This window comes from Sabethes cyaneus, chromosome 3 (genome assembly GCF_943734655.1).
Source record: "Sabethes cyaneus chromosome 3, idSabCyanKW18_F2, whole genome shotgun sequence".
In the NCBI taxonomy this organism is placed as follows: Eukaryota; Metazoa; Arthropoda; class Insecta; order Diptera; family Culicidae; genus Sabethes; species Sabethes cyaneus.
This window is the reverse complement of record NC_071355.1, coordinates 139,532,860-139,654,755: the sequence shown is the minus strand read 5'-3', so window position 1 is coordinate 139,654,755 and position 121,896 is coordinate 139,532,860. Positions and strand designations below refer to the sequence as shown.

The 121,896-nt window shown below is 38.3% G+C and overlaps 10 protein-coding genes and 1 pseudogene across 16 annotated transcripts; 5 read left to right on the top strand and 6 right to left on the bottom strand.

The window, feature by feature from the left end:
* The first annotated feature begins 1,616 nt into the window (after window positions 1-1,616).
* Window positions 1,617-12,161, top strand: LOC128741700 (multiple epidermal growth factor-like domains protein 8). Its single transcript, XM_053837680.1, has 5 exons — window positions 1,617-1,788; window positions 1,911-2,418; window positions 2,481-2,714; window positions 2,772-9,609; window positions 9,669-12,161. The coding sequence occupies exons 2-5, from the start codon at window positions 2,029-2,031 to the stop codon at window positions 10,820-10,822; spliced, it is 8,616 nt and encodes a 2,871-aa protein (XP_053693655.1). The 5' UTR covers window positions 1,617-1,788; window positions 1,911-2,028; the 3' UTR covers window positions 10,823-12,161.
* Window positions 12,162-15,929: 3,768 nt separating this feature from the next.
* On the bottom strand, window positions 15,930-17,293 carry LOC128742135 (caspase-like). Its single transcript, XM_053838370.1, has 3 exons — window positions 17,228-17,293; window positions 16,672-16,967; window positions 15,930-16,614 (listed from the first exon to the last, which is right to left on the bottom strand). Exons 2-3 carry the CDS (start codon window positions 16,964-16,966, stop codon window positions 16,088-16,090), a joined length of 822 nt encoding a protein of 273 aa, XP_053694345.1. The 5' UTR covers window position 16,967; window positions 17,228-17,293; the 3' UTR covers window positions 15,930-16,087.
* Window positions 17,294-30,783: 13,490 nt separating this feature from the next.
* On the top strand, window positions 30,784-43,614 carry LOC128741818 (uncharacterized). Of its 6 annotated transcripts, none has more exons than XM_053837887.1 (7): window positions 30,824-30,914; window positions 30,982-31,314; window positions 33,856-34,165; window positions 34,231-34,346; window positions 34,406-34,924; window positions 35,653-35,812; window positions 43,523-43,614. In XM_053837887.1, the coding sequence occupies exons 2-7, from the start codon at window positions 31,096-31,098 to the stop codon at window positions 43,576-43,578; spliced, it is 1,380 nt and encodes a 459-aa protein (XP_053693862.1). In that variant the 5' UTR covers window positions 30,824-30,914; window positions 30,982-31,095; the 3' UTR covers window positions 43,579-43,614. The 6 variants fall into 6 exon arrangements, with proteins under 6 accessions (XP_053693857.1, XP_053693856.1, XP_053693862.1 ...); XM_053837886.1 differs by lacking the exon at window positions 43,523-43,614 and adding an exon at window positions 42,353-42,509; XM_053837885.1 differs by lacking the exon at window positions 43,523-43,614 and adding an exon at window positions 41,864-42,340.
* A 2,779-nt stretch (window positions 43,615-46,393) lies between these two features.
* Window positions 46,394-47,052, bottom strand: LOC128743587 (uncharacterized). The gene has a single exon (XM_053840189.1). The coding sequence runs from the start codon at window positions 46,890-46,892 to the stop codon at window positions 46,554-46,556; it is 339 nt and encodes a 112-aa protein (XP_053696164.1). The 5' UTR covers window positions 46,893-47,052; the 3' UTR covers window positions 46,394-46,553.
* A 4,421-nt stretch (window positions 47,053-51,473) lies between these two features.
* On the top strand, window positions 51,474-53,582 carry LOC128742185 (PAT complex subunit CCDC47). 2 transcript variants are annotated; one of them, XM_053838452.1, is made up of 4 exons: window positions 51,474-51,743; window positions 51,804-52,682; window positions 52,745-53,089; window positions 53,154-53,582. In XM_053838452.1, the coding sequence occupies exons 2-4, from the start codon at window positions 51,825-51,827 to the stop codon at window positions 53,388-53,390; spliced, it is 1,440 nt and encodes a 479-aa protein (XP_053694427.1). In that variant the 5' UTR covers window positions 51,474-51,743; window positions 51,804-51,824; the 3' UTR covers window positions 53,391-53,582. The 2 variants fall into 2 exon arrangements, with proteins under 2 accessions (XP_053694427.1, XP_053694426.1); XM_053838451.1 differs by having other exon boundaries at window positions 51,474-51,749; window positions 51,806-52,682.
* A 135-nt stretch (window positions 53,583-53,717) lies between these two features.
* Window positions 53,718-57,506, bottom strand: LOC128742489 (PI-PLC X domain-containing protein 2). The gene is made up of 2 exons (XM_053838867.1): window positions 57,226-57,506; window positions 53,718-56,539 (listed from the first exon to the last, which is right to left on the bottom strand). The coding sequence occupies exons 1-2, from the start codon at window positions 57,474-57,476 to the stop codon at window positions 55,807-55,809; spliced, it is 984 nt and encodes a 327-aa protein (XP_053694842.1). The 5' UTR covers window positions 57,477-57,506; the 3' UTR covers window positions 53,718-55,806.
* A 691-nt stretch (window positions 57,507-58,197) lies between these two features.
* Window positions 58,198-60,033, bottom strand: LOC128740200 (uncharacterized). Its single transcript, XM_053835729.1, has one exon. The coding sequence runs from the start codon at window positions 60,031-60,033 to the stop codon at window positions 58,198-58,200; it is 1,836 nt and encodes a 611-aa protein (XP_053691704.1).
* A 4,473-nt stretch (window positions 60,034-64,506) lies between these two features.
* On the top strand, window positions 64,507-70,273 carry LOC128740199 (uncharacterized). Its single transcript, XM_053835728.1, has 2 exons — window positions 64,507-69,757; window positions 70,122-70,273. Exons 1-2 carry the CDS (start codon window positions 64,507-64,509, stop codon window positions 70,271-70,273), a joined length of 5,403 nt encoding a protein of 1,800 aa, XP_053691703.1.
* Window positions 70,274-72,989: 2,716 nt separating this feature from the next.
* LOC128740198 (putative GTP-binding protein 6) lies at window positions 72,990-74,614 on the bottom strand (annotated as a pseudogene).
* Window positions 74,615-75,057: 443 nt separating this feature from the next.
* LOC128741662 (serine/threonine-protein kinase 11-interacting protein) lies at window positions 75,058-86,779 on the top strand. Its single transcript, XM_053837618.1, has 13 exons — window positions 75,058-75,494; window positions 75,558-76,598; window positions 76,666-76,800; window positions 76,945-77,433; window positions 77,495-77,606; window positions 77,671-77,936; window positions 77,992-78,195; window positions 78,362-78,403; window positions 78,812-79,007; window positions 82,958-83,298; window positions 83,360-83,795; window positions 83,853-84,028; window positions 84,926-86,779. The coding sequence occupies exons 1-13, from the start codon at window positions 75,404-75,406 to the stop codon at window positions 85,486-85,488; spliced, it is 4,092 nt and encodes a 1,363-aa protein (XP_053693593.1). The 5' UTR covers window positions 75,058-75,403; the 3' UTR covers window positions 85,489-86,779.
* Window positions 86,780-108,900: 22,121 nt separating this feature from the next.
* LOC128742106 (short neuropeptide F) lies at window positions 108,901-118,194 on the bottom strand. Its single transcript, XM_053838323.1, has 5 exons — window positions 118,107-118,194; window positions 116,062-116,219; window positions 112,260-112,427; window positions 111,999-112,196; window positions 108,901-109,589 (listed from the first exon to the last, which is right to left on the bottom strand). Exons 1-5 carry the CDS (start codon window positions 118,192-118,194, stop codon window positions 109,542-109,544), a joined length of 660 nt encoding a protein of 219 aa, XP_053694298.1. The 3' UTR covers window positions 108,901-109,541.
* Window positions 118,195-121,896: the final 3,702 nt, after the last annotated feature.

Sequence of the window (121,896 nt, the reverse complement as noted above, 5' to 3'; positions counted from 1 at the left end):
TAAGAATTTAAATAGAATTGTGGATGCCAATTTACAACAGTTCTGCAGTCAAAAGGCTGATAAACAGCAACCTGCAGTATAAAACGCCAGGGATGCTAATAAACGATTGATTTACTGCTTATACTAATGCTTATTGGTTACCTGGGTAGGACACTGAATTCATGCAATATATTATTATTTGAAGAAAAGGCAATATTTCTGTCAAATTTTCTTTTGTTGCAGTCCATATTTGTTTTTTATTATGTAGGGTACTTGATCCAATAGTTGTGGTAGTACCAATAGTTGCGCTACTATTCATTATTAATGCATATTTTCGTAACCGTAGCATTTTAGATAAAACAATTACATTCATTATATAAAACAGGGTTTTAGAAGTATTAGTAGTTAGACTACACCATTTAAAATTAAAGCATTATTTGCTAAAATGCTCATTTTCCAAAATCCAACGCGCAGTTGGAGCGCACAACTATAGGCGCTCATCTATAGTTTTGCTACGATGTTTTTTCACTTAGCAACCTAGCAATGTATATAGAATAACACAATTAAAGGAACATCAAACTTAATTAAGGAAACATTAGCGCAACTGTTAGCACAATATAATTGAATAGGAAAATTCATTTTTTCTTTATAACGCTTCTCGTACAACGAAAACAATTGTCTTGCCTTGTGACAAATACCTTGTATTTGATAAATTTATATTCCACAAGCATTAATTGAATCATATACCTCAATAAACAAGCAAAATGAAGTTATATTGTGCTTAGTAGCGCAACTAATGGATCATCTACCCTAATTAAAGACGTTTCAAAAAGTACGCAAATTGAAACGCGAAACTGTAGTAACTAGTCTTTAGTAACGTTTGGTAAAATAAAAAATTTTACCGAACGTTCAGCTGTTTAGATTTCGGTAAAATTTTACCGAATTCGGTGCTTATTTTTAAGTGTGTAGGTCGAACTATAAGGTTTTGCAAGGTGACGTCACGAATGAACCGGAATGAACGCAATTCACCCATTTGACATCCACTCGTGGTTTGTTTACTATTTGTTAGGCGAACGCGATATGCATAAATTGGAGTTAAACGTTTTAAAAGCATATTATCCAGCAGTGTCGCCCTCCAAACTACTCAGAATGGCAGTTTTTGTGCTTTTCTGACTTGCCGTTAAGGCCTTAAGCAATATTCAGTTCCAACTTGTTAACCCATGTTCCAAGTCCATGTAAACAAACCACTGATAGACGTCAAAGAAGTGAGGTTATGCTCGCCCGTGCAAAACCTTATAGTGTCCTTACCTTGTTACCAGTGAATGTCAAAAACACAATAGCATGCGAAATCAGCTGCGTCCCGCCGTCTCATAAATTACCTTATTACTTTCGTGTTTCGTTACCATCCTTATGAGGCATCTTGAGATTAATGTGACAATGACAGAAAAGTTGTATAAGCAAGTAAAGCAAAGAACAAATTTTACTCTTTTGCTGTTCAACAGCACATTCTGAACAATTAACATATCAGATTATTCAATTTGTTGAATATTTTTTCATCGCGAACGTTAATACGGTTAACTGTAGTTGCATCCTGATAAATTTTTAAAGTGAACATAATATGCATTTTAGTTTTGTTAGAGCAATATTTTGTGTCACAGTTATTGTTTAGTTTTTAATTATGTGAATACAACTAAATACTACTAAATTCCAAAAAAGAATGTTCTCCGGTGAGCAGGATGGCTAAATTTGACAGAACAAAATCATTCAGTAGCACATACAACGTTACTGCTGACTAAAAGGTTTCTGCAGGTGAGTAATCATTGATAGGTACGAACAATGTATTCGAACTATTCGTTTGTTATGAGATTGTTTTTAGTCGCAGACAAGTTAATTGAAATTATTCCCTCTTTATATTTTAAATCCAAATACAGGTTACTCCCAAACAGACTTCACGATAGTTTTCCCGATAAAAAAGAAATCTATAATCAGGAGAACTAAATAAGCACTAGCTAAACCTAAATGTTAATCGGAGAATGAGACAATCGTTATATGAACATTACCGACGTTAGCTCCATCGAAAAAACGAGAATGCAGAGCTTGTTGATTTTGTTCTACAGTTTGTTTTTTTCTGTAATCTGCGTGGCTTTTGCAAAAAATCAACAGCAGTCCTGCGATAAAACTAGGAGAGTATTTAAAGAAGCTTACGGTGAAATCAGCGATGGACCCACTGGGTTTAATTACACACAGGATTCACACTGCGAATGGCTGATTCGTGCCCGGAATAGTAGTCAGTTTATTACCCTCACTTTTCGTAGCATGGGAACAGAATGCTCGTATGATTATATTTTCATTTACGACGGTGATTCGTTTCGATCCCCATTGCTTGGCAGCTTCAGTGGAAAAACTGAACCTCAAAAAGTTGTCGCTTCATCTGGGAACGTAAGTAATCAATACGATAACCTATTGATAATGAGGATTAAGATTTTCATTTTTTACTGTAGATGCTGGTACTCCTGTATAGCGACACTAATTACGTATTAGAGGGTTTTAAAGCGGAGTTCTCTGTGACGAATTGTCCAAACAATTGTACCAACCATGGCAAATGTGTTGATCATGTTTGTGTTTGCTATGATAAATGGATAGGCAACGATTGCAGTCAGGATGCCTGCCCAGAAAATTGTGGATCGGATGAAGGTCGAGGAACATGCCAAAATGCGAGATGCATTTGCTCAAATGTGAGTAAATTTATTTTGAAGTGCCATCTAGTCGAGTATTTGCATATCTCTTTTTAGGAATACTCAGGCCAGTCATGCAGTCTTCATAAAATGAACCCTGCTCCAAATGAATGGCACTGGTTGTCTAATTCAAAAAATGGCTTGGCCCCGCGGGCAACCCATACGGCAGTGTATTATGCCCCAAAAGACTCATTGTATGTTTTCGGTGGCTACAATCTGAACAAAGTGCTAGGCAGTTTAAATATCTACCGATTTAATCAGAGCAGATGGGAGAATGAATGGGGTATTATACTAGGAAGTGAAGAGCAACAATCTGTAGAACAAATGCGTGGTAAAGCAAGACGAGGAATGCTTTTATCGGAGGAAGCTAGCGTGATGCTGGGGCTCAAACGGGAACCAAATTTCTTCAATAACTTCATTTACTCTCTAGCAGACAATAGAACCGGCCCCTTTAGAGCAGTATATGGCAACAGTTCGAGGCCTTTGGGAAGATATGGACACGCAGCGTGTGTCGTTGAAGATGGTTTCGTGATTTTTGGTGGTAAACTTTCCAGTGGTCAATTGTCCAATGATTTATGGCTATATAATATTAGCGATAAAGGAGGCACATGGTCTGAAAGAGCAACTAATTCAACATTTAAGCCTCCTCCGCTAACTCGTCATACACTTACTAAAGCTGGTCCCTATCTATATCTATTTGGAGGAGCATTAGAAAATGGAGAGTTTTCCTCTAGGTTATTCAGAATCAAATTATCCAACAAACCGTCCATAGAACAGTGGGAAGAAGTAATTCCCAGAGGAGGAAAAACACTCGATCTACGAATTGTAGCACATACTGTTTCCTTCCATAAATACTCGAACTCTTTGATAGTGTACGGTGGAGTAATTGCGGGATTTGCTCGATTTTCAAAACTATCAGATCGCATGTTCATGTTTCAAATAGACCATTTTCACTGGACAGAGATAATGTATCTTCGCACACCGTTACGAGATGCATACATTCCAAGAGAACGTGCTTTTCACACAACGTCAATTATCGGGAACTATTTATTAGTGTTTGGAGGATACTCGCATAGGCACAATAAAGAGGAGATTTGTTACGATAATCAAATGTATCTGTACCATCTAGGCTGCCACAATTGGGTTAATCCTAACGTCCTAGGAACAAATAGGAAATTTCGATATCCCAAGCAGCAAGGCGTATTTGCTCACGCTGCTGCTATACGGAACGGCAATACTTTGTTTCTTGTTGGAGGATACCATGGAAATGTCAATGGTGATTTGCTTGCCTATACCCTGCCACCAATGCTAATAGTGCAAAACGATGATACTTTCGAACCAGAAGCCGCTTGTCCCAAACATACCTCTCTCAACGAGTGTCTATCAGACCCGGAATGTGGTTGGTGTTCAGCTGATAGTGTTTGCTATGGAAGAACAATTGGAGCAAACTGTACGACAAATTTGCAAACCACGAGATGCCGCGGTATATGTCCATCATTAGGTGATTGTCATTCTTGTTTAATTCATGGGTCCTCATCTCTTGGTAGTTTTAAATCAATTGCAAGCAAATTAGGACTAGATCGATGCACGTGGTGCGTTCAGAATGCTCGCTGTCATCATAAAGATGACAACTACGGAGTTTGTGGCGAGGACACGCCATCACAAAATCCCGGCTGGTGGGGCTCAAAAGGAACAGAGATTTCAAGCCCTGACCAGTGTACTCAAATGGACACACGACCAGGGTTGACATTTCTTAAATATTTGGATCCGGTTAATTGGTCTATGCCGGACATGGTAATGATCGTCAATGCTACAATGGTAGATTTCAACATTCCATCGACAACCACTCATGCAGAACAATCCCTCAACGGACAGGTTGTTGCTAGACTTCTTGGATTTATTCGTCCCCCTGCAATATGGGAGGGAGCCGGCGAGCGGTTGAGGGCATGTGCTAGTTATTCACAGGCTGTATTGCGAATGGCGTTGACAAACAGACCTCATCATGATCCCAAGAAAAAAATGATCCCAGTGGTGACAGTCAACATTACCGCCAGCCAAACCGTATGTGAAATGGCTCAATGGAGAAGTTTGGAACCGTGGTTTCGAGTTATGGTTGATTTCCAAGCGAAACGTAATGTAAACGTTGGAATCCAGAGCCATCATCAGCAGGTTAGCAAAATGGGTTTACAGCATAGTGTGGTTGGTCAGGAAAATGCGAAAACATTTACGTTTGAGTACTTAGAGCCATATTCGAATGGTTCTTGCAGCCTATACACCAATTGTTTGCACTGTTTATCGGATTCATTGTGTGGTTGGTGCGAAATGACAAATTTATGTATCTCACGGCAGGAAAAAGAATCGGTGATGTGTCGGAAAGGAAATCACTGGCGTTATTTGACGGTTCAACCAGCACAATGTTCTAATTGCTCTAATTACATATCATGTGAGCAGTGCATAAATACTGGTCAGTGTGAATGGTGGGCCGAGGATGCACGCTGTTCGCGCAAGGGTCGCTCAGCCACAGCAGTGGTTGACCTCAGTCAGTGTCCGATACCTTGCTATCTACGTACTAATTGCTCTTCTTGTCTAAACGATCGAGGCCGTTGTGTTTGGTGCGAAGCTACAAGCCAGTGTTTTAGCTTCTCCGTGTACACATCGGAGTACCAGTTTGGACTTTGTCGCGAATGGTTGGATCAAACAATGCCAATTGGAATAACAAGTCAAACACAAGAAAGCTCAAGTGGCGTTCAACTGCAGCAACAGTGTAAATCCTGCGCCAGTCACTTGAATTGTTCCCACTGTTTACGGTCTCTCAGTTGTGGCTGGTGCTACGTGACCGATAATCCAATAGAAGGCGTCTGCATGCAAGGCGATTTTAACCAATCGGCATTAGATTGCAATGTGGCGTTGAATGTTACAGCCAATAACGCTCAATGGTCTTACGCACAATGCCCTGATGTGGATGAATGTGAACTAGGTTTACATGACTGTCACGAACAGGCAGAATGCACTAACACTCACGGCTCGTATAGCTGTCGTTGCAGAAAAGGTTTCCTAGGTGATGGAGTGAGAAATTGTGTTCAAACTTGTTACGAGACGTGTATTCATGGTTACTGCTCCGGTGGACCGGAATACAAGTGCCAATGTGATCTTGGTTGGACAGGAGTTGATTGTAGCCAGAATTGTGAATGCAACAATCATTCGACGTGTCTACAAGGTGTGGGAAAATGTGACAAATGTATGAATTGGACTGAAGGGTTGTATTGTGAGCGATGCAGCTCAGGAAGCTACGGAAACGCTACATCTGAAACGGGATGTCAGCCTTGTGATTGCAACGGTCATGGAAACAAAGCGTTGGGGGTTTGTGATTCTTTAACTGGAGAATGTTACTGTCAAGACAACACAGAAGGATTGAAATGTGAAGTGTGCAATCGAAACTTTTACGGCGATCCTAGGGCTGGTGGCCAATGCTACTATCAATGCGAAGCTCGTGGAGTATTGACACAGGTTGGAACGCAAGGAATCGGTTCCTATCAGTCACATCGTTCAGCTTGGGGAGGCACGGAGGTTCGGGAATGTCTCTGGATTGTTAGTCCCTATGTCAAACATGGTGTTGACTTGAAAAATGCCATCATTCAGTTTGAAATTGAACCGCATGAAATGAATGTTACCTGCGGGCAGAATGCTGTATATGTGTACGACGGTTTGCCTGACTTAACCGGAGTTACACAACAGAAGCACTTACTAGCAGTATTTTGTAGTGAAGATCGTAGTCCGTGGCTTGCTGAAGCACGATCTGGGCATCTTACAATACATTACAAACAGGGAGGACACGGACAGGGATTCAATGCCATCTACACTGTAATGAGCTGTACCATAAACACATGTAAGCGACCTTACGTATGCATTGATGATAAATGCATTTGCCCTAAAGGATTTGCAGGTCCACGGTGTGCGTTAAAAATATGCCCTTCCGACTGTAATGTTGAGCAAAAACAAGGTATATGTGACGTTGGTTATGGGCGTTGTATTTGCAGTCAAGGATACGGAGGAACTGACTGTTCACGGCTAACCAAGTTATCGAACATAGTGTTTTCAGAGCTTTTCAATTCTTATCTTATTTCGGAAAGCTACGAACATCTTCGGAAAACATTACCTCGCTTTGGACATTCCTTGGTTGCTGATCGTCGCGGTTCATTGTGGATGTTTGGTGGATATTCACTGTCACATGGTCCCTTGAATGACATTCGTCAGTTTGACACCAAAAATAATACATGGATGCAAGTTACTGTTGATTCTAGTCCGGATGATCGAATGCCGCTTGGGCGTTATTTTCATGCTGCTGAAATTATTATTTCCAAACAGGCTATTTTTATCTATGGAGGTCTTTCCCGAAATAAACAAAATCATCAGATTTTGGACGATTTTTGGCAGTTTGGCCTTCAAACCCAACGCTGGAGCCTGGTTAACCAAAACGGAGTAAAGCCACCACCGTTAGCAGGACATTCTATGACCCTAATTAAAGAAGCAGACCGAGAAATATTATTGGTTATTGGTGGGTTTTCTCTAAATACCGGCATGAGCAACAATGTTTGGATGTTTGATCTCAGTTCTAATAGCTGGTCAAAACTGGCGACATCCGGAGCAAAACCTGATAGCATATTTGGTCACAGCACGGTTTGTCACCCTTCCTCACAGATATTGTATCTTTTCGGAGGAATCGTAGCGTTCGATGGTAAATCGAAAATATCTAATAAACTGTACGCGTTCGATTTTAAGAATCTTAAATGGACCGAACTGCCAGCTTTCATCAACCGGCCATCTGATCATCTTCCACAGGCACGATATTTGCATTCGGCGGTAACCACGGACAGTTACATGCTCATATTTGGTGGTAGAACGAACCCGGATAGTATCAGTGATCCTATGCTAGCGTACGTGTATAAATGTAACCAATGGGTTCGGTTAAATGGTGATATTGAAATAATCGGAAGCGGCTTTGGACAAACTTACGCTCTTGCCATGACCCAGGATCCTGAATCGGAAGAATTCTATGCGGTTGGTGGATGGGACGGTAGTAGTTACATTCGTGTTACGAAAATAAATCTTCCGCAAGACCTATGCGATTTATGGAGCAGCTCAAAGTATATCTGCAGACAGTACATGGGTTGCAGTTTCTGTGCTGTTAAGACGGTGGACCAATATATATCACACTGTTATTCTGTCGGTAGCTCGGAGGTATGTGACGCACAAAATGGTACATTATCGTTTAACAATGGAGCGCCATGTAATGATGAGTGGATTTCGAAAAGAAACTGCTCTTTATTCGATAGCTGCACGGCTTGTTTGGCATCGTATCCTTCACATGCTGAACAACAACCTGTTTGCGGATGGTGTCAAGATTGTGGAGCACGAGGAAAATGCCTTCCCAATAACTCTGATTGCGATTCTAAGGCAAAATGCTCTTCAAATCAAACTATGATCATAAGTTTGGATAGTTGCCCAACTGTCAGCGGTTGTGTGGCTTCAGATTGCGAAAGTTGCCATTCAATACCAAATTGTTCTTGGACGTTCAACGGCAAGTATTCCCAGTGCCAACTAAGAAACGAAACCGATAGCAATAAAAAACCACCCGCATGTCGACCTGACTGTCATACATATACATCCTGCAGCAGCTGTTTGAATCAGTCTTTAAGTGAAAATGATAGGACGGACTGCCGTTGGTCAACTCAACTGAACGAATGTATATCCTCTCGATATCAACCCCTTTATTGTGCCGGAAGTATTTGCGGTTTAGTTTTGGAACCAATGGATGCGGATAAATGCCCAGAACAATGTGGTTCTTTTCTTCAATGTGCCACTTGCTTGCGACATGCACATTGTGGGTGGTGTTCACGAAATGGAACCGAAGGAGATGGTGTCTGCACCGAAGGATCCTTAGATAGCCCAATCGATTATCCAGCTGCATCTACCTGCGATGTGATTTATATGGTAAAAAACAAATTGACACATGTAGAACCAGGTGATCGTTTTACTTGGAACTATGTCAAATGTCCTCCGGAGAATGAATGTGCCAACAGCCATCACAATTGTAATGTCAAATCCGAACGTTGCGTGGATCTTCTGCATGGATATGAATGCCAATGCGCTGAAGGATACCGCCCTGATCCAACAGGAGTCTGTGTTCCGGTTTGCAGACAGGGCTGCGTGCGAGGGTCTTGCGTTGAACCTGATAAATGTGAGTGTGACTTTGGTTATGTTGGAGCAAACTGTAGCATTCAGTGCCAGTGCAATGGTCATTCCAAGTGTGCGGGACCGGACCAGCTCGATAAATGTTTGCATTGTCACAACAACACACTAGGCGATCAATGTGAAAAGTGTATGCCCTTCTATGTTCGTGATCCACGCAACAATGGTGAATGTATTCCTTGTTCCGAGTACTGCTACGGCCATACTGACCTGTGTGTAGCAAAGGACATGGAACCTCTTGTACGCAATATGAGCCGAGCCGAATTAGCAAAGTTCTTAAAGGAAGGACCCCAAACAACGGCTCTGTGTTTGCGCTGTGAAAATAATACGGACGGCGATCGCTGCGACACTTGCATATCAGGTTTCTTCCGCGGTGCCACAATTGCGAGTGATCCGTGCAGGCCTTGTCAATGCCACGGTCACGGAGATGTCTGCGATCCGGTGACGGGCGAAAAATGTAACTGCGGCAATAATACGGAGAGTGACAACACTTGCTCGGCAAAGGGTAAAAATTTAGCGTATAGTTGCTGGTCGATGCAATGCACAAAATGCAAGGATTCATACTCAGGGCATCCGTCCAATGGCCATCAATGTTACAAGCATATCACCGTCGATACGAGAATGTGCTTTGATGCGAAAACTATAGGTAAGTTCATTTATGCTCAAATGCTGGTCAAATTTACAAGCGTTTTTTTTAATTTACAGATGAATGTAAAATTAAACCGCAGCCTTTAAAACCCGGTCAAACAGTTTTCTTTGTTATACAGCCACGTTATATGAATGTCGATATTAGGTTTATGGTGGACGTAACACAAGGGGAACTGGATTTTTACATGAGTCCCAACGATGAATCGTTTGTTGTTCAGGCAAATACCAGTTCCGGACATCACGACATTTTTCTGGATAATCGATATTTCTGGCATCATGACATCATCGATGTGAGTGCGGTTGATAGCTTGAACATATTTCCTCTCAATATAAACGGGAATTACTCAGACATAAACATAGATCAACCAATACAAATGGGATCTACTTCTGCTTCTCAATGTAAAATGGATACGGAGAAGTATTTTTACGTCAAGGATAAATTAGCAAAAGATTTAATCACCTATGTTACGTTACAACAATGCAACACTTTATTGCGAGTGTTTGGATTGAAGAATCGTTTAGTAGTGACATTGCCGCACACGATTCATTCCTTAGGACAGACCAAATTCTACATAGCATTACGGTCTCGTGTCGGAACGACAGCAAGTTATGGTCTAGTGTTTTTCCGTCAGGACCAACTTCACATTCATTTGTTTGTGTTTTTTTCGGTGTTTTTCTCTTGTTTTTTCCTTTTTCTCGCAATATGCGTTCTGGCTTGGAAGGCAAAGCAAGCGGCCGATATGCGACGGGCTCGTAGGCGACACGTAGTCGAAATGTTGCATATGGCTAAACGTCCGTTTGGCCGAATCAATCTTTCATTGGAAAGTCCTAGTGAAACACCGGCCAGCCACCGTAGACGCGGTCGTAGTAAAAACTCACCTCACATCCAGCAAGATATCGCACCCGTTGCGTTGGAACCGACGGTGGATAACGTAGCCGCCGTCGGAACCGTCTTCGTGCGTCTTCCAGGCAAGCACAAATCCCAAGTAACATTAGCGCTAGCATCGTCACTTGTGGTACTCTCGCGAAATCATGTTACTTATAACCGAGCATTTCATCGGCGTAGAGGCTCGTCGCATCATCAAGCTCAAAACCTACTACAGCAGCTACAACCTTTACAAGCACCACAACAGCTGGTACCACCTATGTTTATCGATGTACCCCAGGAACAAGTTCCATTACAACCACTCGCGTTGAATAGGGTGCAATAATTATGTTGTTGACCGAAAAGTGCTTATGTAACAAAGTTAAAACTATGTTCAGACAACTAGGAAATATGGAAATTGACAATTCTGCCACATTTTAAATTAATTAATAATCTAACTAGCATGACTAAAAGTTTATGCTTCACGAAGGAATTGGGGTAAATTAAAATTTAAATTTGGTATAACTCGAACGTAATATAATCACTATTAGCCTGCTCGGTTTAGACTTTCCTCGAGAGCTTAGTTTTGACTTTGTTGACTTGCAATTTGCCAGATATCCAACACTATGCAGTATATTAACGAGCTGTGATTTATTTTGATCAATTTATATTTTTTAACACTTGTGCTAGTCCTGACTACTGTTGCATGTAACATAAAGCACAAGACGATCAAAAGAGGTATACTTAATTTTTACTCGAAAAATGAACACATTTGGGTGTTTGATCGCTGATATGCTCAATTATTCGTTTGTAGAATAAGTGATTGACATCTTGCAATCAAAGACAATTATTTATAGAGAATTTTTTATTATGCAGTTACATTTGAGTGTGTAAGATCAATGATCTCGAAAGATATAAATTATGTAAATAAGACAAGAAGGAAAATAGGTGGAGTGCAATTTGAATTATTAAAAATAACTGTATTCTACACCAGAAAGGTGTACTGTAAAACAAATTTATGGTGAGCATGTTGACGGCTGTTCACACTTATTCTTTTATTATAAAATAATGTGTTTGAAAACTTTTCACAAACATTCACGAACACTTATTTTTGGGTTACCCGGTTTTAGTAGTAAGATGTTGCGAAAGTTTTTGCACTCTGACATTCAAAAATGTACAATCAAATTAATATTTTCCTGTGTTCGGAACCTAAGCGTATAGATTGTGACAAAGTTTGGTGGCATTCCGGAAAGCATTTGGTTCATTTCAACAGCGATAATAGATTACAAAGCCAAGCTTTATTGATTCTATTTTAAGTTTCCGATTAGTGTGATTATTATACGTATATCCATTCTACCTAGAAGTAACATGAAGACTTCTGCTGTAAAGTTATAGAATTGTTATAATGTTTGCATTACACTGATGATTTACATTACTTGGTTTCAATAATTTATTGGTATTTTAATAAATATTCATTCTGATATTATGTAACCAATAACGAATCTCACCAATATAAATCAAACGTATAATACGGTCGAACAATATTTCAATTCGAGCCTCCTGTTTATTTCTAAGTAGAAAGGATTCAGAAACTAAATTAATTCTAAAGAGTTGATGGAATTATAAAAAAAAATCATGTTTGTCACTTTATCAATTATGTATAATTTTATTAAAAACTAGTTTGTATGGAGTACAATAAAAGATAATGTTAAAAATCAACAAAAATTCTTCTTTTTCGAACCGTTGCGATGGCAAAGTATACAAGGTATATTGCTACAACCGACTATTGCCAGAATGTACGAGGACTGCGAACGAGGATCGATGACGTTTGTCTTACCACTCATGAGCACAATTACGATGTCATCATCGTAGAGTGGTGCCTTCGGTGCTTACAGGTAGACCGAATAATTCGCTACTCGCACCGACGCACTGGGCAAAAACGAGCAAAAAAAACGGACGCAATTAAGATACGGCCTGCAGGCTGATAAAATATAGGTGATCTTATGTAAAATTTTCCGGAGAATCGCGAGGTGCCAACCCCTTTCCTGTGCGTCATCGGGATGTGCCCCATTTTGCTAAATTTTCCCTATTTTTAATATTTGTTTGCACTTATTGGACTATACCAAGCAAGGCTTTGAGAAAACAAAGCTTAAAAACCTAATATATTTATGTAAAGAAGTCCACAGAATCGAATTAGGTGTATCCCATTTTGTTTTGAGCACATTAATTTTATAGGTTAACTTCCCGTTTGGTATCGTCGGTTTGATAACAGGAACTCAACCAAAAAAATTAAAATGCTCTAAACTAAATGGGATGAACCCCCTTCGCTAAGCTTTGGTATAGTTCAATAAGTGCAAAAAAATGGTAAAACTAGGGGAAATTGAGTAAAAAGGGACACTTCCCGATGACACACAGGAAAGGGGTTGGCACCACGCGATTCTCCGGAAAATTTTACATAAGATTACCTATATTTCATCAGCCTGCAGGCCGTATCTTAATTGCATCCGTTTTTTGCTCGTTTTTGCCCATAGTGCGACAGTTTAGTCCGTTTAGTCACGAATCCCCCAAGCTTATATGTGAGCACGCATCGCTTTAACTTCACTTGTTCACTAACACAACTATACGGTAATATCGTTATATCGCAGGGTCGTATTCACTGACCTTTCTCCATTTTGTGAATGTAACGGTTCAAAATATTAACAACATAATAATACAACATTGCTATGAGCATTGTACGTTTATGCACATTCCTGCACCTGTTGATCATGGTCTTCCACAAATTCAATGTTTTAAACGCCTATACCACTCTCCGCTATCCGTTTGTACTCTGCCAAAAATCGTCCGCAACACCTTTCTTGCAAATACGGGCTCTGCAGTAGAAGTGGTACTCGCAAGAAGTGCGTGCAATAGGGTCTACTGCACGGAACTCCCTTTCTCCGGAATTTGGTCACGGAACTCTCCGAATAGTAGCGACCTCCATTCCGAGTCGATGTAGCTCTCGATCAAGCAAGCCAGCTCCTGCAGGTTCATAAAGAGTTCGAACATACCAGGTACCAAGTTTTCAATCGTTATTCATTAATCGTTTCCTTGTTCTTTGCCGTGTGCTATACCGATTCATCCGTTCCTTATTTCCATTTTCGTTATCCTTGATAAATGAGAGTTTCGATATGTTATCTTACTGGGGTCATGATACCTACATTTTGCTGGTTGGTCGGCAATCTTAGGTATAGCTTGCGGGATACAGCATTCCATATTCAGCCGCTCGCTCCGAGATAGATACTGTTTGAGCTGCCCCTCGCCTAGGGAACTGGCTCAAGTTCGCACCTCCTTAGGGGCCATCCATATACCACGTGGATAGCTTAGAGGGGGGTGGGGGGTATGAAAAGGTCCACGCTTGTCCACGGAAGGGGGCGAGGGGTATGGAAAAATAGAAATCAGAAACAGCAATATTGAATTAATTCTACATATTAGCATTAACCATTGATTAGTGATTGTTTTGGGTTCAAATAAAGTTTTATCTTCTAAGGCATATGTTGACCTAAACACAAGAAAAGAGCATTACGAGAGCACATATCTGGCATAAATCTTGTTGAAAAGGTTAAGCCTACGCTAACTAGCGCATAGATGTTGATTGCCTAGCCTGACATTTGATGTAATGCAATAATAAAGATATTATTTTTTTACAACCCTTGCCTCCTTTGGGAAATGATAAAGGTAACGGAAGAATCCACGAATTTTCACCATGCACGTGACTCATTTATCATTTAAGTCGCGCTTGTGGATTGCATTTTGCATCCATGGGTAACGTATTTCCAAAAGGATTCGTCTTCAGAAAATTTTACGAATCATATCGCGTCGGAAAGGTTTTGTGTTGTGTTGAAGTAGACGGCCAAGCTGAAATGCTCTGGTTACACAAAGATACTCTGGACAGAGAAGAATCGTTAAGTGAAATTCAAGCTGAAACGGACTTTCTTGCAGTCGATAATAATTTGCAGTAGACAAGATCACAAGAATTAAGGTAAAACGATAGTGAATCCCAACATGGCCGGAAATATAATGGCGTCCATGTAAGGATGTGGGTGCCATCGATGCGGCCATGTTGGGATTCAGAACCGTTTCACCTCAAGGTCCTAACAATTTGCCTACGGAATTTAATACAATTGTGTCGGGGCCTTCAGACTAGAGTTTTCTTTCACGTAAGCTTTTTCAATAAATACTGCATAAATCAAGTTGAAAACTCAATTTAGCACAATGCATTTCTGTTTTGTTAAATTTTGTTTAAGAAAAAAAAAGTCCACCGGGCAAAAAGGGAGAGGGGTGCGGGTTAAGCCAATGTCCACGCTTGTCCACGGAGTGGGGCGGGGGGGTTGAAAATTGGTATTTTTCTGTCCACGTGGTATTTGGATGACCCCTTAGCTGCTCCAGGTATGGCCGCCAATCATCTTCGTTTCATTTCGATATTTTGGAAGACGCTAGGTAAGAGCTAGAGAGAGCCAGAGCTATATTTGACGTTCCTTCGAGGTAACTCTTCCCATTTCGTACCCTCTGCCACCCATTGTCGGTTTGGATATGCATTCTAAAAGTAACAATGTTACTATATTTTTATTTAAAGGTTAAGCTAAATTTTGATAACTTTGTAACATTGCAATGTCACTTCTGTGTTATATTACAGCAGTATAATCAATATATATAGAATGCCAGTGTCGCTGCAGTGCGCGTGGTAAACATCACACATGTTCAGATAATGTATTTAAATTATATATGCAAATGTGTGTGTGCCTGATATTCATCAAAAGAGGAATCTCATTGTCAAACTTTGACAACCAGTTTAAAATTTCAATTGTGGCTGCCAAGTAATGTGATTGGAAACTTCGCTTGCTTCAAATTTCCGAAAAAGTCGGTGCAAAAGGGCGCAGTTGTGGGATTCTATTCATCCGGACGAAAAGAAAAAGAACGTTGAAAACCATTTCACTTACATAAAAACACAGCGGAGAACGCACTGATGACAGCACCAACCAGCGCACAGATAAAGAATAGATATATAACAATGAGCAACTTTGACAATGAAGTTCCCGATTCACAGACTTGATACAGATTGTTAGCATCATGTTTACCACAATGAGTCCTATATAGAAAAACAGCGACACTGGCATTCTATATACATTGATTCTACTATTACAGCAAAAGGGCATTTTGAGTAGTTTCAACCTAGCTTTAACTAAATCCGACCTATTTACAGGTTAAATCAGTTAAGAGTGTATATTGCATTCAGTGTTGCTGGTAAACGTAAAATCATGTTGTACAGATTCACGTACATTATTCTCAGCAACTAAATAAAGTATTGGAACAAACATTTTTATAATTTTTGAGTATGTAATAAAAACAGAACCTAAGAAAATACAAGAAAATTATTTTTGGTTAACATAAACTTTATTAATACTTCTTTCATTCAAACAAAAAGATTTGTTATGTGTAATTTTAGCAAAGGAAGCATAACTTTTCATAAAAATAATATTATATACTAAACAATTTCACTTAAAAGCAATCCAGTTGCGTACTGACTTGCGTATGTGACTGACATATATTTTTAATTCTATATTTATGGTTAGATTTAAACACAATTGAACACCAGAAGCCTCGTTAGCATTGAAACTATGCATGGAGTCTGTTTTTTGAGGTGAAACTCTGGTGTATTTGGTGCAATAGACTCATACCCATAGGCAACTTTTTGCACAACGAAGGTAAGAAGAGTTAAGATGTCGTATTTTTGACCATTTTCATTGAGTTCGTTGCACAACTCGCGTATAAACCAAGAGCCATTTTTGGTGTTGCGGAACGACATAAAACCGGGAATAGTGGCGAATGCGAAAAGGAAATCGGCGTGTGTTGGAATACTATAGCGCGCTACACCATCTTTTTCCACTTTTACACCACAGTCCAACTCATTCCCGCGACAGGCTTGTATAATGAAGATTTTAGGTTTTCCTATTAGCGACGGGCAGTGATCCCCGGTGAATTGCGTCCATACGCTCGAAATTTGATACGGACAATCATACGCGTATATTATTTCACCTTCATCACCATGGGTCAAAACAGCAACTAGGATGCAATCGCTATTCGAATGGTCCATAGAAGAGACTGGATAAGAAACAAATAATAAATTATTTGAATTATATATTGCCAAATAAAACTAACCTTCTTTGGTTATCGTGAGAATTTCTTTCAATCGTTTGTCCTTATAGATATGCACATCAAATCCTAGTCGTTCTAATGTTTCGTTCATAGTAATGTAATCCACTTCACCACCTTCGCGCTTCGGTAGTTTTACATTTTGAACATTGAATTCTGCGTGCGTGAAAATGATGGCCTTCCCACGATTTGTATGATTCATCGGATAATAGGAAGAATATCTATCGATTGTATAAGCTGGAGCCACAGCAGATGGATGCAATGACGAATTGGTTTCTTTCTGTCGAAACATCCTTCTCATTCTAGATAAGACAATTACACCGAAAAAATCATCTTGAACTAATATGCAATCAAACAAAGAACTTTCCACTGTCTACAGTAATGTGGATGCGCGCGACTGCGTATCCTTTTTGCTATATAAATTCTTTCAACAAGAGCAAGTTCATTGACTTCTGTCGCAATCCTGTAGGTTATTGCACGTGCAGGTGCAATAACAGTGGTATAAGTTCATCCTTCGACTTAAACAGTGAACTAACATGACTACAATTCGTAAATATATTACCTGGAGATAATAATGGCGAAGTTTCAATAATGAGGTAGTTTTCGGTTCCAAATTTCTGTTTGTGAATAATGCGAGCTGTATCGGTTAGTGTACTATTCGTGGGTAGGTATGAATGAATGGAACGTTTTTGAATGACTTCATCCAACCAGCAATCCATTCGACGCACACTTGGAACAAAATCATCTGTTTGTTTCCTTTTGCAGTATATTTGTGAACTCGCATCGATAAGTAAATGCCTTCACAGTGGTTGAGAAAGATGAATTTTTTGACCAAACTTTCTAATTGAGACTTCGTTCGATCTATAAAAACTCGTGCCAAAGTTTTCGAATAACGCCGCGGTATTATTAAATTTTCATTTTCCCATATGGGAATGAGGAACAAAAATATAACTAGTTTTCTTTTTCTGTTTTCTGCGTTCTGTTAGTTATGGCAACTAAAGGTAATTAACTAAAATCTGTGTGACTTCAACTTTGACACAGTACACAGTATGAAGCTTTACCTAAAAATGTGTAGCAAGAATTTGTATTAATTTCGTCATGCACTGTTAATTCAAAACTGCTATTTTTTTTAAATCAAATGCAATTCTTTTTAAACCGTATTTTAAGGTTTCTCAACAACTATCAGATGGGTGTTAAATAAAGTTCCAACTTAAGTTCTCGACTTCATTCGCAAATTTTCGTTTTAATTTTTTTGTAAATCACTATAAATAATTTTCAAAGCAGGGTCACGCGCGAATTCATTGCTATTGACGCTTGCCTGACATTTAGCGATATAGTATGGCAGTTAAAGACTGTCAACAACAGTTGGAGAGCTCTCAATACCGAACACTTCTGCCTTTCACAGTTCAAATAATGCACCTTAGTAGCTAATATGATAAAATCAATAAAAGGACAAAAATTTAATCCACCTAGTGGTGAAAGGAACCTTTGTTATACGGTCTTACTTGCTATTTAAGATAGAAATCGACACGTCTTCGGAACATAATTCATCTATTTGTTAATGTGGCGTAGTGCGTTGGTTTGCATAAAATTTTTGGAAATTGAATGTTTACAATGGTTCTTCAATAAACTTGCTATGAGCGAAAAGTTATAATTAGTCAATGTATTACAATATTACAGTCAATACTTTAAATTGTTGGAAAAATAGATCAGCATAAATCGACACACAGAAGCGAAGCAAGCAGCATGTGAGGTGTACCGCAATTGGCCTGGAATTTTTTTCGCTTCTTCATATTGAAAAATGGATTCTGCTTACAGCAAATGTAAGATGTTCAAAATGTATCCGTCTGTTGGTAGTAGAGTAATTCGGGGTCAAAATCAGAGTATTTTTCATAATCAAAGTTCTATAGTTCCTAAACAAGCAAACATAGAGGTATACTATTTTCAGCAAAGTTGTGTATTTTTACTATTTGTACAACTTTGTAATACATTTTTTTTTTTTTCTAAAACTTTGCAGAACACATCAATCTATACCTATAAAAAAAGGATTTCTGTCTGTCTGTCCGTATGTTCCTTATAGAATCGAAAACTACTGAACCGATCGGAGTGAAAATTTGCATGTAACCCCTACAGGTATGGGGCCAGGGAAGGTTTTTATGATGGTTAGAGACCCCTCCCCCCACTAAGAGGGGGGGCTCCCATACAAATGAAACACAAATTTCTGCATAACTCGAGAACTAATCAAGCAAATGGAACAAAATTTTACATGTGGGTGTTTTTGGAGACAAGAATTTTTTCTATGATGAATTGAGACCCTTCCCCACTTTAGGAGGGGGGGGGGCTCCTATACAAATTTCCTCATAACTCGAAAACTAATTAATCAAATGGAACCATATTTGGCATGTGGGTGTTTTTGAAGGCATGAATTTTTTTATGATAAATTGAGACCCCTCTCCCTTTTTAGGAGGGGGGGCTCCCATAGAAATGAAATACAAATTTCCTCATAACTCGAGAAGTAATCAAGCAAATGGAACCAAATTTAGCATGTGGGGGGTTTTGGAGGCAGGAATGTTTTTAATGATGGTTTGAGACCCCTAAACCCTGTGGTAGGGGAATAAGGACTTTCATAGGAGAACTGTGGATAAAATGAACAGGGGGGTAAAATGAACAGGCAGCCAAATTCCCAGTAAACCGATTAAAATCTGTTCAAGTTCAATAGGTATCTTCAGTATAATCAATATATATAGAATGCCAGTGTCGCTGTTTTTCTACAGCTACTGCTCATGGTGGTAAACATGATGCTAACAATCTGTATCTCTGTGAATCGGGAACTTGATTGTCAAAGTTGCTCATTGTTATTTATCTGTTCTTTACCTAGTATTCCAAGCTGTTAGAGACAATATGTGGTGATCATAACCTTGCCAATGTGAAAAAAATTGAAAAAGTAAAAAATATTTGCAGAAATCTGACGCCGATGGTAATTTTTACTATTAGTAAATAAGCTATTTTGGCGAAACAAATTAAATTTCGACTATTGGTATCATTTAGTGTTGTTTGCTTATCACTATCCTACGGATCTGTCGAAAATTCCAAATATTTTTATCAACTGTTTGTTTATAATAAACATTTGAAAACACTTGGTGTTTTGAGGGTAAAATGAACACCTCACTATGGGGGCAAAATGATCAGTGTGTATAATGATATTTTATTTTCCATTTATCAGCAGCCACGAAATAATTACAATTCAAGCAATAAAAATGATCGAGTCTCTCGAAAAATGACGGAAAATGACCGAGTGCTGGAAAATCATGCGAGTTAAAAGTCAAGCATTGTATGAACGTGGCGAAGATAGATTATGTTAACTTTGTGGAGTCCCATTTTAATTTCAACAGCCCTGTTGAATATCTACGGCTTATGTAGAGCAATGATAATGTTAAATAATGTTTAATTTATCCAAACTGCATGTTAACTGTAGTTTTCTATGACATGTTCATTTTACCCACACGAAAAAAATCAGGCTCGAATGTGACGGTTTCGAAAAAAAGCAATTTTTCATGACAAATCGTTCTTTTCCAAACAACTTTATATATTGCTACGTGAAATATGAATCCAGCTTTCAATTCATATAGTGCGTTCAGCATTTGGTTGGTTCCTGGGGAAGAAAATGGCGAAATTGCTAAGGGTGTTTATTTTGCCCCCAGTTCCCCTACAAATAAAACAGAAATTTTTGCTTAACTCAAAAACTAATCGAACTTGAGAAATTTTAGACTCTTTCATAAAACATTAATCAATAACAAGACCACCAAAAACTATCAATAGTAACATTAGATAATTTAGCGCGAGACGGCGACAGGCCGCGAGTGTTGCTGGCGATCTGCTGTCGGAAGCACCGGCCACTGCGGGGGGCAGCCCCCCGTAGAGATCACCTCTACCTAGGTTTATTTGTTTTCCTAGATCTACTAACCTCTATTACTTTCCTTCAGTTGGGTCACCCCTGCAAAATGGTATTTTCTACGAAAAGATTTTCCGTGAAATGGTACATCCCGCGTAAGGTTTTTCGCGAAATGGTATTCTGCGAAATTCTTTATTCCGCGTTTTGGTCATCCGAGAATTGGTGTTCGCAAAATGGTATTCGGCGAAATGGTTTATAATGATGGCAAATATTTAAATGCTATCCGGTTTATTTTATCAGGCTAAGCAATGAGGGGAGTTGTTTTCTACTTTACTGTGAGGAAAATTTGTATATTAAAACACCCATGAACTCTCCAGAAACTTGCAAAACTCAAGATTGTGACAAAGGTCATCCGAGATTCACGATTTATGTACAACATAGTTTAATTTGTGGCATTACGAAGTTTGTCGGGTCAGCTAGTGTGTTATATAGAAACTGAAAAAAAATTTTTTTTATTTCACTTTTAGGGGGATTAATCAAAATTTAAATTCTACCAGACGATAGAGTTTTCAATTTCAAGAAACTCTTCCAAAGATTTGATAAACCATCAAAAACCTAGTTTTCCCAGTCAAAACTCTAGTGTGCACGTTTTCTTTTTGTTTTGGGCTACGCCGCGGGAATAACCGTGTCACAAAAGTAGACGCAAGTGTTCGAGGGTTAATATCTTTTGACCAGCAAAACCAATTCCTCTGAAATTTTGCAGATATATTTGCAGCATTAAAACCTCTAATTTGAAGCCAAAATAATTGCAACCAAATTAAGTATTTTAGATGAAATCGTTATAAATTATTGTAAATTTTAACGTGTTGTATACGATTGCCCATTACTTTCATATTAAACGTCCAATCAAAAACCAAATCAATAGTGATCTGTCCGGTTAAATATATTACCCTTCAAATGAAACTAGTAGTGCATAAATCAGTTTAGCCACAGACAAACAGACATAACACTCGTTTTCCATTCTTCGCATTGTATCGTGTTATTGTATCCGACTTGCTCATAATGCAAGAGACAAAACCCTTTTTCTTCATTTGAATGGCTTTATTCCCCTAGTTAGCTCTCCCTCAGTTGTCCTGCATCCACTTGTAAATCTGTCTTCTTTTCGAAAATCCCTATAAAGAGAGACGAAGCCCCCTTTGCTTAGTTGAACCTTTCACCTTGTCAACGGGCATCCCATCTCCGTTCTGTCTAGATCCCCCTTTTGTGTATCAGCGAATTGTACATCTGTTATCAATCCGGCAATTCACATGATATAAGACCAACAAAGCCCTTTTGCCTTATTTGGACTTCCTTCCCATGATACATACATCTATATATGTATTTAGAGCCCATTTTTGTATTCCAGCCGTTTGCGCATCTGTTTTCGTTTCGGAAATTTTTCCAATACAATAATCAAAGCTCTTCTTCCTTCTTTGAGCCAGGTGTTTTTATATGACAAAGAGATTCAGTGCTTCAAGAAAATGTAATTTTATTTTTGATTATTTATCAAAAATCGAGGGTTGGTTGCTGCAAACCCCTGGATCTAAATCGGCAACGAATATCTCGTGTTGATGAGTGATTCTCATGTAAAAAATATGAAGAAGACGATGGAGTTGGAATTTTTGAAATCAAATTGTACTCATTGAGAGAAAAATGCAAATTTTGGTTTTAAATCAAATTGTCAACTCCTCTGCGTTGATTCTCTCATGTCAAAGAACGTCTATGCCAAGTTTAATGAACCATCATTGACAAAGCCAGCACAATTCCCTGGAAGGGGCCTTGGGGGTGCCTTCCGAAAAAATTTGTTTAACTTTGTATGAAAACTTATAAAAGCGCCATCGTCGGTCGTCAGTAGCATAGATCCTGAGTGGCTCATGCTGTTTCAAGTCGTCGTCTCCATTCAACTCGATCTCGGGCCACTCATCGCCAATTTTACAGTCGTCTCAGAAGTTGTAAATCACTTTCGGTCTGGTCGAGCCATCCTGCACGTGGAACCCCCATGTTTCTCGTGCCGAAGAGGTTGTTGAAGAGGATTAGTTTTGAAGCACTCACTCCTACTCTGTTTTTTCACTCTCTGACCCTAACAAAGCGAAACAAACGTTTGCCACTGAGCGAATCTGATCCGATTTTATTTTGCTTTTCATCTTCTCAATCGTTCATGAACCGAAAATGATTGCAATCATCATTTGAATCAGCTTTAATTTTGCTCCAATAAATTATGTAACCCAAGTAACAATTTCAGACTGATCAAACGCTTTTATAGCTGATTTTATTCAACCTGTGGCTGATCTATGGTTTAGGTTTAGAAATAAAAACCTTTTTCAGCTCTTAAACATCTAAATCTGGTGATTTTATCAAGCTTCAGGCTAATTAATAGCTGCTTTCGAAGCTGCAATGAAGCTTAATAGAAACTTTTTTGCGCTTTTAAATAGCCAATTTGCGCAATGCTGTCAATTCTATTTTTAGAACGAGCAATAGTTTTGCAATCTGCTTTTCCAGTCGCTTAATCAACGCTTCATCAACCTTTATGCAGCCAAAAAAATCTATCTTTAAATGTAAAAAATCAAACGCGGCCTTTTTTTATTTTGCTGTAAACATGTTTCGAACGCGATATTTTTAATTTCGAATAACTTTAATTCGTATAAGTAAGCCAGCTAATTAAAAATGCACGTCTTTTTCCGGGAATTGAACCCGCCATCTTTTGATCCATAAGCACTCACCGTATGATCCGCCCCATTTGCATCTGCAGTATAGGCGGAATAGCAGTGGGATTTGTCGCAGGAACTAAATAAAACCGACGAAATACATTCGAACTTTAAGGTTTATTTGTGACAACATTGTAGTAGATAAGCGAGGTATTAATAAAAGTTGGCATCCGCAAAATATGTATGCCCGCTATATACTTCGAGTCACAGGTCTCAAGCGTACATACGCACACAGGCAGACGGTAGCCTTTCCAGATAGGAAAGAGTGGAAACCGATCAAATATGATATGCGAGAATAAAAAGTCGTAGCTTTTGCGTTGGCGCTATTGAGCGAACTCTTGTCCACTTATAGAGCTGCGCGTGTGTGAGTGTGACTGAGGACTTGCGCAAGTTGGTTTTGCCTCGAGCGCTCTTTGGCGGGAGCCGATGCCGACTTCACACATACTATATCGATGGAAGCCAGTAACGTATTGCCATCAATAAAGATGGCTTGTCCGATTACTGAATATTCTCTAACGATGTTATTGGCGGGAGAGAAATTGTATGAGCGGAAGAGAATCGGTCGGTATCGTTGGTTCTTCGGAGCGTTCGGGGAACGGGTGATTAAGAGAAGCAATTCGGCTTTGAGTTAGAAGAGCAGCTAAAGGTTGCTAACAATTAAATAGGGAGACGATTCTCATTCTGTTGGCTAAGTTTGCATTGAATGCACGTATTTCTCGTGGGTGAAATTATATTTCGAAAATGGCTACGAAACGGGTTGATAAGCACGACATTGGCGCAGGACAAGCTCCCGACCGGTAAGTTGGTCTACGGTCACAGGTGTTTTAATTGAAGTGAATGATAGCGGTTAGTGAATTATTAGTTGCGGGGGGAAATATATAAAATTATGCTTGTAGAAGAAAATGGTGCGGAAAAAAACTGATTGAAAAACCAAAATGGCGAATGATAGCGGATAGTGAATTATTAGTTGCGGGGGGAAAATATGTAAAATTATGCCTGTACGAGAAAATAGTGCGCAAAAAAAAACCGATTGAAAACCCAAAATGGCGAATGATAGCGGATAGTGCATTAGTTGTGGGGGAAAATATGTAAAATTATGCCTGTACGAGAAAATGGTGCGCAAAAAAACCGATTGAAAAACCAAAATGGCGAATGATAGCGGATAGTGAATTATTAGTTATTATTATTATTATTAGCCATCTGGGTCCGCTGGTCTTCTTGCTTTATTTTAATGATGTACATAACTTGCTCGACTGCCCGCGACTGGCGTTTGCAGACGACTTGAAGTTATTCTCGAAAATCAACTGCATCGGCGATGCCCATCTCCTCCAGAAACAACTGGACATTTTCGCGCATTGGTGTGCACTAAACCGCATGCTACTCAACCCATCAAAATGCTCAGTAGTGACGTTTACCAGGAAACTGCAGCCGCTGAACTTTGATTACAGCCTTGATTCAACTCCGATCCCACGAGTCGATCACGTGAAGGACCTAGGCGTAATACTGGACTGCCATCTCACCTATAAACAGCACATGTCATTCATTGTGTCTAGAGCCTCTAGAATGCTCGGTCTAATTATTCGCATGACAAGAGAATTCCGAAACATACAATGCCTTACTGCCTTATACTGCTCATTAGTGCGATCTCCTCTCGAATATTGCTCGTCAGTGTGGAATCCACACTACAACAACGCTGTTTTACGGATCGAAAATATCCAACGTAGATTCGTTCGCTATGCTCTACGCCTTCTACCTTGGAGACAACCTATGCAGGTCACTCCTTATGAGGAACGTTGTCAACTTCTCCGACTCGACACACTCCAGCTTCGCCGCGATACCTCTCGTGCAATGACTGTCGCAGACGTTTTAACAGCCCGTATCGACTGCCCAGACATCCTCCAGTTGATAAACATAAACGCCCCCTCCAGAACTTTAAGGATGGTTCCAACACTACGTCTACCGCACCGACGAACTAACTATGGTGCTAACAGTGCAATTATAGGCTTGCAAAAAGTTTTCAACAGAGTGTCAGCCGTTTTCGACTATCATGTGTCCCGTAACGTGCAACGCACAAAAATTATTTTACTATTAAGACGACTCTTTTATCATTAGGGCAACTGTGTCTGTTGATATATACATGTAAATGAAGTTGTGGGGGAAAATATGTAAAATTATGCCGGTACGAGAAAATGGTGCGCAAAAAAAAAGCCGATTGAACGAGCGAATTGCCTGGATTTATTTGTTACCGAACGAGCGGAATTGTCAAATACAAGCGGGGGGTAGAGTGCAAAACAAAAAAAAAAAGAAAATGGCTACGGAAGCGAAGCGAAGAGCAAGCGATGATTTATAGCGGAACGTATGGTTGAGCGGCCATTAGATGTTTTAAATAAAGTAGTTGATAGTGATGTGTTAGTGTCGGGGAGAGAAATTCATATAAAATTATACTTATAAAAGAAAATGGTGCACAAAAAAAAAAAAAAAACGGATTGAAACACAAAAATGGCGAATGGTAGCGGAAAGTGAATTATTAGTTGCGGGGGAAATTATATATCATTATGCCTGTACAAGAAAATGATGTGCAAAAAAAAACCGATTGAATGAGCGAATCGCTTGAATTTATTTGTTGCCGAATGAGCGGAATCGTCATGTACATGCAGGGGGGTAGAGTGCAAAAAAAAATGGCTTCAGAAGCGAAGAGCAAGCGATGACTTATGGTGGAACGTATGGTTGAGCGGTCATTAGATGTTTTAAATAAAGTGGATGATAGTGATGTGTTAGTATCGGGGGGAAATTTATATAAAATTATGTTTATAGGTGAAAGGCAGTTTCAGATTTAAGCGGTAAACGAAGTCAACGACGATTTAGTGAAACACACGTTTTATTTATGAATGTATTGGTTTGGAACAGGACGTTTGCTTGCAGGTAAAATTGATGCGGTTTATATATTGCGCAAGGAGGAACTATAAAAAAAATGGTTTCGCATATTTCATTGACCCTTTTCGCGTTGATAGAATTTTTATTTCCAAGTAAATTAATAAAGGAAATAAAAGGGATACATTTAATACACTTACAAGTGAGGTGTATTTACCGTTAGCAAAAAAAGTTAAATAAAGCGTAAAGGCTCGAAATAAGGAGCAGTTGGACTCCTAAAACATAATTACGGATAATTGAATTAGGAAGCGGTAATTGAATACTGAAATATTTATATTATTTCATGACTTGTAAATCAGATAAGAGAATCAAAGGCAGTCTGTTCTATGAGTAAGAGATTCACGCATACGGTCCAATATATTTGGTTAAACATCAAAGAGGCGTAATTCTAAAGTAAATAAAGGAGCAATTGGACTCCCACTGGATAAATGAAGCAAAAAAAGTACAAGGGTCCATGCCTAGTGGCACGGGCGCAGGCTTGAAGTAGGACTACGAATGTAGTGCAATTCGTCTCCCAATGCTAAAGCCGGCGATATTTGTATGAATTTCATATTAGATAGTCAATAGATACTCAAGTTGCGCATTAAAGAATTGTGTTCTTACATGTGATACATGTTGGTGCAGATTTGGGGAATTATTTCGAACAGTTTCGGGTAGATGCAGATTATTTTTTGCAAAAATCTGGCATCCCTGGTTCCGCTAGGCAGCTTTATACACATGTGTATGTGATATGATTTGTTTCGACTACATCATGGACACGCTGCTGTTTTGTTAAGGAAGGTTGGGAACACGATTACGATTCTGCCTGGACTGGCACTGGACCGCTGGCATCTGTATTTTGTTTCGTAATGCCGTAATTTACAGCAATTCGCCATTACGCTATGAAGGTCGTCTGTGGTGTGCTGGAAATGGCAAGGTCGCAGAAGTTTTACTATTTTCGCAGCTAAATAATAAACAAGCAAAGTAAAGAATGAAAGTTTCAATTTAATCATTCGTAAGCAAAATACTGCACCAGTCTGGCAGCTTTGTTTTAAATAGATCGATGTGTCGAATCCAACACGGTCGGCGTAATTTCCACTCCGCACCAAACAATAATCGGTTGCTGCCGAGTTTTAACACCTTTGCCGCGTCCGGACAGGGAGATAAAATCGTAGCTCTCATTATTATTTGTAACCCAAACAACGCGAAAACGATGCCGTTCGCAAAATCAATTCATATTCTATAAAATATATTTAATTAATTCATGACTCGATTGCACTAAATAACCAATAACTCACTTTAACTTCTTATAAAATAAAAAAACCAGTAATTTAGACTCCTTACGGTTACGGTAAGGAGTAATTGGACTCTTTATGGTTGAAAGGAGCAATTAGACTCCCTATCGTGAAAAAGAACAATTGGACTCCTTATAGCTGAAGAGAGCGTTATACTCCGTAGAATAATAGCGAGCAAATGGACGCCTTATCGAAAAGGTGCAGTGGGACTCCTTATGAAGGAAGAGAGCAATTGGACTCTATGGTCGAGAGGAGCAATTGGACTCCTTATAGTTAGAAGGAGCAATTGGACTCTTTATGGTTGAAAGGAGTAATTGGACTCATCATGAAGGAAGGGAGCAATTGGATTCCCTATTGCCGAGAGGAGCAATTGGACTCCTTATGGTTGAAGGAGCAATTGGACTCTTATGGTTGAAGGAGCAATTGGACTCTTATGGTTGAAAGGAGCAATTGGACTCTTTATGGATGAAAGGAGCAATTGGACTCTTTATGGTCGAAAGGAGCAATTGGACTCTTTATGGTCGAAAGGAGCAATTGGACTCTTTATAGAAAGGAGCAGTAGGACTCCTTACGATGGAGGGGAGCAATTGGACTCCCTATGAGTGAAAGGAGCAATTGGACTTCTTATGGTGGATTAGGGCAATTGGACTCCTAATGCAAAAAAAAAAAAAAAAAAAAAAAAACAAAGAAAGAACAGAAAAGAACACATAACAAGAACAAGGAATTCTAAAGGTATTTGTTGGACATTTTGGTGAGTATACGGTAATATATTTAAAATATTTCTTAATAAATTTTTTGCTTTTATAATGAATTTAAAAATACCGAACGAATATTTAAAGTTTACAGCGCAGAGTAGAGGTAAAGGGTATTGTAGTAGATAAGCGAGGTATTAATAAAAGTTGGCATCCGCAAAATATGTATGCCCGCTATATACTTCGAGTCACAGGTCTCAAGCGTACATACGCACACAGGCAGACGGTAGCCTTTCCAGATAGGAAAGAGTGGAAACCGATCAAATATGATATGCGAGAATAAAAAGTCGTAGCTTTTGCGTTGGCGCTATTGAGCGAACTCTTGTCCACTTATAGAGCTGCGCGTGTGTGAGTGTGACTGAGGACTTGCGCAAGTTGGTTTTGCCTCGAGCGCTCTTTGGCGGGAGCCGATGCCGACTTCACACATACTATATCGATGGAAGCCAGTAACGTATTGCCATCAATAAAGATGGCTTGTCCGATTACTGAATATTCTCTAACGATGTTATTGGCGGGAGAGAAATTGTATGAGCGGAAGAGAATCGGTCGGTATCGTTGGTTCTTCGGAGCGTTCGGGGAACGGGTGATTAAGAGAAGCAATTCGGCTTTGAGTTAGAAGAGCAGCTAAAGGTTGCTAACAATTAAATAGGGAGACGATTCTCATTCTGTTGGCTAAGTTTGCATTGAATGCACGTATTTCTCGTGGGTGAAATTATATTTCGAAAATGGCTACGAAACGGGTTGATAAGCACGACAAACATGTATTCGCAAAGGGTATAATAAAAGGAATGAAAAATGCTACAACAGTGTTACCAGTTTAGATTGCAATACGTTGCACAACACAAAATAAAGGTATCGTCAACATGTAGAACAGACAGTGAGAATATCTTTACACCTGAAGCCTAGCCCGCCTAGCGTGAAGCAGTCGATAATGTCGATAACAGATAAGCTTTTGCTGTCAGCCGAATTGCGAAATTCTATGATCTGACAGTAAGTGTGCTGTGAGCCGAAAAAAAATTTGGTAGAAGTTTGTAAAGCCACTTTAACACCTTTAAGCAGCCCTAAAGTAGTTTGAAAGCTGTGAGCCTAATGAAAGCTTCCACTCTACATTTTAACACCTTTAAGCAGCCGTAAAACGGTTTGATGTTTATGGCTGTTGAGAAGCAGATTGTTTAGCAGAAAAATCCGCTATTAAGCTTGTTTATCAGCTTTTGGGAGAGAACTGGTTTGAAAAACTTAAAGTAGCTTAAACATCGCTTATTTAAACACCATTTAAGTGTTTACTTTATGCAGCTTTGATCGCCTTAAACCAACCCGTAAACAGCCATTGCTCTTGCAATTCAGCTACCGTTGTTACTTGGGTACCCAACTACTAAAAAAAGTGGAAATAGTTTGAAACACAGCTCAAAATTTCAAGTATACTCCGAGCGTTCAGCATATTGTCTTCGTCATACTCAAAACTGGTAGAAAAACCTTCTATTTTTTTAACAAATAGTGAAAAATAGTAATTTTCTAACATAATAATTTCCTCGATAGCGAAGAGACAATCCATAAATATCAATATCAGGTTAGTTTGAATGTAATTCGCATCAAAATGGGTATAATGCTGGTTTCTTGTCTATATATCTGGAAAACCTGCCGTGGACGAACCCATCCAGCACCCTACGCGGCGACTTAAACATGCGCGGCGACTGGTGCTTTCACGGTACTAGTACAGGCACGGTACAGACATGTTTTTTCGACTTTCAATCAAATTCCTTATTAAAACGAATGTTTTTAATAAAGATCGAAATGTCGAAAGCAGAAGGAAAAGAAGGTTCGTTGTAATACGCAGTTTGACTGCAAAGAAAACTGAAAAACCAATTCTGAAAAGTTACTCTGTTGAAAGCTTTAAAAACAACAGGTACTAGTTAACATGAATTTTGGCAAAGTATGTGGCAGTAAAATTCTTATCGTTGTTTGAGGTTTCTTCCAATTCTATAAACAAGTTGGCGCAAAATCCATCTCTTCTATATCAATAAAAAAGATTTACTGATATATTAAATAAGAATAAATAATAACACCTTTGCAACAGGTTTGCATGGGTAGGTACTCCAGCTTCAATTGCAAGTTATTACACATTGAATATGGAAGAAAGAAGCTACATCAATGACCATTAATGGAGCATCTGTTCTCTAAGTTTCGTGGATAAACTATGTTTGTGATTATAACTGGTTCAATCAATGAATACAAAGTATGCCGCAGACTTGGCGACGGCTCTGACGGGCACATCAATAACTATTTCCGAATTAGATAAACATTCTTTGCATTAACGACCACTTTCTGTACTCGAGCCTATAAATCCGCAGTCATAACATAATCCATACAATAGCATACTTTTGAACGGCTCACCTGTGTGTGCGAGGTAGAAAACATCAACACTAAACCTGTTCGTACCTTGCCCTCTCATTCTCCAGTGCTATTCTCGATGGCGTGTGCATAGCACAGGTATCTTATTGTCCCACTTCTCCAGATCCAAACGATGAGTTATACATGTATAGGTACTTTAATTCATGAAAATGTTCATTCCATTCGCAGTTTAGGTGAGACTCTGCTCTTGACGTGATGAGTCGCTATGCCAGCTTTATTCCGCAAGTAAGTGCCAGATATCAAACAGGTATGCTCCACGTATACAAATTAAATCCAATTAGTATTCAGAAAGAATTTTTCTCTGATCGTTGCAGGTGAACAGATTCCAAGTGCCTGAATACCGAAACACTACACTGGGTTGGGGTGTGTAATCTACATCCGGTCGTTCTGAGGTGTAGTTTGAAAACGAGTGTTTTTATTTCGAAGAGATGAGTTCGGGTAAGGCCAGCGATGAAACTGACCGCAGTGTAGTGACTAATGGTGACGAGCAGCATAACAATGGAGTAGCAATATCTATGGAGTCGCAAAATAAGAGCTCCAATATTCAGGAAACCTCCCTGTCTGTAGATAGCAGCAGGATAACAGATAAGGAGAATAGTGGCACCTCGAATTGGGTAAAATTCGATGATGACGAAGGCGGCAAAAAGGTAAGTACTTTTGCTCATATGGCAGTGCATCGTAAATGTTTTAGCTGGATGGTTGCGTTTATAATTTGGAAGTGTACAGTGAGCATACAGAAACACGATTGTTCTGGTATAATCAAATATTTTGAAATATCGAAATTCAAAGTGAACCTAGTGAAGTGAAGGTTGAGTTATTGTCACGTGCTAATTTTTTCTGCTTCATTGATTGATTCGTTAGTAGAGAAACATTCTTTTAAACTGTAGGCATGTTTGTTATGCAGAAATAATATGCCTGGCAGATTTACTACAATATTTGCGATGGGCATTAGCTAGTCAACGAAGTAGAGGAAAGTGACATTAAAGTGGAAAATATTTCCAGGAAAAAGTACACGAATGAAAAGGAGATAAGGACAGCAAGATTAAATACACATATATATGCAGTTTTTGATGAAAAATGATTGTAAAATGTATAAATATACTTTAGTTTGCAAGCGCTGAAAGTTATGCAATAAACAAACAAACAATTCTAGAAGTTGCAAAGTGCAACCTGCACCGAATAGTGTCTTTTGTACAATCTGTCAGGTATTAGGTATCAGCATCCGTGACTCGAGCAGCACGTTCCTCACAAACGTGTGGAAGATTTGTGCCTGTGCTTGGTGTTAATCCAACTTTTAGATTCAGATTAGCGTCACGAAAGAATGACAGAATTTGAACGTTAATATGTCAACCAATTCTGAACAGATTTTGATGGTTTGCATACCATTCAATTCATAGAAGAAGTAACAATTGTGTGATAATATTAATTAAAACGTTGGTTTTCAGTAAAAATTAATGAAAAGGCTCAAGGTCATATTTCTCCATATATATTCTTTGTTTGCTCCTCAGCCTGGAATGACCTTTTCACATACCTTTTATTTCTTGCAATTTCTATTTTTTCTGTCCAAGATAAAAAGTGACCAAGAAAAAGAAAACCGGTATTTTCGGTATTTTTCTTCTTTCGATATTTTTGAAAACTTTGCTTCAAAAATATATACCAGTTTTCGACCAGCTTGCAATTGATGCTAAAGAGATGCTAAAGCACTGTTAAAGAATTGTGAAAGGTTACGCGAAACACAACTAGTGATAAAGAGTTTGAAACGGTCAATCCAATTAATGAAGCTTTTGAACTTGTTTAAGCCGCTCTGGAACAAACTTCGCTGCAAATTTGGCTCATATTACTATCAAACTATTCAAAGCTTTTAAAGAACGAATCAAAGAAAAACAATCGGAATACGAGGATCTTTTCGCTTTCTTGAACAGTTCTGCCATCGAAAAATTTGTAAACAAAGACTTTGGTAAATTTGGAAATCTTCGAGAGCTATAAATCAGGCAGACGAAATCTTAAAGCGGCTAATTGCAATTGCGACTAGTGGTCTAGTATGTTTGATAAGAAGCAGAGAAGACAAGACTCTTTTGAAGGAAGATCCGGTCCATTTAAATATTATCAATTCACATAAATTTACATATGTGGCTCTGGAGCTCCAAACACCCGTTAGAGTGTTAGATGGTAGTGCGTTTGGATAGAGTATCCGGAATGATGATTCAAGAATATAGAATCAAGTGGGAGCAAAAGTAACTGGTCCAGGAATAGACACAGCCACTGTGTTCCAAGCTGAAATACAAGCAAATCTATAATGTTCTGCACAGAAACTATAGAAATTTAAATTGGTATATGCAACATTTCCGGCAGTAAAAAAACTAAGCTTAAAGTATAAACATCTTTAAGACTTGACCCTTCACTAGCGACAGACTTCGCAGCCGGTTATTAAAGTACAAGACAATTACGGGCTAATGCAACGATCCTACCGATTCTCTATTGTAGCACCGCCCAACCGATATTCGAACATATGACGACTGGCTTGATAGATTAGCATTAGACCTCGAAGTGGAATTGACGGCAACAAGGGGTCTGATGCGCTTGCAAGACTTCGATCGTGGATTCGTATTGCGCCTCTTATTCTGTATTTCGCTACACTTATTGCTAGTGCCCTGCTGAAGTTCAGGCCTCTTTTTGCGACTCCAAGAGCTATTATAGTGCCTTTGGCGGGAACCAGCCTAGCCATTCGCACGTTCAACGCTGTATCAGTGTTGCATTAGCATACTGAAAACCATAAAAAATTATGGTAGCCAGATGTGCGACAGTATCGATTCACCAGTCTTGCCTTGATTTGGAGTGAAAAGAAAATTCTATTCAAGCTCTCTTCTCAATGCTCTAATACCACTGACGAACTGATATGACAATGACATTTTACTTTTGACGCACGAGTCTCGCATGCAAACGATCACTGAGCAAGGGAGAGTATTCCAAAAGCTCTAATAAACATTAGGTTTTTTTTATGGGTCTTTCTTCTGAACAATTCACGTCTAAACAGCCATAAACGTTAATACACTTTGCGGTTGCCTAAAGGTGATAAAACGGCTTTCATTTTATTCCTGGGAGACGTAGCGAATGAATAAAAGTTGGAATATGAAATATAATTAGGTAACTAGAGTAGAACCAAACCTAACACCAATTTACATCCACAGACTGCATCAAACCAGCAGCCCAATGTACCGACCGGCCCTGCAAAAGACGATGTTACGCCGGCAGTTTTGCCCACCGAAACGGTCCACGTCACAGTCGATTCAAGGTTTCCTTCTACGCCAAAACAAACCACCAAAAATCCTACTTCCGGCGGGACACCCGCTCCAGTGGTCACAAGCTCAGCAAGTGGCGTTACAAAAACCTCGCAGCCTGCAGTAATAGACATTCCGAAACAGTCAGTCAATGTCGTTCAACCTATTCAGTCAATGCGCACCATCGAACTGTCCACCGGTCGTGTACGTGAAGGATTTGGTATGCACGGACTTGTTTTACAAAAGCAACGGTGGTTTAAAATTGATATACTTTGATCTTTCCAGCAAATGGGGATGTTATTGTTACGTTGCTTCCGACCAACACCCGTTGGCCATGGATAACTCCTGCGGTCTTTCGACCAGAGCTTGTTCCAGAGGAATTGATGGCTCAAGGCTTGACGGTAAGTTTGTTACAGTTAGCCAAGCGTTGAATTATAAACAATTGCTAGAATTATTTCAGTTAACTGTCGAGGAGTATGTCCACGCTATGGAAACATTAGTTAATGATTACCGTTTCACTATGTACAATATATGCTACAAGCGCGTACTGGTTGTTTGGATACTTTTCGCCTTTATTGTACTACTTGGTCTATTATTTTCCGGTCTATATGGAATCACATTGTTTTCGCTTGGCGTTGGCTGGCTGTTTCTCAATGCAGCCGCCATTTTCTTATGCATGTGGGTTAAACTGCGTTTGGCCCGAGGCCTCGAACGATGCATGGCTAGAGTAAACAAACAGTTGATACGCCACAAAATACTGCTAGTACTGGATGATAGAGGACACATTTCCTGTCACAAGGTGAATCTATGTTTCATGTATTTTGAACCATCGCAGTGCATCAGCTACCTGAACGAATTCATCGAGCGGAGTGAGCAGAACGGAAATACTATTGAACCTGGCTGGGAGAGTCGACTTGATGTTACCACTAACGATATTGTTATCCAAGGAGCCAATACGACCAGATTGTCTAGAAAACAGGTATGTTTTTTTATAAGTTATTTTGCTAGTCATCATTTCATGGGTTCAATAATGGTTAAGTTATCTATAGTTAGGACAAATGATAGATCGTGTATATACCTATATTATATTGATAAACTTTAGGGAAGAGCTGAGGAAATATTTCTACGCTATTTGCAACGCTGGGGTAAGGACTACCTTAGACGACGTTTGGATTGGACCATCGAAGAAAACGGTATCGTGTCTGCTCCAAGACACATTCCGACTGCGTACTGTCCTTGTCAGTATGCTGAAGAAGTTCTGCTACATAAGAAACCGAAAGAAGATCCACGTGTTTGCTGTGCTTCACTTCGACTTCGACTGCAAAGAATAGGGTTCCAGTTCTAATCCGCCATATGCATTACAAAATGCTTTAGAAAAGATAGAACTCAGTCAAAAACGCCAAAACGGAAACAAAATTGTAATATCAAACGTGAAGCATACTGTATAAACGTAACACGAGACTCGACTCACCCATATTCTCACTAACAATTAGTACAAACATGTTAACATACTGTGCCTATAACAAGCTTATTATTAAGCTAACCTAAAATAAATGGGTGATGGATACTATACACGAATAGAAGTAAACTTCTAGATTTTAGCATATCATAAGGAAAGATCTTACAAAAACTGGATAACCGTGCGTCATGTCCAGTGAATCTGTATCGGATAGTTAAGCAGAAAGCTTTTAACACGCTTTGTTACAGGAACGTGGACTACTGCTGTTACTACGCTACGCCTCCCGCTGGGGTAACCAATCGATGCGAGGGTTAATAGATGTTACATCCGTTGAGCCGGCACGACACTGTCACCAATTTCAGTGTCCCTGTCAATATATTGAGTATCATCTGAAATGTAAACCACAAGGCAAGTTTAAACTTTGTTGCTTATTTTACTGGGTGACGGCTTCCGAGTGGTATGGCTAGGCTAAAGATACTGATTCTTAGTATTATTGTCTTTCTCATACACCTATTTGCATGTTTAACTAGTATGGTGATCAGCTACTTAATTATTAACGCAATACTTTTGATTCATCTGCCAAAATTCGACGAAATTAATGTGTAAACAACGGGATCAACTCAAATGCATTTTATATTCGTGCGATAACTAAAGAATCTGTAAAAAAGTATTAGGCACAAATTACTTAATTCAAATAGAAATAAAAACGATTCATCACTTCGTACTTAATTAGTACAGTAAAGCTTATTGGTGCCTCAGTAAAATTGTTAGATGTAGTTTTTATAATCGTGTATTACTTTGAAAATCCACTTATTCAAACAGTACGCTTCACTCAGTTTTGAGTACTTTGTAGTAATGTTAAGACATGTGATACACCTGAAGAATGAAGTAAAATGTTGAAAATAAACTTAGTCTACTGACTCCGTCCATCCGCCTCTAAACATTTGCTCATTTCATTGTTAAGCGGATCAATGAAGACAATTGCAAGGATTTTAGATCTGAAGTTTTGCAATAAAAACTATTAATGTATTGAATACATCATTATATGTAGTGAAATATGCATAATTAGTCGATAAGGCAGTTGATGTCTTTGATTAAATATACTTGTTACAGTAAAAGTTATTTGCCTATTAATTCCGAAACCACACTTTTTTCCTTAATTTGCACAAATCTTTACACATTAACAAAGGGCTACACAATTTATTATTATCTGTGCACAAAGGACGCCGTACAATTGGGTAAATAACCATCTCGTGTTTAAAATTTGATTTAATCGCCACTACAATGGTATTTTACATTGACACTAATCTGTTTTGTTTGTCTGTAACAATAAGGATAAAATTATTTTCGTCCAACTGGTTGCTTATCAATTCAATCAAAGGTTTTACCAACCAAAAGTAAATGGTATAACTACTAAATGTACACTCTTTAGACTTCTGTCTGGTGATAACAAATGAAAACGAACATTTTGACGCGTTGCCTATATTTTTTTCAGTTCATAAGGTACTTACTTACTTTACTTTTCCGATATCAATCCGTTTATCGAATCCATGCCGAATTCAGGAGACGTCTCCACGTTTCTCTGTGTCGGCTTGCCGCTCTCCAGTCTCCCCAAATACCCGCTGGTTTAGTAACCACGTCAACAGCGCTCATCCAACGGGGCCTGACTCGAAGTCGTTGGCCTCTGTCGGGTCTTCTGCAAAATATTGTTTTCGTTGGTCTCGCACCCGGCATCCTTGCTACGTGGGCAGCCCATTGCTTGCCGTGTTTTATTCGCTTTACAATATACGCATCTTTGTATACTTAGTATATTTCATGAGTCATGTGCCTGCGCCACTCTCCTTCGTTTAATATGCCGCCAAGAATTGATCCTACGCGGATCTTACGCTCGAAAACGCAAAGAGGTTGGTCGCTGACTTTCAACGTCCGCGCTTCGTGGCGGTAGAATCATCGAAAGAATTAGCGTCTTATAGAGCGCTAGTTTTGTGAGGAGTTGACCTCAGCTGGCTACGTAATCCGCAGAAGTCCCTGTTGGCAGCCGCTATCCGCCTTTTTACTTTACGACTCACATCGTTGTCACATGTCACTAACGTACCAAGGTAATCAAATTCGTCGACCACTTCCAAAGTATCGCCATCTAACACCACCGCGCAGTTCCAACACCCGAAGGGCTACCACGCACTCTACCAGCCACCATATACTTTGTTTTAATAGAATTGTTCGGATTGTTGTTTTTACAATTTATTATCTTTTAATGACGGCGTTTTCTGTTGTTATAGAATTATAGCCGTAAAGCTCGATTTTTTTGAACAGAACACTTATTAACTCCAAATATTATCCGAGATATTAATCTCGGATCCATGAATGGTAGAGTAAATTTTTTTATAGAAATGTAAGTAAACTTTTTCAACTATCCAATAAAAAGATTTTGTCTAAATTGTCCACAGTGGTGCTATAATTGCACGTCTTTCTGTTCAAAAAAGTTGAAAAACTATTTTCTAATCCTGGAAAAATTTAAAATATTGTTTTCTTATTTGGCTATTCAGTTTGGTCTTTTAGTTTGGTTCAGAAAGCTAACGATACAGCCATAACTCAGGAATAAAATATAACGCTTTCGTGCAATAATTTCGACGAAAATATATTATTGTTTTTCTATTTGGACTCACTACCGGGACTAGTATACTTTTGAGCTATTCTGATATACTTGGGCGTTGCATTTCGCACTATATTCTTTTGCTATAATGGCTATGCAAATACATACTGAAGGCACTTCCTAAAAAGATTATTTGAAATCATCACCACTACTAATGTAACGTATTGCCTGAGAATATAAAGGGCTCTTTGTGTCAAAGCAACGAGTAACAATAACAGACGAAGGAGACATCCAATTGTATCTCAAGCTTAATTAGGCGTAGCGACGACGCAGCGATCTTCCCCGGGGTTAGGGTACTAATGAAGAATTTCGTTAAAATTATTTGAAAACTTAATAATCCTTTTAACTACAAAGATAAAGGGAAAAAATTAACTTCTTGAAAGTCCTTCGATTCAAGTTCAGCGCTGTCAATAGTCATTATCCACGAGGCAAACGTTATTTTCTCTTGAGCCTTATAAGGCGGAGTTGATCAGAGTAAAGAGCCACGGTAATTACAGCAATTGAACCTATACACCTTTTTGCAGATAGGACAAAACAATCCTTCGACCTATTCCTCCGATATTGTTCTCTACCGCCCATTTAGCTCGGGAGTACGACGCTGGCCTAACAAGCCAGTCGTCGTATGTTCGAATCTCGACTGGGCGGTACTGCTATAGAGTTAATAGGATCTTTGCACTAACCTCGTAATTTTCCTGTACTCTAATAACCGGCTGCGAAATCCATCGATCCAAGAAGGGTCAAGTTCTGAAGGACGTTTATACCCATGGCTTTGCTATATGATGTCTCACCGGGTCTCCCCCAGATCGGGGGCTGGAATGCTACTATCAGTTAGAGACATTCACAGTCTTCGCATGTTACTTCCATTTCACTACCTTTTTATATCACTATTGAGGTGCTCATCGAAGAACTGGTTCCACCTGTCGACTACCGACACTCGTTTTTTATCAGATTTCCCTTCTCCTCGTTTCACATGTCAGGTTCCGGTTTTACTTCTTTACGATCTCTCTTCTCCTTTTGCGTTTTTTTTTGCACAGGAGTAATGGTCAACTTGTTCCGCGCTCATCGATCCTTCGTTCAATTCTTCCTTGTTGCAGTACTCAGATAGTTTTTCCAATCTCTTTTTTGTCTTTCGCGCATTTAGTGCTTTTTTCACCTAGCGACATCTCTGACGGAGTAGCGTCCACGCGTTTTCGAGGATCGAAGCAACTAATTCCACAGGGGAAATTAATGGCTTACTTAGCAAATAGCATGTCATCGAGATTATTATGGTCGATTTGACTCATTGTTAAGTAGTTGGTTGATTACCTGAGTAGTAACCACAACAAACAAAATTGCAATACTTTCGTTAATGAACAAAAACAAATCAAAAACAAAGTCTCAATCAACAAACGACACATTCCAGCGTTCAGCGATCATGAAATCTCGCAAAAATCGCTTAAAAACAAGTCAACCAAATCACTGGCATATAGTATAGCTGGGAACTAGGGAAATACTATTCCAAGTATACCTATCTCAAAAAAATGGTAAAACAAAAACGAATTCGCCTAGAAAAAATTGTTGCTCATGGCGACTCCTAACGCAAGAGTGTATTTAAGGTGAAATTAGTGATCATTAAGATATCATCATTTTATATTTGTATTGTTTTGCGAATAGAATAGAAACTGTAAGCGACAAATAACCAAACGCATTGTGTGTATACATGCAGTTTGACGAGAAATGTTATTAAAAAACGGGAGTATTGTATAACATATGATGAACATTTCAGCTAAAGTCACGCGAGAGCTTAACACAAAATTCGCCTGTATTCTTTACCCAACGTAATGTTGCCATATCTTCCGTTAGATTTCTTTACTACATGTCGAAAAAGCCACAATCTTAATATTTTGTATGGCACCACTGTGTTACTACGAGCAAGAGACAAAAGAAAGAATATTGCTGATTGCAAGGAAAATTGTACCATGCAAAGTGCGATATGGCTCATAAAAGTGCTATTTTGCATTAAATCGTTTCGGTATCTTCGGCGCACTTTTTCGTTATATTCCAAGCAATAAGTGCACCGAAGAGACCGAAACGATTTAATGCAAAATAGCACTTTTATGAGCGATATCGCACTTTGGATGGTACAATTTTCCTTGCAATTGACAATACCGGAATGATTTTGGAATCATCTGGTTTGCAGTCGGCATGCATTTCGTCTTATGTTTAAGAATAAAGTAAATAAAACCTGCCAGATTTTTATATGGAATGGCTTATATGAGTAAAAGTCGTTAAAATGCAAATTTTTGGTGAAAAGTTCGGTGGATGAAAACTGCGCAAGTTTTTACGCCAGTTGTACATACATATTTTTCATAGTGCATGCAGAGTGTCTTTTGCATGCGCAAATGTAGATTAGCTGCTCGTGTGCTTTTATATTTTGTAAATTTTTGCCAGCTGCGGAGATATATTGACAGAAAGTGAGCCAGATATTGAAGTGCTACAATTAAATGTTTCCAACTACTGCTTTTCAAGTGAAGTGAAGGCCCGGTTTTGTTTAAAATATGCAAGGAAAATGCGATACGCGATGAGGCTAGTGTTGTGTGTGTGTTTTATGCTTTATGTTTTATGCTGAGATGATGTTGAAGGGCATGTGCTCATAAGCAGTTTTTTCATCAGAAAAGCATTTTTGTCGATGGAACTGAGTTGCATATTAAAGATTATCGATAATGTGAGACAAATAAACATTTATCCTAGCGAATCTACTGTACTACATTTAAAAAATTGCAACTAAAGAGCCATTAAGACCTATTTACTAACACACTCAAAGCAATCAGGGTAGTCATGAATACATGATGAGGGCTAATTTCTCGTTAAAGATTATAGGTAGTAGAATATTGAATTATTTGGCACATTTTGTTTATTATGGAATTAAACGCGGATTGATACGCCATAACTCCGGTGCCAATCGATGTCAATTTCTATCTTCGGAAAGTGTAAAGAAAACAAATAATGATGGTATGATGGACCATCATTGATGGTAGTTAAATATTCCAACGAGATGGAATCTGAAAAAGGATGTTATTGTTTATTTTTTTTATGGGAGCCTGAACCACTGCGACCATTAGTTAGATCTATTGTGGTATACTCCGATTTGCAGTTTGCATAATCAGTTCGTTCCATCACTATGAGTCAGAGTGGTGGCCACCCTATGAATTTGCATTTCCCCCTAAGAAGGTATGACTTCCTTAATAAATTTCAGTACCTCTTTTGTTTCAGCAAATCATATCTCGCTAGGTGTTATTGTTTATAGAAAATATTTCATCAATTGTTATTGTCAATTGCAAGAAAAATTGTCCAAACAATAAGTGCGCAATCGCTCATAAAAGTGCTATTTTAGTTTAAATCGTTTCGGTCTCTTCGGCGCACTGATTGCTTGGAAGATAACGAACAAGTGCGTCGAAGATACCGAAACGATTTAATGCAAAATAGCACTTTTATGAGCGATATCGCACTTTGGATGGTACAATTTTCCTTGCAATTGACAATATTAATATTTACCTCTTTTTGTGGTTAATACTTTTACGAATAAACGACAAAACTATTGTTCAAGGTATAGAATTGTATAGTATGTGATGTTAGAAGTATGGTTGCGGAGTTACGACTGCCTAAGGATTCAACACAGCACATAAGGTTTCGGTTATACTGTATTTTACAGACCTGTCGAATTTCCACAACATAGCCGCAACGGCGCAACATTTCTAATAATAATAATTGCTTTTCACTGTTACACAACAACATAAACACATATTCTTTGTTGCTATATTTTATAGGATATCCATGCAGTTGCTGTGCAACCCTAACAGATCCACATTTCCAATATGCATACTGAATAATCTGATAAAAGTACATCCATGCATCAGTGTGTTGTAAAATGCTATTGATAATTTGAATTTAACGAAAGTATACATTTAGAAAATAAAACAGTTTCTGATGACATAACCTGTGATGTCCTATTGGAGGTAATGCCTTTGTTGCTGCTGGTGTTGAATTATTTGACATAAATATCATTCGTATAATGTTCTAATACACTTGAATAATACTGTATGGTAAAATCATGACCTAGAAAATATCTCGATATGTTTGCGTTGATGATTTGTAACTATCGAATACTAATTCATATGGTGGAAGTGATGAAGAATCCAGTTTGGACATTTTTGGAATTGCGTTTTTGCGTGCACCACTCTCACTCCTCACAAATGCTTTGACGCGTTTAGGCGTAGATCTTTAACTATATTTTATGAATTCTTCAAATTTTACAGGCTACCCATTCAAATGGCTTGCACCAGTTGCTGGTCATGTTTACCCATATAATTGAAAGTAAGATAAAATAAGTATTAAAAAACTCCTACTGTTAAAACACTTGAACGTTACCAAATAAGAATTAGGCATTTTCTCCGTTAAAATAAATGTAAGCCTGAAAAAAAAAAACAATTATCCAACTATAAACTTAAAAAGAACTTTCCAATTTCGCAGTAATTTTTATATTAAATGCATTTTGGTGCAAAAAGCATTGTGATTAAACTTTGAAATCGCTGAATTGTACGAATGAAGGCACCTTGCTTTCAAAGATGTCCAAATTTGTTTTATTTTCTAAATAATATCATCTAAGCGGACTTCAACTGAGGTTAGTAATGCAGCAACAAAAAAACTTTTATAGCAAACTACACTATATATAAAAATGTCGACTTTTCCTGTGGGTTTGACCAAAAACGCTGCCGTTTTTCAATTTATAAAGTATATATATATATATACCTAGTAGCAATTTTTACTCGTAATTTACTTACACAGATACTATAGTGTATCTTTTTTTGTTTGATTATAGTCACTTTAGCAACTTGGGTGTCATTCGTGACCTCTGCGGGGTTGGGATTTGAACCCGAATCCTCGGCGTGAGAGGCGTGAATGCTAACCACTACACCCGAATTGATTGTATCGTTTATTACTTAATAAACGTCACTTTAGCATGTGTAAAATGCACGGTAATTACGGTGTAATAATAATTTACAAAAAAATATTTTTGTAACATTACAAACTAAATGTTTCTGTTAAATCATGCACAGCTAACATCTTAACGTAATAATGTTACTATCTTTCTATGATAACGTTAAATTTTGATTACTTTGTAACTTTATCATGTAACTTCTGTGACTATGTTACATAACAGTAACGTTGTGTTACATTCAGTGGTGACTGGATGTGTCATTGTGGAAGAAGTAGATGTTTTCGTCGTTTTCGTAAACAGACGAAAAATTGAATTGAATAAAAATAGTTGACTGGGCAAGGGGATTTAATTTTTTTACAAATCACTAAAGAACAAATTGCATACATCCCAAAAATTCTATTTTGAGTTTATTTTTACATCACATTTTTACATTTTCAGCTATACAGTGTTTACAGTGTTTAGTAATCCAATTCTTTTTTTATTCCAGGATATCTTTTTGGTCGTTTTCAGTTGTTCAATGATTTTGTTAATTATAATTACTAAAATTTAGCATAAAGAAATCATAATTCTTTAATTTCTGCTTATTAATTGGCAAACAATGATGACCCGACTATTTTAGTAATACTTGGTGCCTTAGTGCACAGTTTCGTTCACAAGCAGTTGAACAACATTTTCCAGAAAATCATTTCCCCGAAGGATATTTACCCCGAGATTTACCCGACACCTATTTTTCAGAATGTATCACTTTCCTGAAAACCGTTTACCCGTATTTACTGCTTATCCAAAGGAATGTTTTGTGTTTTGAAGACACGAATTATAATTATAGACGTTAAACCTATAGGTTATAACCACCTCAGAGATAAAACAATAAGGCGCTAGACCAAATGGACGAGTCATAATAAACGTCATCTGTACATTTGTTGGTAACATTTGAAAAACTTTGATTTTTGGATGTTTATACAACACAGACGGATCATCAAGAACAAAGACCCGCCGGTGCAAGTTCCTGGTCACTGTGGGGGACAGACTCTCATAAGAAATCATCTCTATCTCTATGGGTTTCTTTATTTCCCTATAGGTCTGCCGGCCTGTAGTACTATAGTATCCTTTTCAATTGGGTCTAAAGGTCTAAACGGGCAAGCAAGGAACATAGGGAAAAAAATTTCTGAATCGCAAGGGTGTGCGTTTCGTGAAAACGAAAAGAGGCTCAAACATGGAATGCGTACTCCATAATGATTCGGATTCTCCATAATGCTGCGGATAATCGTGCGACTGGCTTATTAGGCCGACGTCATACCTCGAAGCCATTATCAGCTGTAAAATAATCAAAACCACTTGCAGAGGCTAGAAAATCTTTGTTTGATAATCTCAAAATAAGTTTTCCATTTCCCGTAGATTTTAGAATTTTTAAAATCAATTTCATGGCTAAATTCTTTGGATATATTATTAAAATACTCAAATTAAAAACTTGTAAACTGACTGGGAACATGGGGTGACGTATTTTTTTGTTTCTCTTTTTATCTACAAATCGTTTACCCAGTTTGTCGCCCGGCGTCGGTCCGATATAAGCAAAATGTTCGTTTGTGTTCGGATGGTGTTTGAATCATGTTGAATCATACAATAGCGTGGTTGCTGTTGCCAGTCATTTGACTGTTTTGCAATCGTTCGCTGCTCCAAACGGTAAAGGAAACTTGATCGAAACGAAAATGTAGAAAAAGATCAGAACGCATTCCTTCTGCTGTACAACCGGAGGTATGACTGATCGAATTGCTGGTTGTGTAATCCATAGCGTTCGTATTCTACCTTAAGCCATTAGGCCCCGCACAAAGTGCACACGACAGCGACGCGACGCGACCTCGCTCACATTCATTTAAATACGCAGCTCTTTTCCGCCGGAAGCAGGGCTACCCAATTAAAAAAAAATGTGAGCGAAGTCGCGTCGCGTCGCTGTCACATGCCCTCTGTACGGGGCCTTATTGACTTGTAAGTAGTGTTTGGTTGACAAGAGCATTATGTAGTATGTAGCTTAACCACCAGTGAACCGATATGACGACGACAGCTCATTGTATCCGAAAGTTTGAATAATTAAAATATGTTGAATATAATTGAATTAAAATACACAAGAACTTTTGGAGTATTCATTAAATCTATCCAACAAATGATGAAAATTAGAATGACTTTACTTACTACGGCGGGAATTAGAAATAGACCCTACTAGCATTGTTGCTCCGTAACTACAAAAGATACAGCCAAACTTTATTCAGTAAATTTATAATATAGATAATAACTAAGTTGAGTTTTTTCAAAAAAGTGCTACGAGTTCAAAGTTTTAGTTTTGAAGTGTGTTTGAAAATTATATTGCTAATATGTACATGCGATGATATAGTGACCGTGCAATGATGAACCACTTGACAAAGAAATGGTCCATTCTCGAGCCTTGATAAAGAATACATATTATTCGAAACGTTGGTAGAAGAGAAAAACACCGTTTTTTCTGCTTATTTACTGCGACTGCGAAGCCGAAAAAGTTTCCATTAAGTGAATCACCAGTCGGTATGAAAAAATTGTAGTGATAATAACTAATACTACAAAAGTCCCATACAGGATTTTTACAAATGTTGCTCGGTTGAGAAGACGGTACTGTCGAATAAATCAAAATAGAGTCAAAGTGAGCGGATTTGGTTTTAAGGTAGTAGGTCTGTACGGCGTAGTCGATGTTAAAATAAAATAACTAAGAGAGCTAAAGACAAATTTAACAAAAATTAGTATTTATAAGTTTTATCCTGAGAGTTTACAATTTATATTAGAGCGAATAAAGGCGCTATAACCTAGGTTTTAACCAAGGACAAGTAAGGAAATGTACATGTCCCATCTCCGAAGGTCCGGAGTATTATATAAACTTTACTAGCTAAATACTCCCAACGAAAATAATATTACAAATAATCAGAAGCGGTTGCTACGAGACGTCCCCGTTTCTTCTTCCCCTGTTGATTTGGAAATCTGTCCATCTGTGTATGAATAATTTATTCACACAAGATTCATTTTATATAATCGTCTTTGCGGTAATACTTCACAGTTGGCCTGGCCGATTTAACATTTATAATATATTTCAGATATATTACAAACGTCAATACAGACAAGAAAAGAATTTAAAATATTTCTATGAGTAGAAATAATTAAAATTATTTCCAGGAATCCTTCATTGCGGCTGTGTTGGTATTAATAAGGATAAAAATAGAGTTTACAATTCATATTATAGTTTATAATATTGTTGAAACCTCAACAGAAGTAAGCAATGCTCGCTATGCAAAGTAGTTGCAAATTTCGGATTCATACCAGGACCACTTTATTTGTAATACAGTAGAGATATATTGTGAAAAAAAGCTTTTTTATTTACAAAGATAAGTCCAGCATTACCAATAGAATCATTAACAATCAAGAATTTTAAATAATATAAACGATAATTGTTATTTTCCTGTATATACTATTTTACAATGTGTTCTAAATTAAATGATTCCTCAGCTTTGTATAGTTAGCTTAATTTTTTCGAGATCCTCGTCAATTTGACGCTGAATACTATCTCGTGCTTCTTGTAATTCAGTTTGCGTGGCTAACAATTTCTTCTTTAAATTTTCAATATCAATTTTCATGCTGTGAAATTGCTCATGGTCTTCAAGGTACGTTTGGAACACCTTCCACCAATCCTCAATATCCGGCTCCTCAGTGGCACTGCTATCCAAAGATCGAACTTTTTCTGTTGGTTGACGTTCGACACAAAATGTTTCAAGATCTTCCATTATTTGCTCCACTGACGGTGGTGCGGGTTGTGGTGATAATTTATTTGCCTTTTTGAACATAGTTCTGTCTAATATCGAAAAGCACCAATCAATCAATGCACGTTTATTATTGCTACTTATTAAGTATTAACGTGACAATTCACTATTTTTCTTTTAATGATACTTATAAGTAAATAAAATCCAATCGAGAGATGACTAAACTTTCTTAACTTCTTTGACACTTGAGCACTTGACGTCGGGGTCGAATGTCGATTCGATTGTTTGTAGTAAAGTCCTATAAATGCAAAGTCTGGACTAAAGACCTATAAATGTTCAATTTAAATATTATTTGTCGACCAACATTTGAAAGGGGCGTATGAGCCAACTGTCAAACAGAACGAGTGAGAGTTATTTTTTGCTGGAGCAGCATAGGAAAATGAACTCTCACTCGTTCTGTTTGACAGTTGGCTTATCCGCCCCTTTCAAATGTTAGTCGACATTTTAAACCGGCTGACAGAAAGTCATGACATGCATGTTTTCGTGACTTGAATTACATCATCAGCTCACTTCCCGAACGCTTTACACGAAGGCCCCTTCCCGCTTACGAAAATTTCGGATGCCTGGCAGAAATCGAACAGAACCAGTCTTCATTTTTCGCCCGATTATCTTTATGTCAAATGTAACACTTTGAGGCAGGAGAAAAGCGGTTCATCAGTTTTGCAGTTTCGGGCAAAAGGTAAGAAAATAATATGGAACATGATAAAGCAGGTATAATTTAATTGTTAACCTGTTTATTGCACGCTTCTTGCTGCCACATTCCGCTGCTGCCACCCTCCAAAATAGGAGCAAAAGCTGAATTGGTACAAAACCGGTTTTTATTCGAAACCTCTGGCAGAAATCGAACAGAAATCCAGCAGAAAAACCGAGGCGAAATTTCTGCCCGAGTCGGATGTGTCATTTCTGCTAGTTTTCACGGGTGACTGCGGCCAGAAATCCGGCAGAATCGGCAGAATGTCTGACAGAAAAAGTTTTTCGCTGCCAGATTTTTGTTCGATTTCTGCCGGACGCGCCTAAGCGGGTTAGGGTACTTACTTACTTACTTACTTACTTACTTACTTACTTACTTACTTAATCAGCTCCAGGCCGTGGTTTCCTCTGCTGTACGAAGAAGTCGTCTCCATTCTACTCGGTCCATGGCCGCAATTCGCCAGCCACGTAGTCTACGTAGGGTCCGCAGGTCGCCTTCCACTTGATCGATCCATCTTGCTCGTTGCGCGCCCCGCCGTCTCGTTCCAGTCGGATCGTTATTGAGAACTTTTTTAACCGGGCAGTCGTCCGACATCCTCACGACATGCCCAGCCCATCGCAGGCGACCGATTTTTGCGATGTGAGCGATGGGTGGTTCCCTAAGCAGCTGATGCAATTCATGGTTCATTCGCCTCCTCCACGTTCCGTCTTCCATCTGCACCCCGCCGTAGATGGTGCGCAACACCTTCCGTTCGAAAACACTAAGGGCGCGTTGGTCCTCCAGGAGCATAGTCCATGTCTCATGGCCGTAAAGGACTACCGGTCTAATCAGCGCCTTGTAGATTGTTAACTTCGTGCGGTGGCGAATTTTGTTCGATCGCAGCGTCCTACGGAGTCCAAAGTGGGCACGATTTCCTGCCATAATGCGTCTTTGTATTTCTCTGCTGGTGTCGTTGTCTGCGGTAACCAGTGAGCCCAGATACACGAACTCTTCTACCACCTCGATTTCATCACCGTCTAAATGAATCCGGGGAGGGAGGTCAGCATTCACTTCTTTAGAACCTCTTCCTTTCATGTATTTTGTTTTTGATACATTAATGACAAGTCCTATCCGTTTGGCTTCAGCTTTCAGTCCGATGTACGTTTCCGCCATCTTCTCAAAGGTACGTGTAATGATGTCAACGTCGTCAGCGAAACCAAGAAGCTGGACGGACTTCGTGAATATCGTGCCACTCGTGTCTATACCCGCTCTTCTTATCACACCCTCCAAAGCGATGTTAAACAGCAAACATGAAAGCCCATCACCTTGCCGTAACCCTCTTCGAGATCCAAAGGGACTCGAGACTGCCCCTGATACTCGAACAACACACATTACTCGATCCATCGTCGCCTTGACCAATCGCGTTAGTTTATCCGGAAATCCGCGGGTTAGGGTACCGCCAGAGTAAACACGACAGCGACGCGACGCGACTTCGCTCACATTCATTTAAATACGCAGCCCTGCTTTCGGCGATAAAGGGCTGCCTTTTTAAACGTATATACGAGAGCCACAGAGAACAGACTACCAGGTAATTAACAAAAAGTGTGTAAAAGGTTTTTATGTAATCAACAAGTAATCCTTCAATAGAGCACCCCTCGAGCAGTAAGTGGCAAACTAAATCTTGATGTCGCTGCCATCGCTGCTATGTAACTCCATCACAAAGAAATATTGATAAAGGTACATGCATATTTTTTGATACGTTTGGCAAACTATTTCTGGAGGGCGCTGCCAACAGATTTTACACACAAAAAATCGATTACTTCCTTCGAGCCTGTTAATCTGTTCTCTGTGCGAGAGCGATGTCGCATCGCGTCGCAGTCGCGTTTACTCTGGCGGTACTCAAAGCACAGAGAACAGATTAACAGGCTCGAAGGAAGTAATCGATTTTTTGTGTGTAAAATCTGTTGGTAGCGCCCTCCAGAAATAGTTTGCCAAACGCATCAAAAAATATGCATGTACCTTTATCAATATTTCTTTGTGCTGGAGTTACATAGCAGCGATGGCAGCGACATCAAGATTTATAGAGTGACTATATACAGAGTGGCGCCAAGTCATCCCAAATGTATGCAATGCGGTTTATCCTAGGGTTTTCCTTCTCTTTCCTGCATACGCGTTGGATAGGTTGTCTGCTCGATTGGAATGACACTGACAGATAATTATCATTCCAATTTTGACATTGTCGCCACTCTGTATATATAACGAGCTGCAGTGAACGTCAGCGACAGCATGTCCTGCACGCTTAAAAAATTTGACCCACTTTCACGAAAAGTGGAACAGCTCAAAACATGCGTATATTTTACACACTATTTTGAGTAGCTCTTACTCCTTTTATGAGTTCCACCGTAGAAGCTCATTAATGAGCAATATTTACTCAAAAATGAGTGCCATTTCACCCAAAACTGGGTAGTACTTACACAAATTACGAGTAAATTTAACTCAGTTATGAGGTCGACCTAAACTACTCAGAATTTAGAAATTGCCATTACTCAAATTTTTGGGTTGTTCCACTTTTTGTCATAGTGAGTCGATTTTTACTCATTTTTGAGTTGAAAGTCACTCATTTCTGAGTTAATCTTATTCATTCGCGGGTTAAATTTTTTAAGCGTGTGGGCTCAAAATTTGACAGCGGGCCCAAATCAGACTGCTGGCAGTTGAGTGAAACGCAGTACTGACATGCTATCGCATTTTCGCACACACGAGATGTTGGCAGCGAAAACATGGTTGCCTGCCGATGGGGTGGTTACGATATAAGCTGGAATCACACTGACCGTCAGCGAACATCATCGGCAACGTATCGTAACGGACCGTCAGCAGCGGGGTGCTATCCCTATCTTAACGAACGGTGTTTGACAGTCGACTTAACGAAGGGCGCTATTGCAGGCAGAGATGCCATATTTTCTAAAAAAATGTCTGCAACTGCTCGAAAACCGGAAAAATCGAGCAGTTTTCCGGCTACTCGAATTTTCTGGTTTGAAAATAATCTGCGAAAATCTGCACACTTTTTTAGGAAGTCTGTGAAAGTTTAAAGAGCTTCGAACAAAAATCTGCAACAAAACAATAAAAGTCATAAAAACTGCAAATATCTGCAAATTTATAATGATCTGCAAGACCCAAGGGACTGGCAACCCTATCCCAACTCAATGTGTTTGACCGTAGCCATCATCTACTGCCGGCTTGGGTATTATTTGCAAAAATCTGCCTAGATTTGAAAATACTACCCATCTGCCAGCATCCCGGCTTTGCAGAGTGAAACGAACAGCACGTATAGCGGTGTCATGCTATTTCATTTACGCAAATGGTTAGATGTTGACTGCAAAAACATGGCTGCCTAGCAGGACCGTGGCAAGACCGTTCCAAAAATCTGCAATTTGCAGACAAATCTGCAAATCTGGTATCCCTGATTGCAGGAAAAGCGCCCGTCTGACAGGTAAATTTGCTGCCAACCTTGTCAAGATGTGCTGAGATCTTGGCAACAAAAACATGGCTCCCATCGCAAGCCCCTGACCGTCAGCGATGGTCGCATGTATTTTCAATGAGCGCATTCACACGAGTGCCTTGACGTTCCGTGATGTGACGTTCCGGACGCGTGTGAATGCGCTCATTTAAAAATGCAAGCAACCATCACTGACGTTCTGTTACGATACGTTGCCGTTGATGTTCGCTGATGGTCAGTGTGATTCCAGCTATACCCTATACGCTGCCGAAGATGTTCACTGACGGTCCGTGTGATTCCAGCTTTATAGTCGACCCAGTCGAGCAGACTTTACACCCTTTACTTTACTCTTGACTTTACTTTATACTTTACTTGATGACAGTGATGACATCAGTAGTTGACTTTACATTTATAGGGCTTTAGGTGATGCAGGTGCAGGTTAGATCACAGTGATTAGTGATTACTGATTAACGAGTGGTTATTAAATTTGTAGTACCTACCTATTACGATTTTGCAATATCACCTAGTTTTTATGGTTGAATTAAAAAGATAATTACAAAGCCGAAGTAGTTTTACATTGGAATACATTAATCATTAATGCTCAAATGTGCATTTAACTACAAAAATAAATACTCCAAAAAAGGAAAAATCTGGACTTGTGGTCTGGTCTTAATTTTATTTTACTACAGTGAGGCAGCACAGCTCATGAGAACTGCGGGTGAGGAAATACCAATAAATAATACTTGAAATATCAGACTTCTTTATTTTTTACAGATTTTCTCGGATTTTAATTATGAGGTTAAAATTTATTCTGGCTTTGGCATTTCTATGCCTGATGCCAAGCTTACAAGTTCTCGCTGATAATTTTGAAGATAATGATTTTGCCGAATTTGAAGATTTTGATGATGAAGAATTCATTGTTGGTAATGTAGCCAGTACCCAGCAGCCCGAGATAATTGCTGCTGATACTGCAAAATCTAATGGAAATGTGAAAAAGAGTGATAGTGACTTTGCTGAAATTGACAACAACGACGAGGACGAAGCTGTAGTTGAAGACGAAGAGAATGAATTCGAGCATTTTCAGGATGAAGAAGAATTTGAGGGATTTCACGGAACGACAAATGAAGCCGATGACATCAAACACGGAGATCCGAAAAAGACTGAGCCAAAGTTAACGATGGCTAAGGTTCCCATGCATTTTCGGACTCACTGGGATTCATATTGGATGGAAATGTTAATGCTGGCTGGTCTTATGGCTTACTTTGCCAACTATTTATATGGAAACAAGAAGAATTCGTCTATTGCAAGTTTGTGGCTATCCACACACAAAAGTCTTCTTGAAGATAATTTTGTTCTTGTGGGAGACGATGGTAAGAAGGAGACTGAAGGATCCACCTTAAGCTTTATAAAAGAAAGCGAAAGTGTGTATACGCTTTGGTGCAGTGGCCGAACCTGCTGCGAGGGAATGCTAGTTGAATTGAAAATGATCAAACGGCAAGATTTAGTGTCGTTAATTGCTGGTATAATGAAGCCTGTTAACGATCAGCTGCATATAAAAGTGGAAATGTCTCCGGACTCAATGGACAACTTTGTTTTCTGTGTTGCCAATAAAAAGCAAGCTGCTAAAATGGGCAAAGAAATGAACGATTTGGTATAGGTTGATATAGTAACAACACCAAAAATATTGCTAATTGTGCATTATTTTATTTTCAGAGCAAGTTTTGCACTCTAGTCAACAAAACTGAGGAAAAATACAATATTCCCGGTTATTCATTGTTATCGGAGATTGCGGAAGCATCATCTAGCATATTAGACAGCAGACTGATAGCAGCATTAAATAAGTATTCACATCTTATAGAATATATTTACGCATCGGATCAATATAGTGGTCCAGTCCAGCAAGAAGATCCAAACACTCTCAAGCAACCCGAGGTTAAACGCATTTTACATTGTGGTTTTAATATACCTCCTAAGATCGAAATGGAAGAGTTGAAGCCTTTGTTGGTGCTAGTACTTTATTTGATGGAACGCATAAGACGCTTCCGTTTGTCAAAAGAAGCAAGTTGACATTATCATAGCTTATTCGAATGTATGCATTATGTTATCCGTTTATTTTTTATAGGGTAAAGCAAAGTCTGATAAAAATCGAGCTCGTGTGGAGGAAGAATTTATGAAAAATACCCATGCAGCACGTGCTGAAGCGGCAGCTCAACGACGAGAGGAGAAGCGCAAGGCGGAAAAAGAGAAAATTTTAGCTAATGATGATCCAGAGAAGCAAAGACGTTGGGAAGAGAAAGAAAGAAAGCGCCTCGAGAAAAAACGTCCCAAAATGAAGCAACTTTCAATTAAAGCCTTGTAAAACACAGGCAACTTGATAGTCATGGATTAAAATTCAAAGAAAAAGCAACTTCCGACTCAACAATTTTGTGAATAATGTAACACCCACAAGTAGCAACGATGGTTTGCTAGATTAGATGTAGTTGATAGCAGTTTTCTATAAAAGCAAAACCAAATTCTAATAGTTCGTTGACGGAATAAAGCGGTATATGAGTCCCATATAAATTTTGACGTTGAAAAATTTACCCGAAATCCCAAATGATAGCCTAGTTGAATTGATTTTCGGCAGCTTCATTAAAACTGATAAGCCTACAGTATTCTATAATAATTTATTCATTTCACCATCGAACATCAAATTTTATCACAAATTGCGTTTTTGTACGGTGCCTGTATAATGTCGTGTTAATTTGTTTTTGAACGTTTTTTTATGATGGCAATATTTTATGCATAGTTTTTGGAAAGTAAGTGGTACCTGTATTGAATATATATACAGAAAGTTTAATCTAAATAGCTATCTATTTCAATATTTCCCAACTATGAAAAAGATTACCTACCATTTTAAACCAAGCAGTAATAAAAGTTTTGCTAACATCAGTCTAATAAAGCTCTTTGAAAGCGATCAAAATTTTCGTCCGGTAAAATGCAAATAAATAAATTTTTATTGTGTTGCTTTTTAAAAGTGAAACTGGTGTCTCCAAATTTCCAATTTTGAACTAAAGATGCAACTTTATTGGACGCAACATAGAAGCTGCGGTCCCAAGAAAGACTGAATTAAATTGAGATCCGTTGTCTTTTGATTTTGCATGCTTTGTTTCATACATTATTACAGAATGTGATGTCAATGATGCATATAAAGGAATGGTCAACTACAATATAACTAAAGCGACTGCGTAAGTAAGATGCGATTGAATTCTGAATACTTTTTAATAGGTGTAAATTATGTGTAATTGGAAAAATAACACCAACGCATGATACTTGTACTCTGCTTAGATTTTTTTAATCCGGTAGCCCGTAGATTTACCTATAATTAATCTTTGAGCGTTAGTCAACCTTGCTTCACTAAAATATCTGTTAAAAGTTTATTTTTTGTACCGATATTGCCTAATCAAAAATTCCATGCCCACTAGCTCCCAGAAAAATAGACTCCCCGAAAACGTTGAAGCGTGTTTGCAGAAAATAAGACTATAATATACCAATTCCATATTCTTTTTATAAAAAAGGTACATCTTTTTTCTGTCGATTTCCTAAATATCAATCTTATACCTATTACACATTTTAGAGAAGATAAGCGTCCATGTCAAACCGTTGCATGAACGTGAGTTGAGACTAGGGTGGTCTGTGACTGCTAATCCAAGTCGATTTTACGATTTCAAAATACCATTTTTTTAAAATCTAGCTATGAAATGGGGCATTAACTGAGAGGAAGCGCAAACATGGCTTTTTGCTTCGCTTTTGGCTGAGCTAGGAGGTACGGTGGCGCGTGATGTCTTTTCGCTCTGACTCCAGCTGGTTTTGGCGAACCCTTTCGAATGAATTGACTTGGTCTGTAGTGACGAATATGAACATGTAAGTCCTAAACTATCCTAACCTATGGTAAATAAATTTTTGCTATTTTTTTGTCCTGGGAGCTCAGGCCTGAGTGAGAATCAATTGAAATTGTAAATTGAGTGTCAGTGTATAGTATAATGTTGAAGAACTGATTGTTCTCGCAATGATGACTGCTATTTGATATAACCTTAATATTTAATTATTCTTGAATACTGTTGTTGCTTTTTTGAGAATAAATACATTGATAGATTTTAGTATTATTTTTGATATAAATATTAGGCTGCAAATTAAGCCGTGTGTGTAATTGGAAGTTTACAATGAGCAAATTCGTACAAAACAACCATCTCTGTTGTCCCGACCCTTTTGAGTTTCAATAAAGTTTTGTAGATAGACTAAGCAGCTAACCAATACTTAATTTTTCTAGGATCAGCTTAGTCAAATATGTCGAAAAAAATATTTTTGCTTAAAAAACGAATTCAATTTTAAAGCCAAAAACTCATGCAATTGCTGGGACATAAGCTCAAACATCTTGTGCATTAAATTTCTTTATATTGTAATACAAGAAAAAGTTAACTATGTATTTAAACATTTAAGATTTCGGTTAGCACTTCATACTTATTTAAAAAAAATATTGATACTGGAAAGATCCCGGACAACGGTTACCCAATTTTGCACGGAACTGCTCCCAGAAATTTAGCCTAATAAAAGTGAGTACGCACGCATTAAAGTATCATCACAGAAAACATTTACATTGATTCTAATTCTAAACATTGAAAATAAATTTTCCTATCTACATCAGATTGTGCTGACCTGCAACAACTACAATTTGTTCGTTAAGAAGACTTCAACATTACCATGATTGTCCGCGATAAACTTTTTCCTTTGGCGATTTAAGTGCTCTTATGAGACGGAGAGCTTTCTGCACTATTACTTTGATCAAGAATTTTTTTATTTAGTGCTATGACAATTTTGGAGAAATTGCTATCCTTAATATCAATGAAATCGGCTAAGAATACATTTGATTTGGGTTTTTCATCGGGACCAAATAATCCTGGTGTCTGCATTTTGATCCAATCGGTAAGCTTTTTGTCTACTTCTTTTGCACAGGTGGTTCGCAGCGAAGAAATAAACCGTGGTACAATGTACCGAACAGTGGGTGTAAGGACGCATTGCGAAACATAACCGGTATCTGGATTGCGTTGTGCCAGCGACTCGTCCAGGTACTGTCGTAGCTTCTTAACCTTTATTTCATTAGGCCAGGGTGTCGGCCAATCCTGACTAAGCCAAAATCGATCATTTACACACGCATCACTACGGTATACGATCAGCACCTGCTTACCACTACTAGTAGCAGACTCAAGAGTGCAATCTTTCAATTGGCTAACATTACGAGAGTATATTTTCTTATCAAAAATTCGATTCAATTCAGCTGAAAGCATGCAGTGGTCTGTTGGATTGAAGAGATAAAAATGTTGACAATCTAGTATAACAAATTCTCGTGGATGAGTGCGGAGGAAGTCCTTCAGTTGTTCCAGTGAGTCCGTGATTTCCTCGCAAAACAATCCATGCACAAAGAAGAACTTGTCCTCGGGCCTTTTCATACAAATTCTTAGATCGAAGTATCTAAATTAGAAATAATTTAAATAATTTAAACGATTAAATTGATCACGCTGTGTATATCTCTCATGCTGAGAAAACCGTTTAATTGTGGACGATACTATAAAAACAAAACTTTCCTTTGCCTGATTATGATGATGTTATATAATATGATGTTTAATAAGTACCGTGAGCGCAGGTAATTCCGATCAGTTCCTAATTCCGATCACTCAACTAAAGTAACCGATTTTAAAAAAATTGAATTAAAATTTATAGCTCATTGCCAAGCTTTGATCATTAGGGTTCCCATAAACTATGGGTTTTGATTCCATCTTTTAAAAATCGACTACTTTAGTTGAGTGACCGGAATTAGGAGCTGATCGGAATTACCCGCGTTCACGGTATAATTAAGAGAGCATGTCTTTTTAATTTCGGGAAATGTTATACAAAATTGCAACTTATTGATAATATTTTTTTTAGAATAGAACGATAAAGGCGGTATAGCTAGATAAGATACACTGTATAGTAAGAAAAATAAATGCAAAATAATAATGCAAATACGATATTTTTAGAGTAATGAACCCTGACATTGATGGAATTGTCTGAACTTTGATACGAGCGAATGTATTGGTCGTGTATTTATTGCTTCTGTTTCGTTACGAGGAATATTTTCAGTAATAATAATATTAATCCAAATGATTCTGGTTACTCACCTTATCCCACATTTCAACTGTTCGATTATGTCCAACCGCTGAGTAACAGCCCAACGTTTTACTATGCAGGGTATAAATTTGTTAAGTGTTGCCACAATCGGTTCCGCGTCGGGAGCAATTGGTGCTTTGTTTTTGATTCCATACGACATAGTATCATGTGAGCCCGGAATTGCGAGATTTATGATCGGGACCATCTTCAATTCCTGTGGCAATTTCCCCATCCAATTTTCTAGATCCTCGTTGAAGTCCATTCTCAAAGAAGTTTTGAAATTTGTTGATACGTGATGTGCTGAAGATAAAAAGACTTGTTATTTTCTTTGAATCAATGACTTTAATGTCTCCCAGTTGGCCTTAAGGTACGAAACTGGTCTAACAAAACAAACCAGTCGTCGTATGGACATTTCGACTGGGAGAAAATGACTTACAATCGGAGCGTAGCATCATGTGTCGGACAAAAAATTCCGTAGATCAAATTCCGGTATCGGAATGAAGCTTTGCTTTGCTTCAGTGAATTATCTCTAAGTTTTTAACTTATTTCGGTTTCAATTGATTCAAAAGAAACCATTTATAACACACCTAAAATCAAACTTGGTACCTTTCGACTGGGAGAAAATGACTTACAATCGGAGTGTAGCATCATGTGTCGGACAAAAAATTCCGTAGATCAAATTCCGGTATCGGAATGAAGCTTTGCTTTGCTTCAGTGAATTATCTCTAAGTTTTTAACTTATTTCGGTTTCAATTGATTCAAAAAAACCATTTATAACACACCTAAAATCAAACTTGGTACCTTTGTAACCCCCTCCCGTATATCTACTGATCATTGGACAATAAAATTTAAATTCGATTGCGTCCGATTCAGTCGAGTCAATTGCCCATTTGCGTCTACAATTGTCGACGGCAAAACAAGAAAAAAACAAGCTTTTAGGAGAAAACTATATTTTTTAAAATGATTTATTAGTTCTCAGCAATTTAAACTTTTAACCCACGATGTTCATTCTTCAAAAATGTGATCTGGTTTCGCAATGCCTGTATTTGCATTTGAGCATCGTCAAAACTGGCCGAAAGGACAGCTATCTGATTTTGCATTTCACGTAATGCCTCTTCGCGGTTGTTGATTGTGACGGCAGCAGTGGCCCGACACTGAACAAGTTCAGTTTCCAGCGCATGTTGTGTAGCTAGTGTCGTTTTCTTGTCCTCTTGCGCACGGATGTTGGCTCTCGCAATAATGTTTGCTGTTTCCGCTCGAACGTCATCAACCTCTTTGAGTGCAGCTGCTAATTTATCTTCTAGTTTTGACTTGCCTTTTTCTGCGTCTTCCAACAATTCTGATACCTGTTCGAATTCAACCTTCAAAAGACTGTAATCCTTTTCCATTTCTGTATTTTGTGAAGCATGAGCATGGTGCAAGCGCTGCTCCAGATTTTTAACCTCCTTTGCAGATTTTTTCAGTTCATCCAAAAGTTTCTCATTCGACTTTCTTAATTCTTTTACTTTTTGATGCTCGGACTCTAAAAGGCTTGGAAATGGAGCTAGCTGGCGTAGTTTGTCTTGAAATTTTGCTTTAATTCTCTGTACTTCGATGTTAATTTGATCTTCTATTTTGCTATTTCTTACATCCAGTTTTTCCATTAGAAGCTTCTGTTCTTCGACCTTCTGCTGTGCTTCTAGGTATTTCCTGCGGTACTCATCCAATTGTTCCCCTTGTTCTTTCATCAGAACTTTAAACTCACCTTGTACATCTAACAGCTCGGAACATCGAGTTTTGAGTAACTCGAGTTCTGTTTTTTCCGACTCGTTCATCTGACAGGAACAAGTTTTTGCAAGGCGATCAGTTAGCATTTTGCACTCGTCAGATTTTTTTGTATAACTTTTTAGTAAATTTTGGTATTGATCGTCTTGTTTTAAAAGTGAGTAATTAGTTTGATCATGGCTAACATCGTCATTGCAATTTACTGCCTGGAATGTAGGGTACGCTGTTGACTTTGGAGAACTTTCGGTTAAATTGGTACCTAGCTCGGAACGTATAATGCTTAGAGCAGCACCCATTTGATTTAAATTTCGTTCCAAAGCATCTGTGTTTTCTTTGTAGAAACGCAATCTGTGCATCATATCCGCTTCGCAAAAATGAGTGTGTTTTGGTGATTTTTGGAGAATAGCTTCATTGTCACATCTAACTTTCATTACATCTGCAGTAAGAATGTCGACACGATTTTGCAAAATCTCTATGACTCTGTCTCGATTCATTAACTCTTTTTGCATTCTCTCGCCCACATCTGCATAAACTATAGAATCATCTATATGACTTTTTGAACTAACAGATGAAATATTCGAATCAACCGAAAATCGTTGCTTATGATTTGATACAATTCCCAGCACCCAAGGGTTACGACATACGTCGTCCAGTGGATCACTGCATAACGGAATGGGTTCCCACACTTGTCCTTTGTCTGTTCTTTGCTCCTGTACTAGGCTCTTTAGTAAATTCTTCAACAGCGCATTTTCTTTCTCAAGTCTGCTTTTCAGAAATGCAAGTTCCTCGTGATCGGAAGCAGACTTCGGCGAAAGTGACGCCAAAGTTTGGATTTTTCGTTTGAGCTCAAAAATGAAATTATTTTGTTTGGCCAACTTTTGTTTCATTTTCAAGATTCGTCGATTGTCTGTTTGGCCGGAGCTATCACCAGGGTTGGTGTGAGTCACGGTTTGAGTCCCTTTCAAGTCAGCGGCCATGTTCGGAACATCACCAATAATGTTTTCCATCAAAATACGAACGTTTTCTTCTGATGCTGTAAAATTTTGGTTATTCATTCTTCTTTGCAAATTTTGACTCTTGTTAATTTTGCAAGCGAAAAAAACTTTGTAAAAAATTGGTTCAAAGCTTGCTGCAATTTCTAGTTTGGGAAATAAAGTCAATTTACGACATACATTCGCACGATTTATAGAAGGAAAATATGCTGTTTTTTGAATTGTGGTTTAAATCTCGTTTAACCGAGGTTTAGCTAATTACATTTGTTCAAGAATTGATTTAACAAGTTTCCAATTACCTGTGAATTTTTGCTCTTTCAGTCCAAAATATAACAAAAGCTAACAAACACTTTTATCTTTTAAAATGTATTAAGTTGTTTTGACAGCAGTCTGTTATTGTGTGAAAAAGATCGGGATCTTCCAAAGATGCCAGATAATTTAAAGAAAATAATATTGTCAATTGCAAGGAAAATTGTACCATCCAAAGTGCGATATCGCTCATAAAAGAGCTATTTTAGCTTAAATCGTTTCGGTATCTTCGCAAGGGTATGTAATCATGCTATCTCTTTCTCATGTAGGAGTGAAGAGAGCATCCTTCAACTAGTTCGCCGGCAATTAGAATTTCCATTGAATAAAGCGTTAGCCGTCACTCGGACCGAAACGTCAGAAAAAACGGTTACACTGCAATCATTGAGCTTGCTGACGTTTGCCGCACGCACACATAGAGCTTGCTAATTTGTGGTTGTGTTGGTGGTTTGTTTTCCCCCAGTTTGAAAAACGTCATAGAAAAATCAACAGCAGCAACAACAAATCGCGTGTACGTATACGCGGCATAGTGTGCGTACGGTAGCTGTCAGCAATCTCAATAGGCGCGCAATTTATTGTTGCTGTTGTTAGATTTTACATGGATTTTACACGTTTGTTTTTGTTTTCCCCCAGTTATACCCCGGTAAAAAACATACGTTTGAGTGAAAAACGATAAGTTTTTGTAGCCTTTTGCACTGGGCTAAGCAAGCTCTATTGAGATTGCTGACAGCTACCGTACGCACACTATCCCGCGTATACGTACACGCGATTTGTTGCTGCTGCTGTTGGTTTTTCCATGACGTTTTTCAAACTGGGGGAAAACAAACCACCAACACAACTGCAGATTAGCAAGCTCTATATGCATTTGACGTTCGTTTCAAACCCCTGTATCTTCGGCGCACTTTTTCGTTATCTTCCAAGCAATAAGGGTACCGCCAGAGTAAACGCGACAGCGACGCGACGCGACTTCGCTCACATTCGTTTAAATACACTTTTTCGCCGGAAGCAGGGCTGCGAATTTAAACGAATGTGAGCGAAGTCGTGTCGCGTCGCTGTCGCGCTTACTCTGTACGGGGCCTAAGTGCGCTGAAGAGACTGAAACGATTTAAGCTAAAATAGCACTTTTATGAGCGATATCGCACTTTGGATGGTACAATTTTCCTTGCAATTGACAATAATATGAATGTGAAAAAATGTCGAATAATGCACGTTAATCATTCATAATCGTTCGAATTATTGCGCTCTTCACACTCAATTGGACTGCACAGTTATTAAGTGCAACCTTCAAAACTGTGATGAAAAGTGTGCTACTGATAATATCGCTAGTAATCTTATATCGATAATACCATCAAACTTTATCGTCATGGAAGAATATCGAAAATTGGAGGGTTTAAAGTGAAATCTTCTTCTTGGTTTGTTATTATTTTAACATTTTTATTCTATTTCTTACGTATTTTTGCTTATATTGCCATATTATCGTTATTAATTATTAACGAGAACAAAACTTTATCAATAATCGTTATTGATTTTATAGATTACAACTCTCCCATCTGAGCTGACATTTGATTTAGCAGTGGCGCCAGTACCAGTTGTTAGGGAAAGCAAATAGTATTTAATTTTTCATTTATTTCATATATGCTGCATATTTATTCAAGTTATGAATTATGCGTGGAATTATGTATTTAGAAACTATTTTTATATTATTCTTTGCGTCGATAACAACTCTACGTAAGCATTAGAATTTAAATAGAAATCAACCAAGATTCATGGTTTTTTCCCACGAAATTTTGGCAACTTTTCTCACCTACAAAATGTGTGACTGGACAAGTGTGTTCAAAATCCAACTTTCAATGCAAAGAGCAATAATAAAAGCAAAAATTTAATATTCATTCAAATCGGCAACAATTTTTCAAAAGGACCTAACTGACAAATATAAACAAACTGAGTTTTTCAGGTTTTTCATTGAAACGGATAGCCAGTGCCAGTGTTGCCACATGTACGGATTTATTTGGAAAAGTACAGATTTTTCCGACCTTTTTGGTACAGATTCTGTATGGTACAGATTACAGATTTTTGTCATAAAGTACAGATAGGTACAGATTTTTTTGGGTGTCAAAAACTAATTTTTTTTGTTTCAGTTTTGTTACTGGAAATCAATAGAGGAGCACCTCTTGACATGGGTGCAAACAAAACAAAACGTGTCTGTGTTTAAGTTTAGCAAGAATATGTACAAATATCATCATAGAAATCAGTAATTTGAGATTTATGTATTTTTTCAAAGCAAACAAACCAGGTTTTTCTATGTAACAAATAAACATTATCATCAGATTTAAAAATAAAAAAATTAGGTACGCAAGCAGGCACCCACGGGGCGAATCACTTCAAATTTAATAAATATATTAAATATATTTATGCATCTTTATATACTTTTTTTACCCCAGCTGAGCAATGCTTGAAGAATGAAGATTACTTCACTGTTTACCTCTGATTACCATCAGTAATCAATCTCTTTAGAATACTAAAAATTAATCATGATTACCAATGATTACTTAGGCTGCTCATTGATTACTATACTACTGATAGGCGTTTTTGACAAGCTATCGCCCGCTTAGAGGCGCTGCATAAAAAAAGTGATGAAAAGTAAAATCGCTGTCAAACTCCATACATTTTTGAAAAAAGCTGAAATAAAATGCAGTTTTTGATTAAACCTTTCAATTGTCAGAATTTTAGATAGCGAAATATTGGAAGAAATTTGTTTATTTACGTTAAGGCAAGTGAAAACATTCGAATTAATTAACTTTATGGCAGAAAAATGTTAATGTTTGATTTTGTACCGCATGAAACAAAAGTACATAGAGTCAGCTGTAAAGTTTACATATCCTGGATAGAGAATCACCAATTATTTTCAGTCTTCAGTGTTTTTCAATGTGTTTTCAAATTTTTTTTCGTGATTAGCATAATCTGCGCCAAGAACCAAACATATACAGTGGACCCCCGTTCGTTTGAACGATTCCTCATGCAAACTAACGGGGTTACTTTTTAATTTGAACAACTGGTAACCCGAAATATGCTGAAATCTATGTGAACTGGCCGCCCTGATCTTTGTTATTGTTTTGGTGGTTTGTTTTAGTTGGCAGTTGCAAGTGCGAATATTGCATTTTCCGATCGGATTTCTCTCTTAATCGTTAGGAAAACGAAATGTGAAACCGATTAAACACGCTAGGTCAGTACAAACGAATCGAACAAATGATGTCATGTTGAGAATGACATTTGAACCATTTTTAATTTGCACGTCGTGCAAACCAACGGGGTTCAAATTAAAAAGTGTGTTCACGCGCAAGCGCGAATCACCACAGGCACCAACAATAACAACAACAGCATCAAGACATCGAACCACCGCTGCGAAATTAGCCACACCTTTTTTTCGCGTTCTGCCATTTCACATGTTACGTACGAGGCGAGCAGCAGCAGCAGCAGCAGGGAAGAAGAAGATTTTTACGCTATATAACCAGTCCGCGCACTAGCGCGGCATTCAGTATTTTTCCACATTTCAATCTGTTAACATCAAGAAGAATAAATGGAGTAGTTTTTAGAGTAAACTAGTGCTTCCTTCACATCCTCTGAAGACGTCCTGGGAAGTAGCAGATGTATATACAGTCCACTCCACTGGCTTAGTGTTGCTGCAGCAGGCTTGCGGACCAAATCGTCCTTTTAAGGACAAGAAAGGTTTATTTTCTCCATCCTGTTATCCGCCGGTGCCTATGCAGAACACAAATGCAGCCCCCCACTGGTTGAGTGCTAGCTGTCGATGGACTTGCGGACCAAACCCGTCCTTTTCAGGATTAGAAAGAAGAGTAAATTGTTATCCGCAAGTGCTTGAACAGAACACTCGTTTTCCTGACGGCTCCTAGCTTGAGCGGCAACGTTCCTGTTCGGTCTTGTCAAGACATGTTGCTTATGCCGCAACAAGGCTAGGAAGCGATTTTGTTTCATCCCCCGTGAGCCTGGCACGGCTCCGACATGGTCCTTCGAGCCGGATCGAAGGGACCGTTTGCGCGCTACTAAAAACGGAGTATGATGAGGATGTGGAGGGAAGGCTAGTAGCAAAAGTTGATAGTGATTAGTGAAAACCGAAAAGTTAAACAAATTTGTGTGAATCGAACAATTTAAATTAGACATTTGAGTGGAAAGTAAAGAAGAAAGTGCATAGTGAAAGGTTAATTCGCCATAATGTCTGTCTCCCGTACACCCAAGAGGTCCAACACGGACAGCGATGAGCTGCAGCTGCTCATTCACCAGCGCGGCCAGATAAAAGGCAAAGTGACAAAAATTAACAACAATTTGGAAAACGCGGAAGATGATCCGTCGTTAATTAGTGTATCGCTACTAAAAGTGTACGGCAAGAAATTGGAAACACATTATGCCGAGTACACAGTAGTCCATCGTGAAGTGATGGAAAAAATCCCACCAACTAGAATAGAAGAACAAGACGAAAAGCTGGATGAGTTTGATGTTCTTCATACCGAAGCGCTCGATCGGCTAGAGCGTCTAGTGGAGAGTTTTGCCAAACCTGTTCCTACGGTTGCTCTCACTAGTGGTGCTGCCCCGGTGATCGTGCAAAATCATCCTTTGCGACCACCGGTACCTTCTTTCGACGGTCGAGTGGAAAATTGGCCGAAATTCAAGGCCATGTTTGAGGATCTTGTGATGAAAAGTGGCGATTCAGATGCCGTCAAACTGCATTACCTTGACAAAGCTCTGGTAGGTGATGCGGCCGGCTTAATTAACGCCAAGATGATACAAGATAACAACTTCAGCCAAGTTTGGAAACAGTTAAAAGAGCAGTTTGAGAACAAACGTGTCATTGTGGATACACACGTTGAAGGTTTGATCCAGCTGAAACCGATGGCGAAAGGCAACTTCAAGGACCTGTTGGAGTTAACAAAGTCATGTGAACGGCATGTTGCAGCGTTGCAGTACCAGGGTCTGGCAGTGGATGAATTGTCTGGTGTTATCATTACGAAGCTGCTAATCTCCCGTTTGGACGATCGCACTCCACAGCTGTGGGAACGGAACCAAGCCCATGGTGAGTTACCAAAGTATGACGATACGTTGCTGTTTTTAAAAGGTGAGTGCCAAATTCTTGAGCGTTTTCAAAATTCTCGTCATCCTGTGGCGGCGAAGGAGCCTTCTTCTAAGCCAATGAAGCCTGTGAATCAAAAGGTCCATACTGTCACGTCCTCTAATTCTGAAAGTCAATGTAAGATTTGTGGTGAAATGCATCGTCATTTTGAGTGCCCCGTTTTTGCCAAGATGCATGTTTCAGACCGCAAAACCAAAGTAAAGCAATTAAGAATTTGTTTTAATTGCCTCCGACCGGGCCACTGTGCCAAAGATTGTTCTTCCAAGCGTACTTGTTCGAAATGTCAAAGACGACACCATACCCTCCTTCACGAAGATTTCCAAGCAAAACCCTCCGAGACGGAAACCCTTTCTGAAAAGGAATCTTGTAGTATCGTCGCCGAAGCTAGTGCAAGTCCCAATGTTTTTCCTTCAACAAGCGCCACGCCATGTTCCTGCAATCATTCACATACTGTAAAAACCGCGATGCTGTTAACTGCCGTTGTGAGCCTCGAGAGTGCCGATAGTCAATCAATTCCTTGTCGAGTGATGTTAGATAGCGGCTCTCAAGTCTCCTTTCTGTCTGAAGCGATTGCCAACCGATTGATGATTTCCCGTGAGCCGGTGTACGTGCCTATTACCGGAATTGGTGGAGCGAAGATTTATGCAAGGGAAAAGCTAACAGTAAAAATCTACTCTCGGTGTTCCAATTTTTCTACTGATGTGGAATGCCTTGTGGTACCAAAAGTAACCAGTATTATTCCTTCCGTTAAGATAGATGTTTCGTCGTGGCCAATTCCCGCTGGATTGCAGTTGGCAGATCCCACCTTCCATGTGCCTAGTAAAATCGACATGTTGATCGGTGCTTCGAAGTTTTTCACACTGTTGAAATCCGGTCAAATTTTTCTTGATGATGGTCTTCCCGAGCTCCATGAAACTCATCTGGGTTGGGTTTTCTCTGGCGAATTCCACACAGAAACCTCCAATGCTGTTTTAGCTCACACTGCATCACTAGGTACTCTTAATGATACAATTAGTCGTTTTTGGGAAGTTGAGGATATTTCGCTGCCTACAAAGGAGAAAGATGAATTAGATACGTGTGAGGAAATTTTTCGATCTACCCATCGGCGTACGTCAACCGGACGATACATAGTCACGCTCCCTTTCCATGAAGATATTTCCATGCTGCAGGACAACCGATCTGTCGCTCTTCGCCGTTTTCTGATGCTTGAAAGACGATTCAAAAGGGATTCTACCTTGAAAAAACTTTATTCAGAGTTTATTGCTGAGTACGAGGCATTAGGTCATTGTCAAGAAGTAGATGAAGCCAATGATGATCCTTCTCAAGGGCGTTATTATTTGCCTCACCATGCAGTACTGCGACCAACCAGTTCGACAACGAAGTTAAGGGTAGTGTTTAATGCTTCAGCCAAGCCCTATCAAGCAGCCAAGTCTTTAAATGAGGTCCTTCATGTCGGTGGTGTTGTTCAAAGCGATATATTCAGTATCCTTCTCCGATTTCGCTTACATGTCGTCGTGTTTACCGCTGACATAGCCAAAATGTATCGGCAGGTATTAGTTGCTGCATGTCATACTCCATTCCAAAGGATTTTTTGGCGCACGGAATCCAACCAGCGATTACGAGTTTTGGAGCTGCAGACTGTGACGTACGGGACAGCTTCAGCCCCCTTTCTTGCCACCAGAAGCCTGGTCCAGTTGTGCAACGATGAGGGTGATCGATTTCCGCTTGCGTCCAAAATTATCTTAGAAGATTGTTATGTCGACGATATCCTTTCTGGATCCACGAGCGTCGAAGAAGCCGTAGAAGCACAGCGTCAGTTGCAAGAGATGCTTCAGCTTGGTGGATTTCCCATCCACAAGTGGAGTTCAAATTGTTCGAAATTGCTGAGCCAAGTCCCTGAAGAAAATAGGGAGAAATTAGTACGACTGGATTGTCCAACCAACAGCGAAGTAATCAAAACCCTGGGACTCACCTGGAGTCCACAATCAGATGAATTTCTTTTCGTTACGAAGACCTCGGCCGACCCACATGAATTATTCACCAAGAGAAAGGTATTTTCGGAAATTGGAAGGTTGTTCGATCCGTTGGGTTTAGTCTCTCCCATCGTAGTAGTGGCAAAGATTCTTATGCAAAAATTGTGGACCGCTGGCCTATCCTGGGATAAGAATCTTGAAGGAGAACTGCTTGTTTCCTGGTTGAAGTTTCGAGATACTCTGCCACAAATGAATGAAATGACGGTCCCTCGACGTGTTATTTTTCCCAACTTCGTTACTATGGAGATCCATGGATTTTCGGATGCCTCGATTGCTGCGTGCGGAGCGGTTTTATATGTTCGAAGTATTTTTTCCGATGGAAGCGCCGCATTGCGACTGTTATGTAGTAAATCGAAAGTCGCCCCAATAGCAGAATTAAGTATTCCTCGCAAAGAGTTGTTAGCAGCTCGCCTGTTATCCAGACTGATGGTGAAGGTAATCGATACCATAAAGGTAAATTTCGACGACGTTGTTCTCTGGTCTGATAGCCAGATTGTGCTAGCTTGGTTACGCAAACCATTACCAACCCTCCAAGTGTTTGTTCGCAACCGAGTGACTGAGATTATCAATGAAACACAGAATTACACTTGGAAATATGTTCCGACTAAGGAAAATCCCGCGGATATTGTGTCAAGAGGATCGTTGCCTAAAGCCTTACTATCCAATGATTTGTGGTGGAAGGGTCCTCTTTTCTTGCAATCAATAAACTACGAAATTGAATCTCCTGATCCGATATCGGATGATGAATTGCCTGAGATGAAAACGACTGCCTTTATTTCTGCAGTCACCTATAATGTTGATGATCTTCCCGTTTTCGCCAAATTTAGCTCCTTTCGTAAACTGCAAAGGGTAATCGCATATGTTCTACGTTTCATCTCTAACTGCAAAATTAAGAATTGTAATCTCCGCAATCTGAAACGTCACCTCACTGTTTCTGAATTCCGAGAATCGATGATTGTGATCATCAAGGTGGTGCAGCATGAAATCTTAGGAGACGAAATTAGCCGTATTGAAAACAACGAACCGTGTAAAAGAATTGGTTCGCTGAACCCAGTGTACCAGGACGGACTGCTCAGAGTAGGTGGTAGACTAAAAAAATCGTCTATATCAATCATGGCCAAACATCCATACATTTTGCCGAGGCACCCGATTGTCGATCTGTTAATACGCGCTTACCATATTGAAAACTTACACGTTGGACCATCGAGTCTACTAGTAATAATTCGAGGACGGTATTGGTTACTGGAAGGTAGATCTGCTGTAAGGAAAATCACCAGGAGTTGCGTCACCTGTTTTCGTGCCAAACCAACAAAGGCAAGCCAACAAATGGGGAATTTGCCATCTTGTCGCGTGACACCTGCATTTCCATTTGAAGTGACTGGAGTGGATTACGCAGGCCCCATATATGTCAAGAAAGGCCAACGGAAGTCGATTTTAGAGAAGGCATATATTGCCGTATTCGTGTGCATGGTTACTCGAGCTGTGCACTTGGAACTAGTGTCGAACATGACCACCGATGCATTTATTGGTGCATTGCACAGATTTACCAGCAGAAGAGGGCAGCCCCGTGAAATACACTCAGATAATGGTTCCAATTTTCAGGGTGCTAAAGCGGAACTGAACGAGCTGTACAGAATGTTTCGATCTCAATATAGTGTCGATAAAATTGAGGGTTTTTGTCAACCAAAGGAGATAGCTTGGTATTTTATTCCTCCTGAGGCTCCGAACTTTGGTGGTCTTTGGGAGGCGGCCGTAAAGAGTGCTAAATATCACTTGAAGCGAACTTTGAAAGATACTCATTTGACTTTCGAGGAATACGTGACAGTTTTGACACAGGTTGAGGCTATATTGAATTCCCGACCACTTTATGCTACGTCACCTGATGCTGACGCCCCCGAGGTATGTACACCTGGACACATTTTACTTGGACGAGCGATTACCGCCATCCCGGAACCAAGTTACCAGAATGTTCCTGTCAACCGTCTTGATCGTTGGCAGTTTGTACAAAGACTACGAGACGAATTTTGGAAGAAATGGAAAAATAACTACTTGCAAACTTTACAACAACGAACCAAGGACCAAATAAGGAAGAATAATCTACAGCCAGGAATGATAGTGCTTCTGGAAGACCAAAATTTGCCACCAATGAGCTGGAAATTGGGAAGGATTATGCGGACATATCCAGGCTCCGATGGACTGGTTCGTACAGTCGACGTCATGGTGGGTAACACTGTTTACAAGCGACCAGTATCAAGGATTGCAGTGCTTCCCATCGAGGATAATATTCAACTATTCGAGACAAGGGGTCGGTCACTCGGCACAGCCGTTTTTATGTTAGGCGACTTGAAACGAACCGAGCTGTGCCGATGCTGTACCGAAAGTGCCGAACTGCAAGATTTGTTAAATTCGTTAAAATCTGATAGATCTGGCAACCGTGCGAGATGATTTTGACAACTGGCAGTGCTCCCATTTCATATGTAAAATTGAACCGGAGGTGTGTAAAGCCCTATAAATGTTATTTTTATAAGGCTTTAGAGGTGTGCCGTTTGATATCTCTGCAGTGCCGGGGCACTATGTGCTGAGTGTCCGACCCCTTGATTCGAGAATTGTTCCGAGAATGCTTCTCAGCCCGGGGGAGAATGTTCACGCGCAAGCGCGAATCACCACAGGCACCAACAATAACAACAACAGCATCAAGACATCGAACCACCGCTGCGAAATTAGCCACACCTTTTTTTCGCGTTCTGCCATTTCACATGTTACGTACGAGGCGAGCAGCAGCAGCAGCAGCAGGGAAGAAGAAGATTTTTACGCTATATAACCAGTCCGCGCACTAGCGCGGCATTCAGTATTTTTCCACATTTCAATCTGTTAACATCAAGAAGAATAAATGGAGTAGTTTTTAGAGTAAACTAGTGCTTCCTTCACATCCTCTGAAGACGTCCTGGGAAGTAGCAGATGTATATACAGTCCACTCCACTGGCTTAGTGTTGCTGCAGCAGGCTTGCGGACCAAATCGTCCTTTTAAGGACAAGAAAGGTTTATTTTCTCCATCCTGTTATCCGCCGGTGCCTATGCAGAACACAAATGCAGCCCCCCACTGGTTGAGTGCTAGCTGTCGATGGACTTGCGGACCAAACCCGTCCTTTTCAGGATTAGAAAGAAGAGTAAATTGTTATCCGCAAGTGCTTGAACAGAACACTCGTTTTCCTGACGGCTCCTAGCTTGAGCGGCAACGTTCCTGTTCGGTCTTGTCAAGACATGTTGCTTATGCCGCAACAAGGCTAGGAAGCGATTTTGTTTCATCCCCCGTGAGCCTGGCACGGCTCCGACAAAGTGTTCAGATTAAAAATGGTCAAACGAACGGGGGTCCACGGTAACCTATCAGTTCGTAAACATAAATACACTTGCGAAGCTCTAATAATCTCCCGAAACAGAAACAATATATATCAAGTGAAAGGTAATACTTTTTCTTACCTTTATTATCCATTTTCATCATTCCCACTGTTGGTAATTCAATAAAATATTACATTTAAAGTCGAGTTCCATATAGGTACCAGCAAGCATTTTGGGAATTGCGCTTTTTTTGTAGTTCCCATAATCACAACCAGGTAGCGAACGGCTGCTATTAGTTTTGCTCGAACTCGCCTATTACCATTGATTACCTAAGGCCCCGTACAGAGTGCACGCGACACGACTTCGCTCACATGGTTTTAAATGCATAGCCCTGCTTCCAGCGAAAAAGAGCTGCGTATTTAAATGAATGTGAGCGAAGTCGTGTCGCGTCGCTGTCGCATCTGCTCTGGCGGTACCCTAATAGCGAATTCATAAATTAACCTGGGTTCGTGTTAACTCGAACCCGAAATTTATGAACGATACGCGCAGTTTGACAGATCGACCCGTAATGCTAGACAGTTTTAACCTGCGCTTCAAACTGAATGCTGTCAGTTTAACCGAGATGCAATCTCGGTTAATTTATGAACGCTTTGACAGCACTTCGATTAAAACTGAGTGCTAATCGACCTGAGCCAGGTTAATTTATGAATTCGCTATAAGTAATTCATAAATCTACACTAAAAATATTCTGCACATAACTAATAGTAAATTTTCATATGAAATTCCATATATGATTCTAATGAGCCGCATATAAACACAATGCTCCCAGAAATACACATAAAAATTATACGCGTATGAATAGTATGTGCAATTATACGCATAAAAATTATACGCATACGAATAGTATTTGCAAGTTTTTCGCGTGCACATAAATGATAACTGTTTGGCACATAAAGATCATTTACTGGGGCACATTGCAAAAATCTACATGTGGGACACATAGAAACTATCCAGCTTTCCACGAGCGATAATGGCGGATATTGAGCACAAGTGGGCACAATCTTTTGACATTCATTGGAGGAGCGTCGAGTTCGCCCTGACGGAGTTACTATGGATACATTCATGATTGTTTGTTGTTCGAATGTAAAAATGTAAACATTGTTCAATTTTGCAGATCAGCTAAAGAGGAACATAATTGAACGGACAAGAAGTTTTATGGATTGTGACTTCGAAGTATTCGCAAACTTCAGGGAGAATGTAACGGAAAGTTTCTTATCAAATCGAGACGCTGTTCGAGAGGAAACTTAACAACGGCTCGACCAACATGAAGTTAATGTTTGCGTTAATGTGTAATGTTTCGAATATTTAATTCGCACGATTATGAAAAAAATATTCTGAGCCAGTGCCTTCAGCAAATTATGGCCGCAAACCACTATAAAAGTTTGAATCCGTTTAGTTATGTTACACTTCAGCTGATTTGCAAAATTAAACAATGTTTACATTGTTACACTCGAACAACAAACAATCATGGATGTTTCCATAGTAACTCCGTCAGGGCGAACACGACGCTCATCCAATGAATGTCAAAAGATTGTGCCCACTTGTGCTCAATATCCGCCATTATCCAGCTTTCCACGAGCGATAATGGCGGATATTGAGCACAAGTGGGCACAATCTTTTGACATTCATTGGAGGAGCGTCGAGTTCGCCCTGACGGAGTTACTATGGATACATGCATGATTGTTTGTTGTTCGAGTGTAAACATTGTAAACATTGTTCAATTTTGCAGATCAGCTAAAGAGATTAATAGATAAATAAAATTAATTACGACTTGTTAGCTTTAAGACACAACTCGCCGGTTAATTCGGTTAATGTTACAGCTTAGATGACAGCCATTGCTAGATTCGTTAAAATTAGACGCCAACAATTATTGATTTAAGTTTTTTGTGGTCGTAAATTTTAATGTTGAAATGCAATCGGCTGCACATTAAAATCGTCTTTCAAGGCTTTCATATATTCCAGCGCTTTGAAGGACCTGGTTATTGAATACAAAAAGTCGAATTTTTCGTTCAATAAGATAATATTTTTTCACTCTTGCTATCAACCACTTGTGTGTTTATTTACATGAACTACACTTAATTACTTTGCACAACTCGTTGTATTAATGGATGAAGTTACGCGTAGGCTCACGAAGCCCTTCTCTAAACAAACAGATGCCGAAACTGTTGTAGTTTGGCTTCGGTAATCACCGCTCCGACCAGCAGCCGCTGACTATCCCGAGGATCGGCAGCCGTTTCTGTTACAGTTGCATTCTTGTATAGCCAAGCCACCTCTTGGCCGCCCATAGGAACGCGTATAATAAGCTTTTGGCAACCGGTAACGACCAGAATTTGCCGCTCAATTTCTTGCAACTGTACATGGACGATGACATCGGCAAGCATCGATCAATCCCGTCGGGATATCCGCCATAAAATCGACGGTGTCCATAAAGAGTACTTCCAGCTTGCATGGAAGCCAGCCAGCATGAGCCGTTACATCCAACGTGGCAAATAGCTGATTCCGCGGTTCGAGAGATTTTTCCTCGGTGAAGGCTTTAATCAGAGAGGTTTTACCGGCATTGGTGTAGCCCACGACAGCAACAATTGGATAGGCTTTCTGTTTGCGTCTATTGCGGAGCAAATCGCGATGCGACCGAATAGATGCCAGTTCATTTTTCAGCTTTCTCTCGCGGATGCGAAGCATGTGCCTTTGTGAATCGGTAAGATAAATACGACTTTTAGTACTGATAGAGTCTTGATCCTTCATCTGATTCCAAGTGTATGGAATTTCGGCCATTGCAACCTGCAGTTTAGCTTCAGTGCTTATGGCATGCAAGCGCAGAATCTGTATTACTACAGAATAACGGTCCATTACGTTACGTTACCATTACGAAGTTTGCAGGTTTTGCAAACACATTTTAATTTCTTCCAGTTTCCCAGCGCCAAAAAGATGCTTTTTATCTAGCGATTCCAGCGGAACTTTCAGGGCGTACTCTACTGTCCATTTGGGTATCGAACGAACCAACGCTTCCGCCTCCGCAAGTTGATGTTCTGATTTGCTGGAAGACTTTTTCGGTCCCCACTTTATGTATGGTTGAATGATAAACACGTTTTGTTCGTTGTGCAGTCTTTTCTGCACTAGCATGGCATTGTTGGCAATGGTGTCGTAGTCGGCATCGTCCAAGCTGAACTCACCTAAATCTGCTCCATTGGTCGAACCAGCGATCTCTCTGTTGGTACTCTTAAATTTCCCTTTATAGTCTTTGTATTTACTGGAGTCAGTATATTTATATCTCGTAGTAGTCACTTCAGCTGATCTGCAAAATTAAACAATGTTTACATTTTTACACTCGAACAACAAACAATCATGAATGTATCCATAGTAACTCCGTCAGGGCGAACTCGACGCTCCTCCAATAAATGTCAAAAGATTGTGCCCACTTGTGCTCAATATCCGCCATTATCGCTCGTGGAAAGCTGGATTGCTCGTGGAAAGCTGGATACGAAAAGTTTTCTCAGTGTAGATGGAATTAACAAAAGGGCGAATGTCGCAAATGTATAAACAAAACGAGTGAGAGTTATTTTTTGCTGGACCAGCATAGGAAAATCAACCCTCACTCGGTTTGTTTACGCTTGCGACATTCGCCCTTTTGTTAGTTCTATCTTCAAATGATCACAAAAGTAATCTCTGATTGCTACGCACTTATACGCCTTAATGGAAACCCATTGATTGGACCCAACCCATCGACATCTCTATAACGAGCTGCAGTGAACGTCAGTGACAACATGTCCTGGACTTAAAATTTGACAGCGGGCCCAAATCAGACTGCTGGCAGTTGAGTGAAACGCAGTGCTGACATGCTATCTCATTTTCGCACGCACGAGATGTTGGCAGCGAAAACATGGTTGCCTGCCGATAGGGTGGAGCGAACTCGACGCTCCTGCAATGAATGTCAAAAGATTGTGCCCACTTGTGCTCAATATTCGCCAATCGCCATTATCGCTCGTGGAAAGCTGGATACGAAAAGTTTTCTCAGTGTGGGGTGTTAAATACGGTCAAACGAACGGGGGTTCACGGTATTCGGTAGCTGCGAAAATCATCAGCTGCCGAAATTTTTTATTGGGTTATTTGAAACTTTATTTTTAGTACAATAAAATAAATAATAATGATGATTGCCTTTGTTTGGTTTGGTAGCTGTTTTCTAAATTTTTATTCCAAACTACGATTTGTTATCAGTTCCTAAAGTATTGTTGTGTGATTCATTTTGTAAGAGAAAGTGCGATTTTTATTTGTAAAATGAGGAACCGTTCATTTTCGAAACCTTTGCAATAGTTTGCATATCATCCCAGAAAAGTTAATGTGCTATTGCAGTTGACAGTCATTTGTTCTTCGTATTAATTGATGATCCAGCAGTTTTTTGTATACGTTTCTTAAAAGTGATCACACAAATCATTCGTAGAAGGCAGCTCGTTTCTTTTATTTCTAATTTTGTGGCATATAGTTCTTCGCTAAAAAGTTATTAAAGCAAATGAACTGATGGTAAGAAAGAATTCATAATCAACTTTTCGAGGTCATAATGGATCCCAAACAAATAACTGCGCTGGCTAAGCTGTTGAAGGACAGTGGTGACAAAGTCTTAAATAGCCAGTATAAACTTACTTTATCAGGTAATTTTAACCGTATATTGATTATTTCATTCTGCTAATATTCCTTTCTTTCGTAAAATCAAGGATCACTATTGAGAGCACTAAATGACTCATTCAGTTTAATCGTAGACAAAAATGAAATTTTACCACCAAAAAGTTTCCAGGTTGTAAAGCCAAACAATGCTAAATCAGATGTATTTCGTGATCTACAGTTTATCTACGATTTTGTACAGAAGACTACTGTACTGAGCCTAAATCAATTTATCAATGATGATTTATACAAATTTGCGGTGGATATTGGACAATTTAGAAACCTCCGTAAACTGGAAATCCAAAAGATTCCGATTAGTCAGATTATTGGAATTCAGCAGATAAGGTCACAACTTAGCGAAATTATTTGTATTCGAAGCATGTCACACGTAGGAGAAATTATAACTTCCTGTGGAGGCGATAACAGTAACGGATTCACGTGGAATGAACTGCGGGTGGCAAATTTTTCTTACAACATGTTGGATCACATCGATAGTTCTTTGGAGTTTACGCCATGGTTAGAACATCTCAACTTGAGTCACAATCAGATTGTAAGCGTGTCTGCTATAAAATGGTTGCCTAACTTGCGTGTATTGAACTTAGGCTTCAACCGTTTAACGCATATCCCAACGCTTCATGTGGACGCAGCGCGAAAGCTCCGAGCTTTGTTTATTTCGAATAATTTTATAGAAGACCTTACAGGAATATCTCGTTTGCTTACATTAAGAGACTTGGATATTTCTGGAAACTGTATCGTAGATCATGCAGCTCTACTTCCTATCAGTACTCTTTCTTCGCTGTGCTGCTTGAATGTGAAAGATAATCCGCTCGCTTGCCATCCAAAGCATCGACAAGCAACAGCACGATACCTCAATAAGAACACGTCTCAACTGAAGTTTGTGCTTGATGATGAGGTTTTGTCCAAATATGAAAAAACTTTAACTGGTAACTATGACAGTTATTATGCAATACTCGTCCCCAGAAGTCCAGGCAGTACTTGCTCTAGTAATTTAAACACGCCAACAAGGAAAAGCTTGAATAATACACCAACAGGTAGCATTACATCGAAAAGCAGTCTAAACACAGATTACAAAGGTGATTTGAACCATTGTGCTAATTAATTAAAACGATTAATATATTTTTGCATATTCGGATTGTGTAGATGAGATGAACTCTTCGGCAAATTACCAAAAACGAATTAAAGTGCGACGCGCGATAATATCGGAGAGCGACACAACTGATAACGACAAAACGTCAACATCCGTGCTAGATTCTAATGTATCATCAAAAACATTGGGTGAGTAGAAATATATTATCTCAACTCAGCGTGTTATAAATTCTGTATTCTGTTAGTGCATATAATAGTTTATTTCAATATATTCATTTACATAGTGCAAGCTAGATATTTCAAAAAGACTGAATATATTTCTATCAATTTCAGAATTCAGCAATGATCATCTTGAAACAAAAAAGCAAATTGAGAATCTGCGCAAACAGTTCGGGTGTGAATGGTTGCAAAGCCAAGCCGGTGATATGGTGAAGAATGTGATTGGGTTTGATCCTGCATGTGAAAAAGAGTTTGAAAGTGTGACGCATTACGAAAATGTTACTCGGAATACTAATTTGCCGGATAATAACACGACTACAAAATCACTCGTAATTCTATCCGGGAGAGAAAATAACTTAGACCAAGCTAAGAATGATAGCAATATGATGACATCAACTCCAGTGAATCAAGATCGCTCAACGTTAGCGGAAACATTCGAATCCCCAATTAAAGGCAATCAACAATCAGACGTGTGTTCAAATGTGTCTGGTTTTAAGAGTGCCATCGATGAAAATGAATCGAACTATCTTTCGGTGGTCGATACTACGCGTGAGTCGTTAGATTTAACGAATATATATGGAAAAGTTGCAGATACGGAAACAGGTACAAATTTCATATTTCTATGACATATTGATGCACATTACATTATATTAACTGTTCGTAGAATCGGACGTAGAAGAAAATGAAAGATGTTACATGGTAAACGCCAAAGGAAGTCCGATTGAACTTTGTTTGATAATTTCAGACATGAGCATTCGTGAAAAAGATAGCGGAAAGTAAGTTTTGAGTGCGCTTTATTTGCTAGACACTAATAACTGAATATTTGTTTGAATTTTGAAGGACTAAAACTCGCTGGGGAATAAAAACATTGCAAGCATGTGAACGTTCTACGTCGACAAGCATCACATTACTATTCGATACAGTTAAAAAAGATAAAAAAATACGCACGTATGAAATTGACGAGCAGACGTGTCAGGATTTAGAAAGCTATTTGCGTGACATTCTTTCTAAAAGGCCATTATCGGAAATGAATCAAAAGTTGTTTAAATGTGTCGTATGTAATGCCAAATTTTCCAGAGAAATCAATGCAAAAAAGGCTTACGATGGTATGCATGTTCCTATTGTTGCGGCAAAGAAAAAACTAATTCCTATGATTTACAGATTTGCAATGCCCTGAATGCAATGGGGGTTACTGCATAGAGATTAAAGAATCTCCAATCAAGCAGTCCCTGGAAGGCATTACAAAACCGATAGGCAGTGACGGTGACGTCAACACATCTGACGCTGACGATTTTGCTCAACCTGTAGCAGGATCATCGGGGCTTGGGGCTATGCTCAAAAAAACTAGCTCGAAAAACAGCATTGGTATGCGAATTTGTACTGTATAATATGCTTGGTTTGATATCGGGTAGTTTCAATATTATTCTAACAATACGTATTGCATACTAGTATTTTGATGTTACTAACGCTGTCTTTGCCTATTGTATTTTTTATTTTGTTTTATCTTGCACTAAACGTAACATTTTGTTAGAGACGCCGGAAGCATGGAAGTCGCCGGTCAAATACAAACCGAGTAAGCTAATTTGTTTTTCGTTTGTGTGTAAACTTAAGTGATATTAAGCGTTACTCTGCGAGGCAAGCGACGTGACGTCGAATTCAATTCGAGTTTCGAGTCAAATGCTGAAATAAGGCTCATTACCTACTAATAGGATTTCATTCGACTCCGATGAAAAGATGAGTGACGTTGGGAGAACTTTGTCATCTTCTGTCACTTGCTCCGCAGTGTAATCTAGAAACTGAAAATAAAAAAAGAAACAACAATGCACTTCTTATTATCCACTATTAATGGTGTATCTCTAGAATGGTGCGGAAAAAACTGAATGGTTAGAATAAATTCAACCAAAAATGCCACTTTATCTGGCATTATCTACTAGACACATATTTGATTAGAGTAGCTATTACACTGATAATTTACTTCTAGGATCTGCTGGTTCATTAAATGATTCATCTTCGTGTTCTCGGATATCGCAACCGAGTAGCTCATGCGATTCAAACCGAAGCGTAGCAGGAAGTACTAACTCTGAGCGTGACCGAGACGTAGATTTGCTCGGGAATGAGAGTGATATCGAAATTCTCAGCAACCCTAGTCAGAGCAGTATCGAGGTGCTCGATAGTGGGTATGTACATATTTTGTATAGAGAGATTATAAATAGAAATAGTAATAATATTAAGAGTTAGCGCCCAGACTTGAATACTAGGCTTGACACTTATGATGTCGAGTGATGGCGAGAGTGTAACTCATGCAGGCAACTCGATGAGATGAATTAGTAACCCACTAGAAACAAACTGATGTGATAAAGAAGAATGTTCCTGCCGTTCAATTGGCATTTGATGATAGTCGAAGCATAATAGATTGAAACGTCACTTGTTCAAAGAGGATTTCAATTTTGTTATCATTTCACAGAATCTCTCAAGCATAACTAAATTAATGTGATTAAACCTCAAAAGAAGATTAGTTGCTGTGATTGAGTCTACGGAACTAACAATATTCGCAGGTACACTGTCATTTTTTATGAACAGTAAAGAACTTTGCATTCATGCCTGCCAGTTGGCCTCGAGGTACGACGCTGGTTTAACAAACCACTCTTCCAGTGTTCGAATTTTGGCTGGAAGAGTCTGGACAGTCTCGAAATCCGAATGTGCATCTAGGCTTTGCTTTGCTTTGTAGAGAACTTTACCCTTCTTGGGCCTCATAGCATAATTTTCTAAAACGACAAAAACAAATGGTTAAATTCGTCACACACATCGACGTGTTACTAATATAAGGAACATCTAACATGCACCAAAGTGATTACGTTCCCCTACCATCCCTCCATCAATTGTAGAACCACCGTTTCTAAAAAATATCAATATTAATGCCTGACCGCATTTCAAAATCAAAGACTAAAGACACGAGTTTGGTCTAGTTCATAGGAACGAAGCCTTTCTCCGAAAGCCCGCACTACCTTGCAAGTTGTAAGGGCCTGCATAGTATCGTCGTCCTGAAAGTAAAAGCAAGTTAGATTTGAACTTCTCGGTCGGTGGTTATCTACAATGGACGGAGGAAGAGGCACAATTTGTGTCTAAAACCCAACCAGACGCGTCGCTACCTTGGGTGGGTAAGTGGGTTTTGCAGTCTCCTTTTGTACAGCGCCTCTGTGGTTCATAGATACACGGGCACCAGCGAGCCACATGCCCTGGCGGGTGTTGTGGATCAAATCCGGCTATAATCCTAGATTATAGCTTGGTTCGACCCATGCACCTTCCAGCATTGGACAAAAGGTAGGAGTCATAACGACTACTTGTTAAGCGTAGCTACCAACCTCCCCTCCCTCCTCACCTTCCTGCTCTTTCCCCTCCACAACAAAAAATTTTCATTACTTTCCCCTACCGTCCCTCCATCAATTGTAGAACCACCGTTTCTACAAAATATTAACTTCTGCGTTATGCACAGACTGGAAACACGCAAAAATTTTGCGCATCTAAATGCGCTGACAAATCTTAGGCCGATCAGCATTTTGTGTGCTTTATCCAAGGCGTCCGAGAGGCTTCTTGAGTAGCAGATGATGTTCTTCATTACTGAAAATAACCTGAGACAGAGCATCCAAATCGCTAAGCTTCGTGCATTTGACGACCTCGCAATGACACAATAACAATGATATCGTTCTCTTATTCGTGCCTTCAACAACAAGGATTCCGTGAGAGTAAAGGGATGTCGCAAAAAAGTTCAACTGTTCCCACTAGTACATCTGCAAAACATTGAAAAGAGTAGGTAGATAAAGTGCCGAAAGAAGACAAGAGTCCTGAAATACACTGAGAAACAGATTTCGACGCAGAAATCCCAATGCAGCTGATTGCTGACAAATTATTCCGGAAAATGTTTTGTTTTGGATGACGAAAGTAAGTTCCCTCTTTCGATGACGCACGTTTCCGGAAATGATCGATACTATTCTATGGATAGTTCTACTGCCTCTCCGAACATAAAATACAAGTTTAAACATAGGTTTGAACAGAAAGTGCTGCTGTACATTGCCATTTCCGAGAGGTATTTCTAAGCCATGGTTCAACCCCTCTGGTTCGGCTATCAATCAAGATGTCACCAGAGCGAATGTTGGAAGAAAATGATGATGCCGTTTCTACAAAAGCATCATGCAGATGGACAATACGTGTTTTGGCCGAATAAAGCATCGCATTACGCCAAAAAACACAATCATTCCTAAATGCCCATTCGATCCCATTTGTACCCAACAAGCACAACCCGATAAATCTGTCTTAAAGTCGCCGAATCGAAGATTTCTTCGGAATTTTGAGCGCCTTGGTATAAAAAAATAACTGGAGAGGCGCAAATTGGTTAAGTGCTTAAGTGTCGTTGTTTTTACCCTGTTTTTACTATTTTTCAACCAATCTCACTCTATAAAGACAGGAAGTATTGAAACTAGTTATAATTTGCCTTTGTAGAGGTTTCATTACGCACCTCGAACTAACCCTTGGTACCATTCATGTAACTAGCCGCGGCTTTAATGTCGATATAAACTCATGCTAAAGTCACTTAACATCGAATGGCCTGATTCTACTAAGATTCGATCCCACGATCACTAGCTCATCAATGCAGACCCACGGTGATGACCATATTTGAGTTAGGTTTAGGGAGGGACTGAATCTAACCTTTAGTATAGTATATTAGGTTTAGTAGAGTAGGGCGGGGCATAAGTGCGATGTTTGAAGTTGTCATCAATTTTCGTGAGATATAAAGAAGGACATAAACATAATATATTTTATAGTGATGCAGTAATTCAATGTCTTTGCATTCAACTATAAATCATCTGCGGTAATAGTGTTTTGCAAACTAAATTCTTCTTTCTTCTGATCAAGTGCCGATTCGCACTTTTACCCCACTAGCGGGGCAAAAGTGCGAATACCGCGGGGCAAAAGTTCGAAGCTAGAATCCACGAAATTAGCCCAGCAGTAGCTAACAAAACCATATTATCTCCAATCTGCGGAAAGGTTTGGTAAGGAATATTCTCAATTTGCACCTTTTCTTTCTGCAGATTCAGTTTTCTGCAGATCTTCCATTTCTAGCATCTGTAATATAGTGCCTAAAGTTGTACATAATTAGCTATACATTTTTGCCTCGTCCATGAATCGCACTTTTACCCCGTCCGTGAATCGAACTTTTACCCCGGTAAGCGCTTGACGGGGTTAGATTAAATAACGGAAAAGCGAAGTATATTTTGTAAATTCTTTTCACCGTATTTTCAAAACAGATATGTGAGTGATGTAAAACGCTGCTACAAATTTTCAACAAGTAATATCCTCCTGTTGATATCGTATTTGCCGTATAACGAAAAACTACATCAAAACCGCCCTAAAATAACATTTGCACATAACTCAGCAACTATGCTTTGTAAGCAACCAAAGTTTACGTTAGATTCAAGCTGTCAAAGTAGTCACCCATCCATGCCAATGTAGTTAATTTACTCGGAATCTGCACCGATAAATCATTGAATCGCACTTTTACCCGCATCGCACTTTTACCCCTCCTTACTCTATATACAAAGACTGGTGAATAGAAATTCCTTGAAACTGGCAATTCCATTATTTCTAATGAGTACCAAGCGCCTGCACAGTTTCGCCGTACTGTTAGTAAAACGAGTCAGATTGAACTTCGCCTTCGGCCTTCGGTCAGATTGTCTAAAAATAACTCAACCCGCCAAGGTTGGGGAGTTTGAAATACGTCGCACGCCTAATAAGGGGATTGTGGAGTGTGTTTTTTATTCAGTCCGTTGTGGTTCAAAGATTCATCAATATCTGCGATCCACAGAGCCTGGCAAAAAAGTTGAAATCCAATCCGGTTCTAATTGGTTCCCATTATAGCTTGGTTGGATCGGTGCATCTCCCAGCTTGGGTAAAGAGAAACGGTATAGATACTTAATAAGCGTTACTTCAATTACACTCCTTTAACAAATTTGTCGCTCTTTCCCCTTCTCGTCTTGTCCCACTCTGTTGGATACTATAAACACCTTTGTTTGATTGCTCTTTTCTCCCGTAATAAATAATAAACAATCTCAATAATATTCATTTTTTCAAGATTCCATCCAAGTAGAAAACACTCCGAAGAACGAAAGGCATTCGCCTTACCAGGATTGGATTCAATAGCCGACAAAAGCTTTAATATATCGACAACGCTCATCAACCAAGAGACATCGACAAATGATCTCAATACAAAGGTTGCGGAGATTATAGCCAAGACGAAACTAGAAAATGTTCCGCTAACTGCTTCCGCGCAGACAGAAAACGAGGAAACTTTAACAATAAAACCTAATCTTTCCCAGCACAAAAAGACTTTTTTGGCGGCTGCAAACCTAACAGAAAGCAGTTCTTCTGGGTCCGTTACCGATAGTGTATGTACAGCTTATGAATCTAATCAAGGTAGTCATATTAATAAATAAGAAAAGTACGCATTACTCTCATATATTCTATTTTGTTGCAGATCAAAAACAACATAAATCTTTTTCTGAAGAAACATTAGAAAATCAAAAGGTGAAATCAAGTGCTGACAAGCAAACTCTAGCATCTCCTACAGCTAAAGGAGATAACTCGGTTATAAGCACAATGCTTGGGGGACTTTTTCAATCCACTAATATGTTAATGTCTAAAACTCCGAAACAAGGCAAATTGGATTCTTCACCGAAGTTAGCTTTCGAGCCAATGCGATACTCGTACACGGACTATGCAAACGTCGATCACAGATTAAAGTTGTATCTTTATCAACATTTGTTTGAAGATGCAAACGAAGGTTTAAAATGGCTAGTGTCGTGCGTAATTTTTGATGAAAATCAGCTGGACGAGTGGCCTACCGGTTTCGATGGGTTGTTTATTATGTCCACAACTAAATTTTACGTTATGAAAATTACTGCTGCACAAAAGTAAGTTAGTTACGATAAGGATCCAGAATTAGTTTCAGTTTTTATCTTACTTTGCAGTGATGATCCATCAACTTGGCTGAGAAAACACTTATCAGGGACAATAGATCGTGTTGGGATTGCGCAGGTGCTTCCGTGGAAAATAGGAATTAAATTTCTGATAAGCGCGATCGGTGGCATTCACATTATTTTGCAAGATATTTTGCGAACTGATTGTCTAATGTTGTTCTTTGCTGGTAAGTTCGTTAAAATAAGAGTGATTTGGTACCGTAAAAACGCAGCTATATTTCCGGAAAATTATGCTTAACGTGATAAGTTCTTTTATTAACGTAATAATTAGGAAACAATATGACTCAACCTAATGTTTTTATGACATTACGATTATAATACTGTAGTGTCCACAAATGAGGAATGTGCTGATATGCCATTGAGAAAAATGCAATTTTATTACTTTGGTCTGTTAAAGAGGTTTTACACGCTACTGGTTACTTGTTGATGTGCATATACATGCCGGAGCCATGCCGTTGAATTGAAAAACCGATTTCTCTGGCCAAATTCACTCCGGCGCGCATATTTAACACAGCAGCCATTCTTTCATTTATAAACACAAGAAGAGTTGACAATCCAGGGAAAAATTTGGCTAACGTGCGTGCGTTGCCAGTTATGTCGTGCTAGTGGGCAGTGTAGCAAAAACGGTAAGTTGGGGGTTAAAAACACAGTGCCATTATTCATGCGAATATAAGCCGAGGCGAAAACCATTTTTGCGGGGTTGTTACCCGGCAGTTTCACAGCATGTGCCGCCCATTGTACCCTTTTACCTCACCGGCAGTGCAGCCTCAAGGCATTGCGCGTACTCAGTAGTGACCTCAGGTAACTTAAATCGTTCCAGATTGTACCGTGGTGGGCGACAGTACTAAATGTTGGTAACAACGGATAATTTTTGGCGCACTTTTACCATCAAAAGGTAGTGGTTAGAATCGAAAAAAATGGTTTAAAATTATGTTTTGTAACTCTAATTTATATAATAACATAGATATATCTACATGACGGCTGCAACTTTTACGGTACTTTCGCTATTCTTAAGTGAATTATTTATTTTACCTGATACATTTTTCCTTGCTTGTTTTTGTTAGAAAATCCTCTTCCAGAGTATTGCACACTTGACCTGCAGTCGTCCGAATTGCTTACTGGTAAATTGGTTAAAGCTACCAAAGGAGACACGGTTAAAATTTTGATGATCGTCAATTTTTGTGAAGTTTTATCCAATGATGAACTGCAGAGTGTTCAGCTGTGTACGTTACTGTTGACAGATAGTTATTTATATTTGGCAGCAGATATCAAATGGCTAAATGAAAACAGCAAGTATCCTATTGAACCGAAATTCACGCAGCTGATGTCAAACCTTGTGGAGCTGGAAGTCATCAACAGTCTATCTTGCCGGTTGCACTTTATGGACGAACAGGAAGATAAGTATGAAACATGGCGAATAGACTTTGCTACTGATACCGCCAAAGAGAGTACTGTGACCACTATTTGTAGCTCGTGGGAGAAAATTTTTGGAGTGCCTTTAATTAGCAGTAGAAATACTATCAGCAATAATAATAATAACAATAAAGATAATAGCACGATATGTAAAACTGATACTACCGATATTAACGTTAGTTCAGATAAAAATAAGAATAATAGTGAAAATTGATGTGTATATGTGCAGATATCCTCGTGATAATGATTTAGTCACTTTTAACCACTTCCGTTATATACGTGTTTCATGTGCATCGTTTATCAGGGTGATATTAGATCTTATTCATAACTAAACGTTTTACCATTCTTTTGTGTGTTTTCGACTGTGAGATATGTAATATATTTATGTCTGTTTTGACCATATTCAACCACGCGTTAGCTATAAGTAGGGGTAATAGGGGCATAATGAGCATACGGGGCAAAATGGGCCACCGTTCGTTTGGGCTTATTGGACAATCAATTTCGCTAATTTGATTAATGAACTTGTTGATAATGTTCTTAATAAGCATTTCAACAAAAACTGCATCCAAATTCGTTGACATGTCTGAGATATTGAGAAAATACTCGAGCCGACTCAAGATTGTAAAAATGCTATAAGAATTGCAACCCACAAAATAAGCTCTATAGCTATTTGTTGCGTGCTCTGGACTTCTCCACTCCATATATGGTTACTATTACCATATATGAACAATCGCTTTGTATAATTGAGATATTTTTTTTGTTTTATCGAATTATTATAATTATTTTTGATTAGTATAGCTGTAAGGGGCATAATGAGCATACCTGGCAATGTGTTTGTACATAACCCATAAACGCTGGAAAGTAATATAAACATTAAAATGACACAGTCAAGTATAATGCTGCGTGATTGCACGCAACAATCAACCCGAAAATAGCGGTTACAGAGCAAAAGTGGTGTCTTTCATCTACCTGCCACTTCTCCGCCATGTTGCCTATGTTGTTCAACTGAAAAAAAATCGGTAAATAAAAACAATCATAAAACAACCGCTAAATGAAATGAAAATAGTCACCATTTCGCTTTTCTTTGTATTGATATAATCTTTTATGTTATTTTCTAGTAAAAACTGGCTAAAATGGTAACTTCAACTAAAGTGCCCATATTGCCCCGTATAGTGGCCCATTATGCCCCGTATGGTTTTTGAACGAAGCAAAAAGTATCATTTTTTAAACATTCAAATTTGATGGCTGTTCATAGTTAATCAATATTCTAACATTGTTAATTTATCAAAGACATATCAAATCGTAAGTTTATGGCAATTACCAGAATTTTGATTACGCGCTACATGTTTTATGACGCGTTTTGCTTAGGTGGCCCATATTGCCCCTACCACCCCTAAATAGGCATTAGAATTAAGTGCCGTATACTTTCAGGCTCTATTCAGTTGGAAACTATAGTAATACATATGAAAATAATTTGGCGTAAATAAAAATTTTCTATTTTGGAGAAACATTCTATGATGTCGTTTTTTAATAACTAGTTTTACAAATGTCGCATATGATTGATTGCTTGATGAGTAGTTGGCTTGCCATCCTGATGAACAAAGTTTACTCGGTAGTGGGCTATCGCTCTCCAATTCCTTGGACACCGAGTACTCTCCGCCATATCTCGCTCCACCTGGTCTAACCATCTTACTCGCTGCGCCGCTGGTCGTTCAGGTCCCACCGGATTTGAAGCGGGATTCGCACCGATGCCATCTGTTCCAGCCGATTTATTGTTCTTTAGATGCATGAAGGCCTCCTTAATATCGCCTATCGTTGGGGCTGGTATTTGTTCACCGTTTGTCCCATCGTCGAAATTGCTTTCCTCGTCGCCTTGGTTCTCCGCCTGGGTGTCTTTCAGGTGTTTATCGAAGTGCTGCTTCCATCTTTCGGTCTCCGCACTATCGTCCATTAAAATAATGCCCTTCTTATCCCTACACATTTGGACTCGCGTCACAAAGCCTTTGCGGGATCCGTTCAGTTTCTGGTAGAACTTTCGCGCTTTCTGAGAACAATGCAGCCGCTCCAACTCCGCAATTTCCTGCTCTTCCAGGTAGCGTTTTTTCTTCCGGAAGATTTGGTTGACCCTAATGGCCAAATGGGAGTTATTCCCCATGCGCCTTACTCACCAGACTAGGCTTCTTTCGTTTACCATATATTTTCAATTAATGTGTATTCTTGTACATTTGGCTGCAGCCTACACATTGATACGAACGATAATTGCCGATGATGTGTACACTAGAGATGGTCGGGCATAAAGATTACCCGAACCCGTCCCGTACCCGGTTTAACCTTTACGTCCCCGACATCAAAAATGATGGTACTTGCAGTTACATTTTTGGCTCTATCTCCACTTATTTTCATTCGATTTTCATGCAATTAGTCTTAAAAGAACCACACTAGATTGGTCTTTAATGAAAAAATAAGTTGATAAATTATGGTTCCATTTTCCGGTGATATTCCAGATCGCAGTGGGATTTTCTGTTGAAGTCTTTTACGCACTCTGTTAAGCAGATTTCAGAGTTTTATTTCTCATGCTATTTATGACTTAAAAAAAATCCCACTGCGATTTGGAATATCTCCGGGAAAATGGAACCAAACTTTATGAACTAATTTTTTCATTAAAGGCCAATCTAATGTGGTTCTTTTAAGACTGATTGCATAAAAATCGCATGAAAATATGTGGAGATAGAGCCAAAAGTGTAACTGCAAGTACCATCAATTTTTATGTCGGGGACGTAAAGATTTACCTTCCTAATGCATTAGAAAAAAAGTTACATAGGGTAAAGAACTAGTTTTAAGCAGTTTAAGCGGGTCACTGATTGTTTTACCTTATTACAAGCGATGGGTTGACTAAGTGGGGGATATCAGCATACCAAACTTCTTGCTATCTTTAGTTCTTCAAGCTGTTACCATTGGAAGACACTATTGTTGAGCTAAACTTTTGATTTTTCGCTTTAAAAGTTGGAGCGGCGGAACTAATTTGGATCAGACCGAACCCATTTTTACCCGCAAGGTGCTTTTTTAAGCAATCCTGAAATCTGAATTTTTTTACGTCCCCTTAAAAAATCCCTCGAACTTTTCCCCCTATTCAGTGAGTTCGCGTTCCTATCCGCGACCTACTAATCGGCATCTGATGCGTAATCGGTATAGCGTATCGGCATAGATGCGTAAAATGCCATCTGTCTAAATTGTTTATCGGGGCATACACTCACCGCACCGTTCGGCAAACGGTATTCGTCGTCTCTTTTATTCTCTGGTGTTCTTATGGGAAACTGCGAGTTTGACGTCTCACTCGCTGTTCATAAGGATGGTGGGAGAACAAAAGAGGTAAACATATAGCAGTACAAACGATCCGACTCAGAACAGTGTTGTCAAAGCAAATAACATTGAAACACATCGTTGCTTTTTTAAATCACTGAGGAAATCTTCGAAAATTATTGAAAAAGGTGTCTTGTGTTGTTTTTAATAAAGAAAAATTAATTATGAACATACATTTCTCTTGAAAGTATTGAACCACGTTTTCACCATAGGAGGTTTCAGTTAATTTCAAACTTAAAATTCTTATTTCCAGAACTGAAACAGTGTCTTGGCAACACGATAGTTCATCAGTTGTGCTGCAGCTGCTGCTAGTGGTGAACAGGTTCCGTCAATTCAGAATTTGTTTTCAGTTTTGTTAGAAAATAATAAAACTTTTGGCTAGTGACAAAGCCTTAGATAATAGAAAAAAAGAGAGTGAATAATATGGTATGTGACAACTGAGTGCTTGACTTTCAGAGTGGTTGTAATCAGTGCTGAAAATTTGATGAATTCGTTAGTAGCGAGGTGGTGATTGCTGAAGAGCAGCTGAAAAATGTACGTTTTTGGACAACAATTTTTAATTCATCATATTTCTTGTCGGAAACCCAGTAAATTGTGTTTGTGTGAATCAAATGTATGGTTAAGTGATTTGTGAAGATGATCCTATCAAAAGATTTTGAAAATATGAATAAAAAAGTGCATTTTCGGATCATTTATGTTCAACTGATTAAAATAGGTAACACTGCTTAACTCATTCCTTACCCTACCTCGACTTTCCAGTTTGCTGTGCAATCACAAAAGCTATAGTGAGCTATTCTCCTGCGTTCCTCACCAATTAGTATTAGAGGAAACATCTACTACTATGACTCAGGCAGCAGGCTGGGTACACAATTAGCATTTTGTTGCTTAAGCAATTAACGCTGTGAAACCGTCGGATTTCAACCTTTTTCACACTTTCTCAAAACCTCTTTAATTTTCTACATATAAGTGATTTGGTATACAATTTTATATTCTCAACATTTCATATAAAATCTAAATAAGATTTATAATTTGTATTACGTATGTATTAGCTTTCAAATATTTGCATAACATAGATTAATCCTGGAATGGAAAACTTTAATATATGCAAACTACTGTTGCTGATTTGAAAACGAAAGCAAAATCTTAAAACTGCAATCATTGGGCAACAAATGATCAACACTTTGCGGTAAATATGAACTGACATCTTCTTTGTAAGTATCTTGATGTTGCACCTCCATCGCTATGAAAACGGTGAACCAATCCAAACTTGCAGCAATCATCTGCACGTTATCACAGTTTGCGATTCTAGTACCCGATGAGTTTACATCCACTTAGCTATACCAAAAGTGATTGGCTTTTCACAACTCATCTCAATTTCCCCGCCGTAGTTGATAAGCTGGTATCTGGTATGCAATATATGCATATGGGCATGGGCATATTGTTTGCATCTGTTGGGCGAAAGCATGATTTCTCTTGCTACTTCCGGAGCATGTCATTTATGTATGAGGCTTAAGGTGCAAATTTAACGCCTGCTATAATTAGTGCCCGAGGCAAGTGAGGATGGCACCACTCACGCGTAACTAAATAGTTCAACTAAACTAATAAAACAGCTTACATAGTACCTTTCGATGGAGTGGTTCATGATTTTAGTTTTTCATGTGTGCTGTAGGATAGATTTCAAATATTCCAAGCAAAAGAATTACCATCAGATGTAGGTAACTCTAATAGTTTTCATCCATAGAATATTGAGTAAATGCGATTAAAAATATTTCGATAGCTAAAAATAAAATGCGACCCACGCCTAATTACGAAGCCAAATAGTATCGTGACTGAAAGTAATCGCTGTTTAGCAACAGACAACTGTGTGCGGACTGCGGGCAATTGCAAATTGTAAAGCGCGGGGCGTACGCGGCAGACTTATCCTCTTACTCCCAGAGCATATCGGTATCAACTTTTCAAAAGGGTCAATCTGCAAAATGTAAACAAATCGAGTGAGGGTTATTTTTTGTTGGAGTAGCATAGGGAAAGAAACCCTCACTCGGTTTGTTTACATTTTGCAGTGTGGCCCTTTTGAAAAGTTGGTGCCGATATATCCTTTGATATTGTATAGAGTGTATAACGCACCGTATAAACTGCTTACGATGAGGATTATGTGAATGTTTCATAATTCCTTTGACCAATTTGGTATTTGCACTGTAATAATACGTAAGCATTTGCCTCCCAGGTAGTCTAGAGGTACTATAGTACTGGTGCAACAAACTAGTCCTTGCATGCTCGCATCTCGACTGGCACCAACGGTCAACTATTGTAAAACTTGGCTGTAAAATCTGTCGTATAAAAACAGAAGGTTATTCCTTAATATTTTAAAAGGATTATTCTTATTTTTCCCGTACGGAAATAGAAATCGTTTATTAATTTGGTCTCATCTAGTTTCGCACAAAGTACTGTCATATTTAAGGAATGTTGTTCATCCGGTTTAGAAATTCAGACTCTTCAGTATACGTTATTGGTAAGATTGAATACATACATAATTAACTGATTGAGTAACGGTGTATATAAGGCTCTTCCTCAAATCGGAGGCTTCATGAAACAAAGTTTTCAAACAGAGAGCAGAAATCTGAAATTAGGTACTACGAAAACCAAAAATTCATTTCTCGTATTTTTTTCGATATTAGTGATACTTTGCACTTTATAGTTATTATCACAGCTGGTAAACTCCTAATCCTAGATTATTCGATATTCAGGATCGCTAGGTCATGGGCATAATTGAATGTGATTATTTGGTTTTTCCATAAAGGTTTTGATTACTAATTCATTTGAATACATATTTATTCATTTTTGTTTATGTATTCATTATTTCTTTTTTGGTTTTATTTTTGTTAAATTCACCGCGCTGTTAGTGATTCTATTAAAATGAAATAATGCATACAATAGAACGGATAGTTCAATCAGAAGGTGAACAAATCTCATAAGAACTACACACGGCAACCTCACAACCTTAGAAGCGACAAAGGAAACTACAAATGAGTATGAGATGGTCGTCAGGTAGAAGCAGTTCTTCAATTTCAGTAGCGAAACCGATAAGAGAATCTAACTTGCTCTCAAAATAAAATTACATCACTGATTTTAAGACGTAAATAGTGACACTGCAAGAAATAAATAAATGGCAATCCAAAGAGAATAAGTTACTGGTTTGTTCGTTTGTTTGTTTGTTTGTTTGTTTATTAAAGATACTTTGCACCTTTTGGTGTATTCGTGTCTGTTAAAAGGTTTTATCATCTATCTACAACTGTTTGTATAGTCCTGTTTCCTTGAGGTAATTCACTATTTTCCTTTCATTTTCGTTATCGTTATCAAGTGCTTGCTGGAGGCTAGTAGAATTCACTTCACGTTTTTGTCTCACGTTCTCGTACTTTCTACAGTACAGTTACTAGTTTGGTTTTGCAGCTAACTTCTTGTATAAGCCCCATTTCCCCCAACTTTTTTTTTTATTTATTGTTATCTGAATGTTGTGTAAACGTATTTGTATGAATGCAGACAAATGAATCAACGTTATGGAAACAGTTTAATGATCCTTTCATTGTGAAACCGTCTCCATAACGTTGATCTGGTCGGCTGTATTTTTACAAGTACATTTACATAAAAATTTGATCACTTATATTTCTCAATAACTTACTCACTGTAGAGAAGTTTACGTTCTTTCTTACGTAAAAGGAACGTCTGGATTTTTTGAGATCAAATAAGATTAGAAATCAAATATGACCAAAAGTAAATATATGACGACAAATATACTCCGACGACAAATATACTCTGACGACAAACGATTATTTGTCTACAGAACAATAAATTCGTCTTCTAAACAACTAGATAACACCGGCCTCCTCATATTTTATTCATGATGAGTATAGCTATACTATCTAGATATGTCTATACTCACCATGAGTTCATCCTTACACCACTGTAATTGCAGAGAAGTGGCGAAACGCCAATCACAATCTCTGTGAAACGTACCAAAATGCTTTAGAACAACAATAAACTGTATGCGGTTCCATCTTAAAATTCTATCGTGTTGAATTTATCTTTATACTAGGTGCTATGACTGGGAAATTTTGTGTACACGTAATCTTTGTATTAATTCTTTCGTTTTCCCGTGATAAGTGCAGAATCAACAGGTGCTAGATCCCTCTCTTCCTTTAGCAGGTTTTAGTTGCCGACATTAGCAGCAGAAACATACCTCGATGTGCGACTTACAAGCAAATCCTAGCATGCATCTACTAGTGAAACATGCAAGAGTGATAATATCAGTATAAGGTACATGGAAATGATGTAAAATCAATAAAATATTAATAACTAGGCATTTAAGCACGCAACATAGGATCGGTTTAGCTATACAGTGGCACTTGGTGGTTAATTATTAGTTTCGATAGCTTTAATGACAGAATCAGTTGACTGTTATGCTAGTCTGCTCACTTCATCTCATCGCGGTTTGAATATGAAACTTATTTCTTACAATTCTGAGCACGTTACCTTCAAAACGCTGATTGTTAAATGAGCCATCATGGTTTGCAATTATTGATCCATCGGCCTCAGTGTAGGTACAAATGAGTATGTGATGTCAAAATATGCACGGTCAAAATATGATTCCAGAAGCTGTCAACGACAATGTTTGATTGCGTGGTGAAGGACGATGTAATCTATGTCAGTCAAAAACTAAATGTTGGAAGCGAGAAGCACTGTTTGACAAACTGCTATTAGATTTTATTCTATTTCACGCTAAATAAACTTTAAAAAGAAATATCATTTAATTATTTTAATAGAAAATTTAATTGATTTATGCGCATTTTTGTTTGACCAAATTTTGTACGTGACACCCTTTAAATAAGATTTATAATAATTTTGCAAAGTTTATTAGTTTATTTATTTTACTAAATTAGAAAAAAATAATGCTTGGAACTTGTTTCCAATTTAAACTCTCAATATAATAACCAATGCAGAAAACATGGTGCTTGTGTGACAAGTCTTATAGAGAAGTATCCAAAATATTTGTAGTCCTTGTATGTGAAGAATCACCAAAGCACTGTAGAAGGTTTACGAAATACGTATCTGTAGAATATTTGTGCAGTATGTACGAATCATTCGTGAAGAAAATATTTTGTAAATTTCTCCCTGCGATTTCGTATACAGTCAGTCCATGGGTCATGGGTCATGGGTCACACACAATTATGGGTTATTGCTTTATCTGCCAATGAAAGCGTGAATATCATGCTAATTGATTCATAAAATGGTTACTTATAAGTGGCACCAAGAATTTGATCAATCATTAGGTAATATTTCAACGGATATTAGCAGCTAAAGCTAAAATGACCCACAATTGTGTGTGGCCCATGATTGTGGATTGACTATACTTTGATTTCTGAAAAAAAAGCTTAGCTAGCCTTCACATTCCAATAGCTTTGCAGATTATTTGTCTCGATTGACCCTACATCAAGTTGATTCGTCCATAAAGTAAATCGTGTTGAAAAAGTGCACAAACATCCCTTTTATTCGACCGATTTTGTGTGACGTTACTATTCGGATCGGAGTCGATCTTTTCTGACATATTCACTTTCAATGTTTTATATTTAACAATTCTGAATCGATGCATTCGGTCTCAAAATCAGGACGAGTCAAAAATTAGCCGAAAATCGTTAAGTAGGTGGCTTTATGCTCAATATCTTGTGTTGCTATTTATGTTAGCGGATCACAGAGAAAACGACAGCAAGAAATGATGTCGATGTTCATTTGCATGAAAACTGTGTGAATACAACTGTTGTTTCGCTTTGCTAAAATATTGATAACAAAATTTATATTTCTGGAAGTTCCGCCCTAAAAATAAAACTTTGATCACACGTATCGTATGTGTGATTGCAACTGAGTGATTTAAATCTTCGTGGACGATATATTGAAAATAATTGAACCAAAGAATTTCTTAATAATATTAAATATTAATTGTAAGATCCCTAATTGCAATAAATTGATAACATGAAAATGTGAACCAGCCGTAGGTTGAAAGTCTCTAAAATAAAAAATCTAATCTAACCGATAAACTAAACTAAAACTGAGTATTAAATTCTACGTCATAATTTTGTACATCTCATGTAGATGTGTACCTTGAAGTTGTTGTATTAGAACCGTGTTTAATGCTGTGAATACGTATACAACAGACCATGTGAGCTAACATTATTGCTGGAAACGAGTACAATAATGCACTGATCCATTCGCAGCTGGAGGAAAACTTCTCTAATTGACACATTTGCGCCCTCATTGTGGGGTTAGATCTTTTCTTTACGAGCAAGATTCCTCCGACACTTTTGATTTTTTCACTAGTGGAATTGAAAGATGGCTAGATGTTGAGTCCGTCGTTTTAGCAACATCTGTTGATGACTTGAGTATATATTATGCAACTAGGTATATGAAAATATAGTATAAAGGTATAGAAATCACTCGGAAAACCGAAAATCGAAAGAAGGTCCTGCGGGCCGAATGTCATATACTATTCGACTCAGTTTCGAAAACTGTGTATTTTCTGTGTGTGTGTATGTATGTGCGTGTGTGTGTGTATGTAACGCTTTCAATCTCACTCACTTTTTTCGCAGATGGCTGGACCAATTTTAATGATCTTAATGTCAAATGAAAGGTCTAGGTATCCCATAGGTCGCTATTGAATTTCATACTGGTCTGACTTTTAGTTCAAAAGTTATGTATAAAAAGACGAAAAATATGGGACTTCATTATCTCATAGGTCCCTTAACTGATTTCAACAAAATTGATTGCATATGAAAGGGGAGCCTTTTAAAACTTTAACTTCCAAATTTCATGACGAAGGTGCTTGTGGTTTGAAAGTTACATAAAGAAATGTTGAAAAAAAGTATTTGAAACATATTTTTGTAACATATAAGTATTAATTCAATGAGATAGATCTAACAATTTATTATTATTTGAAAATTACTGTTGAGATCTATCAAACGAAACCGAGTTATTGAAAATCGGACGATCCATTCAAAAGTTATTCAAACTTTAACACTTAAGCACCGTCTATTAAACCGTTAAAACATGTAAAATGAAAATATATCAATCAAATGTCGATTGTATTCAATGTATGTATGATGTATGTGTGTATGTACGCATGTATGCGTGTATGTATGTACGTGTATGTGTATGTGTGTATGTGTATCTGTTTACGATTTGCAATATTGAAATTAGCATTGAAATACAACAAAAATTAGAAACATGTCAATTGTCTTATTATAATACAAAACATGAAATTTAACAAAAATACACTTTTTCCGATTAATTTCCACTATTAATATTTATTCGCAACAGATACGTATTTCGCTTACGACTTTCAGGCTTCGAAAACAGACACTGAACCAATAGATAGGGGAAGGGCGGTAAAGACGGACACCTTAAGTTAAAGACTCAATATCTACTCAAATATAACTGTATTGATCGCAATTTTCGTACAAACTGAACCTTTAGGTCCCTGTCTAATAAAGTTGCAACGTGTGCCAGAAAATTTCTTCCAAAATCTATGCTTTTTTAAATATTATAAACATTATGTATAAATCAGAGTTTCTGCGCATGGGCGGGAAAGACGGACACTTGATATGGGAAAGACGGACAGCAAAAAGCAAAAAGGTGTCACGCGTCGTCGAGTTATCAGTATTAAGAAAGATTAACATATTTCATCATGTATTTAGGAAAGAATTGGTTTGGGAAAACCCCCTTCCCGATCCCCCCTTTGAGCGAGAAAATAAAATGGTTCCCTTTAATATTTTAATTGATGACGAATTAATCGTTTCTAAAAGTTGGCCTATTCCAACTGTTATAAGACTTCTGGTTACTTTTACATATATAATATGTAAGTATTTGCAATGTTAAATCGTTGTTGGGCAAAATGGGTTCAAAATCTATGTGTCCGTCTTTCCCTACCGTTGGGTGTCCGTCTTTCCCGACTTGGATACCATTTTTTCAAACTTCAATAACTTTTTACTGAATATTTAAAAATTCACCAGTTTTCCAACGGATATTCAGTGAAGGGTCAAACTAACGCAATGTCGTCGGTTTAGCATGAATATGTTGTTTTTTAACGATTTACTAGCTATTTCCTTCACACACAAAATTACATCGGTTAGCAAAAATACGCATTTTTTCTTTGTTTTGCTTATAAATTTGACAGCTGCGCTGCTAAAAATCGGCAGTTTAATTCAAAAGTGTTAATTCAGTCTATAGAAACATTTCTCATCATTGATTTGCTTCAAAAAATTATTGTCTATGAAATATGACAAATGTCCGTCTTTCCCGCAGTGTCCGTCTTTACCGCCCTTCCCCTACTAGAGCTTAGAAATATTATATGAAAAATAGGTTGCTAGTAATTTTGTACGATGTATTTTCGTTAGTGAAACTTTAAAAGACTGAAGTCTTGTGTCATGCATCATGTTTTAATAAATAAATCGAAACTGACAAGCACTAGAAATCATATCGATCATATTTACCATTCTCAAGCATGTTTGTGGCGCGTCTTTTGCACTATGTTTTGATCTCATACCGTTTTCTAAGCCCTCTAACGGGCTACATCGTAAAAACGATGCGACCAAGCTAATGACTAATTTTTCTTGAAAATAGATTCAAAGGAAGCTCAAGTTTTGATTTTCATACAAAAATAATTATCTGAAGGAGCGCCAACTAAGAAAAAGTTCAATTTTTCTATTTCGTTTTTCATATCTAATGCTTTACTCAGTTATTTTTTTCAAATTCAGATGAAACGCAAAATTGAAGTCAAGTGAACTCATAATAAAATTTTGAGGTTAATCATTTTGTTCTAGTTATTGTAAGTATGAGAAAGCTCACACTGCCCTGCTGGCTCGCTCTTTCTACTCAGGGTCGTAGAGTTTTCGGGGGACTCAGCACATTCGACTACTTACCGTCACAATCAAGCAATGCGGAACAACGAAAGAAAGTTCAGGAGGAAAAGGAATCGGCTCTAAACGTAAAAAAATAGTATTACATTTGAACTATTTATTTATCCGGGTTTAAGGTTCACTAATCACGTTGCGGTACCGATCACGAACACGACGCGTTGGGGTCATCGATGACATGCAGGAAAACGGGAGAGAGGATGTACATACCACGACCGCTTCACGGTCGAATAGCGAGGGTTTCAGCACGATGACATATCCAAACGAATCCACCAAATGCGGGCTTAAGCCTTTGCCGCTCTATCGAGATGACGTCCAGTTTTAGGATTTCCAAGAACAGAGTCAAGAACGTGCAGCGCTGCCTTAGAATGCATCACGTGGTCTCGCTGGTACTACGATGCACTGTTTTTCGCACTAAATTCGGCTTCCTGTGCGTTACAATCGTCGTCGAGCTTCTACGGTTGATACGGGTACTTTAACTACAGGATACGTAGCACTTTTGGTAGGGCGTATTTTATTCCAAGTCCGGGATTACCACCGGACCGGTGTCCAAACACTCAGGGATTTATATTTCCGCTTGCAGCGCGACAGCGTTTTTCTTCAGTTCTTAAGCTTCAGACTTTAGATGTGGTTCCCCGTATAGTTCGACTTCGACTGCCTTCTTCCTTTAGGCCTTTCCACCTTCGACCTTCCTTCATCCTCTATCTCTCTCGCCAGCTATCTCCTTTCTTTCTTCACTAACCGGATCCAGTGCGTGCGTTTGCAGTTACTCGAACCGGTTAAGAGTTCCCAGGGTTGTGTTAGGATCAAACAGTTATGTTAGTGAAATGGCTTAAAACTATGTTAAATAAAAAATAACAAAATTTTAACAAACTAACAACAATGTATAAGAGCCGATAAATAAAACAAAATATTTACAAACTTATGAACTAAAGACGCTAAACTGAACAAACTTTTCATTGTGCCGATCGATTTGAAAATGATCGGTAACAATATCATTGTCTTTCAAAAGTGCACAATAATTTTTTTTCGTAATTTTTCTGAATTTTTGTTTTTGGTGCACTCTTGAACGCATGGTATTAAAATCAAGAAATCTGTTATGAACACATTTCTCATATTGTAAATTCAAAACAAGCTCCGTATGTGGCTCACATACACAGGTCACATCGCAAGGTGGATTAATTCGGTTGAGATTGCTGAGAAATGTTTCTTGGATTTTCGCTCAAAATTTTTGTTCTATATTCAATACTTATAAATGTTTTAAATAAGAAAAGTTTATTTTCTAACTTTCTAAAGTTTCTCATCTTCTTGCAATAAATAAGTATATTACAAACACCATAAACTTAATTTCGCGTGAGAAAAATTTAAAGGAAATTCTTTATACACTCGCTCATTATCAGATTACTACCGATACTACTATCAATCATATCCCCAATGAACAAACAACAAACCTACGTAAAACGTTAATGATTAGATGCATATAGCAAGTACGGAAAATTTACTCTGCTTGCATTACTGCCATCCTCTTTGGCACGGTATGCATGTAGAAACCTAATTCGTTATGAATAGAGGAATTTAAAACAATTGTGTGCATGGTAATCAGTTTTCTGTGACAGTGGTTAAAGGGATCGAGTATCGTTTTAATGACGGTGCTACTTCATGATACAAGCTGTATTAATCAATAATTATGTTAGGATTTCTTTCATGTAATTGATCGTAAAAAGCCATTAGCTAGATGCGGGGAATTTAGCAGCGCTAAGGAAATGGTAATTAATTCCATTTTTTTTTGACAAAGGGTGACATTTTGCATTTGGGTTGCTTACTGTTAAACTGGCCAAAATTGCCATACGAAACTTTCCTAAACTTCGTTTGTTATCAATCATCATGCAATCGGTAAATCTGAAAAGGTAAGCACCTTTCTTTTAGAAAACCTAACGAGTCTTTGTGTTTTGAAGACACGAATTACAACGAATTATTTTAAAAAAACTGCAGAGAAATGATACGAAGTTGATACAAGTTTTGCAAAGACCGTTAAATGAAGGTAGATCTGTTTGGATGTACGGATTAATCATCATTTGAAATAAACTGCAACAAGAAGTTGAGCTGGTATTCTCGTATGTTGACAAAAGGGAGCTTTCAATTGCGAATTCTTAGAAAGCTCTGTGCATGTTCTATATTCTATTTGTTAATCCTTCCATCCGGTTCAAAATAAAATAAATGAAAGGAGCAGAACGTACCGCAAAGTCGATAAATTGGGCACCGTTCTACGTGAAGAATCTTTTCATGGATTAGGATGCAAGGGAGTTTTTCACCATTCGGGGTTTCTTTTAAACTGAGCGGTTTACTTGCAACATTTTCGTATAGGTATGTAAGGATACATATTGGTTGAACTAGCAATCTTCTTTACATTTGCATTCCGAACACATGTGTGTTATGTGTTATGCAAGTATGGTTTAAATTTTATTTTTTTAATTTTCGTGCCGTTATCACAATTATCATATTTTGTGGTGAAATAGTGATCACTGCACAACACACGCATGGAGTATTTTATTGTTTATACAAATAAGATATATTAAACTTTACTACAGTAAAGTGCCTGTTGTCTGCATGTGTGAGGTGAGAATTCGACCTATGCAATAAATTACACTTTCTGCAGCGTTTTTACGAAAAGGGTTACCTACAGACGTTAACTGGATACCTGCAATTGGCATTTGCGAATTTCGCAATCTCTTTCCGAACGCTCGCTTTTTCTAGATTACATAGTTTCTGTTGCTAAAAATCGCCTGTGGCTGTTTTCTATGATGGAGTTGGACTACGAGACCATATTCCGGCTAGCTTTAATTTAATGAAATGTGGAATAATCTGGTTTACATTCGCAGTAATCTTGCGGTAGCACCAGCGAATCGAAGGAAAATCGGTATGAATAGCATAATATCAAGTCGATAGCACCTGTATGCGATGGTAGTCTCAATACCGATAACGCTACCACCTTGAATTGTGCAATAAAATTGAAAAATAGACGAAAACATTGAATTTCAAAACACATTTTTTGTGATAGTGAAATGTAATTGTGGTAGTTGTCGTCGTCAGTAGTAGTGAATACAAATAAATGCAGCCTTAAAATATTAATAAGGTATATAAAATTGACGCAGATTCTAATGCGACACGTAGGTCATCCCACACTTGTTCAATACTTGTAATAATAAATTAATGTTTATTCAAATGAAAACGTTAAGTTCACTTTCCTGTTGCCACAGTGGACAGTATAGGAAATCATATATTCGCTTTAAGCGCTTTCAAACTCGTAACACATTTGAAAGGAGGTTGAAACATTTTTAAGAATGTCGGAGTCCGCTTTCACTCCAATAAACACGACACTCGACAACACTTATACCGGTAGACAGATGAATGGTATACCTTTGTATCTCAGCAATGTGAATTTTTGCGTTTCTTTTCTCTACTTGTTATAAGATCCTTTTTTCTTGAGAATGATGCTATTTTAATTGTCTGTATAGCAAGATTGTAACGGTACATTGCTAATGTCCTGCGTTAGCATTCCAAAATTATAATTCGAGCAACACTTTATTTATTTAATCTGAATATTTTGAATTTTTCAGTTCCTGTCCTGCTCCCTGTGTTTCGATTTTACAAATAAGTAACGGGTCATATCAATCAATCAAAATTTGAAAATGATTTGAGTAGGACGCTTGTAGCGCTAATTGCTATACAGTGGACCCCCGTTCGTTTGAACGATTCCTCATGCAAACCAGCTGGGTTAATTTTTTATTTTAACAACTGGCCACCCTAAATATGCTGAAACCCGTATGAACTGGCCGCCCTGCTCTTTGTTATTGTTTTTATGGTTTGATTTAGTTGGCAGTTGCAAGCAGCGAATATTTTATTCTGCGATCGAATTTCTATCATAATCGTTGGGAAAACGGAATGTGAAACAGATTAAACACGCTTGGTCAGTACAAACCAATCGTGTTTATGTACATTGTGTGCATAAGCAAATGATGTCATGTTGAGAATGACATTTGAACCATTTTTAATATGCACGTTGTGCAAACCAACGGGGTTCAAATTAAAAAGTGTTCAGATTAAAAACGGTCAAACGAACGGGGGTCCATGGTATACAATATTGCTATGTTTGGTATGCATGGTGGTAACTCAAATATAATGAATATAGTTTATATGCTGACTGAAGCATATACAAACTTGTATATACTTGTATAAAGGCCTAAACAGACTGCTACGTCAACGCATCCGTCAGCGTCAATTTGACAGTAAACCTATGGGAAAACTGTCAGGATAACGCTGACGGATGCGTTGTCGCAGCATTCTGTTTGGCTCTTAATAACAGTAGGTACCTGTAAGTACCTAGGCTGATTAACTCGTATTATTTTAAAAGTACTATCGGAGTATCGGTTTAGGCTATTTGTAACGATGGAAGAAATTCTGTAAAAATTTATATCTGCAGATGATTTAAAACGAGAACGTGTTGAATTTCAGGCGCTGAACCAATGGTGTTTCTATGTCTGCCTGTATTTCTAACATTAAATAACTACCTAGCTGGAGGATAGCGCAATAAGTGAGCAAAGTGCAATCAGCTGGCCAACTTGTGATACCTTAAAGCTAATAAAGTTTTCACCAAATGTTTTGTACTACGCCGTGTTCACTAGGAAGCCCCTGGGGTGTTATTTTTTTATTCGGTACAAGTAAGTTTATTCCTTTATTCAAAGAAGATATGCTGACACAAGAAACAAAAGAAAATAATTGCCGTAACGCAGAAAAGATTGCACTTATCCACTGTAAATAGCGTTTGAGTGGTTGTTTTCCATTTTAATGACTATATCTTTTACGCTGCAGGCTGCTAGGTCACATGATTAATCACTACAGTTTTCATGTATTCGATGTCATTGTTCAAGTGGTACCTGTGAGTATGAAATAATACACAGCGGAAAACAATTAAATGCTTTGTAATATTAACTATTCTGTTGCATTAAACGTTTAACCGTTATGTGTTCGACAGGGTACCCGGGTACCTTTTCAGCTTTCAAAGTACGAAATTCTAAAGTTTTCTTTGATCAAGGATACTGAAACTCTGTGACATCTAAGAACTAGTTGAATTGCAACTTTTCATAAAATAAGTTTTCATGTAGCACTTAAGGGGGTGGAATGGGGGGGCTTCGATTTTTTTTACCCCTTAAGTGCTCGACAAGGGTACCCGGGTACCCACAAATTGAAACGCTTGTAACTTTGGCAATTTTTGACCGATTCGGACACTTTTACCACCAAAAGATTCAGGAACTTATCCACTTCCAGTGTGGTTATAACAGAGCCGGAAGTGGTTCATCTGGTTCCCGGAAATCCGGCAGTCCGACGATGTGTTCCGGAATTAAAGCACTTTTTATATTTTTGGATGTAATTATAGTAATATGGGTGTCCAAAGTTCTTCCAATTACTCCGAAAGGTCATTCTTCATTGCTTTAAAACAATACAATGATATATCCTCGGAATGGCCATTCTGCGACAAGTTCCCGTGGGACCTCCTGTGGCCATAAAACTGTTTGGTTTGCAACACTGGCAATATGGGTGTCTAAATTCATGAAAATATTCCAGAAGATCATTTTTCATTGTGTTGATTCTATCTGATGCTTTTGCCACGGCATGGCCATTCCGGAACATATTCCCGTGGGGCTTCACAGTTGTCCAAAACCAAAAATATGTGCGCATTAGAGTTTTGAGTGGGAAAACTTGATTTTAGGTTTATGGAACCTTTGGGAGAGTTTCTTGAAATTAAAAGTTCTATCATATGGTGAAATTCAAATTTTGAATAATCCCCCTAAAAGTGAAATAAAAAATTTATTTTTCTGCAGCTTCAATATAACACATTGATGAGTTCTGCAAAGTTTTAGAGCATATTATTACAAGAAATTTTGCTGAAGACCGTAACCTTCTATCTCTTCAGCGAAGATAGAAAAATCCTATTTCTTAGATGTGAATCGTCAAAATCAGTTTTTCTATTTTAGCTTTTTTTGTAGTTGTTGTATGATTTTTTCAGGTTTTATAAAGTTGTACAAATAGTAAAAATACACAACTTTGCCGAATGTAGTATACCTCTATCTTTGCTTGTTTAGGAGCTGTAAAACTTTTGTTATAATAAATACCTTAATTCTGACCCCGAATTACTTAACTATGCGCGAACAGATACAAATTACATTACATGAATCTGAAACTAAATAAAAAACTACAAAAAGTCAGGAAGTTTCATTTGTATCCATCTGCGCATAGTCGCGTAATTGGGAATCAAAATTAGGGTATTTTTTATATCAAAAGTTTTACAGTTCCTAAACAAGCAAAGATAGAGGTATACTACATTGGGCAAAGTTGTGTATCTTTGCTATTTGTACAACTTTATAAAACCTGAAAAAGTCATACAACAACTACAAAAAAAGCTAAAATAGAAAAACTGATTTTGACGATTCACATCTAAGAAATAGGATTTTTCTATCTTCGCTGAAGAGATAGAAGGTTACGGTCTTCAGCAAAATTTCTTGTAATAATATGCTCTAAAACTTTGCAGAACTCATCAATGTGTTATATTGAAGCTGCAGAAAAATAAATTTTTTATTTCACTTTTAGAGGGATTATTCAAAATTTGAATTTCACCATATGATAGAACTTTTAATTTCAAGAAACTCTCCCAAAGGTTCCATAAACCTAAAATCAAGTTTTCCCACTCAAAACTCTAATGCGCACATATTTTTGGTTTTGGACAACTGTGAAGCCCCACAGGAATATGTTCCGGAATGGCCATGCCGTGGCAAAATCATCAGATAGAATCAACACAATGAAAAATGATCTTCTGGAATATTTTCATGAATTTAGACACCCATATTGCCAGTGTTGCAAACCAAACAGTTTTATGGCCACAGGAGGTCCCACGGGAACTTGTCGCAGAATGGCCATTCCGAGGATATTTCATTGCATTGTTTTAAAACAAAGAAGAATGGCCTTTCGGAGTAATTGGAAGAACTTTGGACACCCATATTACTATAATTACATCCAAAAATATAAAAAGTGCTTTAATTCCGGAACACATCCTCAGACTGCTGGATTTCCGGGAACCAGATGAACCACTTCCGGCTCTGTTATAACCACACTGGAAGTGGATAAGTTCCTGAATCTTTTGGTGGTAAAAGTGTCCGAATCGGTCAAAAATTGCCAAAGTTACAAGCGTTTCAATTTGTGGGTACCCGGGTACCCTTGTCGAGCACTTAAAGGTGTTTTTTTTGTCGAACACATAACGGTTAACTAAGCACAATACAGGGGGGTCCCGTAGCCGCAAGGTTACCGAGTCTGCTTTGACAAGCGAGTGGTCATGGACTCGAATCTTAGTAGAATGAGGTCATTCAATGTCAAGTAACTTTAGCATGAGTTTATTCTCAGGCCCCTCGTTACCCGTCCTTCATGCTGAATTGTATATTACCCCGATGAACCCTTTTGACAGTGCAAAAGTTACTCTTATAGTTTAAGAGTCTGGTCAGAGGAACACAATGAGTCCTCGCCAGGGAAAGCTATAATATGGGATAGTGCAGGCAATGAAGAACGAGTGGGTGGAGTAGAGTAAGCTTACCAGAATCCCGAGATAAATCGCGATAAAATTAACGTTCCATAGGTGTTGTGTAAAATCCAACAGCGCAAGTAATCATGGGTTAAACTAGCTGCTTTTCTTCGTATAGTTTTCCGATTGCGAGTAACAGCATGTGGAGAAAATGACATATGAAGATAGGTGTTATCACTTTTCTTGCATTTCAATTCAAATTGCAAAATTGCAAATTGTACACCCATACATACATACATACACACATGCATAGAGGCATACACACATACACAGACACAAATCCACATGCAGACATAAATAAATACATACACATTGAAAGCAATTGATCCTTGATTGATATACACTAGAGTCTTTTTTTACACGGTTTATTGCTACGATTTTTGAATTAACACGATTTATTTATGACGATATTGTTCACAGAAAGATTTTATGATCAATACAATCGAAAGCTGTTTTTAGATCAGTGTAAATGATATCAATTTGTGCCTTCTGATCCATATGCGATATACATGACGAAGTTAACTTTAGCAAGTTAGTACAAACGGAGCGACCTAGGACGAATCCATATTGAGAGGTAGAGATGTAATTCTTTCTACGGGAGAGGATAACGCCACTCACTATAAACTCGAATAGCTTGGAGTAAATTGCCAGACTAGACTAGATTTCAACACTGGAAACATAAAAGACTTCTTCCATATTCCGGGAAATTTCCTTTGTACAAAAGACTTCTTGAAAATACAGCATAGCGGGATTGCTAGCACCTCAGGATTGAAATTCCATCGGGGTGTGCTGAGTAAGATCGTTTAAGCTTTTTTACTGAGGCTAAAAATGTTCCGCTTCGTCGGCGATATTTGCGCTGAGCATTGTTTTTCAGTTGCTTTAGTAGATTTATGACGCTTTATGTAGATTTATAATGCGAATGATTTATGCTCTGGTGTGCGTGAGAAATCGAGCTTCTTCACAACAGAGTGTAAGAACTTTGAATCACAGTAGTATCCTTGCAAATCCAACTTCATCTTCTAATATACCGTCAAGAATTGATCGCAGGATCTTACGCTCAAAAACACCAAGAATTCGTCTCTCGCTCTCCTTCAACCCTTCACCCACGAATTGTAGCCGTAGAGTACCACCTGGAAAATTAGCATCTTATAAAGCGCGAGTTTAGTACGGAGTTGCAGGCAACGGGACCTCAGCCGACTACGTAATCCGTAGTAGGCCCTGTTGGCAGCCGCTATCCGCTTTTTATTTCACGGCTTACGTCGTTGTCACGTCACTAACGTATCAAAGTAGACAAACTTGTCGACCTCTTTAAAAGTATCATCATCTATCACCATCGCAGTTTCAACACCCGAAGGGTTACCACGCTCTCTACCAGCCTCCGTATAGTTTGTTTTGGCAGTGTTCCTCGTAGCTTCTTCCTTAAGATGCGTGTAAGCCTCTTCCACAGCTCTACAGTTAACACCGATATCATCCGCGAACCCTAGGAGTATGCCAAATTTCGTGATGATGGTACCCATTGGCGGAACTAGGGGGGGCTAAGCCCCACTAGGAGAGATTTAGCCCCCCCCTAGAAAAATTGACTAGGTCGACCAATAAAATGGTCGAAAAAAATGCCGGGGGCTATAGGCCCCCCTAGAAATGAGCGCTAGTTCCGCCAATGATGGTACCGCTTCTCTGCACGGATGCCCTTCGAATAGTACCTTCCGTTGCAATGTTGAATAGCAAATTCGATAGCCCGTCACCTTGCTTCAAACCATTTAACGTCACAAACGCGTCCAATGTATCGCCCGCTATTCTGACGGTTGATTTTGATAGCACGTATCGGCCTAGTCAGTTTTGTTAGAAAACCATGTTCAAGCATAAGGCGCTACAGCTTATTTTGTTTAACTGAATCGTACGCCGCCTTGAGGTCTACAAAGAAATAGTGAATCTGCAAGTTGAATTTCATAAGTCAGCCGCCCGTTCCGGACTAGTCGCTGTTGTATGTCGCCTCTAATTTGGAATCCAGTCGCGTACTAGGTAAGGAAACGACGATCCATGCAATGAGATTATCGTCATGAACCGCTCCTAACCTAGAGTGGAGACAGGTGCTCACGACTGGCAAGGCTATTCCTATTCCTATTCCTATACCAATTAGACCACTTGTGAAAATTAATCCGACCGAAGCACTCGACAATAAAATTTTAAGTACGTGGAGTGATCATACAATCGAAGCACTAAGTGATATAACAATTGTTATTAACAAAGCGACTGCAATTGGACTGCAAGTAGACCTCTAGCCTTGCCTTTCATTAATTTACCCTTCGTCAAGTTGCTCGTCGCCAGCCTACTAAAAGCCGAAATTTCCGTGCTTGAATTTACAGAATCACTGCTATGCTACATCTAACCTCGCCAGAGTCGGTGATCTTGATAAACGCCGATAGTTATGCGAAGAGTGTGTTGGCGGAAGTGGAAGGCCCGAAACGAAACTGAGTGGATAGTGGGCTAGATTCTGGAGAAGAAAAAAAGGTGTGTTTAGTGAAAACAGGGTCCCATCTCACCGGAAAAAGTTGGAAAGTTAGATAGTACATAAGAAAGTGGGAGTAGTGAAGCCAAAAGTTGTAGGGAATGTTAATAGAACTGTAAACCGATTGCTAAGTCAATCGAGAATTTTCCATTGCCATTCACGAGCATTTCCCTACGCGAAACTTGGATGCAGTAAAACATATTATAGCTTGGTTCAACTCGCGGGTTTCCCAGCTTGGGTAAAGAGAAACGTTCTGCGAGCCTAGTAAGCGTCGCTTCAATGACCCTTCCTTGCCAAATTTTCCGCTCTTTCTCCTTCACGCCTTATCCCATTTTGTTTGGATGCTATAATTACCTTTGATTTCATTACGTTGTGCTACCGTTCCTTTCTATTGGATATAATACCGTTATAAAAAAACATATTGTGTGCTCAAGCACAAATGGTGACTTTTCAACACTATTAGAATTCACGCTATTAGAATTACATTAATTGATATAATTACAAGTTTGTTTGGCTACGTTATTAGAACTATTTACTAGGTAGGAGGGATTAAAACCTACATGTCAAGCTAAAAAAAATGAAAAAATGAAAAAAAGAATAAAATAAATTTCAACTATCCCATCAATCTTTATTTTACACCTTTCGTAAGAATAACATAACATTTTTAAAGTGAAAACTTGTTCCGCATCTGCCGGGGGCCGCAGTTTGGTTCGATCTTAGATTAGATATCAAATGAATTCACATGTAAATGAATTACCGTAACTGTTCACTCAGCAATTAACTTTATTAGAGGACGGTTAAGTAATTATGTTTAGAGTTATGTGAACCTCTCACCCAATTTGTCCATAGCTGTTTCGGGGGTAACTTATACTTACCGTGTCTTTTCATTTATTTAGCTCTGGACTATAAAACGTTAATGGATTATTCCCTTGTGTTTCATATCTACCGGAATCAGAGGCGACAATCTGTAGTTTGGTCCAGTCGTTCCATGCGACCAGTATTTTTACTGTACAAGCAATTGTTTCCCTGAAACAGTTGCTTCTTTCAAAGGCACAATAAAGCTGTGGAAGCAAGTGTGGAATTCTCAGGCACTACCTCTTATTATCTACAATCCTTTAAGGGAGCATTTAATATGGGTTAGAATTGATAGGACATTTACATTTTGTTTCTCTAGAATTGAATGTATTTACTTCATTATATACATGTACATGATGTTTTTATTAAATATAACTATTTCCCTTGCCCTATTTCTTCTTGTATGCACTCAAGAGTTCACTTCTTCCTGGCTTCTAACTGATGCTAGTTGTAGTTCTTGGCTAGATATCTAATATTTCAAAATTTGAATTGGAACAAATGCTGATATTTTCTATGATGATCAATAATTGAGAGCTGTGCATAATTTGAATGAGTTGTGCTGAAAATAATAATTTTTATTTTTTAAATTCGAATGGTATGTAACATAGTGCTTGTACAATTAGTGTCGGTTTCAATAAGTTTATGCTATCATCACACTTAACTTGCATCTGAATTGCTGCCAACTGTTATTGAAAGTGTTTTTTGTTTTATTTCAGCCTCGACGATTAAGTACATATTAATCACTGGTTTAGTAGATCATAATTGGTTTTGTAATATTTTGCATTAGTTCGATTGTTCGATGAAAACGTTTTCCTTTTTGGCAGAGCTATTTATGGATTGCACACTGGTAGACATACAAAACACTTCTTTGGGGGCCAAAATAATGCAACTTATGCTACATGTGAAGGCTAACGTAAACATCGCTCGTTACTTTCAAAACGTTGTCCTTGCTTGGTTGGTAATTACTGGCTGTCCATAGTTCGTGATTCGGTTTCATCAGTTTCCGTTTGCTGCAGATAAAATAAAAAGTAATTTTGAATTGAACAATTTTTATCGTTGAGTCGTGAATTTGAAAAATAATTTAGAAAAATAAATATACTACGAAAAAGCATCATAATGTCACAATTGATGTAAATCTAATTATTGCTAATATTTTTGTATTGGTCAACAAGAAAGAGCGATAACTAAAAAACATTCTTGTTAATAACTTGGTTGACATTAAATCCCATATACAGTTAACACGAATACGAATACACACCTACACATATCCTACTTGCATCTGCGTTACGTATGAAGTTTGTATCGTTTATTTGCATGTAAACCTAACGGTGCAAATTTAACGCCTACTATAATTGTTGCCCGAGGGGAGCGCGTATAGTCTCACCTGTGTAGCTAAATAATTCAACACCACCAATAAACCAGCCTACTTATATGAGTGGCTTTCAGTAGAGGGGTTCAAAAACATCGACGTATATACCAATAAATCATTAGTTTACAGAATAGGTATAAAATGACCTTTTGTTTTTGGCCTTGTCTTTGAAAATGTTTAATCGTGCATAAATGAAAAAATATTTAACTTTATACGTTGTTCCTATGTTGTTGGTTGAAAATGAAATGCTGCCAACTTCAAGCTCCGAACCTAAATAGCAATGTTGCTTCCGCTTGAAAGTAATTTCTGCTTAGCAACAGATTAATGTGTGCGGAATGCGGACAATTGCTAATTGTCGAGCGTAGGATGCACATGGTGGGGAGAATTTGTGTATGTCATCACCCTCTAGACATAGCAGATGGTCTTTGATACTGGATTAAGCGTAACGCACAATAAAAGCAACAGGTAATTAAAATTTAATGGAGGTATTGTGATTCATTAAACACCCTAGGATTTGCACAATTTGGTTAAAAACTTGTTGGCATTTCGACAGTATCATCCTCATTTCTGACAACTCAAAGAGTTGCAACGCTTCTTACAAGGACAAATGATATAGGCAAGGAATTCTCAAATAAGCATGTAGATAGTATTGTCTACACGCCATAATTTCTCAACTGTTTTTTGAACGTGGCTTTACATACATAATTCTGCCTTGGTTCATTAAAAAGCTGCGTAATATTTTTTTTTAAATTATCATATCACTTATACATTTGATAGGGTCCTAAGATAACAGAAAGAAAGGACACGAACAATTGACTCGCTGCAGTAGCAGTAAAGAGAAGAGATAAACACGATCATCTACGAAACACCATTGCAGAATTTTACTGTTTGGGCTGGTCCTTGCTATCCTTGCCTTAAAAATCTATCGTTGAATCGTGCTTCTGCAATAATCATGAAACAATTTTGGTCAATGTTAGCATGTTGGTTTTACTGCAAATGTGTGAGATTTCCGGTTACAACAAGAAATTTTTCAATTTTACAAGAAATAATGGAGTTATTGCACCAGAAGTTATAGGGACATGATGTGACATATTCTAGTATCAATGAGATGTTCTAACTAAGTAAAATATGTTTACCTTTTTCAGGTTTTTCATTTGATCAAAAATTTATCAAATAAAGTTAGAAATTTTACGTCACCAATAGCAATGCAATGCATTTAAGTAGTAACATAGGGTATGTTGCTGCTTCGTCGTAATTGCCTATTCCCGTCCTATCCAACATAAATTATTAAAAATATCAGCGTTTTTTATGACACACAATGCAAAATTAGCTATTCTCTAATATTTTAGCTGATTGGCTATCATACGCGATCAATCAAAGTTAGCTGAGATTGATTCAAATGCTTTTTTTTTTCATTAAACAATTCCTAGCAGCCAAATTGTTTATGTTTTTTTCGTGCGACGTAGAAGAAAATGTCGACTAATCGTTTCAATTTCCTTCATTCATAAAATGAAAATAACTCACGCAACGCATTGTCGTTATACTGCAGAAGGGAAAACGTGAATGACCAGCTGCAGAATAATATTTGTCATGCCGTCCTACACAAATACATGCGCGCTAATTTCGTAAACATTGCTGTGATTTTCAGTTCGGACGAAGAAAAATTTTGATGGGCGGCTTTTAAAACTGTATGACGAATTTAAGAAATAAAGTCAGTTGCGTAATTTCAATAAAATGCGTTAATAATCGCTTTATTTAGTGAATTCAAAGTGCACGGATCGGAAGGTAATTATGTTTGAGTTAGTGTGTTTCAGCACAAGAACTTTTGGAGTATTCATTGAATCCATCCAAGAGATGATGAAAATTAGAGTAACTCTACTTACTAGGACGGGAATTAGAAATAAACCCTATCTCTCTCTACCACGATACCACGGATACCACGCCATTAATGTTAACTGAAACTATATTGGATGCTTTAGTAGTGACATTAAGCGTAAATAAAATTTAAGTTGTAATTGAACGTATAATGTATTAGCTATGTTAATATTACCTCACTTATTTCACCCGCTGTGTCGTCAGCTTGCCCGAGTTGAAACCGCAGGTGAGGTTTTGGGGTCGCGTCCGCAAGTTGCCTTTCATCTAACACGTGCTCGTTGTAAATCGTCCACGATGGGTCGCTTCTACCAAATCGGAGGCGTAATTGAGGTGCTCTAATCGTCTTTTGCTTCATGACGTCATCTACAGGAAACTAATCAATAGAGCATATGATACTTAGCAATGTCGTTCATTGAAATGAAATATGGATACTAACCAAGCCTCCGGAGCGACCCCATCGAAGCCTTTGGGACGGAGCCCGTTTTTCGAAATAGTCATCTAGTAGAGCATTCTCGTTAAACGATGTCCACCAAGGATCACTACGGCCGAAACGTAATCGTAGCTGCGGTGCGCGTACTGATCTTGATTCGATTAGTTCGTCATCCTGAGGAAAGAAGAATTGGGTACCACTACATTATTTTAGAACTAGCAATCATTATTTATGTGACAACTGGTGAAAGATTAGGCATGTTAAGAAGGACTTTTTGATTAGCACATTAGAAAGTTTGACCTTTCCTGTTATTTTCTACCAACTCATGTCACAAATGACTAAATTTTAACTTGTTACCATCGATGTTTTGGTTCCAAACCACTGCGTAGTTTGTAGAACTTAAGAACATTTTAAGTATTTTGAGCACATTTCATGCAATTTAAAGTGAAAATGTTTTAAAATGTAGTTTGACAGTTTTTCAAAAACTGTTCTATCAACGCATAATTTTAATTTGGGTCTCGAGCGTAAAGATATAAGTATATTTTCAAACAAAATCATTGAAATTACGTACTGTTTACGAGTGAATCACAAATTGTAATTGATGTGTAATTTGAACTTTGAACAAAAACAAGTCGCTTAGATTTTTTTTACATTTTTTTTAGTTTCTCAAGCTCCAAGTCGTTTCCTTGAACCAAGCATTTCCTACAACAGAGGATCCAATTCATCAATATCGCAATGATTTCAATGAATTTTTCAAATAAAATGCATCCTTTTACATTGTAAGGACGATCATGAATCCAACTTTTAGAAAAATACAAATTTTTAAATTAAAAACTCATAAAAAATGCTATTCTTTAGAAGAATCGTAAAGCAAAGCAAAGCCTAGATGCTACATTCCTTTATCGAAACTTGACCAGTTGACCTTCAGTTTTTATACGACAGACTTCGCAGCTAGCTGTTAGAGTGCAGGACATTGCAGGGCCAGTTGCTACGATCCTATTGACTCTAACAGCCTCTCCCAGTCGGGATTCGAACATATGACGACGAAAACATATGAGAAGAGTCGTAGAATACGCTAAAATGAGCGTATCTATTGAGTAGAGCATCTTTTTATCTCTTACTGTTGACGAAATATAATATTTTTTTGAGAAAAGCACCTCGAAATAATTTTTTTCAGTACTTTCAAATGTTCAACATAGTTATTTGGTATGGTAAAATTCATCATGTAGAATCATCAAGAAGACTATTTCCGGTAAAGATGCAGATTTAATGAGATACTGCAGCAAACTAACTCAAGACAGTCGATGATTTGTTTAAAAAAATCAACATATTTCAAACAAGTTTAAAAAAATTCACAACATTATGTTAAAAAGCCATAACGCATTTCTTCAAGAAACGTTGGAATAACTCTGGAACATATAACATAATCCTTCTTCTTGACTTATAGCAGCATAGCGCCTGGATGGCCCTTGCTGTATCAAGAAACCCTCTCCACTGTGCTCTGTCCTAGGCTACTCGTCGCCAATTCATTGAGCGTCTCGACACATGCAAGTGGGCTACAACCTGATCGAGCCATCTAGCCAATGCCAATGGGAATCTTGAAGAGAACGGATTTCACTGCAAAGTCGTCCGGTATCCGTGCCACGTGAATAGTCCACCGTAGTATCCCAACTTTCGTCAGAGATGGGAATCTCTGCAGTGGCTGCAACTCGTGGTTCATACATCTACGCCACTCGCCGCTATTAAAAAAATGCTCATATTAATGTCGGCAGTGACCAGAAATCCTAAATATACGAACTCATCAACCACTTCCAGTTTATCGCCGTCAATAGTCACTGTCCGTGGAAGGCATACGTTATTTTCTTTGGAGCTTCTTCCTACCATATCTTTGGTTTTCGACACATAGATTTGTAACCCAATCCTCCGTCTTAATCTGGCGTAGATTACCACCGCCGTCCTAAGAGGGCGTCTGCGAAAACTAGGAGCTGGCTACATTTGGATCGTTCCTTCCGTTTCGATGCCCACTCACTGGATCACTCCTTCAATAGGAATACATACAAGACAGTTCATCCTCTTGCCACAACCCTCTGCGCGATTTGAAGAGACTTGCCCCCGAAACACGTACGTAGCACATTACTCGCTCCAGGGTAGCTTTGAATAGCCGCGTCACTGTCCGCGCCGTTGTCCGGAAAACCATTTTCGTGCATTATTCGTCATAGCTGTTCGCACCCGACTGCATCATATGCTGCCCCGAAATTCACGCAAATATTATGCGTGGGCACATTCCCCCCATATTCCCGACATTTTCTGAACATTTGCGGAGAGTAAAAATTTAATCCGTAGTTCCACGGACCCCCATAAAGCACGCCTGATACAGACTTGATATTTAGCCACCCAAATGATATAAAGCTTGAGTCATTTAATATATGGACGCAAATACGGTTCTATCTCGAAATAAAAATTTTGAGTGCTCAAAATGAAGGCCATTTATTGCACTTTAAAGGAAAAATAGCGAAAAAATCATTCCAATTTGGTTTTGAAGAAATTTTGAAGTTTTCTTTAAATACCACTCATCGTAATTTGGACACTTCGTTGACTAATCTGAGCAGCCATTTTGCTCTTTACCATCTCTACCCGAGTCACATTTCCACTCTTCTTCAACTGTTCTTCTGTTTGACAATTACCTAATATTTCTAAATTGGGCGAAATTGAGGGCAATTGGATAGTTTGAGGTCCTTTTCGAAAACCACCCCGTTGGCGTTGTCTCGATATCACAGCACAGTAGTACTTTTCCACCGTAGTGGCAACTTGCCAAATCAGATCAAAACTTTACAGGTCCATTGGCTTCAATATATAGAAGAATAGGTTTTTTCAGACACTCCTGCTTGTACATTTTTGAATCCATAGTCTAGTCTGTCGCGAAAACTTGTGGTTTTTGTGCGCAGTTGCAAATACCTTGCCAGATCATAAGCTTTCTTGCGAACTTATCGACAAAAATTATTACCTCGACCAGTGGCTTTATAGAACTGTTGTACGGGAAGCTGCCCATAATCCATCTTAACGTACGTTTGGTCGTCCATGTGGATGCATGCTTCGTACTTCGTAAGAATTTCATTGTACAATTTCTGGACTTACCCGATCGCATATCGCATCTCATGTCTCTCAGAGGCCACATGGCCGCATCCGGGTCCGAGGAGATTCTTCCAAGCACGGTACGGATTGTCCAGAATATGAAACCGGCCATATGGCCTCTGAGAGACATGAGATGGTCGCCGATGCTATTTTTTGAATGGCTGATGTTTTTTGATATGGGACATGACATATTTTAGTGATGCTGAAATTTCCCTCTATGGGAACCGCTTCCGCATTCCCAGTGTCATCCCGGATCCGAATGGCGCGCACCATGGTTTGTAACTATAGCAAAGCAAATCATAGTCGATGATTTGTTAAAAAAATTAACATATTTCAAAAAATTCCCAAGGAAATCAGGAATTACCTCGGAACCATGTGACATACGGCCATGATTTGTGGATATTATGAAAATAGGAAAGTTTTTCGGGAAAATTCCAAAATTTGGTGAAAAAATAATGAAAGATAAAAATATTACGGCCATTTTAATAAATTTTCGGATGCTAAAAATGATGTAGACCTTAGAGAAGTTAACCGAGCACGAAAGACAAACAGCAGGACAATGAAAATTCCTTTCACTATCCGTTTGATTGAACAAGATTTTTCAAATTGCAAAGGATCCGGATAAGTTCGATGATTTGATAATAATATGATTGGATAATATCGACGCTATACTCACTATGGGTTTAACTGGCATTGAAGGATCACTACGACGTCCAAATCGTAACCGCAACGAGGGCGAACGAACAGCTTTTCGTTTGATTTGATGATCTGCATATGCTACTGGGGCAACATACTCTCGTTGTAGTAGATATTTATACAAGTCTTTTATTGATCCTGTTTAATAGTAAATAGATAAAGAAGAAAGAGATAAACATAATTTGTAGTCTTTGTCATATACTCGTTTCTAAATTGTTGCAAATAGATATTCTGTAAAATAGATTTTACAATAATTTTCCTCCCACCAGAAGTACATACATTCAAGCTATGATTTATCTAATTACTGCATTGCTTAAACTAAGAATTCAGTTTATTTATCAGTCCACTGACCTGTGACATGTGTTGTAAAACCGCACCGTCATATAACCAAAGTTCTCACCAATATTTTCCCGCGCACTTTGCGATATGTGAATATCCAAGGAGAATAAACATTTAGGATTTTGCGTCACTTTTAACGCCATGCGAAATTGGGAAACATAATACCAACAGGCGTTGTGTTTCGATGTTTATCTTTCGGAATTCTTTTAACTTCTTTGTTCTTAAGGAAAATGTAAAAATAATTTATGCACTGGTATGATCGTGAAAGTCTGACAATGTTAGTTCAGCTGCAGTACTGTGCCACAAACGAAAGTGAAAGCTAAGAAAAAAACTTTTGCGTTCTGAATAATAATACACATGACTGATATAATAGACGAATCTGTAAGTCCGGAAATTGTGCCAGTAGACTGTTTTCCTCGGTATAATAATTCTTCGAAAATGTCAAGTTTATTCATATTATCGTTTAAACTAAGTTAGGAAAAAATAACCCATCACGAAATAACCATTTGGGTAAAGTGACTAACTGTGGTGAACTGAAACAAAACTAATTGTACACGTGTGTAAAATAGCATCTGACTTTTCATCAGGTTCTTGTTATTTAATTTATCATTTTTTCAGAAACTGAACAAAGCGTTGAATCAAATTTTTTGTTTGATGTGGAGTCGAGCAGAGAAGACTTCTGTATCTTCTGAATTTGGGAAACAGAACAGAAACCTGCGAAAAAAGTGAGAAAATTTGGACTCAAACTAGGACGCTTACTACAGTCAATTATCATCAGTTTCTTCAAATTTAGAGAAATTGTTGAAAAGTGTTTCGAATACAAAATAAAATGGATTGCAGTAAGTAAAACAGGCAACGAATAGCAACGCAATTTAACTGAATGTTTGGTTTTGTAAGATGATAACTGTTGAGCGCATGGTCATATGTATTCTGGCCAAATGTCAAGAAATCTATTCTCAACGCATTTTTCATTGTACCCACTCAAAGCAAATTTTATATGTGACTCGCGGGCTCTAAAACGAGAGGCTTTACCCGTTAGAGGGTTAAATTAAATTGTAGAGTTTAATGATAGATCGAAGGACGTGTTGGAAAAGTACATTAGAACATAACGAAATTGGCGGAGCTTAATTGATTTCAAGACGCAGATAATACCTATACCAGCGAAGATTACTTACAACCTACACTTTATACGGGTTTCACAATGCTCAGCGTAAATTAACGGATGTGTTCAATGAGGCAGCACTAAATAGATTCGACACGATAATTAGATATACGTGGAATAATAATTGAATATGCAGCTTAAGCTTTTATTGTAGCTCGTGCACTCTAACGTATTTATTAAACCAATTGATAACAAACATTTTGAAGGATGCTCTATAGCATAATCTGTTGCTTTTGTAGTATTGTATAGAAACGCTCAGCGTATTTGCTTGTTATTAGGAATTTTTCAATATAGTATAGATTTGGGCCAGACATCCCAGAAAATTGTAAACCTTTACAGAATCTGTAAACCTACAAGCTGTGCTCATAGGCTTGTCTTTTTAAAAAATCAATATCACCAATTTTTACATAAAACCGCCAAAAAAAATTTCTGCTCATTTTAAAAACTCATACCTCTTGAACCAGGCACCGTTTATCAAATATTTTGGTATGTAAATATAAGCAAATTTTTGCAGCAATTCTTACCGTCATCATTTTGTGATAGTTCGGACATCAATCCACCGGGACTAAGTACTAGTAGTAAACTCAACGTCGTTAGAATTATTCGGTACATTTTCTGTAATTATAATTAAAAATAGAATATAAATTTAATGGATGAATCTTAATTCATATTAATAATATAATAGTTATAAAAGGTATATGTATTCATGATTATCATGACAGCACAAATAATTTCAAGGAATGAGTGAATAATGTTACATTTGTTCATTATTTGGTCGAAAAAATTTCATTCCATGATATTGTGAACTGAAGATAAACGCTTTACAACTTTGGTCCACGTTACAAGCATAAACGTTTTTGCTGCATATTTACTCCTTTTATTTTACAGCTTTTTGTGAAAACTACTCTTTTCAATCAAGCGTTCATAAAACAAACAAGCGTCTTTGTATCCGGTCACGTAGTAGAGGATAATGTCATCTATAAACCTTGAAACACCATCGCGTGCTGAAATCTGAATTTTTATCCTTTCACTGGGGGCTGCCAGCAAGGAAATTATGTCCACATGTAATCTTCATCTTAATTCTTTCAATATTCCGTGGTAGCTGCAAAATCAACAGGTGTTGGATCCCTCTCGTCCTCTGTCCCGGTTCATTTCCTGACATTGAGCATCAGAGTCATGCTTCGATGTGCGACTTGCAAACAAATCCTGGCGTGTATCTACTAGCGAAGCGAACGAGAGTGATAACATCAGTATCAGGTACATGGAAATGATGTAAAATCAATAAAATATTAATAACTGAGCGTTTAAGCATGCCACACAGCATATGTTTAGCTATACAGTGGCACTTGCTTGTCAATTATTAGCTTCGGCAGCTTCAGTATCGAAATCAGATGGTTGGTTATGCTTTCACCCTATACTATAGTCTACCTATTTCATCCTCGACGAAGCATGAAATCTATGAAAAATCTGCAGAAGATCCTAATGTTATGATGCCTCTCATTTAGTCGTGCTATGGAACTTTCAAAAACACAAATGTGTGCTTTGCGTTAACGCCAGACTGATAATAATTGAAAGGATCAGGTCATGAGCTCAAATTTTTAATTGCAAAGGTAGCGGTTTCTTATTCAGCTAGCATTTAGTGTCAAACGGATAGCATTTATTTTAGATTACGTATATTTCATCGTTTCTTAATAGAACCGTGTTTAATGCTGTCACTATAAACGACAGGCAATGTATGGTATGATGAAAAACGATATTGCTCAAAGCGGATACAATGCAGAGATCCCTTCGCAGCTGGAGAAAAACTTTTCTAATTGACGCATTCGTGTCGTCATTGTGGGGTTAAACCTTTTCTTGACGAGTAAGGTTACGACACTTTGAATTTTTTACGGTACGTTTGCCGTCGTCTTTAAAGGCGGCTCGTCGTCATCAATAGCTTTTTAAAGATAAAAATGACTAGCAGATCTAAGCCTATCTATTGGATAGTGAGTGACTGCTACTATATACTGATACAGTTGAATTCACAAAGGGAAACCGAGAACGAAAACTAGGTCAAAATATATTTTAAGGTATCAACTATTCTAGTTTTAAATGGTTTTCGATTCATGATTGGGCATTGGAGTTGGAAATATAAAAAGCAAATCTAGTCAGATTTATGTTGGACGATACTGTACTCAAATTGCATTGTTGGTATTAATTGGTCTATCCAGACATATGACATCGGATTTATAACAAACAATCGTTTTGAAATGATTTTGAGACTGCTAAAGCGGAATATCCAAGCAATATATTTCAGCAAATCTTCTAATTCTTTGGAGTTTTAAATAAATGCAGGCATTCCCCGTACTTTCGCAAATCAATTTTAACTGCAAAATTTGCATAAATGTTTACTTATAAAATGCCATTTTATGATATCGGTTGTTTATAAAAAATCGGCTGCTTTTTCAAAAAGGCTGTTCAAAACTGATCCAAAACTACTAAAGAATAATAAATTTTATATTGGTAAAATAGTTATACATAAATAAATTATATCATTAAACGAGATGTTTTTCAAAAAGTACATCTATGCACAGTTTCACCTGAATCGGAAATGAAATTAAATTAGTAGGGTAGATGCTCCAGTAGTTGTGGTAGTTGGGGTAGTACCAGTAGTGTGGAAACTCGAAATTTTCCATTATTTTAGCAGATTTTGGAACAACTTCGATACTTACCAAATATTATTGGTACTGGTAATTCGATATTTATCAAAATTGTAGCAAAATTTACAAAAATAATGGAACATTTGGAGTTTTCACCACTATTTATACTACCACAACTCCTAGGGGATTGTCCCCGGTTGTGAAACTGCTGTGGTTGTAAAACACCCATAATTTTTGACGTGTTTAATAAAATAGTACTACCAAATTGCTACCAATGTCTCGGCTCATTATATTATAGCTTTTGAGTAAACAAAAATCAGAATACAGCTTATAGAATGTTTTGTAGGAAATGTGTTCGAAAAAAATGCCCGCATAAGTATTTTAGAATGTTTTGGGATCGATTTTTTTGTGTATTTTTACAGAATAATTTTTTTTCAGTAAAATGCGTATAACCTTAGATTTGGACCTCTACTTCATCACATCGACAAGTTTTAAGTGAAATTACTTATTCAAAAAATCTATACCTATAATAATGGATTTCTGTTTGTCTGTCTATCGGTATGTTCCTTATAGAATCGAAAATTACTGAACCGATCGGTGTGAAAATTTGCATGTAGGGGTTTTTGGGGCCGAGGAAGTTTCTTATGATAGTTAGAGACCCCTACCCTCTTGAAAGGGGGTGGGCTCCCATACAAATGAAATACTCGAGAAGTAATCAAGCTAATGGAAACAAATTTGGCATGTGGGGGCAGGATTTTTTTCTATGGCGAATTATGACCCCTTCCTCCTTTAAGAGGGGGGCTCCCATACAAATGAAATACAAATTTTCTCATAACTCGAGAACTCATCAAGCAAATGGAATCAAATTTGGCATGTGGAGGTTTCAGGAGGCAGAAATTTTTCCTATGGCGAATTATGACCCCTCCCTTCTTTAAGACGGGGAGCACTCATACAAATGAAATACAAATTTTCTCATATCTCGAGAATTAATCAAGCAAACGGAACCAAATTTTGCATGTGCGGGCTTTTGGAGGCAAGAATTTTTTCCATGGCGTACCGAGACCAATCCTTTTAAGATGTGGGGGGGGGGAGCTCCCATATAACTGAAATACAAATTTCCTCATATCTAGAGAAGTAATCAAGCAAATGGAACCAAATTTAGCATGAGAGGTTTTAGGAGGCAGGAACTTTTCTATGGCAAATTATGACCCCTCTCCACTTTAAGAGGGGGACTCCCATACAAATAAAATGCAAAGTTCCTTATAACTTGAGAACTAATCAAGCATATGGAACCAAATTTGGCATTTGGGGAATTTCGGTGGACTGAATTTATTTTATGTTGGCTTGAGGGGGAGGGGCCTTGTGGTAGGGGGATAAGAACTCTTATACAAATAAAACAGGAATTACAACACAGTTTAATTTGTGGCAATAGGTAGTTTGTCGGGTCAGCTAGTACTATATATTTATGTAGTAGAAAGGCAAAAAGGGCTTTCATTATAATCCCGAAGTATTTTATTGTATTTCAAAGGTTCAAGCATTATCATTTATCAATAAAAATGTCTTTCGATGGAGACGCATGGTGTACAATGACATTGCAAACCAAAATTGAAAACATACGATTATAAAGAAATGAGGCAAGGATTACAATCAATGCTAGGCTGTTTATCCATTCGCT

Coding starts and splice junctions, on each gene's coding strand:
- LOC128743587 (XM_053840189.1), bottom strand. CDS start 46,892: ATGTTCAAAAAGGCAAATAAATTATCACCACAACCCGCACCACCGTCA.
- LOC128742185 (XM_053838452.1), top strand. CDS start 51,825: ATGAGGTTAAAATTTATTCTGGCTTTGGCATTTCTATGCCTGATGCCA. Junction 52,683..52,744: donor GCAAAGAAATGAACGATTTG/GTATAGGTTGAT, acceptor TTTTATTTTCAG/AGCAAGTTTTGCACTCTAGT. Junction 53,090..53,153: donor GCTTCCGTTTGTCAAAAGAA/GCAAGTTGACAT, acceptor TATTTTTTATAG/GGTAAAGCAAAGTCTGATAA.
- LOC128741818 (XM_053837882.1), top strand. CDS start 31,096: ATGAGTTCGGGTAAGGCCAGCGATGAAACTGACCGCAGTGTAGTGACT. Junction 34,166..34,230: donor TCGTGTACGTGAAGGATTTG/GTATGCACGGAC, acceptor TGATCTTTCCAG/CAAATGGGGATGTTATTGTT. Junction 34,925..35,047: donor CCAGATTGTCTAGAAAACAG/GTATGTTTTTTT, acceptor GATAAACTTTAG/GGAAGAGCTGAGGAAATATT.
- LOC128742489 (XM_053838867.1), bottom strand. CDS start 57,476: ATGGACTTCAACGAGGATCTAGAAAATTGGATGGGGAAATTGCCACAG. Junction 56,540..57,225: donor CAGTTGAAATGTGGGATAAG/GTGAGTAACCAG, acceptor TTTCTAATTTAG/ATACTTCGATCTAAGAATTT.
- LOC128742106 (XM_053838323.1), bottom strand. CDS start 118,194: ATGTACCGAATAATTCTAACGACGTTGAGTTTACTACTAGTACTTAGT. Junction 116,220..118,106: donor ACTATCACAAAATGATGACG/GTAAGAATTGCT, acceptor ACTATTAAACAG/GATCAATAAAAGACTTGTAT. Junction 112,428..116,061: donor CAATGCCAGTTAAACCCATA/GTGAGTATAGCG, acceptor TTCTTTCCTCAG/GATGACGAACTAATCGAATC.
- LOC128741662 (XM_053837618.1), top strand. CDS start 75,404: ATGGATCCCAAACAAATAACTGCGCTGGCTAAGCTGTTGAAGGACAGT. Junction 78,196..78,361: donor TAGCTCGAAAAACAGCATTG/GTATGCGAATTT, acceptor ACATTTTGTTAG/AGACGCCGGAAGCATGGAAG. Junction 79,008..82,957: donor ATCGAGGTGCTCGATAGTGG/GTATGTACATAT, acceptor CATTTTTTCAAG/ATTCCATCCAAGTAGAAAAC.
- LOC128741700 (XM_053837680.1), top strand. CDS start 2,029: ATGAACATTACCGACGTTAGCTCCATCGAAAAAACGAGAATGCAGAGC. Junction 2,419..2,480: donor TTGTCGCTTCATCTGGGAAC/GTAAGTAATCAA, acceptor TTTTTACTGTAG/ATGCTGGTACTCCTGTATAG. Junction 9,610..9,668: donor CTTTGATGCGAAAACTATAG/GTAAGTTCATTT, acceptor TTTAATTTACAG/ATGAATGTAAAATTAAACCG.
- LOC128740200 (XM_053835729.1), bottom strand. CDS start 60,033: ATGAATAACCAAAATTTTACAGCATCAGAAGAAAACGTTCGTATTTTG.
- LOC128740199 (XM_053835728.1), top strand. CDS start 64,507: ATGTCTGTCTCCCGTACACCCAAGAGGTCCAACACGGACAGCGATGAG. Junction 69,758..70,121: donor TCAACTATTCGAGACAAGGG/GTCGGTCACTCG, acceptor GAATCACCACAG/GCACCAACAATAACAACAAC.
- LOC128742135 (XM_053838370.1), bottom strand. CDS start 16,966: ATGAGAAGGATGTTTCGACAGAAAGAAACCAATTCGTCATTGCATCCA. Junction 16,615..16,671: donor TCTCACGATAACCAAAGAAG/GTTAGTTTTATT, acceptor TTTCTTATCCAG/TCTCTTCTATGGACCATTCG.